At 42.0% G+C, this 110,740-nt stretch overlaps 1 protein-coding gene across 1 annotated transcript; it reads right to left on the bottom strand.

The window, feature by feature from the left end:
- Window positions 1-7,223: 7,223 nt before the first annotated feature.
- TEX11 (testis expressed 11) lies at window positions 7,224-82,428 on the bottom strand. Its single transcript, XM_031944978.1, has 21 exons — window positions 82,375-82,428; window positions 74,548-74,643; window positions 52,527-52,608; window positions 51,731-51,818; window positions 44,667-44,818; window positions 42,509-42,594; window positions 41,922-42,059; window positions 37,649-37,751; window positions 35,126-35,250; window positions 32,484-32,569; window positions 31,577-31,636; window positions 29,723-29,769; window positions 28,042-28,128; window positions 26,388-26,458; window positions 25,061-25,177; window positions 22,714-22,786; window positions 20,433-20,582; window positions 19,544-19,652; window positions 18,665-18,785; window positions 8,771-8,935; window positions 7,224-7,570 (listed from the first exon to the last, which is right to left on the bottom strand). The coding sequence occupies exons 1-21, from the start codon at window positions 82,378-82,380 to the stop codon at window positions 7,499-7,501; spliced, it is 2,034 nt and encodes a 677-aa protein (XP_031800838.1). The 5' UTR covers window positions 82,381-82,428; the 3' UTR covers window positions 7,224-7,498.
- Window positions 82,429-110,740: the final 28,312 nt, after the last annotated feature.

The raw sequence follows: 110,740 nt of genomic DNA, 5'->3' as shown, positions 1-110,740 counted from the left end.
ATGGAAAGGCCCTTTTGATGAGGTTCAGATCCCCTCGATTCCCAGTCGGGGAATCAAATGATGAGGTTCGGCGCAGGGCACAGTTGTGACGACCCCTTCTGGTCGGCACAGGTCCTTCGTAAAAGAATTTATGAACCCAAAAAGTTAGACTGGCAAAGTTTATTGGCGCTGAGAAGTCAGCCTTTGCTAGGAAGCTGACTTCCTCAGTGGCAAGGTCCCAACAGAGAAGTAAAAGGTCTAGCAGAAGAGTTCTGGCAGAGAGAGAAACAAGGAGTATAGAGAAATCCTGGCAGAAAGATAAAGAGGGGTTAACGCTGCAAAAAGGCCAGGGGGTCCTGATAGGCAGCTATGCCAAGGAGAGAGAGAGGTTCCTTGACCTGGTATGGTCCTGCTTTGGGCCTCTGCAGAGATGAGTGAGCACAAACTTGTTTTATCCTGACTAGGAGCTGGGGGGCAGTTTGAGTTGAAATCAGACCGAGATCTTGCAACTGAATAGAAGATTTCCAATCGAATGGGTGTCTCTGGACTAATCTTCAACTCAATAGCGGGCGTAATCAGTAGGGAGATTATCAATGGGGGTGTGCTGGTCTCCTCCGGGATAACAGAATGAAACTATTTGTCTTGATTCCCTGGGGCGGGACTTTCTCAGGGGAGAGCTTCTCTGAGGGTTCAAGGAGAATTGCTCCCCCATTCAAGGAGTTTCTCAAGCATTTCCCTCATGGTTCCCCCCCCCCTCCAGTCAGGACAGTATCAGGATTCCACCATCACTTTAATGTGATCAGAAACATTTAGAAGATGCTATTGCTTGAGACAGAAACACAAGAAGCTTTCCAAGTATAAAGAGGGGTAAAGAGACCTCCACAGTCATTTGAGCTCATTCTAGAAACACAAGCTACAGCAATAAAACAAAGTAAAGGTCCAAACACTGCCCAAAACAGAAGATAAAATCATTCTCAGCTGCAGATGACATGGAGGTGGATTTAGAAAATCCCAAAGGATCAGCTAAGATCCAGATCAAATCTTCAATAAGGGGCAAAACAATCAGCATTTCTCTATAATATTTACAGACATCAAGATGAAACGACGTGAGAAATCCATTCCAGCAAGGTACAAAACACATAAAGGACCCGGGAGTTGGAGTCTAGAGAGACCCATGGAGGGAAAGGGGATAAATCATGGGAAGAGACGTATTGAGTGCTCGTGACTGGATCACAGCAATATAATTATAACAAGGCTACTTCATTTATAGCTCTAGCGTTACAACAAATTGCCTGGGAGATTTTTTTAGGTGCAAATATAACAATTGTATTTGAAAAAAGCAAAAGGTCTAGAAGCTCAATGAAAAGTGTGAAGTTGGCCTATGGTAACTGAAATTCAAATTCGATTCTGAATCAAAGTCTTCTTAATTGGTACTGTTTAAAAACCAAACCAGAAGTAGACTAGGGGATCCAATTAGATAAGCAATAAACAGCGGAGATCAACAAATTGTAACTCACGGTTTTTCTAAAACTAAAGTTACTAGAGATGGATTCGATTTCTGACAAGAACCGCTAGGAAAATTGGAGAGCGGTTTGGCAGAAATGAGGGTTGAACCAACGGCTTCCATCGTGTGCCATCACAATAAGCTCAAAATGTATAAGTGACCTGAAGATAAAAGGTTATACTATAAAGAAATTAGAAGAGAACAAGAGAAGGGACCTTCACAACCTGCTGGGGGCAGGGGGGAGGCAATTCCTCATGGAAGAAGGAATATGAGAGAAATGACCCCAAAATTAACAAAAATAAATGAATAGACCCAATTCATGGATATAATGAAGATTAAAAAAGAGAATCTGTAAAGTGGAGGGCAATGCTAAAAACTTGCTTCTACTTGAATCAAATATAGATACAATTCTAAGATATATACAAGCTGGCAAGAAAATACAGCACCACGAACCTGTAATAATACCTATTCCTCGATAGATAAATGTTCTCGAGGAGATGAACAGTTTTTGACATAATTGCAAACTCTCAGATACTGCGTGAAATCATGAATGGAGACAAGTAAATTAAAACAACTTCGATTTCACCTCATACTGCAAATTGGCAAAGATGAGAAGAGCTTGTGCTAAAGGGGATGTGGGAAAACAAGTACATTGAGTCACTGGGGGAACTACAAAGTAGTTCACCCGTCCCGGATTTCACGTTAGGACTTTGCAAGAAAAAAAATAAATAAACCTGTACTCTATGTACTCCAAGAAAATCAAAGAGAGAAATAAAGATCCATTTTGGGTGGATTTTCATTGGGGAAGGTACTTTTTCTACAAGCTCTTGAGAGCTGTCAAGGGGAACGAGAGGTAAAGTGACTTACCTGGAGTCAGGGTGTCTTATGCAGAAATGAAGCTCAAATGATGGTCCTTCAGATTTTGAGGTAAGCTCTCTACCTACTCTGTTATCCTGTTTCTAAAAGACCAATAAATGAATAGTATCCATATCATAACCGGGAGATCCTACTGCAAGGAAGTCAACAGTAGAAACCAGCTCAAATTCATGCCAGATCTTCATTAGGGTCTGATTTATGAGAACAAAACGCTGGAAAGAGTCGTGTATTAATTGAGGAATAGATGTAGAAACAACATTGAAACATGATGAAATCTTCTGGTGCAGTCAGAAATGACAAGTAGAGAGAATTCAGAGAAATGTGGGAAGAGTTGTACAAAATGACATAGAGCAAAGGAACCGTATAAACGATGACCAAAACAAATTGGGGCAACAGCGATGTAGTAGATCAGGGGTCCTCAAACTATGGCCCGTGGGCCAGCTGAGGACGTTTATCCCCCTCACCCAGGGCTAGGAAGTTTCTTTATTTAAAGGCCCACAAAACAAAGTTTGTGTTTTGACTATAGTCCGGCCCTCCTACAGTCTGAGGGACAGTGAACTGGCCCCCTACTGAAAAAGTTTGAGGACCCCTGTAGTAGATGGAATACTGGGCCTGAAGTCACAAAGACCTCAATTCCAGTGTGTCCTCAGGCACTCACTCACCATGTGACCCCAGCCAAGTCACTTCACCCTGTTTTCCTCAATTTCTTCACCTTTAAATTGCAAACCACTCCAGTATCTTGGCCAAGAAAAGCCCAGAAAAGACACCCGTGCATTGTCGGTGGAATTGTAAACTGATTCAACCATTCTAGATTGCAGTTTGGCAGTATGCTCTAAGGCTATAAGACTGTTCGTAGTCTTTGATCCAGCAGTATCATTTATTGGGACTGTATCCCAGAGAGATCATACAAATGAAAAAGGACACATGTTTCTGGCAGCCCTTTTTTTGTGGTGGCAAAGAATTGGAAATTGAGAGAATGGTTGAATAAGTTGTGGTATAGGAATGTAATGGAATCTACCGTGCTATAAAAAATCAGCACACCAATTTAAGAAAAACCTGGAAAGACTTACATAAACGGATGTTGGGCAAAATAAGCAGAACCAGGAGAACATTGTACACCCTAACGGCGACATTGTGTGATGATCAACTGTGACTGACTTAGCTCTCTCAGCAATACAATAATCCAAGACAATTCCAAGGGCGTCATGATGGAAAATGGCGTCCATATACAGAGAAAGAACTATGGAGTCTGAACGCAGATCGAAGCATACTATTTTCATTTCTGTGTGTGTGGCTTTTCCCTTTTGTTCTGTTCTTTCACAATATGGCTAATGTGAAAATATGTTTAACATGATTGATTGTATATAACCTAAAAAAAAGAAAAGAAAATCCCAAAGGGGTTATAAAGAGTCAAACATTACTGAAAAACAATCAATCAAATAAAACACAACAAAACAGGACCTGCCAAAATACGTAACATCCTGGCCTGACCAGCAGACATTGTTGGGTCCTGTGTCAGACCCTTTTGCTTAACTCTGTCACAATGGAGACTTCAGTCTGGAGTGGAATGATCTCTTTACCCCTAAAAATGAAAGGGCTAGACCAAAACAATAAAATGCATCTGAGGGAAAAAAAAAAGATCTAAATCTCCAAGTTCCCTTCCAGCTCTGACATTTGGTTTTCTATAGAAATAATTCCTTGGCAATGTAGAGAAAATGAATTTACAGTCATATGTAAAACTGTAGCAAGAAGAAAAGCTTAGAAAAATTAGGTAAAATTTGGGGAAAGGGGAAGAGGGACATATTCTTCTCAGAGAATCTGAGCTGAAAAAGACTCAAACCTGGGAGGAATAGCTGAGAGCCCTCAACCACCTTCAAAAAATTCTATCACATGGACATGGCTCTCTCTTCAACAAGATGATTGGTTGTGCCACAGTTCTCTTTTAATGTCCTGACCCAGTTTCCCCAATTGTCCTATTCAGTTACTCTGCCTCAGGTTATAACCATTCCCTCTTAATGTTAGGATAAAGATCTTTATCCATGTTAGATGTCATTAGAATATCAGGAGCCTCTCCACCAGTACCTCCCTCCATTGTGTCATCCTAAGTGCCTCCCCCTATTAGGTCATCCCCATCCAGGTACCTCCCCCATTGTTCTTGTTACCCTATAAAACGATCTTGTATCTGACATTCCCTGCTGGATTCTTTGATAGTCTCATTCAGCCCTCGGACCAAACTGTGGATCCATTTGGTCCCAGTAAATCTCTCCATTAAATAAATTATTAAATTGTTCTCTAATCTCTATCTTGCTCAGTTTCCCCAGCACTACAGTTGAGGCCAGTTCCAATGATCTTGTGACAGAGAGCCATCTGCACACACGGAGGGGCTTGTGGGGACTGAGTGTGGACCACAACATAGTATTTTCAGTATTTTTGTTGTTCACTCGCTTTTTTTCTTTCTCATTTACTTTTTTTTTTGATCTGATTTTTTCTTGTGCAGCAAGAGAATTGTATCAATATGTATGCATATATTTCTATCACGTTTAACATATATTGGATCACTTGCCATCTAGGGAAGGGGTTGGAATTGGAACACAAGGTTTTGCCAAGGGTCAGTGTTGAAAAATTATCCATGAATATGTTTTGAAAATAAAAAGCTTTTAAAAAATTCTATCATAGATGGATCAAAGATGAACGGGAAAGAAGTGGAACCTGGGGGCAGCTAGGTGGTGCAGTGGATACTTCCTAGCTGTATGACCCTGGGCAAATCACTTAACCCCAATTGCCTCAGGGGAAAAAAAAAGTGAAATCCACACAGAGCAAGAAAGAACAGTCATTTTTATTAGTTGGAACAATGCTATGATGAATTAACATTACTTATGAGAATTTAGAATTAATTAGAAAAGTTGATAGAATTAATTACAATTGTTGATGGAATTAATTACAATTGTTGATGGAATTAATTACAATTGTTGATGGAATGAATTGCAATTGTTGTTGATGGAATGAATTGCAATTGTTGTTGATGGAATGAATTGCAATTGTTGTTGATGGAATGAATTGCAATTGTTGTTCATGGAATGAATTGCAATTATTGATGGAATGAACTGCAATTATTGATGGAATGAACTGCAATTATTGTTGATGGAATGAACTGCAATTGTTGTTGATGGAATGAACTGCAATTGTTGACGGAATTGCAATTGTTGACGGAATTGCAATTGTTGACGGAATTGCAATTGTTGACGGAATTGCAATTGTTGACGGAATTGCAATTGTTGACGGAATTGCAATTGTTGATGGAATCGCAATTCTTGATGGAATCGCAATTCTTGATGGAATCGCAATTCTTGATGGAATTGCAATTTTGATTGGAATTCAATTTTTTATTTAATTTTAATAATAGCACTTTTATTGGATATCATTCTTGATGGAATCAATTTAGCATGAACAATTCTGAGAACCATCTTGTGATCCAATTTTGTGAATCCATCTTAACCCACCTCCCTTAGGAATGGCATTTGATGGACACAATTGTGATGGAAAATTTTAGAATAAACTTAGATGACATAATTAAGTTGATGACATGACAAAAATTGATTATTGACTCAAAAAATCAGACGTATAAATTATTGGAGCCCTTTCAATTAACGATTGTGAGAAATCAACGAAATTGCAGAGATGTGCAAATAGCTAGGTGATTATGGACCATTTCAATCTGTAATGGTTTTATTCTTCATCTGGAGGAGTCTTTTTCTCGAGTATGAGTACTCAGTCTCAGTTCATGTATAGCTCAGGTAGAAATAGATCTTGGTCTGATTCTCTAGCTGATGCTGAGAGCCTGATTTCTTATCAGGAACTGGGCATCATCTAGTATGACTGTCTTCAGAGTATATAATGACTGCCTGCGTAAACCTCAGACTCATTTCCTTCAGCATCGAGTTTCTTTAAGTCTTCTGAGCCAGAGTCCAATTTCTGAAATCCATCCTGATCTCAGGTCATTCTTACAGAGAGGAGTAATAAAAGATTCCGGATAATTTTCATATCACCAGCTGAATTAGTTATTCTAAGTCCATTCTCCTAACTAGTGATGACATCATTAGTTTGACAGTTTCTAGACTTCACTCAAAAGGGCTGTCCCACAAAGTGCATTGATTCACAGTTACTGGTACCTTTCTCTTCTATCATTAATCTCTTTGGGATATAATCCCAGTATAACATCTGGACAAAGTATAAGTTTGATAACTTTGACATAGTTCAAACTTCCAAAATGGTTGGATTGTCACTCACCAACAATGATCAATGTCCATTTCCCATCCTCAACAATCATATTATTTTCCGATTGCAATCGACAGTGTTATTATCTGTTGTTTAATTTGCATTTTCGATTAATAATGACTTGGGCATCTTTCATATGACTAGAAATAGTTTCAATTTTCATCTGAGAATTGTCTTTCATATCTTTGACATTTCAATTGGAGAATGGCGATTTATAAATTGAGTTAATTCTTATATTTGAATGCTTTATCAGAACCTGACTGTAAATATTTTCATTTATTTCCTTCTAATCTTGTCTGCATTGATTTGTTGTAAACTTTTAGTTGGTATAATAAATTTTCATTTTGTGTGAATGATCTAGTTTTTGCAGACCTTCCTTCACGGTCTGAGATTAAATATCATGTTCCTCTAATTTGTTAATGATTTCATTCTTATCTAGGTCATAACCCATTTGACCTTATCTTGGTTGGTTAATGGATCAATCATTTCCATTGTTTCAATTTCAGAATTTATCAAACGTAAGTTCTTATCCAAGCTGGACTTTGGGTTCAAGATAGGTTTATATTTTTGACTTTTTATCTGACTATCTTCCACTGATCAACTAATCTATGGAATCGCAATTCTTGATGGAATCGCAATTCTTGATGGAACGACAATTGTTGATGGAATGACAATTGTTGATGGAATTCGAACTCAGAGTAATAGCATCCAAGGTATAAACCGTGTGTGGACAAGGCCCTTCTCTTCCCAATAACGATGTTGTTGTAGTAGTCATAACTGGAGAATTTGCAAGAGATCGTGAGAACAGGCCTAGGTGCTCTGCTACTGTGTACCTCCATTCGCTCTGAGTTCCTGTAGCTGTTCTTATTCTTCATTGGGAGGAGAGCACTTTTCTCTTTCGATGTTGGCCACGATCTCTTTGTACACATCAGTCATCTGGGAAACAGAAACCCAACCAAACTTAAATGATAGATAAGAAACCAAGGATAGAGTGAGAGCTAAGTCACCTCTGTGGCTTCTATCCCCCCCTCCCAAGCCCTGGCAATTGCTGGAGAGCCCAGTTTTTCTTTATCAGGATAGGGAAGCGGGGAGTCCTATTGCACTCGACCTGTCTCTCAGAGTCAGGCAGTGATGCAGGAAAAGCATTTGGCCAGTGACGTAACAAACCATCACCGGACTGTTCCTTTTCCTTTCAGATCGAGGGTTTTTTCCTATTAAGTCTTTCTGGGAGGCTTCAGTCAGTGCCACACTTCCCAATATGTTCTCCCTAACTTATCTACCCAGCGTGTCATCCCTTGTAACAAAGGAGGAGGAGGGAGAAAAAAAAAGCAGTTCAGGAAAATTAATCATAGCATCAACCAAGTCTGAAAATCTAGGTCCTATTTTAAAGTCCTCGTTGCCTCCTACCCAACTTGGGGTCAAGCATGAAGTCATTAGGATGACAGTGTTCTAAGAACTTGTCACTGCTTTGGGCTGGGGTCCCCACCAAAGTGGCATTTGATTCCCTCAGTTGGACTTGAGCTAATTCCTTTCTCTCTATCCATTTAATCTTCCTGTTTCCCATCCATGGAATTATAGAGTGGGGAATTGCTGAAAGCAAGTCTAACCTCTACCCAAAATGAAAGATCTTCCATATTCTTCACAAACCTCCATTTGAAGACTTCCCATGACGGAAAAGCCACTACCAAGATAAGCTCGTACGTGCCAAACTCTTTGGCCACCTTGAAGGTGCTAATGTTAGCCACTAGCGGTACCATTCCACTTTTGGACAATCGTCAGGAAAGCTTTCCTTATAGGAAACTGCTGGTTGCCTTTCTGTAGCTTCCATCACTGTTCCCAAACTACTGCTAGGGGCGCCACAGTGCCCAAAACTTGGAGTCGGGGAGACCCGAGTTCATACCCTGCGTCAGACACTAACTAGTTGTGGGAATCTTGACAACTAACCTCCGACTGCCTCAGTTTTCTCACTTATAAAATGGGGCTCACAATAGCACTTGCCTCACAGGGTTGTTGTGAGGAGCACATGAGATCATTTTTGTTAGGCCGCTGACACGGTACCTGGCACACGGTAGGTATTTAATAAATGTGTGTTCCCCCCAACCCCCCTAGGTTCCCCTACTCTTGTCTTTGTCTTACCTGACCTTCGTAGGACTTCTTCAAAGTACCCAAGTGGCTAAGAAAGCGAATTCCTAAACCACACCACTTCTCAGCAATTACGTACAAGCCTTCACCATACTGGAAGATTCCAGTGTTCCAGGCTTTGGTCATAAGCCAGAGAATCTTAACTTGTGGGTACTCCTTCTGAAAGCAAGAAAAACAGCTCAGGTGGATGCCCTTCACCCACAATCTATCCCCACCGTGGCAAGGGCCAAGTGGGCTTGCTCCATAGAAAATACTCAAAGGCAAGATGATTAAATGACAAGTTATGCTCAAACCTTGGCCCCCACATTCCCCTCAAAACAGGTATCAGCAACCAAAGAAAGCTCCCAACATAAACAGCTGGGATCCTTGAGTTCCTGTTTCTGTATTGTGGGCCCGATCTGTTCCACTGATCGACCTATATCTTACCCATACCAAATTGTTTTGATGATCACAGTTTTGTGGTATAGTTTGAGATCTGGTACTGCTAGGCACAACTTCACTTTTTTTTTTTTCATCAATTCCCTAGACAATCTGACCCTTTAAGTTCTAGCTCTATAAAGTAATTCTTTGGAGTTTGATTAGTATGGCACCAAATAAGCAAATTAACTTAGATAGCATTCATTGTTTTTAATTATGCTGGCTCAGCCTATCCAGAAGCAATCGGCATTGCTCCAGCTATTCAGATCTGCCTTTGCGGGAAGAGTATTTTGCAATTGTGTTCATGGAGTTCCTGTGTGTGCCTTGGCAGGTGGACTCCAAGTATTTTATACAGGCTATTGCTATTTTCAATGGAATTTCTCTCTCTCTTCCTTTGTTGGTAATATTTTAAAATACTGATGATTTGTGTGGGTTTCGTTTACATCCTACAAGTTTACTGAACTTGCTCATTGTTTCAGCAGAGATATGCTAAAGACTTTAGTTTAAAAAGGCCAAGGCCTCCCATTGCATCTTGATCTATGTCTTGCCACTGGACCCAGATGGCTCTGGAGGGAAAGTGAGACTGGTGACCTTGCCCAGCCCTCTCTCACTTCTAGCCAACTCATTTGCACGGCACGGCATCACCTCCCTGACATCACGGTCCTCTTCGAGAACCAAGGACAAAACAACAACAACCGTTTCAACTAGTTTTTTAGTTGAATATAGTTTAGTTTTCTAAACCACCAAATCATCTGCAACAATGGCAAACTTTGACGCGACAAGTGGAAAAAACCTTTAAGACCAAAGGAGGTGATTCAGGACTCGGAGGCAGGAGGTGGGGGGGGAGAGTCTATTGTACACTGGATAGCTTTCAAGAATGTTATTTTAAATAACGAATGGCAAAAGAACAAAGTAAATCAATGACACACAATTGTATTAAACTATAATGGGGCAATGTACCAATATTATATGGCTAAAGCAGTCTATTAGAGGAAATTGCATCTCTCAACACAAAAGAAAGGAAGAAAACCAATGAATTGACCAGGGAGCTAAAAAAAAAAAAAAAAAACAAATTAATAATCCCTAAACAAGCACAAAAGTAGAATTGTTTAGATCAAAAAAAAAAAAAAAAAACTGAGGTTCTAAAGAAAGCTTTTAAGAGAGACATACATTAATTCAATCAATGAACTGTTGATTTTTTTTTCTTAAATGAGAAGAAAAATGATTTACCCTGAGGGAAAAAAATGGAGGAGGAGGAACTGACAAGGATTGGAAAGGAAACAGGAAGAAAATCATCAGAAACCACTTTAGGAATATGCCAGAGCCAGCCTGAAGCAGCTCCCAGTGCGAGCAGGAATCTGTGAGGAAATCTGCAAATTTTCCAAATCAGAGAGGCTAAAGAAAATGTTAATAATGCAACTGAAAGTGAAAAGTGTGGCCAGATGGTAACCATTTACCCCAGCACTATGACTATACTTGGTTATCTGCCAATCTTAAATGAAAAGGATAAAATATTAAATATCTAAATAGCAAAACAAGAAATATAGAATTTAAATATGCTGAAATTGTGCAGGCCCTAATGGAATTCCCCAAAGGGGCAATCAGGTGCTTCGATGTATTCTCCCGAGTCTCTTGTGTCTCACTCTCTGTGACCTCTGCAATTTCCATGACTGTGTCTCTCGGCTCTATTCAGATGAATCCCAGATCTAGATATGGAGCCCCAGTTCCTCCTTTGAGTTCCAATGCCTAATGCTCATTTGAAACTGGATGGCTCTGGGACATCTTAGGTTCAATATGACCAAAATTCAACTCAAGATCTTTCCAATTAAGCCCTCCTCCTCCCTTTCAAACTTCCCTATTTTTGTTCAATGCACCCCTATCGTTCTTGTGTTTAAGCTTTGTAAACTCAGCATCATCCTCAAATAGCTCCCTTCTTCCTCACTCCTCTTATCCAATCAGTTGACATAGTATGCCGCTTCTCCCCCCCCACCAATACACACACTTCCTGCATCTAATGCCTTCTTTCCACTCACACAGCCACCATTCTAATTCAGACCCCCACCACCTCTCACCTAGATTATTGTTAACAGCCCTGGAAATGTCTCCCTGTTCCAGACCCTCCCCACTCCAGTCTAGTACACATTTTCCTCAAACACAGAGTCTATTGCTTAAACAACTCTATGACTTCATATTGCCTATAGGAAAATAATCTCAACTTGTTCTAAAAGAACAGAGCTATAAAATGTGTCCCCAACCCATCTTTCCTGCCTCATTGGACATTATCTCGTCTTTCACTAGAGCCCAACAAAATTGATAACAAAAGTGCTTTTTATAAATATTCTCTCATTCTCTCTTTAAAACAACTCAGCAAGGTAAATGCTATTATTAGCCCTCTTTTACATTTGAGAAAACTGAGGCAGACACAGGTTAAGTGACTTGACCAATGTCACATGGCTCAAAGGTGTCTGAGGCCAAATTTGAACTCAGGATTTCCTAACTCCAAGCCCAGCACTCTATCTACTGACCTCCAATCTAAACAGAGGCCCCTGTGGAACCAGGATAGACTCAAGACTTTCTCAACTCTCCAGAACAGGGCAGGCTTCTTAAACTTTTCCCACTCACAACCTTTTGCCCAAGAGATTTTTATGTGACCCCGGGGATAAAGGAATATAAAATAGGTACAGAAATCAAACATTTATTGATAACAAATCATAATTTCACAGCCCTCACATTCAGTTACAAGGTCCCATCTGGGACTGCAAATCAGTTTAAAAAGCTGGACTCTAGAAAAGATCAATAAAAACACATACATCTCCTTATGTGATTCAGTCAACTGAATTATAATCCATCTCTAACAGTCAGTGCTCCTTTTTTCCTGCTCACTAAGAAGTCCAGCTAGTCCTTCAGGAAGTAATAATCAGTGACCACATGGGGCTGTTCTCTAGGGCAAGGCGCCCCACCAGTCACCTACTTGGTATGGAATGGTTTTCTCTCAGGCTGTTTCACACCAACTACAATTCCTTAACAGGACTTTGAAGATCTTGACAACAGGATGAAGGCTTACCCTACCACTAGTTTCTATGAGTTTTTCTGACCTCAGGCCTTTTTCAGCCAATCTCTCAACCACAAGCGATATTAAAACTACATTTTCTTGGGGAAGGGGAGGGAAGGGAAGGGAAGAGAAAAATTTGGAACACAAAGGCCTACAAAAATGAATATTGAAAACTATCTTTACATGTATCTGGAAAAATAAAATACTACTGAGAAAAGAAAAAAGTTGGTTCATGCTTCTTGTTCCAATGATCTTCAGATGGCATAGTGCCAGATCAGCCTAAACTTTTCCTCCTAAACTTTTAGGTTTGAGTCAAGTCATTGACAGGTACAGCAGTCATAGCATCATTCTGCGTCAATTTTCTCTACTTGCTACCAAACCCTAGACAAGCCTTTAATTCATGGAGATTATTGGGATGGCCAGCTGCTGACGACTTCGATCTAAGCTGCATCTGTACTCACTTACTGCCAAAAGAGGCACTTATCTATTGACAGTTTCCTTTCATCCATCTTTTGTTATGTTCCTTCAAGGTCTACGTGACCACTCAGGAGCCCCAGTGAAAAAACTGACAGTCAATAAACTCCAAAGGCACAATCTCCTACTGGCAAAGTGTGTTCAACGATCTCTTTTAAACATTAGCTACCTGAAGGATCAATAACATCCAAGACGATCTCATTCAGGCCTTGCATAACACTGTGCAGTTAAAGACTGTCTTTACTAAATGGAAGAAAACTGTCTTGACAATTGCTGATGGCATGACTGTGGCCGCAGAAAACAGACGCCCCACTGCAGGTGGTGATTGGGGCGGGGGGCAGCATCGAAACAATGAAGACTAATCCCAGTTGAACATTCTGTGTCTGTTCAGAGACAATTAACTCAATTATACACGTCCTGCTGAATAGAGCTGAAGAAAAATCACAAAACTGGGTTGACTGTAGCCACTACAAATTTATGTTACATAATCTCCACCGGCTCTCACAGATGTAAAGCCATCCTCTTAAAGCCCCCTAATCAATTCCTTCTCCCACTCTCCATAGGGGCTCTTCCAAACCTTAAGGGTCCCAAGACAACAGGCCTACTATGGGCCAGGCACTATACTAAGTGCTAGAGATTTGAAGAAAAGCAAAATCTGCCCTCAAGGAGCTCCCAGTCTGAGGTGAGAAGGAAGAGAATTTCGGGCATAGGAACACAAATGCCTAGAGTCAGGAGATGGCGTGCCTTATGCAAGAAAGCCCCAAAAGGCCAGCGCCTACTCGATGTTCCTCATATGTGCCCCTCTACCCTTTGCATAAGTCGTTCCTCCTAGGCCTGGAATGTCTTCTCTCTGCATGGGACTCTTAGAATCCCTAAGTTTCCTCCTAAGCTTAGCTTAGGTGCCACCTCCCACATGAAGCCTTTCTGGATTCCATTATACACTGGGTGAGTGTTTGGGGATATATTTAGCATTTACTTCTGTATGTGTGTGTTACTTTTCCTGAGATAAGGTAAACCCCTTTCCTTTTTTGGGGGGGGAGGGGAGGTCTCTGTACCCACCCCTAGTGCCCAGCATAGCTTTAAAATGTTGATTTTAAAGGAGGACTTGGTGAGTGATTGGATATGGCAGATAAACAAGGAGCAGTCAAATACTACTGAAAGAGGGGAGGTAGCATTGAATTGGAGGTAGAGGGAAGACTAGCAGGAAGATGGCAAGTTCAACAAGCTTCAAAGTGAAATGGGAAGTGCTGATGGCACACCCAATTAGAAATGTCCTGCAGGTAATTGGCAATATGGGATCCCACCTCAAAAGAGTAGTTGGGGCTGAAGATGTAGATTTGTGAGTCATCAGCATCAAGGGGATGTTTAAAGCCATTTGGCAGGCCGAGATATCAGCAGGAAAGATCGTAGAAAGGACCCAACTTCAGGAAACGTCCATGGTCAGGAGTGTGTGTGGAGGAATAATGAGAAGGAATGATCGGAGGGTGGTTAATAGTGGCAAATGCTGCTGAGAGGTCAAGGAGAATGAAAGCTGAGAAAAAGCCATTGCAGATGGCAGAGATGACCTCTTAGTGAGCAATCTGAGTAGTAGGGATGGAAGACACATTATAGGGAATTTAGCGGTGAGTGGGCAGGCAGTAATGGAGACAGGAGGTACACGCCATTCTTTTGATAAGTTTGGCAGTAAAAGGAAGGGGAGAAATGAGATGGGGGGCAGCTAGAGAGGAGAGTGGGGTCACAGGAAATTTTTCCCCATGATGAATGTATTTCTCGAAGGTGAAAAGGAAGAAACTCAGAGAAGAAATTAAGAAGAGAGATGGAGAAAGGGAGAGTGAGGTGCCTCAGTAGGTCCAAGTGAATGGGATAGATAACACAAGTTTCCTCTTAGACTGGAGAAAAGAATGAGTGCATGCATAGGGGAAGTGAAAATGAGCTAAAGTGAAGGAGGAGATAGATAAGGGAGCTCACACGAGATGACATTTAATTCAGAAAAGGAAAGTATGGGGTCATCTGCCCACAACCAGGGAGGTGGAGCCAAAGGCTTAAGGAAAGAAGAAAAGGCTTAGAGCTGGGCCTCTTTGGAACACAGCCCATTAGGGTGTCAAACCTATGGGCCAGAGATCTTTACACATCAATAGATATGCAATGGACTAGGTCTGCAGGACTTTGTATTTTTCCCAGAAATGTTATACCATTCAGGAGCAAGAAGAGAGAAAATGGACAGCGGGGGGTCATCCAAGGTTGGTGCAGGGGACACAACAGGATGTTTAGAGAGGATGGTAAAGAAGGGGGATCTAGGCTTTACATCAGAAGTGGAAGGATGAGGGTATACTTCCATACCCAAAATAGCAATGGGGGATGAGGTACTTTTCTGCTTGCCCACTAAGTTCAAGGGAGAAAAAGAAGGTAAGATTTCCATCAGAGATTGCACTTGGGTTTCAGTGAATGCAAAAAGGTGAAAAAAAGGCTCAACGTACAAGGAGATCTTGTGCCCAATAGCAGAGGTTGAGTGACATGGTTGAGGATCAAACAGAGGTGACAAAAGTCAATGAAAAACTGATTCTCTCTCAGCTTCATACCTGGCCAAGAGCCGCCTAGGACAGATGTCCCAAATTATGGACTCTACCTCTTTCCACAAGTGGTCTTGGTAGCTCTGAGATCTCATGTCATAGTTCGGAAGCTTTTCCCTACCTTCAGAGCTGCCCAAACCTTCCTCTAAAGCAAAGATTGTTCCTTCTTCCTGCCTGTGTCAAATCAGGTTGGACTAGGACGGCCTATGAGATTCTGGTCCCGGCTTCTGCACCACTCAGCAGCTTTCTTGAAGACAATTAGCCCCTGGGATGGGGGGTGTAGGGGGATGGGCGGGACTGGAGGATGGAGCAGAGCTTCTATCACATTTACTTTCTCTAACAGCCAGAATATGCCAGTGGATAGAGGTGCTTGATAAAGGTCATTTGATCAATAAAGAAGAAATGGTAACTAGAGAAAACGAATATGTACAAGATGTTCTTGTGAACAAAACAACCTGCAACCTCAACAAACAGGACATGAGAAAAGTCACATCAGTAACCAGAATAGCTCATCCCTTAAGTAGGGAAAATAAGCTACACCAGAGAAATAACCCAACTAGCAAATTAATCTCTGCCTGAAAAGTTAACTTGTTCAATTATGTTTTGGGAGACAAGCAGCAGGAGCCGGGAACTGGATCAGAAAGAAATTAGCAAGCATTCAGGCTGGGACAGGAGTTCCTCCCGAAGGTTCTTTTCACTCAAGATTTCCTCTCTCTGGAAAACTGAGAACCGGAAATGGGGTTGGGCTCTTTTAGGGGGAAAGAGAATGCAACCCTGCAAGGCCTCCCCTTTTCTCTCTTCCTTTCCCTCCCTTCTTCTCCCCCCCCCCCTCTGGAGAAGAGGGCAAGAGGGTTCAGGCTTAAGACCATTTGCATTACTACATAAACATCCGTCCAGAGGAAAGACTCAGAGATTAAAAATGGACTCTTTTCTTCTTCCCAAAGGGAACTTGACAAATTCTCCCAAGGTGCTTCAGTTACTAGTCAAATTACTAAGGACCAATTAGAGAAACTGTCATTCCCCAGATGCCAGGAGATTCCCAGCAAGACCCAACTTGTAGTGGGCACAGAATCACAGGATCATAGATTCTTGGCTTCAAAGGGACCTTAGTGGGCATCAAGGGCGACCCCAAGGCTTGGAAAGGTTAAGTGGTTTGTTTAAGGTCACACAGGTCAATGCCAACTTGTACCAAACCTCACATCTGGACTGGTTCACAGATAATTGTAGCCGGGCCAATTGAGCTCAGACAGGAAAGACCAACCTTTACAGCTAATCTGCTCCCAGCCAAGGTCTTTGATTCACCTATCAAAGCAGACCACAGCCCCAGACTAGCAGAGTGAGGAGCAGGAAGCCACTTCTTTTGCTCTGCCCCTGCTTGGTTCTAGGGACCCCGAGTTCTGGGGCAGAAAGCCTTTCCTCCAAACAGTTGTTTCCCAGTCTCCTGGATGAACTAGGGGTACTGGAAGAGAAGATTCTCTAAGCTGCTTCATTTCCCCTTCTCCTTAGCTACCAAGAAAGGTCTTTGTAGGAGGAAATCCAATAAACAATGCCTTCTGGCTTCCAAGGAACTAACAAGTGCTGTCCCATCCCAGCCAGGAGCCATTGGAGGTGAGAAAAGTTTGCCATCTTCCAACTAGACTTACCTCAACAAGCTGTACCCTCCCAAGCTTTCACGATTCCCACTACAATGCACATCCTTGCCAAGTTGTTAACCAAGCTCTGCCTGGAGGCCTCCAGCTAGACTCTCGTTGCTGTGCTGCTCCAATTGTTAGGAAGTTTATCCTCAAGTCGAGAACTAAAGTTTATCTCCTTAGAGCTCACACCAATTAGTCAGAGCTCTTCTGCCCAGGGCCAAGTAAACCAAATCTAAATTTTAGTGCCCGCCCCCTTCCACTGTGCCCTCTGGGCTGCCAACTCTGTAGGCAACAAACTTGCTTTCATCTTAAACCTTTTCATCTCCCACTCCTCCTACCTCCACCTCCAGTTCCCCCAGTGGCCCAGCTTCCCTGGGCTCACCTCCTAGACCTGGTTGCACTTGTACCCATTACCTCTGACTCACTGGGCAAGGCAGAGAAGTTGGACTCCTCCCCGTTCCCTATGGCCACTCTCGGTTTTCCCTCTACCGCCCTACCTGGTAGCTATTGTCTCCAGACCACCAGAGCACTCCCCTTCTCTCCTCAATGAGTTCAGGGCCTGGCTCTCAGCCTCTCCTCTTTAACTCTTGCCTTCAGCCCAAGAGATTTCCATCTCCACACTGATGTTCCCTCAAGCACCTCCCCTTCCCAGGTTCTCAGCTGCCTCAGTTCTCATGACCCACTCCTTCACCCACCTCAGTTACACACAGGGATGGCCATACTCTTCATCTTTCTATCACTCACAGAAGTACCCCTAAGGCTCATCCCTTCCTTATCTGTGCAACCAGTTGTCATTCATGCTACCTCTCCTTCCGCCTTGCAACCTCTAGCCCTCTTCCTCCTTACCAAGACCTTCATCCCCTCAGCTTTTTCCCCACACCTGTCACTGCTGCTCTGGCCACACCCTCCTCCCTTCACCATCTTGATCCCTTGGCAAATCGGCTCAGCTCTACAGTGTCCTCTTCTCTCCAGTTCCTTGCCCCCTATTATTAATCTTTCCCTGCCAAGGTTCAGCCTTCGATTATTCAACACCATGGGGATAAGAGGGGAGGTAACTCTGGTGAGAATAACTATGGAGAAAATCATAAAACTATGCTGATTTTTTCTACTACTGGGTTCTCACTGCTGCCACCCTGCTCGAGGCCATTTGGAAGCTGCAAGGAAGGTAGAGCTCTGAAATCGGTGGCTTTTCATATTGGGATATTCATGAGCAATTCATTTAAGGGGAAGGACAATGGCAAGTAGCCCTTCTCCAAGGAATCCCCAAAGCTCTAGCAAAGCCCCTCAGCCCCAGCAAGAGCTGCAATGGAGACTGGCCTTTGACCTCCACCACTCACATGCCATCCGTGCGACATAAAGGTCATTAGACCATATCTACCCTGAAACACACTGAGCAGAAGGCAGGAACCTGGGTCCACGTCTAATACCCACTCTTGAAGGACAGTAACCTGGGTCCACGTCTAATACCCACTCTTGAAGGACAGTAACCTGGGTCCACGTCTAATACCCACTCTTGAAGGACAGTAACCTGGGTCCACGTCTAATACCCACTCTTGAAGGACAGTAACCTGGGTCCACGTCTAATACCCACTCTTGAAGGACAGTAACCTGGGTCCACGTCTAATACCCACTCTTGAAGGACAGTAACCTGGGTCCACGTCTAATACCCACTCTTGAAGGACAGTAACCTGGGTCCACGTCTAATACCCACTCTTGAAGTATGTTTCTTAGCTCCACTTACTGAGCGACTGATCACATTAAGAGCATCTTCGAAGAAACTCCAGATTTCTTCCAAGATGTGCATATCTGGTTCCAATACTTCGTCTGGTAGTGAAATATTAATGAAACTGTGCAGGCATTTGCTGGCAATTAAAAAAGAGAGTATTGTTTAGAAGTCCGATGAAATAAAAGATGCCCAGAATCCCAAGCCCAGGTGTGAGTTCAGAGGGGCTCTCCACAACTATCCGGGGGACTAGGTACACACGCCTGAAGGGATGACTGCCTCATCCTGCTTGTCACCATTTCCAAAGCTGTGGCAATAGTGGTCATTCTATTTTAGGGGTTGGGCCAATTTACAGATACGCTTTTATTTCTCAATCAGGCAACAAAATGTGGGATCTTAGCTGGGCAGTTCCTGGACTGGGAAACTGTATAGATAGGATAATTTCTTCCGTAAAATCTCATTTCCCCATGTTTGTACATGAAGAATTGTACAGAGGAACTGTAGCCGTGCAGGGTACTCAACTGCTCCTTGACAAAAGACCCAGGCCCATTGCATATTCTATTAACATACACAGACTAGCTGTACTTCCTCATTCTCTTGGTACCTGGAAAGGGCCCTAAGAAAGGGAGCAGATTCCTTGAAGGATGGGGAAAGAGATAGGAATGGGGGGGGGAGGGGAAGAGATGCTAGGCAGTAACAAGCCCTCTCCTGCCCTTAGAAAACCTTTGAGCCATCTGGGGAGGGGGGCCAGGGTTTCTCAGCCTCTCTTCTAATGAGAGACATGCTGAGGGCAGGCCCTGTGTTTTCTGGTGCTCTTTCTGCCTGCTATTGTTTTCAGTGATCTCAGCCCCATGTGCCAACCTGGCCTGGCTCGGGTGTCCAAGCACTCCCCCTCACCTGTACTTCATAGTATTAATAGTCGTTCCTTGTAGATAAATAGATATGGCCTTTTTCAAGGTCTGTTTCGCAATTTCGGGATAGTGGGCTGGAGGCTCCATTACCACAGCTTTAAAAACAAAGGAGAATAGGGAAGGTTCTCAGTAAAGACAGCAACATTTTCTGAGCATCAGCCACAGCAGAGTCTGTCACACACCTACTACAGGCCATGGAGATCATACTTTGATCAAGATGGTTTGAAATCAAGCAAACTCATTTTCTACAATGACAAACCCACAAGTGCTTTTGGAGATCCCTTGTTCCTTCTCTAGGCCAGAGATCCCAGGCTGTGGTCTAGAATCTATCTTGTTGATATTCACTGATGACTTTTACTGTGCGTGTGGGTGTGTGCGTGTGCACAAGCCTCTACTGGGTTCTTAGAAATGAAGCAAAGACATGGAGCTCACTTGAAGAGGGTTCTACTAACAAGGAGGAGGAGATTAACAAAAGGAGCTTGGGAGTGGGCAGTGGGATCCCAAAATGGAGAAAGAAAAGGCTGCCAAGACAGACAGATGCTGTATTAACTGAGGCCCGATCAAGAGAACCATCTTGGGATCCAGGATCAATGGCAAGATTTTTCCCAGGGGCCTCCTAGTCAGACATGCTTTTCATGCTCTCCAAAGAGGTGGGCCCACAGTATCACACATGTATAGTTGCTGGGGCAACCGAAAGCTTCTTTGTCATAAAAAAGGTTCTACTGTGGGGAAGGCAGGGTTTTAACGAAGTAACAATGGAAAAAAACAAACAAAAACAATGAACTAACAACCCAGAAAGCAAGGCTAAGAGCTCGGCTCCGAAATGGCCATTCCTCCCCCAGTTATAGCAAAGGCAAAGTAAATAGAATCCTTACATGCAATTGTTTCTAGTATTTTGGTCTCTAAATGAGGCATCTCCCACATACAATCCAGGACGGAAGGGAGACTTGGATCATTCAGTTTGGCTTTGGCTTCAATCTCATAAAGGAGAAGCAAATTCTCAGTTGGATCTTTGGCGTTATCTCCTGAGGAAGAGGTAAAAAAGGCAGCCATTAGGTGATTACAGCCCATCATTCTCTCCTGCTCTAAGTTCTCATCTAGGGAACTTTGCAGGAGGAAGAAAAGGAATTTCATTTACAACTCAAAAGGTTATTCTAGGCCCCACCCCCCCGCGCCCCGGACAGATTCCTCCCCCCTTCCAAATCTTTCAACCCACAGATCCCGTCAACACTGGCCATATTCACTAGCAGCACCCACACTTTTTGAAGTCAATGCCAGGTTTACCAATGGCCGGAAGAAAGGCCAGAGCAACACTGTGGGCTCTCCCACCTGTGGAGATTCTAATAATGTAACCTGAACTTTGTAGTCACTCAAAAGGAGAGAGGGGAGAGGTGTGTCTCACTGTTGGCGATTCTTGGGTGTCAGAAGGTTACCGCAGGACAAACACATACAAGCGGGCCCTCCGAGGCCCACACAACCACAGTGACAAGTGGCCACCTCCCCCTCTACCGGAACCACCTTGGGAGTCGGGACTCTAAATGCCTCCCAACTCCCATGAGGCCGCTGGTTCAAATTTTGAACAAACTCATAATTGTTGGGCAGTCCCAGGCGCTGAAATCTGACCTGAGATCTGACTCTTCTCTGCCTAAAAACATACATGGGCAACCTCCAACCTAAAATGAATCAGAGGTGTGTGTGTATGTGGGGGGGAAGCCAGTCCTTCCCATTAAAAGCTTTCTGCTCTCCTGGGCATGGCAATTAAGAAATAATCTTTCATAGATAGCAGGGTCCTGACTGTTAAACATCTTGAAAAAGGTCTCTATACCTGATGCTTCCATTTCATTATTATCTAACCTCAATCTGGTACAATTGGGTTTCTGCAGGGGTGGGCAAGCAACAAGCATTTATTAAGCACCTGCCAAGTACCAACCGTCACCAATCATCTGATTATTCAGAACATTGAGTTTTGTTTTTTGCTTTTTACAATGCCCAGCTTCCTCAGGTAGACAAGCGCCTTAGGTCTGAGACACCTTAAGCTCTCTTGATTCTCCTCTTCCTTTCTCTCTTTAGCTGTACCTTTCATATCTCCTTTGCAAGTTCTTCATTGGCCTGGGCGTTTTACTCAGCTCTCTCTTTTAGGGGCCATTCTCAGAACTCCAGCTCTAGGGAGATGACTCCCCAATCTATATGGGAGCCCATGACCCAGCTTGTGCCACAAACCTGTATCTCCAGGGGTTTAAAGCTCTACCTACCTGAACAACCCAACACCACCTAAAATTCAACCTGCCACAAAAGAAACCTTGCTCCACTCACTTCTCCTGATTTGACTGTTCCTGTCTACCATACAACTTCTGCTGACCAAAGATGAAACGTTGGGCTTCTCTCGGATTGTCTCCTCTCATTTCAAATCTCTAAACAAGATACGTTGATTACAAAAGATAACTTGCAATCAAGGAACCCATTAGGTTTTGCTAGTGATAATTTCAATATTCCATCAGTTCCAGTTTCTAGTGGTTGGACCAGTCTTGTGTTACTTCAACTCCAAATTACATTTTTATTTATTCTTTTAAATACGTTCCAATTATATCTTTAAAAGCTTTTTTGTTATATTTTGAAGTCTGATCTGTTTCCCTCCCTTCTCAAGCCCTCTTTAAAGAAGGCCACCATTTGACATGTGGAAGCATACGATACCCACTTCTCTGTAGCAGTTCTTTCTTTAGAAGCAAATGGCATCTTCCTTTCACTTTGTAGTTGACTTGAATGATCCTATTATTCTAAATAACTTGGTCATTCGCAGACAGTAAAGATTGACTTTATTGCTGCTACCGTATATGACGTTATCTTGGTCCTGCTCATTTCACTTATTTTATGCGACTCTTTGCAGTTTCTAAAAGCAACCTGCTCATCATTTCTTACATCACGATCATATAAACACAACTCATTCAACCATTGTCCAATCGATGGGCACCCCCTCAACATCCAGTTCTTTTTGCCACCACAGAGGGAGCTGCTATAAATATTTTAGAACATGCAAGTTCTTTTTCTTTTTCCCTGATCATCTTGGGAAATGGACTTAATGGTGGGATTACTGGGCAGAAATGGCAGTTCTCCAGAAACTACATAATTTTCTTCCCAAATTCCCAGCTCCCATCGTACCTATTTGTTTCAGGATGTTCACGATTTTTCTGCAGCCGTGTACGTGTTCAATGGCATGAGTCAGCATTTCAGCCTATGTAGCAAAAAGGACAGCATTAAGTTAGAACAAGGGATCTCTCAACTACTTGTCAACACATCTCACAACAATTTGTCAAAAAGCAGTTTTGAAAACCAAACATCTTCACGGGCCAACTGAATGGGAGCCGAGTTTACCTCCATTTCTAAAACCACCGAGGCCTCCTGATAGAGGTCATAGTCCTAATACCCCTGGAAAAAGGAGGAAAGCTCAGCAAGAAACCCGGGGGCATAGCAATGTCTTTGGTGAATCCTAACACCATCTGGTGAGTCCGAGAAATAAGACTAAGTTACCAGGATAGAGATTATATAAGAGATGCCCCTCGATCTCCTCCTGCCCTTCTCCTCTGCCCACCTACACATAAGGGGGAAAACAATTGGGACATGATGACTGCAACCTAGCAGCAGCCTTTAGTCATCTCTCCTCAGCTGAGAACAGCCTCAGAGAACAAGAAACACATTGGGGGAGGGGGAAGGCCTCCAAGCACACCAGAACTTGGCAAGGTCTCAGCAGAGACCCCCAGAACATTGTGATCTAAGCCCCAGGTGTGGGAGGGCCTGGACTAAGAAGAGTAAAGGAAGCAGACTATTCTTGATGGCCTACCTTTCAGAACCCCATTCAAAGGCAAGAAAGCTCAAAGAAAAGGTGTTCAATTTTATTAAGTTCCAGGGAAAGATAAGGAAAGGCATGAGGGAGGGGGAAGAGTATGGAAAAATACAGGTAGTAGAAACTAGAATGGCCAGTCTTGGGAGTTTTCCAAAGAATCTGCTGCTTCTTTTCCCCATTTTTGCCCAATCCACTGAGGCACAGCCCTCAGTGGGGTACCACCTCGGGACTATTTCTCCAACAGAAAGAACCTATGAAAAAAGGGAAAGCCTATAACCCCACTGACAGGGATGACCAGTTTGAATTCTGGCTCTGCTACTTTTAGCCTATAAAGCCATTATCACTTCTCTCGATTGAGGCTTCATCACCTGTAAAATGGGGACAATAATACCCAGCTCACAAGAAAAGTATTCTGTAGATAATGCCTTATCGCTGAAATCCCAGCAGCAGACCCCTCACTCCCTCAATTTCTAAATGTTTTTGGAGACGGTCAAAGACAGAAGTGGTCAAAAAGCACAACTGCGTCAGTCTGGGTGCCCCCAACGTCTTAAGGCAGAATATTTCAAACTGCCCCAAGACTTTGGGGATACACAGGCTTCACAGAGAAAAAGGTCTGAAAAAAGGGAGGGTAAAAGAAATATGATGGCAGATAATCTAGCTCAACTAATTGTTCACTACCTGTGTGACCTTGGGTCAGCCACTTAACCACTCAGAACCTCAGTTTTCTCATCTGCAAAAATGAGAAGGCTGTTAGAAGTTCTCAAAAGTTCATTCCTACTCTAGAACCAGCATTCCAGCTGTTTTGGATCTTGGGAACAAGGAAGCATAAAATTTTGCACTTAAGAGACAGAAGAAAAGCAAAAGGAGAGTTTGTCCTGGAGACAGGTAACCAAAGGCCCAAGTCAGACGAGAGTGGAAAGGAAAGTCCAGGTCTGAAAAATATCAGAGGAAGCCAAACGGTCATAATTGGCTCATGACAGGAGAAAGAAGTGAAGCACCAAGGCTGACCCTCACAAGTTGGCATCTGAGAGAATGAGATGCTCTCTTGTTCCCGAGGCATAAGAATATGGACACTGAAAGGAGGATTCAGACCCAGATCGGTGCTCTCTCATTCATACTTAGCTTGAGTTAATGAGATTTTTAAGAGATGTCAGAATGACATGTAGTGCCGGATTGAGAATGCAAGCTCGATTCAGTCAAGTGGGTTTCTTACTGAAGCAAGTCAACCTCTGAGTCACTTCCTTCGAGACGCTGTCAAAATTGCCAAAGTGGATGAAATCTCCCAAAGAAAGAATACGAAAAGAAAAACGGCAAAGAATTTGGGTAAAAAACCTGGAGGCCTTCATAGATATAGGGACCCACAGAGATGAAGAATCCCTTCCAAAGAGACAGCACAGAGTCTGTCTCTTTCCAAGGGGACAGAGATGCCCAAGACCAGGTGATAGAGGAACTTAGGAGCTGTTCAAAAAAACAGGCCAAGCAGGGGCACTGAAGGCCTCTGGGAACAAGATGGGAGTGAAAACAGAGCTGAATGGAAGGCAAGTTGGAAGTGAAGCAAGCACCAGATCAAAGGAAGGGAAACCACTTGAGAGAAACAATCCCGTTCCCATTGCTTGAATCTTTGCATTCTAGCTAGACAGTGAACTCTCCTTTTTGCCATGTTACCTTTTGGGAAGCATCTGTAGCGTTCCTGCCTAGTTCTAAATCCGCGGCAGCCGCCATCAGCAAACATGTTTTTTGAGAAACTAAAACTGCTTTTTCAGTGGGACATAGTTGTGATAGCTGAGAAGAAATAAGCAAAACGCGAATGAATGGTGAAAACTCTGCTGGACCAAAAAAAATTAGAAAGCTTATCAGTCATAGCCCATTTGGACACCATAGTATATCCCACGGATAAGCATTCTTTGGATTATCGGGGCTTGGATTTTCATTTCACCCTGATTTTGTGGAGTCTGTAACACCTTCCTTAGGAGATCCTACCCTACCAGCAGCAGGAACTGCCTTCTGCCCTAGAGTTCATTTAACACGTGCTTTTTCTCCTCACTTTGTGTTATAATTTCCAAATTTCCTTATGACAAGCAGAGTCCTTGGTATGAAAGAAAACTGAAATGAGTTTGCTCAGAGGCAGTCCAGGGTAATGGGCAGAAGGCTTTAAGTTCCATCTCTGACACATACTAGCTGGATGATCCTCAACCTTAACTTGTTGGGGGTCTGGAGACTAAAACCTTCAGGTAAGTTGATGAACGGCATTGATAGAGGGCCTTACCACGCTGGGAGTTTCCTAACCCACTGAATTCTCTAGTCTGCACCAAAAGGACCCAACACATTGGACAAAATTTTGTCCTTCACTTGGAATGAGGAACACTCCCTGGACTCTCACTGGGGAAAACCAAACCACCCAAAACCTGCACAATCCAAAGCCATGTGCAAATCTCAAGTACCACCCCCACTGAAATCATTGGGTCCATCTGACAGAAAAAAACTGAGGCCCAAAGGGGAAACCACAAGGGAAGTGGAAGAGCCAGGCCCACATTCTGAAACCAACTAGTCCTAACCATTAATGACAGGTAGTTCTCCTCTGGGATCTCCAGCATTATATTCAGCAGAATTTCAAGCCCCTTTCACTCTCTATGGCTCTTTCTGGGCCTCCATTTCCTACTCTGTAAATTAAGAGGGTAGAATTCAAAGACTTTCCAATTGTTACTTTCCAGGATATATTAAAGCAGAGCAGACATGGCCATGGAGCTTGCAGGAAGAAAGGCCTATATTCTCTGGGGAAGGCTGGGGTGGGGGTGGGGGGGATTCCTCTCTATCACTCATACCACACCCTAGGAGTGCCCACCTCCTTTTAAGTCCAGCCCTGCTTACAGACATTTGAAGGTCCCTTGGCTCTGAGCCAATTTTCAATTCTGACATTTTATACTTAGCATCTGGCTCTAGGCCACCCCTTTAGCACAGCCCTGTTTTTAGATCCCCATCAGAAGAACCGTACTTCAAATGACAGCAGGAAGAAGTCGCGCATGATGTCCAAGCACTTCTCGCACTGCATTGCCAAGTTCCAGGCTTAAAGTAAAAACACCAGAGTAACAGATGAAAACCTTTGGAGCGTCATCTCTACCTTTAAGTTTATTCACTGTAAAACCTATCCTGCTATATTAGTGTAGTCAGGGGACTCAGGTAAGTCCTTAGAAGTTCTTACTCTTCCCTCGAGTGCTAAGAAAAAGGTGGAATCCTAAGTTCAACATGTTTCTCTGCAGAGAGAGGCCATAACTTACTGTCTCTCAGAGACAACCGAGAGGAGTTCCAGGACCCAAACTCTAGCCTGCAGGCCAACTGGGATAATAATTTGAGGTGGAGAGCCCACATGAGACACACACATTATCAAAGATGTTCTATGACATGCTCCCAGGAGATTCCCTAAGGATACCTTACTGCACTGGCTTGGGATTTCCGAATTCTGGCTCCGCCAGGAGACTTAGATTTTGGTGAGAGAGCTGCTAGGGCTACAAAGATAATCACACCTTGTATACAACCCAGTGGTGAGCCTCAACAAATGGGGCTGGACCAATCCCTCGGCACCCGATGGGCCCAAGTGGAGCGGCTAGAACTGGGACTCTGAAGGCAAACTCTTTAAGTGCCCAGGGGTACCTACACAGTAGGCCAATTGCATTAAAGGAAGACTTCATACATGTGTAGGTAGAATAGTGGAGCTAGAAGGGCCCCGAGAGATAAAGTCCAATCCCCTCATTTGGTGAAGGAAGAAACTGAGGTCCAGATAGGCTACAGCAAAATTAGAACTCAGACCATGGGCCTCAAGTCCTCATGGGCCTCAGTGCTTATTACGCTCATCATACAACATTTATTTGGTGACCTCAACCATGTCTCCTTTTCCTCTCTGCATCTTCTCAATTTCTTCCCTTATTTGAGGGAGCGGGACTTTAATCAAAAGAAATGGGGCCCACTAATTTCTACGTCCACATACTGAACTTAAGTTTTCATTTGTAATGTTATATTTTATCTTATTTTCATTTATTTTATAAAACATTTCCCCTATTGATGTTTGAATCTGGTTCAGATTCAATGGGAGGCCACATGTTTTGACACCTTGGGAATAGTGATTTCTGAGATCCCTTTCAATTCTGACATTCTCTGAGCCTATGAACTAGAAGGAATAGAAGAAGTTAAATTCAGTTGAAAAAAGTGAGGCTCAAGCAAAACAAATACTCGATTTGGGCAACATCTCTAGAATAGCAAAATTAAAATTCAGCCAAAGGAGAAAGGTTCTCGGGGACTGAAAAATGACTTTCCCCATTTTCCTAAGGTCAAGAGCAGTAAGTTCTTGACAATCAGAATGTGGACATTCTTTTCTCGAGCTGAAGTGCTTCATTTCATCCATTTTCTCCCCGAGCTAAATTAGCACTTTGGCCATTAAGGCAGCAAGGGTCAAACAGAGCCCGCTGGGGTAGTGACATTTCTGTGCTCCCTTGCTCGCTCATCACCCTGGCAACTGCCTCCACAAGAATCGGTGTGTGGTGGTTATTGACATTTGAAGGCTAATGGGCAAGATGAGACAAAGCATGGAAAGAGAAATCTGAAAGAGGGAAGGATCGATCAGCAACTCTGTCATCAGCGAACTCGTCTCTTACCGATTTTTCGAAACCACTGTACTTCGTTAGTCCACACTTCCAAAGTCAGTTTCTCTTTTGCTATCGGCGAAGCAACTTTCCCATAAGCTACATCAAAGAGAGAGTATGGTATCAAAGCTCTGGACTGGTGCTTAAAGAGAATTATTAATCCTTCTCAAAAACGAGCTTCCCTTGAATTTTCTTTTGGAAATTTCAGCCTGGGCACCTGTGTGCACCCCCAAAATAATTTAAGATGAGAAAAGGTATTATACTTAGCTCTCAACATCAGGAAGATCAAACTTTGGAGAGTCTAATTCACCTTTGGGAAGACCACACTCATTAATGCCATCTGATATAACAACCTGGCATCTCTGTCACACTTTAAGCATGTGATATGATATGAGATAGTGATCTCATGGAATCATCACCATGATTGTATGAGATAACAACAATAGGTATTGGCTCCATTAAGTTTTAACTCTGAAAGATTAAAGAACTTGTCATTGGCTACAGAGCTAGTAAATTTCCTAAGGTACTATGTACTATGGAGATGAGGAGATAAACATTAAAGAAACAAACAGGAAAAAAAAAAAAAAAGAATGATCACAAGACAATTCCAATCGACTTGGGATGGAAAATGCCATTCACATACAGAGAAAGAACTATGGAAACTGAGTGCAGATCAAAGCATAGGATTTTTACTTTTTCTGGTTTTTCTTTCTCATGGTTTTTCCCCTTAGTTCTGATTTTTCTTTCACAAAATGACCAATATGGAAATAGATTTAAAATTATTATATACCTATATCAGGTTGCATGCTGTCTTGGGGAAGGAGGGGGAAAAGGTAGGAGGGAGAAAAAATTTGGAAATCAGAGTCTTACAAAACTGAATCTCATATGTTGAGAAGACTTGCACATGTTTAACCCATATTGGATTGCTTGCTATCTTGGGAAGGGGGCTGTGGAGGAGAGAGGAAGAAAAACTGGGAACACAAAGTTTTGCAAAGGTGAATGTTGAAAACTATCTGTGTGTATTTGGAAAAATAAATTATTATTAAAAATAAAAAAATAAATTAAAAAATAAATTTGAAAACTATGTTTACATGTAATTAGAAAAGTAAACTACTTTTAAGTGGGAAGGGAGAGAATGATCAGAAAGAAGTGGACCAGAAAGAAAAAGAAAAATTGTTGAAAAAGTGAGGGAAAACGGGCCCATTAAAGCACTGTTGGTGGCAGCCATTTTGTCTTAGAGAATTGCCTAGGACATTGAAAAGTTATGTGACTTGTGCAGGGTCACACAGCCAGGTTGTGTCACACACTGACATAGACATTGCTCCTGGGTCCCCCAGGCTCTCTCTCCACTATCCTGCCTTTCTGGTGTGTTTTAAGAGAGAGGAAGGAAATACCCTGGATCTTCCAGGGTGCATAATCTTGAAAAGCCTCGGGAAGAATGTCAATCGAGTCAGAGCTCAAGGGTAAGGGGGACCCAGCAGGAGCAGAAGTTTGTCTAATACAATCTTACACCAAATACTTATACGTGAAGGTTAGTTGAGAAAAAGGAGCTCAGAATCCAAGGCTGGCTACTGGAGGAAATATGAATGTGGGTTTCACATTGAAATCGACAGGCTCCTTCGCTGCACTTCAAGGCCTTCCTAGGGCCATACCAAAATATTAGCTGGACTACAAAGAAGCAAGCAGAGCTTACCTGTCTTCACCCAAAACAAAAGTCTGCTCATTTCCTCATTCCTGTAACTGGAGAGAATAAAGGAAACACATGAGCATATAATCTGTCTCAGGATGCTCTGAGGCCAAATGAAACAATCCCTGAGATGAAGAGAATGCTGGACCTTGAGTCAAAGAGTCTGACTTGGAAGCTGGTGATTACCTTGGACAAAGCATCTCTGCTTTCTCTGAGCCTCAGCTTACTCATTTGTAAAATGGGATCATTCCAACCCTGCTGACTTCCCAGAGGCATTGTGAAGATCAAAGGAGAAAAGGGATGGGAGAGTACTTTATAAAACTCAAGTACCATTCAGGTACAAAATGTCTCTATTTTTATTATTCATACACTCTTTAGGCAATGCTCTCCCAGAGTTTATCATCATTATGATATTAAGAATTAAATAATTCTTCTCATCTTTACACTTCATTTAATATCCTGGGCTTTTTTCATGTTCCCTTTATGCTCTCCAGCTTCTCCTTTGAGTCTTACTACCATGCCGTGAGGAAGGGTGACTAGAGTCACTTACCTCCATTTTTTGGTTTCCACAGCTGAGGTTCAGAGAGGCTAATTGGTTTGCCCATGTTTACATGGGTTACCTAGCTAGAGGTGCCAAAAAAAGAGGTCTGAGACCAAGGTCTCTATCCATCTAGTCCAAATTTTCGTGATCCTAATTTACCCTTTCTTGTTGTAAGGGGTACAATATAAATGATGAATGTGCTTGTAAATAGGCTTTCAAGGAGGAGATTTGAATTACTTGAAAGCAAACTTTTAAAACACATTTCTAAATTCAAAGTTAATATGTAGACAGATACTCTGAATTAAAATCCAAGAAACCTTTGGCTTGAGAAACAGGAAGTATCCTTTGAGTTCCTCTATACTACAAATCCCTCACTGTAGAGATGAGGAAATTGGGTTTCAGAGAGAGAAGGAGACTTTAAAGGTCACAGGGCTCATTCCTGGGCCCAGAACTTAGGCCCTCTCTCACTTCTAGGTTAGTAGCATTCTCTCCACTCTATTAGGCTGGCTCGTTACAAATAAGTCTGATTTATCCGGTAAAGTAGGCTCTAAGCTCTAAATAGACACATTAATTAGTCAACACCATTCAAACCTACTTTGCATTGGGGTCTGGGAATTTTCCAAGTATCACGAGAGCCCTTTTCAAAAATCTAGGATTTGGCCTTTTCCTTCCCCCGGCTCCCGGTACACAGACAGAGCAGTTGTCTGACTGAGACCTGACTTACAAGGCCAGGCCAACTGAATAGCCTTCAAAGCACCTCTTTTATGGCTGATGCTAAAGGCTTCTGCCTAGAGCTGACACTAAGGTCTGTCTGCCAACTTACCTCATGCTCAGATTATGGATACCTGGATGTGCAAGCTAGTATGCAAGTCTGCTAGGAGATAGAAGATTCTGGGGTTTAAAACAAGGAAGGCAGGAGGAGGAAGCAGGCCCAAAGTTCTTCCCCAATAGGAGAATTCAGAACTGTTGAGGAGCTGGCAGGCTGAGCTAAACTAGTCATTTTCTTCAGGAGATCGTCCCTCAGCAAAAGTCTGAAGAGATTTTTTTCCTTTACATTTTGTAGAGGCAGAGGATTCTCTGAATGAAAACATGGATACCCAATTCTCCCCTCAATTGCTCAATCCTGAACAGAGATGCTGAGTATAGCCAACCTCTCTATTGGCTGATAGGCCGGAAACTGCACAGAAACAGCAGACTGGCTACTCGTAGGCAAGACTTGGGACCAAGAAGGGAACCCTCCTCTAGGAGGACCACGGGTATCCTCTGCAACTCTGAAGTGTCCAGACTCTACCATAGGGACTTACGTAAAATTTCCTTACCTATTTTCTTCCAAGTCGACAACGTGAGAGATTTGTGAAATAACAAGACGAATCAAGCATCTGTACAAAAAAAAATACAAAAAGGATATGGTACTCACAACAACCAAATCCCACAGTGCTTCTAGCCTTGCCACTACTGCCCTCAGGTACTCTGACACAGAAATGGCCTGGAAGGCGAAGAAAAGTTGGCCCACGGCACTGCTAGCCCCAAGGACAACGAACTGCTGAAGGAGGTCATGGAGGTTTGGCTGCTGGACAGCTTCCCAAGATCATGAAATCAGCAGCTTCCCTAGAAGCCATTGTTTAAGGCAGGAGGCTGCGGGCTCTACAAACTATACTGTGCTGGGAGGGGGGGCAGCAGAGACCTAAGGGATCCAGTCACCTCATCACTCTTCACATCTAAAACAGGCTAATCCCCAGCATCTCGCCCGGACCCTTTAGAGCTTGTTGTGAGAGCCAAATGAGAAAAATGGAAGCAAAGAGCTAGATTCCTATGGTGCCTATTAGTGATTATTTGAGGATTTTCTTTAAAAGAGCTGCCTCAAGTCACTGGGAGAAAAGCGATTGAGTAGGTTATGCTTTCTGTATCCAGCCCTTTCCTGGCCAGCAGATGCCAGACCATGACTCTGAGACAATCTTGGCCTCTACCTTCCCTTTCACTGACCCAATTCGGAGTCAAAGCTCTTCCCTCCCCCGCACCGAGAGCCTTAGAGCAAGCTAAAATTCTCCATCCTGAGGGCAGAACCGGGAGCACCTAGATTTTTCCTTCTCTCTTGGAGCAATTGGATTTCTCCTTAGCATGAGGAAGAACCATGCCACCTGGCTGAATGATTTCCATCAGCAAAGTTCACAAAGTACAACAGAACAAAATTCTAGTTCTTCCTTTCTCCTCAGGCTGATGACTTACTTCAAAGCAATAAGTACTTGTTGCAGGTCTTCCGAATATTGAGCCAAGTACTCCAGAGATCTGATGGCTACTTCTTGCTGCCCGTTCTGAAAAGATGAAAAGATTTTCAAATGTTAAACATGGACTCTCACAAACCTGAACAATGTTTCCATAGTCTAGGTTCCTCTTTCTTGAGAAAAGAGGATAATAGCAATATATGGATTCTGCATTTTTATAAGAACGCCACTACAAGATGGGAAGACAAATCCACAATTCACTACCCTGAAAAGAACAGGTCTGAATACCCGACTGCCACCTCTGTCCTTAGCAAAACTTGAAATGCCATTTGCAAAGCTATCCTCGGGAACAAACAAATGGCCTCTCCACTTGTTCTTTTATGTGCGTCTGCTCAATTTCCTGAGGATGGCTCATCCAGCTTTCATTCAGCTCATTTAAATTATTACAGCCTTTCTGGGTCTCTTTTGCCCCCTCAAAAAATCAGTCTTTCCCGGAATCAGTCCAATTCCCAGTTCTTCTTCTGGCTCCCCTTTGCTTGCTGCATCAATTATAAACCTCTAACCTTTTCTTTCAAAGCTCTCTGCTATTCAGCTCCTAATCACAGAATTACCTGCCATTTCTTCCTCCTCCCCGGCACACACGTCTGACGTATGAGCACATTCAGTACTGACCTTTTCCTAGACCCACGTACGTTTTCTCATCAACTCTTTAGATGCTGGCGAGACATTTATCCAACACCTACTATGTGCAAGGTGCCAGGGAAGTGACTTAAACAGCAATACATGGTAGCATATAGCAGATGCTAAAACAGTACTGGAGACAAGTACTGAGCTCCTACTCCCTGACTGGGCACCTCAATTTGAGAGCTAATGCTGCCCCTGCTTGGCTGAGGGACCCTGGGCAAGTTATTTGGTCTCACAGCCTCAGTTTCTTCATCTATAAAATTGGAATAATATTATTTGTACTAAACATATACAAATGTCATGCAAATCAAATATGTTAATATACATGAGGTACTTTGTAATCGGAAAGTGCCTTATAATGGTAAACTATTTCAGTGACAAGAGCTTTCGTTGAATTGTATGTTTTTGAACTGAGTTGTTGCTAAGTTTAGAAGAAGGGGGCTAGAGTGAGTAAGCAAGGAAAGCCCAAGCTTGGAAGAAAGGGTGGGATTTAAGGAAGGAGGTAGGATAGGGTGAAAAAATGAGTAAACATAGAAATATTCATGGTGCATTTGGGATGTGAGATAAAAAGCAAGACTATGTGCAGAATTAAGGTTAGGAAGGGAAGCTTGAGAAACAGGCAAAGAAAGACCAGATTGTGGAGGGCCCTTGAATGCCCGGCTAAAGGATTTAGATTGGTTTCTCTAAAAAAACAGGGACTTGTTAATGATATTTCAGTAAGGAAGTGATGGATTGGAGTAGGTTAGGGGCAGAGCCAAGAGTCAAGAGAACTTCTGGTGGCAATTGATGTAGGAATGCACTGGGGTGGCAAGTGGGGAAAGGTTAGGGAAAATTAGGGGAAAGGATCTCACAATTAAGGTGCACAGACTTCTATAGAAGCCAAAGGGAATGGAGGGGGCAACTGATACCTGAACCTCACTCTCTTCTGAACTGGTTAAAGGAAGGAAGAATACATACATACACACGGCTGGGAGCAAAAATATAACTCAGCAGGTCCAATGGGAGGAGCATATGGAGTCACAGTGCCCTGGCCTAGGGTGGCATTAATGGCCCAAGTCTATGTAACCTTGTTCTCTCCCTTCCTAGAAGGGGAAGGAGTCAGAAGCAGAGGGTTACGGGCAGCATTTGTGCCTCCTAGATCTGACTGTTAAAGGAGCTGAACAAGCTTCCCGAGGATCTCAGATTAAACTACTATGTACAGAATGATGGCAGCAATGAGTCCCCAACTGAGCTATATGACAGACAGTTGCATTTCAACTTGGAATTTCTTCAAAAGATAGTATTTCCCCAATCAATAATTGGTCAAAAACCATGAAAAAGTAGGTTTTAAGGGAGGAAATCCAAGTTATCGATATCCACGTGAAGAAAAAGAAAAAAAGTTCCAAGTCGCCATTAGCAAAATGCAACATAAACCAACTCTGAAGCCCGCCTCCCAGTCCTCAGACTAGCAAAGCTGACAAGAGAGGAAAATGGTAAATGCTGGAAGAAAATGAGTATATTGATGCACTGACAGTAGAGCGATGGATTGGTTTCCATTCTGGAAAACTTGGGGGATCGATGGCCCCAAAATTACCACACTGAGCATATCCTTTGACTTAGTGATCCTGCTGCTAGGTTTCAACCCTTAAGAGATTAAAGAAGGAAGAAAAGGACCAATATATACAAAAATCTTTATAGCAGCTCTTTTCTGTATGTGGTGGCAAAGAACTGGAAAGTGAAGGGGCGTACCACCATTTTGTACAGAGTGCGTTCTTAAGTTCATTTATTCACTGATGAAGATATAGTAGGCTCTATGAGAGTAGAAGCCAAGCCTTATTCCTTTTTTATGTGTCTAATAGCACTTATCACAATCCTCTGTCCTTAAAACCAATTCAGTAAAGAAATGGCGACTGATTTGCAAGATGGCTGCAGTATTTCTCTTTCACTCTTGAAGAGAAAAAATAAAGCAGATATATGCATTACCTCTAAAGCAAACTGGGCGGCCAGACTAAGAAAAGCGGTAGTTGATATTTCCTCGGTATTTGGATCGCGTTCTTGTGCAATTGAGTTTGCCACACATTGCTCCAGGGCATCCACTGCGGCTAAGGCTAAAATATAAGGAAACATAATAAAAATATTTAAGGACTTGACACAAAAGACACTTTTTCTGGTAAGTGCACTAATCGGCTAGGTTCGTTCAAAAACATTCAGTACATTTTCACAAAATCACATGCACAAAAATCACAATTGCCTTAATCATCAAGTATCAAAACTGTTATTCAATCACGGATAGGATTCAATTACTGAAATAAGTTTCCTTCAAAATTTGTTTTTTAATTCAATTTTTATTTTATCTTCAGTTCCTAAAAATCCATTACAAATATTTATAGTCATGCAAAACAAATTCCCATGTCAGCCATATTCGAGGAAGGGGAGAGGAAAGAATATACCTCAGTCTGCACCTTTATTAAATAAAATAAAGATATGAAATCCAATAAAATAAAGAACAAGTTTTAAAATGATAATTTTTTTTAAAAATTGTTAATTTTTCAAACAACAAGCGATTTTCATTAATCTCTCTCTTCCAATCTCCTTCCCTCAGCAAATAAAAAAGAAACAAAATAAAAACCAAATTTCTCAATGTATATCTACATAGTCTGGCAAAACCAATTCCCACACTGGACCTGACTGAAAATGTGTCTCTGTCTACATAATATTTCAAGAATTCCTGGTTTATTAGAACCAGAGGGCAAATTGAAGATAGAAAGAATCTTACCTATCATCTCCTGAAAGGAACCCCCCCCCCCCAAGGAAAAATCCTAGGAATGTCACAGTCAAAACCCAATGCTCTCAAGAAAAAAGAAAAAATACTCTAAGTATCTAGAAAGAAGCAGTTCAAATACCAAGGAACCCCAGTCAGGATTGCAAAAAACCTAGCAACTTCTGCTTAAAGAGGACTTTCAAACACTTGTGATAAAAAAAGACTAGAATGAGTAGAAACTAGGAGATGCAAACACAAGATTCAGGAGAAATCTTGAAAGAAAAGTTTGAGTAAATGGAAGGAGCTGGTTGATGATGTAGGGCTAACATTCTAATAGAGGAAAAAGAAATGGAGATGGGGGAGGGAATGGGGAGAGGGGAAAAATTAGCAACTGTGGTGCCCCTAAAAAAGAGAGGCGTTGAAATATTTTTAAATGCACAGAAGGGAAGAGAGAAATGGAAAAGAAATCAAAGACAAAGACAGTTTTGGTGGAATTACTTTATAATTTTTTTTCAAAAAACAATTGGTATGAAATAGAGATCTACAATTTCATAGGCAGCCCTCCTTTTGTGTGCTGCTCTATAAATGGAAATGTTCCCTTTTGGGGTGTTTAAGTTGAGAATAAAATTTAAAAAAAAACAGAAAGAAGGATTCAATCTCTCTACTGATGGTACAAGCCATCAGCGCATCTTTGAAAGAAAGAAAAGGAAAAATCTGGCAGTTCAGAACATTGAAACTGAACCAAATGTAGATTTGGTTTATTGGTATATGTCATCTCCTCATGAAAAATAGACGATGGAGAAAGGAAAGCTGAGAAAGCAACCAATTTTTCTTCCATCATGAAAAACTGGCATTGGTTACTGAGGGATAAAGAAAGATAATGAGCAACATACATGGTACTGTGTTTACAAAGTTAAATATTAACTTGAATGTTCAAAAGGAGAGAGAGAAAAAAGACAGAGAGAGATAAAATGGGGGGGGGAACCTGGAGTTTCAGTAATCAGAACTCTATTCTTTCTTCAGCATCCCATATCCAATAAAACCCTGAAGTTCACAAAAGCAACTACTAAAAGGACTCTGCTTCAGAATGTCCCACAGTGATTTCAACCCCCAAGCAGGATTGAGCTTACTAGGGTAACTCTTCCTGTCTCTTTCTGGATTCAGAGCACAGTCCAAACAAGAAGTGCTAATACCAGTTACAAAGCACTTACCACAAGCTCTTCTTCATATATTTTTATAATAATAACAAATAATCATTTATATATCAATAACAATAATGTATTTACATAATTTGAAGATTTCAAAGTGCATTGCGTGTTCTCTCACGATTCACACAACCCTACAAGGTGGGTGCTATAATTCTCTATTTTACAGATGATGAATCCGAGGTAAATAGCGGTGAAGAGGCAAGTGCATGTAGCCAAAGTAAGTCACACTTCCTCAAGGTCCCAGTGCCCTATTTTAATAGCATCCTCACAATGCCCATCAGCAGAAGCTGCTAACAGGGCTTCCTGACCCTACTCCTTTCCATAGTTTGCCTCTCAACTTTTGGGGCTACTTCTAGCTGGAATCTCTACTGCCAGAGGTCACACTCTTTGAGGCTGTAACCCCTCGTCTCTCTTTTCTTCCCTTACTTTCTGTGATCAAAACCATCTTGACGGCCACACACCTCCCTCCCCCCTCCATACAAACACAACCATTACCAGGCTCCATTGGCTACATAAGCTCAGGAGAAATTTCCTTACCTTCGTCAGTATTGCCTCTGGAGACTGCGATCTTAAATATGATGAATTGTGTGAAAATATTGGCGGCATCATATATTTCAGCTTCTTTTACAGCTTCGTAGGCCTAGAAAGAGAGAAATGAGCTGTTGGTTGCCAAAACTGAAACTGAGCAAAGAGAGCCCCAAGGACTAGTAACATCACTGAGCTACCCACAAGGAAGTTTGTCATCATCAATCCCACTTTATGTTTTTACATCACTGACTTCCCTCCTCCCCTCACTTCCCAGATGCCTCTTCTCTTGTACTGAATCTGAACCTGCTGGGAATGCCCATCAGTTAATTCTACCATCTTGGCTTCTCAGGTGGTCCTCTGAGCTCAGCCTTAGCTGGACTTTGGCTGTATTACAATAGCTTTTTTGAAGGTCATGAAGGAAACTATTAGTACATCGTTTCCACTGCTAGACTTCCTTAGTGGTAAATGCCTCAAGTTACACCTCAGTTTGAGGTATCTACATCAACTAGTTACCTGAATCAGAGGCAACATGCACAGGGACAAGAACCTCAAAAGCTGATTGGGAGCACTGATTCTGTCACTTAGTAATCACAGGATTTTCAATATGCTCTTTCTCCTTTGGGAGGCTCTTTTGGGATACCAGGCCTTTCGTACTCCCTGCCTCCTAAACTTGAGAGGAAATCATGCTGTAAACCTCAAAGTGTTGCATAAATGTTGCATATGAAGTGAGCTGTCGCCGAGATTGCCCTATGTGGCTGCTGTCTTACCCAGACCAGTCTCTATGAAAGGAATGTTTTAAATCAAAATAAATAAATATCAAACTTCAAAGGAGGCCAGGGAAACCCAGGTGCCCAGAGGGCACAGGAGCTCAGCCTGGCCCCTTTTGGAGATGATTTACTAGTTGTCTCATATGAATCCCCCCCCACCACCACCTATTCCTGCTGAATGTTAGACTTTGGGGAAAAGCAGAAGAAAGTTGTCAGAGCTGATCTAGTCCAACATTTTCACTTTATAGATGAGAAATTAAGTGACTTGGCCCAGGTATAAAACTACTTCCAGTCACTCACCAAACTCTGTTCAAGGCTAGCTCCAATTCACAAGAAATAGTCAAACAGAGGCTGGGCATTCATATGTCAGAGATATTGTAGAAACAATTTCTATATTTGATAGAAGGTTGGACTGAATGGTCTTGAAACCACCCTCCACATATTAGATTCTGTGAAATCTATTTATTGATTTTATACAGCTAGGTGGTGCAGTGGAGAGAGCACTGGGCGAGAAGGTAATAAAACAATGAAGAGCTAGGTGCAAATCTGGCCTCAGAGACTTATAGCAGCTGTGTGGCCCTAGGCAACTCAGTTCACCTTTTTCTGCCTCAGTTTCCTCAACTGCAAAATGGGGACAATACTAGCATCTACCTCCTCTTTGGATTGCTACAAGGATAAAATGAGATTTGCAAAGTACCTGGCACTTTGGTCGCGATTAGTATGATATTAGTACCTTCTTTTTCATTCACACTGCCACCATCTTCATCCTCTTTTCCCTAGATAACTTTTCAGATAGCCTCTATACTCTCACTCTCTCTCCTTTACAATCCATAGGAACTTACCTAAAATAGCATTTTCATTATCTAATCAATTATTTTAAGTCCTGACTCTTTAGACTTATTTAAAGTCTTCCAACGTCCTAAATCACAGAGAGGCCAAGGAGGCTGAAATGTAAGGAGTTCTCCTATTCCCTCCCATGAAGTCTTTGCCCCGCTGCTCCATTGGGGACAGCAGCCTTACTTTCTGGAGCCTCATAGATCCCCACCTTCATGCACGTGCTTTTTTCCATTCTCCTCACATTCATTGGCTCTATTTATCCTTCAAGCCGGAGTTCAGCCTCTCTTGCCTGCTCATGATGACCTCTGAATTCTCACAGGACTTCAGAGTCTGTACTCCACATCCTATCTTTAAGCCTTCTTTTATTATTTCTTGTAATGAAATCCTTTCTCTAGACTAAAACCTGAAGCTCCTAATAGGCACAGATCGTGTCTTCAAGCTCTCCTGTTATCTGTCCAAAGCCAGAAGTAGATCACAAGGTGATGAGTACTTCACAGAGGGGAGCTCTGGGTTCCAAGCCCAGTGGGGACACTCATTTGCTCTGAGATCTCAAGCAAATCACATAACTTTTCTAAGTCTCAACTTCTTTATCTTTGAAATGGGGAGTTTAGATAGGATGACCTTTTAGGTCTCTTCCAGGATCCGTAGCATTTGATAACATCATTACAGTCATCACAACAATGACAATGGGTTTACAAAACACATTGGAGAGATATTAACTCTTTTGGTCCTCGCAACCATCCTGAAGACAGGTACTAAAAGAGCCCTGTTTTATAAAGATTGAACTGCTGATCAGTGCCTAAGACTTGTACCCTATAATTACACCATGTGCTCAAAAATAAACCGTCATCTCATGGCTTCCGAAATTTTGACTTTGTGCTTTGTTTCTACAGCTGAAATGTGTGAAAATGGCTGTCAACCATCTTCTAGAGCTGCACAAAAGCATCCCCAACCGGTTAGAAAAGGCCTAACAGGATGTACTAGATGCAAACAGAAGCTACCTCGCCACCTAGTGGCCAAAGGAAGATGCTGGCTGCTTTTAGGCAAAAAGGTCAATTCCTTTTCAGGCCGACTAGAGAGGGGAAAGATCTTTTGGGCCACCCAAGCTTTTCTGAGATTTTTATCCAACTCTCAGGAAAATGACCAACCTGGCAGAAAGCAGCTGAAAGCATCTGAAAGTGGGTGCGCCAGATTTGGGCTTTCTCAAAAAGTAGGTGTTCACACTTTGAAAGGAAGCCCAGTTTTCTTACTTTGCGTTAATCTACACTGTGCAGAGCTCCCTATTCCTGTTGAGGGTCTTATCATCCCTCAGTCCCCTAGGCTCACAAGCTGAGTCTCACTCTTAACTCTTCACTTCTCTCAACTCCCACATCTAGCCAGTTGCCAAGTCCTTTTCTCTATATCGCCCCAATGTAGGCCCTCAACACCTCACCCCCAGACAGTAGCCCAGTGGGAGGCGAGGGAAATGTCCTGCCTCTAGAGTCTCCTCAGTCCAAGCCATCTTCTATTCAGCCCCTAAAGTTATCTCCCTAAAGCCCAGATCCAACTAGGTCACTCCCTTCCCCATTCAATTAATGGCCGGTGACTTCCTCTGACCTCTGGGATCAAAGTCCTCCAGCATTTAAAGCCCTTCATAACCTATCCCTTTCCCTTCACTTTTCCAGACTTTTACCTTAGGGCCCCCCCAAACACACTTTGGATACTTGGCAATCCAGGGACTCCGGCTTCCTTGCTGTCCCTGGCACACGCAACACACTGGACCTCTCCACTTCAAGCATTTTCTCTGACTCATCTCCAACTCTTGGCTTCCCTGGCAACCTTCTGCAAGAAACCTTTTACAAGACCCCCTTGATCTTAGCACCCTCCCTCAGACACCAGCCTCAATTTATCCTGTCTAGAGCTTGTTCATTCTGAGTTGTTTGCAAAGACTGTCCTTGGCCTCTCTCTGTATCCCCAGTGCTGAGCATGATGTCCAGCACACAGGAGGTGAAATGAAAGAAGTTTGTACCCTCCACAATTGCGTGTTCCGGGATTGCTCCAGGAAAAGGGAGGATCAGCAGCTTTGAGCAATAAGAATGGCTCTATTTCTTTCATCGTCTAAAATGTATTCCTCCCAAAAAGTCACTTCACTGTCATGGCAAAGACGGCTAGAAGTCAGAAGCAATCGGCCCAGAAGGTGAAAGAACAGGATTATTACCCGAGTAAATTTTCTTCCACTGTATGTTTGAAAGAAATGTTATCCTTCGATCTGTGACAGATTTCAAGGGTAACATTGCTGCAGATGGTGACCTTTCACGGCTACAACAAGACTTTTAATTGACGGAGTAGACTGTCAACTAAAAAAAATAAGAGAAGGACCTCCCTTTTCTCTCTCTCTCATTCTAGGTAACAGTTCTGGTAAAGCAGAAAAAAAGAGCCCTGGGAATACTTTGTCTTGCAGGTCTGACCATCTGAAGGCAGAGCTGACATGCTCTCTTACTCCAGATGGCCTCCTCAGCCTTGCACAAAGTTTGAAACTTGGGATAGCCCTCAATATTCCACGAATGGAGAATGACAGAGCATCCTTGGCGACAAGGAATGCCAAGAAGACATAAAGAATAGTGTCCCCACCGGCCAACCTAGACTCTCTATGGAGAGCCATATTTGCTATCTCCCCCAAAACTGAGAAATGAAAGGACCTTATCCAGCTGCTTTAGATGAATGTAGCAAGAAGCTCGATTTCTCTGTAGTTTAGCAAAGTCCATATCAGTCTGCCCTGATGGATAGAAACTAAGCGAATAGTCATACCATTGCAGGGCTTCCGTGTAATTTTCTTCCTGTGGGTCAAGAACAAAAACACGTACGAGATGCACAACTTTTTACTGTTTTCTTTAAGTGTCTCGAGAAGCCAATACAATTACAATACTAAAAATAATCGAGATGAACTGTAGAAAGAAAATCCTTTTTCAGGCGACACAAACATTTCCCAAACAATGACTGATCTCCTTCAAGTGAACTCAGGTTTTAGAGGGTTTAAAGGCTAAATGGCACGATTTCTACTCAGTCCTGATGATCAGCACACATGGGAAAGAGTAAAAACACTAATGGGAAATGATTTGGTGATTTGGAAGATTACTTTGATGGCTTGTGAAAACAATGTATTAGAGAAGGAAGAGGTTCTGGGGATTGGGAGACCATTTAGCACAGCCAAAGTTTGCGATAGCCTGTCTGACCTAAGGAGAAGGAAAGGAAAGGGTAATATAATAAAGAATAAAGATTTCCAAACCTCAAAATTTTGGGCAGCTTGATTCCAAAGAATATTATGTAGCCAGTTTAGTATTTTGAAAGGAAGCTCTTTTCCTGCATGATGGGCTGAGAAAAAACAAAACACTCATAAACAAAATACTCATAAACAGAAATCTACAACTTTCATGTCAATCAATAGTATTGACTCTAAACTAATCTTCAAGCAGGGATTGAAAACAAGCACATTCAGAACGACTCTCATCAGCATCCATATAAGAAAAGCTATCAAAATCAAGTAGTCTAATCTGAATTTATGAGACAACACTTCCATCGATCCGTGACAGTTTTCCTTCCATCAGTCTCTTTTAACCCATTTTCTCAGCTCCAAATCAGATCATTTCCTGGCAAGGTGATACGGTTGTGAATGAGCCGACAGCAATGCCAGAAATCATTAATAACAAAGAGCATTTCTAGTGTAATGTACTAACGAGATCAGGTCAAGTTCACAATAGAGGCCAATTATGCCTTAGAGCACTTGTAAAGCACTTTAAGACCAGGTTTACACAAAAGCTTTATCAGTTTAAACCCCATGACTCACAGCCAAGTATGTTTGGTCTAGAAATTTACAAGGTTCCGAGACATTAGCCCATTAAGGAACCATTGACACTGTAATAGCATGCTAGCTGAAGGCAGAATTTGATATAAACACAGACTTTGCCCTCTCCTTCTGCCCTTTTACAAAAAGGGGAGCCTGTGTCAAAGTCTAGACGAGGGGTCCTCAACTTTTTCAATAGGGGGCAGTTCACTGTCCCTCAGACTGTTGGAGGGCCGGACTCTAGTAAAAACAAAAACTGTTTTGTGGGCCTTTAAATAAAGAAACTTCATAGCCCTGGGGGAGGGGGATAAACGTCCTCAGCCGCTGCATCTGGAACGTGGGCCGTAGTTTGAGGATCCCCGGTCTAGATTAAGGCTCCTGAGAGAACCCGACGCCTAGGCCAGTCACCAAGCATTTGTCTAACTATTTAGCCTTCAGGAATTGGAAACTACTTAATATGTTACCCACAAATGCTCCCATTCAAAGAGGTGTACGACTGTCACACATACCACACACCTGGGCTGGAGGAGGGCGCGGAGACAAAAAAAAACAACAAAAAAACAGAAAACTTGGCTCCAAGCACTGTTTCTCCTGTTTACTCAGTCCCTCAGCTTCATGGTGGATCAATTTCTCAATCTAAGAAGTGATGGGGTACTAGTGGACGGAGCACAGGAGACCAGAGTGAGGCCTCGCCTCAGTCACTTACTACCTATATGCTGCTCATGGCCAAGGCCCTTAACGTCTCAAAACCTCAGTTTCCTCATCTCTAAAGATGAGGATAAAAATATGTGTGATACTCAACCTCCAATGGAGAAATGAAAAAGTATCAAATGACATAGTAAATGTGAAAGCATTTTGAAAACGGCAAAACACCAGAAGGCTGCGAGGTAGTATTCAAAAGCTCATAAAACTGTGGCTATTCAGAACTCTTAGGGAGTGATTCAATTGTACAGCCAGCTTTTAAGAACCCAAATTTTAAAAAGAAAAGTTACCTGACTGGGCAGAAACCGTTCTAAAATATCCTATTTTCCTGCTTCCCTGCCTTTTTAAGCAGTATACTAAGCACAATCTCTCCTTTGGAGGATGATCCAGGATAATCATGAATAGGTACTATTTGGTCCAACTCTAAATGGTCCTAGATTGCTTTGGGTCTCCTTTTTGCAGCAGCCAAGCTGTCCCCCTGACTTGATATTGTCATGCCCATCTGTAACAGTCCCTCTCCCCCCTTAAGCCACTGGCTTTTGCTAAAACTACTAAGTGCTGGGAAACTGCATAACCAAGTTGGTTAGTCATAAAAACAAAACACACAAACGTAAACAAATGCAAACTCAAAGTAAGCCCTGAGCTGAGGCCGAAGTGGACTTTGTGACCCACGACAATCCTGACTGCTTTCTTCCTGACTCTTGGCTGCCTCACACTGTCCAGATGGCTCAGCTCAGTCTAGGTGAGCGGCTACTATACTCAGGGATCAACAGAGAAAGGCCAGAGGAGGCGGGGAATAAAAAGCAACCCCTTACTTCTCTGCCATCATCTTCTGCTATTTTCCACTCCCTGCCTTGGGGATTCTCTGTAGATTCCCACTTTTCAGTAACCAGTTACATACCTGCAAGGATGTTCTCAATCTTTTCTTTCACAAGTTGGTCTTCCTTCCTTTGTAAGAGGAGTTCAATGTGGAGCAGAAATACTTTTCCAACTTCTGCTGACCACTCTAATCGGTTACAGACAGTCTTCAAAAAATCGAAGCCAACAGCATCTCTGGAAAAGAGACACATTTGTAAGTGACCCGGCTCTACTGTTTCCCAGGTATAAAAGGACCCAAGGTTGTCTCTGCCCTCCCAGATCAGAGTTTGAGATGCGTGATATGACGCCATTCTCAGAGAGAGCTGAGGAAAAGGGCAAAAAGGTTTGAAGAACAGAGATCCAGATCAAGCAAGCAGAACAGAGATAAAGAACAAAGATCCCAAAGTTATCTGAACATAAACCAGGATTTGCCATCGTTCTATGTCGGCTTATACTTTGAATGTCTCATTTAGACAGACGCTGATGGCTGGGGAATCAGTCTCAAGGTTCTTTGCTTCCTTTGGGCCCATCTTCCCTCAAAACATGTATCTCACCCATCTGTCAAATTTAAATTCCGAGACGACCAGCCTAGGCCCACACCTATTTCTATGTTCCTAATGAACATTTGGCAAGCTCTCAACACCCAGTGGGTATTAAATATTAGAAAACTCTTCTTTGACATTTTACGCAGCAGTAGGAGGGAATGCTGCAAACAGTAGGAAAGCAGGAAATGAAGAAAAGTAATAAAGTAATAAATACGCTGTTATACATTAATGCCAATAATTGTCAATAAAACATTTCTAAGTGCTGACTAAACTGTTCGTCATGGACTGGTTTTTATCTCCATAAGATTTCTAATAGTTTCTTCCTTTGTGTGAATACAGACATCAGCTCGGGAAGCATGTCTACAACTCTAAAGGGGGTCCTTTACCTTGCACCTTGTCCAGAAACTTCCTGAGGACTGCTATCTGCTAAGGGTTCTTCACTTGGGTTCCAGGAATTTATTTTTTCTAAATATTGGGAGTCCTGTATTAGGATAGAATTTGTTCCCTTTGTAATCCTTGCTCTTTCTTTTTAATGCATTTAAAAACATTCTCCTGAGAAGCTGAACTCCTCAAAAGCTTCTTTACCAGACTGCCCAAAGGATGTATGACACACCCAAAAAGGTCAAGGACCCCTGGACTACATGGAGATTATAATACTTATTTCAGCCCACTTTTCTGCTCTTCTGAGTTAATTTCACATAAAAAAAAATAGTGATACTAGCCAAATTATTTCAGACAACTCAATAAGCACTTATTAAGCACTTCCTACACGTGTCAGGTACTGTGCTACATGCTAAAAACACAAAAAGAGGCAAAAGCCCCTGCCCTCAAGGATCTTACAGTCTGATTGGGGAGATAGAAACAACATGCCAACAAAGATATACAAAGCAAGCTATATGCATATATTCCCTTTCTGGGAAAGGACAGCATTTTTCACCAATAAGTCCTTCATAAGTTTTGGACCACTGTATTTCTGAGAATATCTAAGTCATCCATAGTGGACCATCTTATAATACTATTGTTACTGGGAACAATGTTCTTCTGATTCTACTCATTTCACTTTTCATCAGTTCATGTAATTCCAGATTTTTCTGAGCATCCCGCTCGTCATTTCTTATAGAACAATAGTATTCCATCACTTGTTCTGCCATTCCCCCAATTGATGGGCATCCCCTCAAATTCCAATTCTTTGCCACCATTTAAAGAACTGCTATAAACATTTTAGACATATAGGTCTTTCTCCTTTTTGATTTTTATCTCTTTGTGGGGTTCTTTATTTTTTTCAAACCACCTCATTGTTGAAAAGAGACACTTCCATCATGGTTGATCATCACATAATTTTGTTGTTACCATGTGCAATGTTCTCTTGGTTTTACTCACTTCACTTAGCATCAATTCATGTAAGTTTCTCCAGACCTCAACAATGAGGTACTTCAGGCCAATTCCTATAAACTTCTGATGGAGAGAGCTATTTGCATCGAGAGAGGTCTATGGGGACTGAATGTGGATCACAACATAGGATTTTCACCTTTTTCATTGTTGTTTGTTTACTTATTTTTTCTTTTTTTGTAACCTGATTTTTCTTGCGCAGTATGATATATGTGGAAATATGTTTAGAAGAAGTGCATAAGTTTAACCTATATTGGATTATTTGCTCTCTAGGGGAGAGGGGAGGGAGAAAAACATGGAACACCAAAGTTTTGCAAGGGTGAATGCTGAAAACGATCTTGAAATGTATTTTGAAAAGTAAAAAGCTGTTAAAAAAGGCAGACAAACCCTTTATAATAGCAAGTAGTTCTTTTTGTAGTAGCAAAGAACATGATGTTACGGGATTGCCTACCAGGGAATGGCTGAACAAATAATGGCATATTAATATAATGGAATATTGCCTATCGGTTTTGCAAGGGTGAATGTTGAAAACGATCTTGGCATGTATTTTGAAAGTAAAAAGCTATTAAAAAAAAAGGCAGACAAACCCTTTATAATAACAAGTAGTTCTTTTTGTAGTAGCAAAGAACATGATGTTACGGGATTGCCTACCAGGGAATGGCTGAACAAATAACGACATATTAATATAATGGAATATCATTGTACTATAAGAAATGATGAAAAGGGCAGTTTTACAGAAACTTTGGAAGACTTGAAGGAAGTGATTCAGAGTAAAGGGAGCAGAAAACCTTAAGAACAATTTATACAATAACAACATTATAAAGACAAACCAACTTAGAAAGATTTAAGAACTTGGATCAATGCAGCAAACCATTTTAATTCTAGAGGACCCATGATGAAGAAGCATGCTTTCCATCTCTTGACAGAGGGGTGATAGACTCAAGATACAGAATGAGATCTATGTTTTTGGACATAGTTAGCATAGGAATTTGTTTAGTCTGTTAGAAGACTTTTTTCTTTTCTAATGGAGAGGGAAGGCAGGAAAGAATACCAAATATTTATTTTTAACATACAGTTTTCAATGAACAAAGTATATGCTAATTTAGTTTGGAGGGCCTATTTGAATACTCTGTAGAAGGTCTCCATCTTCATGTTTTACAAGAGAGAGGCTCCAAATATGCATCATAAACACTGCAGTAAGAGATGACCAAATGTCCTATGAAATGATTTTTCTTGTTGTTTTTGGATGCACAATAAAACGAACTCTGCCAGCTCCTTTATTTTCCTCTCTAAGAAAAGCCTGCAAGCCATCCTCCTATTTAGCTGCAATTTCCTGTTGACTTCTGATTTAATTTATTGCCAGAATGTCAGTCTTGATATCATTCAGTCCCTCCAGCAGTATATCCATTAAGTCACTGGGCAAAAGGATCTCAGTGTTAAATGAATATATACCTAAACACAATCAGCACCACATACCATGGCTGCACCCTGGCCGCCTTCTGCTACATTCCAGAAACCTTTTTACCCTAAAACTCATTCGAGCCTTGGAATTTATACGTTTTTCCCTCCCTCATCTCCATCTTTCGGGCTCCTTCAAAATCTTAGCTTTTACAGAAAGTCTTTCCTAATCCCTCTTAACTGGAGTGCCTTCCCTCTGTTGATTATTTCCAATTTGGTCTATAATTTGTACATATTTGTTTTCATGTTACCCCCCCCCCCATTAGACTTGAGACCAGGAACTATCTTTTTATCTGTATTATTTGTTCTTAGCACAATCCCAGGCAGAGAATGTTTGATACATGCTTACTGAGGGGGCGGCTAGATGGCGCAGGAAGAAAAGAAAAAGAAAAAGAAAAAGAAAAAGTTTAACAACTGACTTAGGTCCTAAATTACTCTTTGAAGCATCCCTACCATAACTCTGCCCCACAGCTAAAGATGCCAAAACCCCAGCCCAAAGTCTCTCTTCCCCAGTTGCCCTACTTGCACATTTCTTGGAGATCCATAAATGTTAATGAATTCCACTAAGCCCTGATCGGAAATGTTTATTCTATTCTCACTGTGCTCAGATGTTATCCAGAGGATCCCAAACCCATTGTTCAACCTTTAATGGAGAAGGAATCCACTGTGACATGAGCAGCTACACCATCACAGAGTGGCTTTAGAAAGCGGTTAAGCTTAATGACATCTGAATATACTCCATTTACTGTCACAACCTGGTTCTACTGATGATATCAGATTCAATATTAAACACATTTGGGCTAGAGTTTGCTAACTAACACAAGCACAGCTAAGTTCTTAGGACCCTGCATGCCCGGTATGGTCAAACGCTAGCATGACTGATTAATTCATTTCTCCTAAGCATCAAAACTGCACCCATCTGAATGACCTGGGGGAAGGAGCAGCTTGAATGTGCGACCAATCTAAATCATATAGTACATGAAATGGTTTCATTACTCTAGAATACTCAGAAACACAAACTAGTGGCTTACAAGGCTACCAAATAGTGGATCCTGCCAGATATGCGTTAATTCCCAAAAATGGATCATTGGTAACTAATTACAACGAGCCTCGATGGGGACATTCACTGTTTACCCACGAATAGGCATCCCTATGAGCTTAACTTGTTCTCTTAATTGAATTAAGCAACACTAACAATTGTGGTCACATTCTTTACTTATTTATTTGTGGGGTCCACATTTGAACCAGTTTAGTCCCTGTGAAATTCTGGCTCTTTCTGGCCCCAGAGAAGCACAGGAAATGAACGGACCAGAAGCTGGATTGCATGTACTATATGATTTAGATTGGTCGCACATTCAAGCTGCTCCTTCCCCCAGGTCATTCAGATGGGTGCAGTTTTGATGCTTAGGAGAAATGAATTAATCAGTCATGCTAGCGTTTGACCATACCGGGCATGCAGGGTCCTAAGAACTTAGCTGTGCTTGTGTTAGTTAGCAAACTCTAGCCCAAATGTGTTTAATATTGAATCTGATATCATCAGTAGAACCAGGTTGTGACAGTAAATGGAGTGTATTCAGATGTCATTAAGCTTAACCGCTTTCTAAAGCCACTCTGTGATGGTGTAGCTGCTCATGTCACAGTGGATTCCTTCTCCATTAAAGGTTGAACAATGGGTTTGGGATCCTCTGGATAACTCTCAAAACAAAGACGAGTTTTTCTATGCTGAGCTATAAGAGGCCTAATAAGCTTGCAGCCTGGCCTGGAGGCCCCATTCCCAAAGCTGTGCCAGAAAAACCTTCGAGAAATCAGAGAGAAGATGACTAAGATGGCTCTAGACCTTGGATTCTGCAGCAAGCAACGACGACAGGGCCAGAGACAAGAGAAATTCCAACTGGCCGGCCAAGACTGACTGGCATGAGATGAGTCTTTCCTTTCCAGGTGGACCTGAGCAGACTGGTCTGTGGCTTGAGCTTTCTGACCTTGACCGCCAGAATACTGAGGAGTTTTATAAATGGACGCTCTTCACTGAGTTTTGGTTTTGGGACATTTACTCCCCATTTGGCGTAATTAATCCTTTGGGGGCCACATGAAGCTGGGGTGGGATTAGGAGCTAGTCTTGGCATTCAGGATGAGACTACAGAGGAGGAGCACATATGTGCAAAAAGGGCTGGCTTCAGAGCTCCACTCAGGAGGGGCTGAGACAAGGACAGGGCTGAGAACACCATCTAGTGGTCACCACAGATATTGCAGGCTAGGAAACCGGGCTGCAACCCATGAGGCTTCGGAAGGCACCTGTCCTTGGCCTGTACTTTATTTTCCCTGGGGACAACGTAAAGCAGGTGGGCCTCTCGGAAAGTCTACTCTCTGCCCTACGCTCAGTCTAGCTTTCGGCCAGAGCTTGTACAAAGGAAAGATTTTATACAATTATACAGTGATCAATTCTGATGGCCGTGGCCCTTTTCAACAATGAGGTGATTCGGGCCGATTCCAATAAGACTTGGCATAGAAAGTGCCATCCACATCCAGAGAGAGCTAGAGAGACTGGATGTGGATCAAAGCACGGTATTTTCCCCTTTTTGTTGTTTGGTTTTTGTTTTTTGCTCTCAGATTTTTTTTCCCCTTTTGAGCTAAGGTGGAAATGTGTTTAAGAGAAATGTACACGTTTAACCTGTGTTGGATTGTTTCCTGTCTTGGGAAAGGAGGAAAATGGAAAGAGAGGGAGAAAAATTTGAAACGCAAGGTTTTTCAAAGGTGAATGTTGAGAATGGGAAAAGAAAATACTATTAAAAAAAGAAAATCCCAAATGGAGTTACGAAGAGTCTGACATGACTGAGCAACACCATCACCTCCCGAGGTTGCTATAAAGATCAAAGGAGACAATATCTGTAAAGCACTTAGTACAGTGCCTGGCACAGAGCAGGTGCTTAATAAATCCTTCTTCCCTTCTCTTCCCTAAGTCCCCATTTTACTATAATGTGTTCAAACTGGTCATCTCAATTTTATGTCAGCTAATGCTATTTTTCCTATCTATTTTGAATTCTTATTAAGATTCTACTATAAAAGTTTTTCTTTCAACCTTTTTAAAGGGATGAGGAGTGGGGGGAGACTGGTCATCCCCTAAAATAAAATCTTTTGATGCTGCCAATGAGCACGGATGGAGATCTGACAACTTATAAACACAGAATCTTTCTGCCACCTCGTAGGTAGCACAAATTTACAGGAACCTAACATCTTTTGAAGCCTGTTGTCTTACGTCCCATGCTCAGCTCAGCAGCCCCCCAAAAGGCAGCAAGTATACAGGAAGAAGCCATGACATATCTACCCATGCTTCAAAGGTCTCCGTTGCCCATCACCCCACACTCCGGCTCCCCAGGCTGACTATGGGAATAGGTGGCGGGCACTGCTCCCAGAATGGGACCAAGGACAGGGAGGCTCAGCATGGCAGATTTGCCCTTCGATGAACTCTCCTGTCACTCAGATCTTTGCTGTTCATTGAATCATTTCAAGCCGAGTATCAAGCTTTTCCTTATACTTAGGCAGGTTCCAGTAGCCAATGAGCAGACGGGGAGGCCTCATAAGCAAATGGACTCTCTTCTGCCCAGCAGCCTTCACACAAACTATATCGTCAAGGTCAAACGATGTGGCATTCTCTGGAAGAGCTAGCTACCTCATAACGTGAAAGCATTTAGGGAGAGACATGCCAATGTGTCCATACCTGTCATTTTCCAGAAGTAATTTAGTCGTACTCAAAAAGAAATCTAAGAAGTTTTCGGGGTCTTCAAAGTCCAAGAGACTCATGGCAGCTAAAGAGAAAGCAGAAGGAATTGGGTCAGTTTTGCTATTGAGGAAAAAGCAATTTGCAAACATCTTGTTTTATTTTTTAAAAAGTGACAAAGCAAAGATTCTTCTGGCCTAGTTCCGATTGATCAGCTAAGACAGAGATACCGATTCCCCTCAGCTACTCTCAGAGTTTATTTACCTATGGGAAACTGAAGTAAGAGCCAGTGTCATCCTCCCTATTACATTGGTTTATTAAAGCAATACTTGGCAATTACCCACCAAGGCAGGGCCAGGCCTCCTCAGCTTAGTCCTGGATCTGAACACGGGGGAAACAGACTTTTATAGACAAAGAAGAGCAATCAATTCAAAGTATTGGTAATTCAAAGTAATGCAAAGTATTGCTTCAATAAACCAACATACAAATAAACCAATAAGAGCCAGTGTCGTCTATCTCCCTGTCATACATTATACTTGGAGGCTTATGATCAGATCAATTCACTTCATCAACTGACCAGATTTTTAATTTTTAAATTTTTAACTGCTTGCTAATCTCTCCTCTCCAACTTTCTCTCTTTCCTTCTTAGTTGATAACTCTTCTTTTCCTCCCTAAGACCAGTCCCTTTTCCCTACCTCACCTCCCACTCCCCTAGTCCCCAGTCCCTGTGATTGCTAAATTACAAAATAAAGTGCTGATACTGTCTTATGCTCAATGAGGGTTTTCATTGGCTTACCAATCTGGATTTCTTCATCAGATGCTCCACGTCGCAAAAGGATTTTTATCTTTAAGTATATTCCAACAGGATGTAAACATGCCTATTTTAAACAAAGAAATAGAAATGATAGCATTACTTCTTTGGAACACAAAAGGCTATTTTTGTTGTCTGCTCCTTTTTTCTTCAGAGTCATTGCAGGACAACCCCTTCTCTCCTCTGACCCTACCCCCAGCCTGATACACACCTTCATCACCTAACAACCGGACTATTACAATAACCACACAGGGGTGGAGAGTGGGGGTTCTGCCTGACTCCAATCTCCAGTCTACTTCTTCTCCAAAGTGATTTTTCTAAAGCTCAGGTTTGACTTCGTCATTCCCCCAAATCAAACTCCAGCAGCTTCCTATCACCTCCAGGATCAAATACAAAACGGTTTCTTTGGCATTCAAAGCCCTTCATAACTCGGTCTTCTACTTTCTTAGTCTTCTTACATGTTACTCCTCGGCACATTCTATTCCATACAGTGACATTGGTTTTTAAGTCCTACTTCAACAGGAAGGCTTTGCCAACCCCACTTAATTCTAGTGCCTTCCCTCTGCTAATTTTTCCTATTTATCCTGCATTGAGCGTGTTTGTACCTATTTGTTTGTTTTTTCCCCATTAGATCGTGAGCTCCTTAAGAGCAGGGACTGTCTCTTGCCTTTTTGGGTATGTATTCTCAGAGCTTAGCTCAGTGCTGGCACATGGTAGGTAATAAATGTTTAGTGATTAACAAAGATGATTCCTAACCAAAAGTTTTAAAGTCCATATAATAAAATCTATCCAAAGATATTCTCTGATATTTCATTTCAACTTTAAGTAACCCAAGGCAAAGAACAGATACGTTGGAAATATTCCTGTTAACGGTTAATATGGCAAAATCGAGAGTTAAACTGCAGAACCATGAGCATGGTTAACTCAAGATGGCTGGATGATAGTGGAAAATTCTGACCAAAGGTAATCCACTGGAGAAGAAAATGGGCAAACCACTCCTGAATTTTTGCCAAGAAAACCCCAAGGAAAGTTCTAAAGTGATAAAAGCAATGTCATGGGAAGAGAAGGCCCTCAGATCCAATATATTACTAGAGAAGAGCAGGACAACTACAAGTAGCTCCAGACATGATGAAGTAGCTGGGCCAAAGCCTGAAGGAAACTCAGTAGCGGATGCAGCTGATGAATAGAGCCGTAAAGTTCAATATTGCATAAGAACTTGAATGAAAGATCTACGAACTAAGGTAAGCTAGATGTGGTCCAACAGGAAAGGGAAAGATTAAACGTCAACATCTTAGGTATCAGTGAACTCAAATGGATGGGAATAGGTGAATTTAATTCAGGTAATCACTATTTCTACTACTGTAGCCAAGAATCCTTTATTAACAGGGGTAGGGAACCTTTTTTCTGCCAAGGGTCATTTGGATATTTTTAATATCATTTGTGGGTCAGACAAAATTATCAACTTATAAAACTCAAGCTGTGGGAGGTTGTTTTACCTAGCTTTCGGATTAAAAGTTTCGTACAAACAAATCCAATGCAGACAAGATTAGAGGGAAACAGAAAACTGGAGAAACAAAATTTACGTCCAAGGGCCTCGTTTCTAAAATTTATAGAGAAAGGGCAGCTAGATGGTGTCATGAATAGAGCACCAGCCCTGAAGTCAGGAGGACCTGACTTCAAATCCAGCCCCAGATATTTAACACTTGCTGTGTGACCCTGGGCAAGTGGCTTAAACCCAATTATCTCACATTAAAAAAAAAGTTTCAAAAAATTTGAGGCCCCATTTTCATTGGGGCAATTCTAGGGGAAAACAAAAAACAAAGCTGCCCTTCTTGGAGAGATCCCAATAGTTATAAAAAAGACAGAGAATAATGAGAATAGCTCTGAATACAACCTAGTCTTCTAAGAGCCTTTTCAACCTAGCTCATTGTCCCTGCAAGAAGGCAAAATCTGAAGCAAGGACAGACTTGCCACCACCAAGAACTAGAAAGTCTCAAGATTGAATGCCGGGAAGGTAGCCCTTCATTTGAGAGAAATAAGCTGCAGTTCAGATCCAAGATTACAAAGGTATTCAGCAGCAGAGTCAGGATTTAATAGACATTGATAGGTATTTAAGTATTGAACTGGTTCCATGGAAGGCATGGATACCACTAACACATGGAAATAGGTACATGTGTGTGTCTGTGGCTCCCTCCCTACGCGTCTGTGTGTGTGTGCGTCTATGTATCTGCGTGTGCCTCATGTTTCTGTCTGCGTGTGCACATCTGTGTGTCTGTGCGAGTGTCTGTGCCTGTGCGTGTATCTGTGTGTGCGTATCTCTGTCCGTCCTGGTGTCTACCCGTGTGTCTGCGTCTGCCTGTTTTTGTGTGTGTCTGCGTCCATCTGTGTGTGTCCATGTCTATGTGTCTGTCTGCCCGTATGCCTCTGCCCATGTGTGTGTCTGTGACTGTGTGTGTCTCTGTCCACCCGTGTGTCTGTGTCTCTGTCCACCAGTGTGCTTGCATCTGCCTGTCTGTCTGTGTGTGTGCCTGTGTCTGTGTGTGCATCTGTGTGTCTCTGCCTGTGTGTCTGCATCTGCTTGTCTCTGTGTGTGCGTGTCTGTGTGCATGTGTGTGTCCATGTGTCTCTCTGTCCACCTGTGTGTCTGTGTCTGCCTGTCTGTGTCTGTGTGCACATGTGTTTGTGTGTGCGTGTGTGTCCATCTGTCTCTGTGTGTGTGCCTGTGTCTGTGTGTGCATCTGTGTGTCTCTGCCTGTGTCTGCATCTGCCTGTGTGTGTCTGTGTGCATGTGTGTGTCCATGTGTCTCTGTCCACCTGTGTGTCGGTGTCTGCCTGTCTGTGTGCACGTGTTTGTGTGTGTATGTGTGTGTGTCCGCGGGTGTCCGTGTGTGCCTGTGTGTGCTCCTGTGTCTGTGTGTCTGCATCTGCCTGTTTCTGTGTGTGCGTGTCTGTGTGCATCTGTGTGTCCATGTGTCTCTCTGTCCACCTTGTGTCTGTGTCTGCCTGTCTGTGTGCACGTTTGTGTGTGTGTCCATGTCTGCCTGTGTGTCTCTGTCCGCCTGTTTCTGTGTGTGTGCCTGTGTATGCATCTGTGTGTCTCTCCCTGTGTCTGTATCTGTGTGCATGTGTGTGTCCGTGTGTGTCTCTGTCCACCTGGGTATCTGTGTCTGCCTGTCTATGACTGTGTGTCTATGTGCACATGTGTTTGTGTGTGCGTGTCTGTCTGCCTGTGTGTCTCTGTCCACCTGTGTGTGTGTCCACATTCGCCTGCGTGTGTCTGTGACTGCGTGTGTCTGTGTGTGCGTGTGCCTCCGTCCACCTGTCTCTGTGTGCATGTGTGCGTGTCCATGTCTGCCTGTGTGTCTGTGTCCGCCTGTCTCTGTGTGTCTTTGTGCATCTGTATCTACCTGTATCTACCTGTGTCTCTGTCCACCTGTGTGTCTGTCCACCCGTGTGTCTGTGTGTCTGTCCTCCCATGTGTCTGTGTCTGCCTGTGTGTGTGCCTGTCTCTCTGTGTCTGTCTCTGTGTGTCTCTGTCTCTCAGGAAAAAAGAAAGGTGTAATATAATACCTTATAATAAAATGTTCCTTGAGGACAGGGACAGCCTTCCATCTTTGTATTTATATACCCAGTACCTGGCAAACAGTTGGCACTTGGTAAACGTGTGCTGATTGGATTATTGGAAAGAATGTGATTAGGAGAATGGAGCACCACAGGTTCTAGAAGCAGAAGGTGGCCCAGGTAGCACCTTTGCTGCTCTGGAAAAACACCATCACCAAGAGCTGAAGCCAGGGGCAGAGCCACCCAGTACTTCAACCATGTGACAGAAAAGGGGGCGTTATATCTTGGATCAAACCAGCTTATACTCAATTGTGAGAAGAAAGCATAGTGAGAAGAGGTAGAAGAGGTAGAAGTGGTGAAGTGGCAGTACCCAGGGGGTCTGGCTCGGGATTCTCCACTATTAATGTGCTGCTCAGATTCTTTCCCCAGAACACACTCCCCTCCCACCTTCTAAGACTGTCAAGGGTGCCCCCATTCTCACAGGACCTCAGACTTCCAACCTCACTCTCTTTTCCCACCACCCCCATCGCCCAATCCCTTGCCAAGACCCCTTTCACCTTCATAGCAACTCTTGAATATGCCCCCTTCTCTCCTCTGCCACTGTCCCTACCCTGAAGAAGGCCATCATCTCCTCACTCCCGGCCCAGTACAGGAGCCACTGCTGGGGGCTCTGCTGCCTCAAGTCTCTCCCTACTCCAGCTCATCCTCCATTCAGTCACCAAAGTGATCTTCCCAAAGCACGGACCTGACACCAAATCACTGCCTACTCGAACTCCAGTGGTTCCCCGTCACCTCCAGGAGCAAATATGAAATGTCTGTTTGGTATTCAAAGCCCTTCATAATCTGTTGCTCCAGACCCCATACAAAATGCAAACCAGACATGGAATAAGGGACGAGGAAACCTCTGGGGCACGTTCAATTTAGAGCCACGCAGCTGAACTGTCCCTGCGAAAATGATTTCTGAATTCTTCCATCTAGAGAAGGATGCCCAGCAGGGGGCAGTGGACATATGCGACACAGAAGGAAAGCTATTTTCCTGATGGAGTCTGGGTATAAATCTACAAGGAATTGAAGACATTCAGCCTATTCCTACGTTCCAAGATCAATGTTACAGTCTACGACCATGTTTCCCAGAAAATGTTCCTTAGGGCCACTACGAAAGCACAGATCAAGGTCAGATTCAATCTGACCTAGTCCAGAATTGCTTGTTTCCTATGGTATGATCTGGCTCATAAATTGCAGTTAAAATTAAGGTTCTATGACCAAGTCCAAAAGCTTTTCTAGCAGCCTCTAGTCAATGGAGGTTCTTTGGCCCGTGTGTGTCCTGGAGCTCTTGGGCATCAATCAGGTGAAGTCTAGAGACCCCTCCTCAGAATCATGTTCTGAAATGCATTCAATACATAGATTGCAAAAGAAAGCAATTCTATTGAAATAATCATAAACAAAATTCATAGGCCCCAACTCTCTCTATTCAACTTGTCTCAGCAATCTCCAGACTAGAGATCACTTGGAGCATTCTCCTGGACCTTTATTTGAAGGACAAGTGCCCAGACCAGCTGCATTCACTCCGTTAGTCTCCCCCACCGCCACTGCCACTGCCACTGCCCCACCACTCTGCTCCTGGACCTGGCATAGCTATCTCCATGGGCCCCACAGTCCCCTTCAGATTCTTCCTCCGTGACAGACTCTTTAAGGGCAGGGAATAGCTTTCTCTCTGCTTTATCTTTCTATTTCCAGAATTTAGCAGAGAGGCCTAGAATGAAGTAAGCACTTAGAAATGTCTGTTGACTTAATGCCAGATCAGGAAATCTTGTTCCAGGTCCAAAATCCTTAGCCTGGGAGTCAAGGTTCTTCTTATGTGCCTTCAACCTTCCCTGAACATCTCCAGATTCAAGGTCTTTTCACTGACCCTTATACCTGGGATGCCCTCCCTCCTCTTCTCCTATCTCCTGACTTCCTGGGTGTTTTTGCATTCGTAGCCCCTGGCCTTAGTTTGCTATTTGGCACCTAAGAAGCTTTTTCATTCACTTCTGCCATCTTGGGGATCCCGGGCAAGGGGTTCCTCCCTCTATAGAATAAGGATAATGAGCGTTAGAGGCCATCAATTCTAAACATCTTATTTTACTGATGAGGAAACTGAGGTCTGGAGAGGTTTGCTAACCTGCCCAGAGTTATAGGACTAGTGAGAATCTGAGGCAGGATCGCCACTTGGGGTCTCTGGATCGCCAATCCACTATCTCCTATGGCCTTTTTTACCATGAGGATCAAATGAGAGAAAGCAAATGTGGCAACTGGAAAACCCACAGGAAACGGAAATGTGAGAGACTGATGCGAGTACCAGGAGGCCCAGGGGTGTATCTGGGCTTTTTCCACATACCCCCCGGAACTGCTTTCTGCCACACTACAGGAGCGCCTAGGAATATCACAGCTCCTGATCAGATGAAGAACTCTGGAGCCCAAGCCAGTGCTTAGCAGGGCACCTAGCAGGTGCTTAAGAGACGTTTACTAACCAAAGAAAACTTCTCATATGAGCGCATGCACAAGAACTCCCTCAGCAGGTAGTCCCCCACATACAAACGCCCACCTAACCGTCCCCGCCTACTCCCACTGCTGCTCCTTGAGGTACCCATCATTCTTGGACAGCCAAGTGCCAGGTGCAGCAAGGGGCTTCGAAGGTCTGCCGTGGCGAGAGTGGCAATGACAAGGGGCAGGAGAAGGCGCTGGGAATGGCAGGGCTCAGGCTCCAGATTCTGCCTTCCCGACTTCTCACCACTCTCCTGCATGGGCAACAAGGAACAGAAAGGAAACAAGCAGTTTTGCTCTGGAGGGGGCTTCCTCACATGCCGCTGCCAGCAACCGCAACGGGGAAAGGGAGGGAGAGGAGGAACAAGAGAGGAAAATGCCCGCCCTGCTGCTCCATCCTCCAGCCCACACCCAACAAGCCTGCCATGGTGGGCGCAAAGGGCTGGGGCCATTTGTGCTCTCTTGGCCCCCTTCTCCCATGTTCCACCTTCTCCCAGGGGCTAGAGCAGGGCAGCCAAACCACAAGGGATCCTGCCTGACACTCCCACCTCCTGAGCCCTGCCTCAGCCTCCCTCTCTCCCCCCAAGTCTCCAAGGAGCAACAAGAGGGGGAAGGCAGGAGAACAAGCTTGTCACTCTGGGCAAAGCTCTCATTATTACCCTGTTCTTGCAAGTTAAACCAGGAATTAGTGGCAGAAGTGGAGGGGGAAGAAGGAAAGCACTGAAAAGGAGAGGGGAGAAGGGAGAGAAAAGGCCATCTGGCTGGGGGCAGCCAGCGCCCTTTCTCCCTGGAAGCAAAGGGGAGGTGCTAGGAGCCAGAAGCCCCGCCTCCGCCCCTGGCCTCCCCTTTGCCCCCTCCCTTCTTAGCCCAGACTAGAAGGTTCTAACATGGGCCCGGAAGGAAGGAAGGAAGGAAGGCAGCCAAGCTAGGATGGCCTCCCAGACTCCTCCCTCCTCACTGCCCTCAGCAAAAGAAGAAAGAGGCGGGGTGGGAAGCCTGAGGCTCCTGGGGGCAGTAAGGGAGATGGACTTCGGGGAGAGACCAGCTAGTATTCGGCCCCTCGCTTTACATGTTAGAAACGGCTTTGGAAAGGGCTTTTGGGAAGGGGGGGGGGGGGAGACTGGCCCAAGAGCGGAGACCAAAGCCTGGCTCCCATCTCGGGCTGGCCAGGAAAGACAAAGGCCTAAAGGGAAAGAGAGAAACCCCCGCTCCTTTCCAGCGTCTACTCCCAGGCTCCTTGCCACTAGATGGCAGCAGCAAGGAGAAAGGGGAAACCGGGGGTCTTTCTAATCTATGCCTCACTGAAAAGCCTGAAGGAACCATTGTGATCGCTAGCCTGGTGTCTTCCCTTTACAGATGTGGAAACTGAGGTCCAGAGAGAGGAAGTAACGCGCCCCAAGGTCACACAGCGACAAGGGCCAGAAACATGGCGCAGCCTCCGGGGCGAGGTGCTGCCAGTGGCTTCTTAGTTTATTGTTCGCTGATAAGCTCCAGTCCCGGCCCAGACTCCTCCCCTGCAGAGCCCCGGCAGCCAGCCACGGGAGACAGGCTTTGGACGCCTGGCAAGGAAGCCACACCTCTGCGGCCGCCATGTTCCGCCCCCTCTCAGCTTCTTACCCCCCTTCTAGCAGCTTCTCTGACTAGTTACTGACTGGAGAAAGGAAGGGAGAAAGGAAGGGAGGGAGGGAGGAAGGAAGGAAGGAAAGAAGGAGGTGGAGGATGCAGAAAAGCCCATCCAGATACTCTCAGTCTGGCTAAGGGGCTCCCCCCCCCTTCTTCTTCCTCCTCCTCTTCCTACCCCCGCCTTAACTGCCAGCAGCAGAGCTGGGAAAGGGAGGATTAGAGACCAGAACCCCCCCCCCCCATCTCGGCAGCAAGGAAAAGAAAAAGCCTCCAGCCACACCTCTCCCACACTCGGGCTTGGGGGCGCACCCCTTCTCTTCCAATTCTAGCATTTTCTAGCTTTAGCCAACAGCTGCAAAGGGAGGGAGGGAGGGAAGGAGAAAGGAGGGGATGAGAGAAAGCAGCTCCTCCCCCACCCTCTCTGCAGCCAACATGGAGCAGAAGCAAGAGGCGGGAACAGGGCCAGAAAGCAAGCCTTGCATTTCTCCCCCTTTTGCTGTGTCCCGGGCCCCTGGCAGCCGGGGAAGATACTCCCTTTCTCAGAGTAATCTGTTGCAATGCATCAAACAAAGTCCCCGCTATTACAAAGGAAACCAATTCTACTGAAAGGCACTTCTCAAAATAGTTTGTAAAACAAAGTCAGAGACCCAAGGTTAAAAGCTCCTACGCTTGCCCAGCTCTCCCATTTTATGGATAAGGAGACTTAGGCCTAGGAAAAAAGCCCATTGGTCCAATTCACACAGTGACTGAGAGGCTCCCCCCCATGATTCTTTCCACTGATCAAGGACGTGGGAAGTGATGATGAAGGGGAAATACAGCAGTCATCCTAAGGTCCCCTGACCTTAGAGTGCTATGGTTCTAACAATCTATCTGTCCACGCTAGTCCTACCAACATTGCTGCCTGTCAGAAACATAATCTGCCGGTCAGCGAAAACCAAGTTCTTGAAACACTGGTGAACAGACCACCCCTCAAACCCACCTCGAAGCCATCAAATACACAAGGAGGAGGAAGCTCTGCTCTCTCTAGCTTTGTCCTAGAAATTAATCTTCTCGCTCCTGGTTCTTTGCTAAATTCTTTTCGAACTGAGCCCGCTTTAATGGCGTTACGATGACCACAAATTGTGCCCCTGATCTGGAGACGGCTTCAAGCCTGCAAATTCTTTTGAGACACCTCTTGACACCAGTCTGTGACCCCAAGCTTTTGGGGTCTCCTGAACCTCAACAACGGGGTGGAAGGAAGTTTGGGGGGGAGGGCCTCTCGCACTTCTAGCTAATAATTCCTCCTAGACCCTACAGCAGCAAGAAGAGCTGGGCTACTGAGAGAAAGGGAAGGGGGGGGGGAAAAAATCTCAAACCCAACCCCACCATCCACCATCTCTTCTCCTGCCAGCCCTGTGTCCAGAAGGCTGTGCTGGCCTTCAGAGACTCCTCCCTCCAAACTCCACCTTTACCCAGAGGCCACAAGAATGAAACCCAAGGGAGGGGATAAAGAAATTCCACCTTCCCCCACTCTTCTTCCCTTCCTTTGGCCCACAGGGATAGGACAGATGAGAAGTCTACTCAAATCTCCAGCCTCCATCTCAAATTCTCCCCCTGCTCCAGCCTCACACTCCACAGGCAAGGAAGGAGAAAACACTACTCCTGAGTCTTTTCCTTGGATTCACCCTTTACTTCTTGCTTCTTACATGTTCTAATAATCAATAGTGAGTGGTGATGAGTCAGTGAACAAGCATTTATGGACAGCTTGGGGTAGGCCTGGCCTTCTGCTAGGTCCTGGGGTGGAAAAGAGGAAGAAATAAGCCCCATTTGCTTTTGCTCCCAGTATGTCCCCAACTACTGCTCTCTGCTGCATAGGGGATGGGGGGTGGGGGGAAGGAGAGAAGAGAAGAAAGAAAAGTCTGTCATATTAACTTTGACACAGAGCTACTACCATTATCACCGCCCCCCCCCCCACACACACATCCAACTCTTTGCAGGAAAAAAGGAGGGAGCTCCCCAGAAATCTTGTTCCCGTACCTATCTCTATTTACCTATCTTTGGCCAAAAGATCAGTCAGTCAGTAAGACTGCATTGGTGATACACTAGGCCTGAAGTCAGAAGGACTCAACTTTATCAGTTCAAATGTGTGCCAGGCACTGGGCTAAGCACTAAGAATATTCCAAAAGGCCCCAAAGAATCCCTGCCTTCCAGGAATTCCCAGTCTACTGGGGAAGACAACATGGAAACAACTACCTACAAACAACCTACATACAGGCTACACTGGAAATAAATTAAGAGTGGACAGTTAAAGAAAGAAGAGGGTCTGGGAAAGGCTTCCCGTCCAGCAGGGGGAGAAAAAGCCATTTTTTACAGGGCCTTGAAGGCAGCCAAGGAAGTCAGGAGGCAGAAATGAGGAGACAAGAAGCATCCCAGGCTCTAGGAGACAGCAAAAGGTCCAGAGTGAGGAAACAGAAGGAGGTCAGGGTCATGGTTGAGTACTTGGGTGAAGGAAAGGCACAAATGTGTGACTAAATGGGAAAGGGAGGCAGGACAAGTTAGGAAACAAAGGATTTCATATTAGATCTTGGAAGTGACAAAGTTGAACAAAACAAGGGTTAGAGTTTAACATTGGCATCTTGTTCCTCTCCAAACCCAAAAGATTCTGTTCCAGCCTTTGTGCTACTTAGCACAGGGCTTGATAAAAAATGTATATACATATATAATAAGTACTTAATAAATATTTATTAACTGATACTGTTGAGTTTTACATTTTTAAACCTAGAAGAGACTTTAGAAGATACTACTCCAACATCCTTATTCTGCAGACAAGGAAACAAAGGCACTCCAAAGGAGTTCAAGGCCAGAGAGAATTAGAACATCTCCCGCCTCCCTATGTCAGTGTTCTTTTGTGGACACCAAGGACACCCTAATCAATGGAAACAAACATTAAGGAAAAAGGGGGTTAGAAAAAGCTCCTCTTAATGAGCCTCTTTCCCCAGTGCTAGCAGCAGCAAAGGAAAAGAATTCCTAAAAACGATGATTTAAAGGGGGAAAAAAAAACCAAAGCAAAATCTGGTTACTGTATTTCAAGAAATCATAAACAAAACACCCAGATTTCTCAGAGGCGGGTGGCAAAGTAAAACCGAGCAATCTACAAACATTTCCTCAAAGAAATCCCAAAGGAGAAGTCCTAGGAACAGCCGAAGGTCTCATGCCAAAGAGAAAGCACTGCCAGCCTTCAGAAAAGAAGCTGTTCCGGTGACAGGTCTAACAGGGCTTTTGCACATGTGCAGATCACCTAAGATGGAGGCCCTACGGGAGAGCTGCCAGGCCCTCCTTCTGGGAGAAGACAGTTGGCATTTACCACCACATGGCTGGGAACAGCTTTTTCCACTGGTCGCCTGCCCAGAACTGGTTGTGCCTTTAAATCTGCAGGATGGAAGTGCGGTTCCTCTTTCTGGTGACTTCCATTAGAGGAGGACTCGTTCGCCCACAGCATGGGCCCCACATAATTAAGTGGTTAAAGGGAGCTGAGATACAGGGATCCCCTAAAACTGAAGGAACATATAACTGATGAAAAGTTGAGCCAATGGCAAAGACACAGTGGCGCTTCCTTCAGGCTAGTGGAGGAGCTGTGAAATGTGACATAGCTGGTTTTCAGGCAGTGGGACCAGAAGCATCACTGTCACACAAAGAGCCACAGTCAGGGTCACAAAAGACCTGGAAACTTCTAATATAAGGAGGAGTCTTGGAACACTATATATTCCAGAAGACAAAAAAATACAGGTTTATATCCAAGGATAGCTTACCTTGCAAAGGTGAGTATAATCCTACAGGGGGGAAAGTGGATCTTTAATGAAGGAAAGACCAAATACGAGGAGGAGCTTTGAAATGAAAACATAAGATTCAAAAGAAACCAGAAAGGAAGTGCATTAGAGCAGCTGGAAGGAGCTGTATGATGATGCAGTGTTAAGATGCTCATGAAGAGAGAAGAAGCGCTTATCTTTTCAGAACCTTAATGCCCTCAAAGTTGGGGCCAGAGTTAAATATGAAAACCTGAGGTCTTGGGGCTGGCTTGGTGTTGTTCTGGGGTTTTTAAGAGGGGAAAGTCAAAGGCATACACTAAAGAAAGGAACTTGTTGTTTCCCATAAATAGAGTGCACAAGAAGGGTGGGAGAGCAGACAGCAGATGAACCTCACTCATCTCTAAAAACACACAACTGTGGGCTGAACACACACACACACACACACACACACACACACGCACGAGAGAGTTTGGAGTAGAAATTTACCAAACAGAGAGGAAACCAGAGATGAGGAAGGAGTGGGGAAGAAGGTTAAAAAGAAAGATAATATCAAGGAGAGAATAGTTACAAGCAAAATAAACTTCCTGATTCTAAAAAGACAGGGAAAAAGAAAAAAAAGGACCAGAATCAAAGTGGATCAGTGCTGTCCGACTCGACTAGGAGCTGGGGCCACTAACCTGTATATCAAGGATCCTCGACTCACCAATTGCCCGAGTTTTTAAATGGAATGTATCACTTTTTTATTTTTATTTATTGTGTTAAATATCTCCCAATTGCATTTTAATCAGCCACATTTGGGAAAGGACCAAACATTTGACTGTCTCTTAGACAAACAAGGAACGACTGAAAAAATTTGGGCATCTGAATGTAATATAATATTCTTGAGCTACAGGATGTACATCCCACTGAAGCCAACTCACCACTTCCTGATCAGAGAAAGATCCGGGTTAATTACTCTATACTGATAAGACCTCAGAAACTCTCTCAAATGCTAGTTAATGAGAGCATCAAAGAATCTAGCCACCTTATTTTGCAGCTATCTATTGGCTACTGGATTTTGAACAAGAAAACTGCAGTGGACCTGTATGTTATACCATGAAAGTAAGAGGCCTTGGATCGTCTGCCAGGCAGGCGGGGCTTGGACTCGTAGAGTGAATAGTAGCAGATTTCTACATCTAAGACAAAGAAAAGACTTTTCATTTGTACAGCTGGATTTTACCATTCTGAGCCTATGTCCCTAAGGCATCTTGAGAGCACTGGTCATCATCGTACCATGGCTAGTGGAGAAATTGGTTGGAGCCAAGAACTGGAAATATTTACTGGACCCTGATGACAGCCTTGTCACAAAAAGGACACAAGAAGAACGTGAGAATAGACTAATGAAAATGATGTATTGGCCGGAGGATGATGGTCTGGAGCTATCAACTGACAAGGAACAATTCTCAAAAGATTAAAACCAGAAGCAATTACCTTTCTGAACATCGGGACTATTACAATCAATATTCCTGGGGCATAATACCAAATCATTTCTGGGTTATGTGACTAAGGATTGGATACTTTCCCTGATCCTGACCGCTCAAGATTCTCCACAATACAAATTATGGGTATTCTAGTGCATCCAAGCCAGAAGGCAATGTCATAACCTGAAAAAAACTGAAAAAAGAAAATCCTTTCCAAGAGCAATAGGAGAAAGTAAACAAAAAGAGAGACCTCAGGTTGCTCTCCTTACTTATCCACCCAGTAGCCCTAGGCTACTTCTTCCACAAAACCTAGTAAAGGTTAAGAGAATGATTAAAAAAAAAAAAAAAAAAAAATTTGCATGAGAGCCATGCACTTCCCACCTCCCCAGCTTCCTTTCCCCACCCCCCTCCCAAGATCCAACTTGGGCCTTTAGTAGCTCACTGATCCGGCCTAGTGCTCCAAAGTAAGGAGAGAAGGTAAGCGAAACAGTACTGAATCTGGGGGCGCGAGTCCATGGCCTACTTCAGGCTCTGAGGGGCATGCTGTTCCCTTAGCAGTGAAAGGAAGAATTTAATTCAGAAACAGAGTCTCTACTGGCTCTTCAGGAGACAAAGTCACAGTGACACAATGTTGCTCAGGGTTGGGGAATGAGTGAATGTAGAAGATAAGGCTGGACAGGGGATCCTGCTGAGGCCCTTGAATGGAAGGCATTATTGTTTCCATCCAATAGGTGGGCGACACCGAAACAGAGGCAAAGTGAGGGAAAGCTCCAGGTGGTCTTAGTGAACCCTGAGCTCTGTGGTCTGTGAGATAATAGAAAGCAGAGCTCCAGCTGCCCTGCCCAGTTCTGTATTCTTTGCACAGCCCCACACTGCCTATGTGTAGGAGCTTAATAGTGCCAGAAGCTAAAGGAAGAGGAATTATGGCTGGCCCTGGACACTTCTGTTAATCTGTCACCCGTGTCCCGTAAAACCCTGGGGGGATTGAAAGAGAACATTTTCATTCTCTAGGCCCCTCAGCAGTCACCTCCCCTACCACAGGCAGCAGGCTCAGAATCGGGACCACAAGGCCGCCGAGCCTCCTCTCCTGTTTCCATGGTCCTTAGTCTGATTCTAAGAGAAATGAGGCCCCACCATCATCATTTCCTGATTCTATGTCTTCAAGGCCAGCAGCAGCACTGGTTCCATGCTCAGAAAAAGGAAATCCACTATGACTGAGCTCCAAATTTCCTCTCTCTTAAGCAGCTGGCTCAGGAGCATCAAAGAAGCTGCCACAGACCAGAGAAAATGTCCGATCCCCTTCTTTTATTGCCCATTCTAGGGTTCTTTCTCCTTCCTAGCAGCAACAGCAGCAAAGGGGAAGAGGAGGGAGAAGAAGAAAAGAGAAACCTTTAACTACAAATTAGAGAAAACTCGCCAGGCTCCTTCCTTCCTGCCCTGCCCTCTCTAAGTATTTCCATGATTTTATCAATTGGTGGAAAAAGGGTTAACCCTACCCCACCCCCAGGCTCTTTCATAGGAAGGTCAGAGCAAGGAAAGATCTAAATCTGAACTGCTCTCCCTTCAGTCAGGGCTTCCTCTGCTCTCCCAGCCTGGGCCTCCCAAACCTAGTGCCTGCAAGTACAGGAAAAAAAAAAAAAGGCAGCTATACCACACGTGGCCTCTCTGAAACCAGACTGAAGGCCCTATAGCTAGACATGTCTCTCACCCAACTTCCTGTCCCGCCTCCTGCCCCTTCACCTTGCCAGCATGTTTTTCCATCAGCCATTGGCTGTAGGGATGCAAGCAGAGACCAATCGGCAACCAGCTGCAGCTGCCTTTGCTATACAGGGCCTTCAGCAGTCTCTTCCAAAGTGAGAATCCCAGAAAAACAGGAAGCCATTTGAGAGGCCACCTAGGTCATACATTCCCCCCTCCCCCCCCATTGGACAGAGAAGGCTCAGATTTATAACACCTCGGCCTAGGTTCTTTCTAGGCTATAGTGAAGGAGCCAGAACAGAAGTTTTCCAGTAAGCACCATGTTTTCCTGATGACTGGGTCGGGGGAGTAAAGGGGAAGACAAGAAATAAAAGGTAGAAAAGAAAAAACCTGCTATGGTCACCCCTCTCCTATGCCAACAAAAAGGAAGGAAGAGAAATGTAGGCCCTACCCCATCACTCCCTGGCCTCTTCTGGTATTTCTACCAGTAGACATTAGCAGCAAAGGGATAGGAAAAGCTAGCCTGCGACCCACCCTTTGAGGTTCCCCAAGGACCTTTCTCCTATCCCAGGCCTAGCAAAGAAGCAGTGGCAGCTACAGAAAGATAGACAGGCTTAAGGGGAAAAGAAAGAAGAGGAGGGGAAAAGCATCTTGCCAAAGCAAAACAGAATGAGGATGTTCCCAATCCTCCAGCAGCAGCAAGGGGAAAACAATAATTATGATAGCTAGCATTTCTCCAGCATGCACTATGTGATCTCACAGGAATCCTGGGAGGGAGGTGCTATTATGATTCCTATTTTACACAGAAGGAAACTGAGGCAGCCAGAGGGGAAGTGACTGGCCAGAGTCACACAGCTAGTAAATGTCTGAGACTACACCTGAACTTTTTCTGACTCGGAGCCATCTAGGTATTACTGTAGTGGCTAGAAATCTAGGCCTCCTTCCTGAATTCAAATCTGGCCTCAGACACTTAACAGTGGTGTGACCTTGAGGCAAGTCACTTCACCCTGTTTGCCTCCGTTTCCTCATCTGTAAAAATGAGCTGGAAACAGAAATGGCCAACCACCCCAGTATCTTTGCGAAGACCTCCCCCCCCCCCCAACAGGGTCATGAAGAGTCAGACATGATTGAAACAACTGAACAACAAAACAACTTCCTAGCTCCAGAGCTGGCATTCTCTCTAACCGTTGTGTTATCTCCATTTCAAAGACGAAGTGAAGTTTATAATCCAACTTCTCTGTTCGTTCAGGCAAGGAGGAAGGTTTTCCTGAAAGAAGTAGCCTTTGATTTGGGCTTTAAAGGATGGATAGGAATTCAATAAGCAATGCAGTCCTAGGGAAACAACCTAAGAATTACGGAAAAGCACGAGCAAAGGCACCAGACCGAGGTGGCCTTGGAAAAGGGCAATCCGTTTAGGCTACGGCATAGCTCCTAGGGAAGACAGTACTAGAAGAGAAGGCTGGAAAGGTAGAACTGTTCCACACGGAAGGGCTTTGAATGCACTGAATGCTGATCAATAGGAAACCATAGAAGATTTTTTTTTAAGAAAGAAATGCCATAATAAAATGAAATTGAATTCAAAATAACCGCCAAAAAGTCTTTTTAAAATGCCCTAAGTCTATCTCAGTCCGAAGCTCTGTCTCCCTATAGTGTGAAGGGTGGGTTCAAAAAGTGAGTAGGACAGGAAGCATTCCCAGAGCTTCAGGAACACAGTCACGGGTGCCAGGCCTTGGGGCTCGGTAGCAGGAACACAAGAGGAGCCAGAAGGCCCAATTGCCAACATTTCCTTGTTAGACCTTGTTGGACATGACATGGAAAAGCAGCTAAAGAGAACCACTGGTTAAAAAGAGGATAGATGGAGAATGGGAATACTATTGCCAAATGGACAGAGGTCCAAGTTTCAAAGAGGGTTTGGGAAGCCAGCTGATGTGCCATAGCATGGAAGAGGATGTTGAGTAATAGATGCCCACGGCATAGTGCTGCCTGGAGCACTGGCCTTGGAATCGGGTCTCTCTCCAACTCATACCCCATGCCAAAGCAGGAGTGGCTCACCCTGCCCACCTCGGGCTCTCTGTCCACGGGAAACTCGGGTATGGAGGTGTGAGAGGCAGCTTTGGGAGGAATATGTATGGAGGTGGTGGAAGGGAAGGCACCGAGCGGCATTTCTCAGGAAAGCAAATATATAAAGACAAAAACGCTCGGTCAATCTCAGCCCCTTGAGGAAGATCTATATTAAGGGAGGGAGAAAAGGAGAAGCAGGTCACATTAGACGGGACAGAATATTTTCTAGGCCAGAAATTCTTCACCCTTTGTGTCTCGGGGCCCTTTGGCAGTCTTCTCAGAAAAATGCCTTTAAGTGCCTAAAATACCTTGGATTACAAAGGACATTTCAGCAAAGAATCTTGCTGTAGATGGGGAAAGATGAGTATGGACAAATTGCTAGCCCTAGCCTACCCCCACCATCTTCAGCGGTTCAGCCTCCTCCCCAATCACTTCTGGAGACCCTCCCTCTCTCCTTCACTTCTCTCAGTGCCAAGAGGCATCTGGCTGCAGCAGGCTGCCTAACCAACCTTTTCCCATCCTCCACTGAATATGAAAGGAACTGAATTCTCCACTTTCCTATGCATATGCACATCAGAAATAGGGGTACTAGTTTCTAGAGAACAGTGTTTGCTCAAAATCCAATCGCCTCCTTGCAGGCTTCTCTAGCTCCATGAGATGGCCAAGCCCAGGCTGGGAATCCTTGGTGTAGTGGAAAGAGCCTGTCTTACCTCCAGAACCCAGAGACTGAGGGGACAACTTAATCTCTTCCAACTGTTTTCTTGAGTAGGTCACAAATTAGCAACAAAAGGAGCAAGAAAAAGTTAATCTCACTTGTCTTGGGTTCTTTCTCCTAACATTTCACCCTATTCCAGCTTATTCCTATTGATACTCATTGTTTCCAAAGGGAACACTCTTAGGGGAAAGACAAGACACAACCTGTTAGTACCAGAACCCCACAAATGGGTCTCTGTGCTACATACTGGTAGTAGCAAAAAGAAAAGAGAAGGAGAAACCAGCCCAGCTCCAAAGCCATTTTCTCATATCTCTTAGCATCACCACAGGAGGAACTAAAAGGGGAGGGAAACTTGACTACCAATTTCGCCTCACTCACAACTTCAAGCTGGCCCCCTTTTTCTGCTATTGGAACCTATATTAATATTAGTCAGTGGTCACAGGGAGGAGAAGGAAAGAGAAAAGAGGCTACTCCTCCTCTCAAGCTCTTTCCAGAATCCACTCCTTAGCACCAGCACAGCAGCCAGAGGGAGCGGTAGTATAATCTAGTCATTTTGCTGGTCAGTCCTGTGTACAATGGTTATAGACCAGCAGAGCCAGAAGGCACCTTAGAGATTAATCAATCCGTTCTTTTCATTTCGGAGATTTAACAAACTATTAAGAAAGGGGGGTGTTTCGTCAAAGGTCTTGAGAATCAGCTAAGGGGAAAGCAGGAAGTAAAACCAGCTTTCTTGCCCCAATCCGGTGCACTCTCAGTATCCTCCTGACTATTCAAGGAAATAAGGAGGAGGGGAGAGAGACCCCATACACCCTCCTCAATATGTCAGTGACCCTCCTTTGCCAGGGCTCCTGGGGCAAAGAAGAGAAAGGCAGAAAAAGGACCTGCCAGAATCACTCAGACTGGGCCCAGAAATAGGAAAAGGAAGGAGGTGAAATCCCACCTTGTAGTTCAGCACCTCCAAGAAAGAAAAGTGCCAAAGAAGCCAAACGCCAGCGTCCCAGCCTATTTGCCAGCCCCTGATCCCTCACTCCTTTTTCTGTACTGTTTTCTCCCACTAATAATCAGGGATAAGGGGCAGGCGTGGGGGTGTAGGGGATGAGGAAGGGAGAAGAGTGGGAACTGTCCCCTGCCTCGCTCCCTGCAGCAGCAAAGGGGAAGGGGAAGACTAGGAGAAGCTTTAGACATTCTGCACAGGCTCATCACTTCTCCAGATCAGCAGCAGGGAGAGAGAGTGTGGTAAGCCTTACCCCTAACTCCTCAATCCCCTTTTCGTTCCTCATATTAGTCCTTCTTCCCCCTTTTCTAGTATGTTCTCTCATTACTAAATGACCTAAATGGAGGAAGGGAGAAGAGGAAGGCTCCCCCCAAACTCCTCCCTCTGTGAGGGGGTGGAAAATAGAGCAGTGGGGGGGGGGGAGGGTCCCCCTTATCATCTTCTCTAAGTCTAGCATGTTCTAACATCAATCACAAGGGAGAAGAGGCAGAAGGGTTCCTATCTCCCAATCGCCAGTCCAGCCCTCCTTCTAGGACTCCTCCCTCTACGCATAGCCTGTCTCGAACGTCCTGGGCCCCGCCTCCGCTTCTTCCCCCCTTTCTAGCATGTTCTACATGAGTCACTGGGCTCCATGGCGCCACCCCCAGGCTCCTCCCTCTGCGCCATGCTGCGGGTATAGCCCAGCCCCCTCAGCCCCCTCAGCCCCTCACCCCCTTTTTTTCTGGAGTGGTCGGTGCCTGGTGCCCTTTCCCGCCTCTGTGCACTTGACTGTCGGGTGACCCCCCCCCCAACCCCTCTTTCTTTCTAGCCCTTCCCTAGTGAATCGGGCTGCAAGGAAGTAGGAAAGGAGGAGAGATGGTGGCTAGGCTTTTTTGTCTCTCTTCTCCTTCCTAAGTTTTAACTAGCTGCGTCGGATCCTAGCACGAATCTGTGAGATTATCAGGAAGGCAAGGCAGCCAGGGCAGCAGCCCTCCGCTCCGCACAGGCTCCCCCTCAGATTCAGCAGCAGCAGCAGCAGCAAAGGGAAGGGGTAGATTGGGGGGAAACAAAGGTGAGAGAGCCATGGGTCCTGGGTACCTCCCAGCTCGTTAATCAGTACTCAATACTGCTGGGTACTCCATGACAATACCAGCAAGAAGAAGGGAATACGCCTTAGCGAGCCTTCCTCCTCTTCTGGAAGTTCTAGCACCAGTCCCTGAAAGGAAGGAAAGGAGCAAAGTCCCATCCTCCTAGGCACCATTTTCACCGCCTCCTAGACTCCTCCTCCCTCTCAAACACCATCAACAAGATGGAGGAAGGTGGAAAAAAAAGAACCCTTTGCAGCCCTACCCCCTTCCCTCCTCTCCTCTGCCAGTAGGGGTCAGTGGAAGCAAGGGGAAGGATGCTAGGGGAAAGACAAAGGTTTCTTCCAACACTAACTAGTGCAGCGCTAGGCAGGCAGGACCAAGCGCTGGCAGCCTCATGGTGGCAGCGGATGCTGCTGCTGCTGCTGCTGCTGCTGCTGCAGTAGCAGCAGCAGCAGCAGCAGGGGAGGGGAGGGAAGGGAAGGGGAGAAACAACAGCAGCCTTCTCAGGGGTGCCATTAGCAACAAAAAGGGAGATGAGGAAGAGAGGCAGGTCACTGCCACAGGTCATGGTAACTTCCTGCTCCCTTCCCTTCCCAAGGAAAGCAGGAGCAAGGGCAAGCACAAGTAGCCATCCCAACCCATTAACTGACTGATACTGGGTCCCACCTCCAGCCTCTTTCCACTTCCTTCTGAACAGAATGTAGCACGGCTGGCTGTCAAATATGGGAGAACAATCCCCACCCTTACACTGCTTCAGCCATTCCAGGGATACTGATCCTGCTAACGGCAGCAGCAACAACAGGGAAGAGAAACAGAGGGAGAGAGGAAGTGAAGAGGAAATAAAAGAATTCCACTTTGTTTCTGCCACTTACTTCCTTTCCCTTTCCTTTCTGCCCCTTCCCTGGTACAATCAGCAGCAAAAGAGTAAAATCCATCTTAGATTCTCTCTCCCAGGACACAGCATTCCTCCAATCCCCTCTGATTTAAGGCTCCCAATTTTTCCCTCTCAGTTCCCTTCTTACTCCTTGTACCCAGTCTCTGCCCTGTTATAAGTCACGGACTCTGAGCCATTTAAGGGTCAAAGTTAGGGAGACCCTTGCTTCTATTGCTACAAGTGCTTTGAAAGCCAACAGCCAGAGAAGAACATTTTTCTCTGGACACAGAGGTCCACCTCCAAATCAGATGTCTTTGTCACAGACAGAATAGTGAAGGGCCTAGAGCCTTTCACTTACTCAGAGATCTAAGAAAAATCCATCTTTATTTTCACTAATCTCAAAATGAAATTGACCATTTCCTTCAATAATGATGAATATGATTCTGAGAGTAGTACCCAAGGGAACCAAGACACAAAAAATGCCAAGAACCCCTACCCTGGAGGACGGGGCCATTCCAGTCTTGGTTGAAGAGCTGCTGTATCACAGGAGGGTTGTTAGATTCAGCAGAACTAGAAACCATGGATGGTAAAACTGGAGAGAATCGGATTTTTATTTGGATAAAAGGGGAAATCTTTCTAACAGTTAAAGCTAAGCCAAAGTAGAAGAGATTGTTTCTTTCCTACCCAGAACAACACCTTCTGAACAACACTTCCAGAAATTATGTCCCCAGCTCCTAGAAATTAATATACTCAACTTTGGAAGTCCTGTCCTAGAACTGAGTTATCTTGTTTAATGTCTTCAGAGGCGTAATGCCTTAAGAGACACTCACCATATCTAGGGAATCTCAGACCAAACTATTCTTCACATCCTTACTCAGCTGCCACCTGGCCACCTACACCCTGCTTTGACTTGCACGTCCTTTCCCCCAACCCCTCCGACCTTCTTCTCTGGACACCATAAGTAAATCAAAAATACTACCATTACTTCTGGTTAGAGCACGTCAGTGGGCTGTTCTAGGAATCAACTCACCATCTTGGGGACTTCCCAGGCCACCGCTATTCTATCTACAAGAAATTCTCCATTCAAATGTGAGCTCCATGAAGGCAAGGACTGTGGCATTTTGCATTTGTATTCCCATAGCTGAGAATCAGCCAACTTGTACATACTTTAATGCTTTGTGATTCATATTCTGAGATAAGCATCATCGGGATAGTTGATTTCAGTCAACAAGCATTTTTTCAGGTGCCTTCTAGAATCCTGGGCTAAGCACCAGGATTCCATAGCTAGAAAAGGGAACATTGCTAAGTCCCAAGGAGCTGCCATTCCACTGGGGGAGAGGGGGACCAGACAAGTAAACAGATGTATGTGCACATACCAAATAAATACAAAGTCATTATTTTGGGGGCAGTGAGGGAGCATTCCCATCAGTGGAAATACCAGAAAAGGCACCTTGTAAAAGCCCACACTTGAATTTGCCACACGGTTGTCATTATGTTATTATAGGGGATGTGATGTGTTTCTTAAAAAAAAAACCATGATGAATGTATATGTATTGGATTTCAAAGATATGAACCAAAGTTTTAAAGCTTAAACTACTATTCAAAGTATGCATCTTAAGAGAAAATAATCACAAAACCTTGTTACCTCATTAGCCAGGTTGATGGTTTCGAGAGCCTTGTCTTGACACTGTTCCCAGTCCCAGTCTAGGTAAATGTTAGCGAGCAGTCGAAGAACTCGAGACTAAAACAAAAACATACACAAAGTTAAGGGACAATGGCATCAAAATAAAACAAGCTAGCAAGCACTTAAACAATAACAGGAGTTTTTCCTAACCCAGAGAAATCAGTAGAAAAGAGGACATCATTAAAGGCCGCCAACATCCCAGCATAAATGTCATTTCTGGGGGATACTACAATCAGCATGCCCCCACAATAAAAGCAAGACATTATTTTGTGGGGAAAAGAGAACCCAGAAGAACTTTACATTTCAGGTTTCTTTATATCAAATCTCCTAGACAGTTATTATTTTTCATAATATCTCACAGACATTCAAGGACTTTCTAGGAGACAATTGGCCTCTTCACTTCATACTTCAGAAAACTAAAGCATAATGATCAAGAGTCATTTTACTCTCTCTTATAGAGTAATACCATGTCTGGCGTTGCTTTGAACCTATCCATTCTAAGACAAAAAAAGAAAAAAGACAAGTGCCTCCCCCTCCCCAGGAGTTGACGGATGTTAGCAAGCTACTTTGTAAGGTGCTAACAAAAGACACCTTACTAAAGCTAGAACCACACCAGCAGGGCAGTCCTGCTGCCTAGGATATCTGCCTAAGCAGATACAATGAGAAAGACTGGAGAAATGACTTCAGTCAGATGGGGGCGGGACTTTTCTGAAAATCCTATTCTTTTCTTTCTTTGAATACCATCCATAAAGGCTTATTCTATGGATTGACAATTCTGGCACCAGTTCTACACAGAATTAAAAGACACTAAGCCTATCAAACCTACATATGGTCAAGTCTGTGATTCCCATAGCAGAGTCTGGTAAAACTCAATGTCCAAGACATCCCCATAAAGGTGTATCTCTCCCCTTTACACAGTAAAGTTACGGTAACTTCTTTTAGTATTAAAGCATTCTATATGCTTTTTTACGCAATTATTTAACTTGTGTTTGTAGAAAAGAAATCTGTTTGCAGGGTCAAAGAGGAATAAAAAGAAACATGGGAGAACAAAGATCTTTTCTAATACATCCTCCTCACAGGAAAAAGTGTAGAGTAGTAGTAGTAGTAGTAATAATAATAAGCATTTATATAGAACTATAGGGAGTAATAATCATGATGATAATCATAAACTTATATAGAACTATAGGGAATAATGATAATGATAATAAATACATATAGAACTTTTAAGGTTTTTAAAACATTATAAATATCTTCCTTTATCCTCACTAAAACCTTGGGAAGTAATTGCTATTATTATTCTGATTTTACAGATGAAGAACCTGAGGGAGACAGGCTAGAGAAGGAAAGGAAGATGAAAAAAACCCAAGCATTTATAGGATGCCTACTATGTACCAGTCATCATGCCAAGTGTTTTACAAATATCTCATTTGGTCTTCACAACAATCCGGGGAGGTAGGGGTGCTTTATATTTGACAGCTGAGAAAACTGAAACAGACACAAGTAAAGTGACTTGCTGCTGACACATCTAGGAAGTGTCTAAGGCTGCATTTGTATTCTGGTCTTCCCAACTCCAGACCAGCCCTCTCTGTTCACCATACCACTATGCTGAATGCTGGGGATGTAAACACAAACTATGTATTCTGCAGTTCCAAGATGTACCTGGCAGGCTGAAGAACACACATTGTTTTTGGGGGGTACGGGAAACTTCTTTTACTTTGAGCTTGCAAGTTGCATCCTCCCCAACGTTTTACCTATATTTATGATTCTCCTTCCCCACAGAAATTGTTCCAAATCATCTTTTCTCTTTTTATGTCCCCTCCCCACATCTATCTCAGCTGAGGGCTTTGCCCCTTACTTTCCTGAGGAAAATTAAAATCACTCTACACAGGGTCCCTCCTTCCTCCCATTCTTTTCATCTTCCACTCTATCCTCCTTTTCCCCTAGTTGTTGACCAAGACGTGGCCCTTCTCCTTACCTAAGACGAGCAAGATTCCAAGTGAGAGACCCCGAATGAAACTTTTTTGTTCTTTGACATGGTCAATGGGGAAATTTATTTTGCTTCACTGACTAGGATCAGGTTTGTTCAATAACAGGCCTGAAACTTGTCATTTTGACCTTCATGACATCTCTTGAATATGCCCCTTCTCAGATACTACCAACCCCTAGGGTGCAGGTTCTCATCTTGAAACTCATGGCTGGACGATTACCATAGCCTGCTGGGGTGATCTTTGTGCCTTAAGTCTCTCCTCACTGCAATCTTCCATTCAGCCAGGAAAATGATTTTCATAAAGCACAGATCTGGATCATGTCACATCCCACTCAATCAATGCCAGTGACTTTATGTCACCTTCAGGAGCAAATACAAAACGCTCTGCTTGGCATTCAGAGTCCTTTGGAACCAGCCCCCTCCTCCCTGCCTTTTATTCTTCCATTCGGTGACACTGGCCATTCCACAAATAAGGCTACGAGATGCTATAATCTCTCCACTCTGGCTCCGACTTCTCCAGACCTGGAATGCTCTCCTTTCTCTGCTTTGACTTCTCTTGATGTTCTTTAAGTCCTAGCTAAAACCCTACTTTCTACAAGAAGCTTTTCCCATCCCTCTTACTCTCAGTGTCTTCATTCTATGCCCATGAATCCCATCTACATAGTTTGCTTTATACAGGTGCGTATGTATATGTGTGTGTGTGTATGTATTTGTTTGCATGTTGTCTCCTCCATTAGATTATAAACCCTTTGAGGACAGAAACATCTTTTGCCTCTTTTTGTATTCTTTGAGCTTAGTAGCACAGTACCTAGATATAGTAGGCACTTAATAGAATACAAGCAAAAACAAGAACAATCCCTGTCTTCAAGAAACATACAGTCTAAAGGGGAAGACAATACATAAAAAGAAGCTGAAAAGGAGGAGTGAAGGTAAAGGAATCACACAAGGACAAAGTGGAGAACTCCAGGGAGTCAAGAACTGAGCCAAGATTTTCAGGTGAATGGCCATTCCATTTGAGGAACTGAAGGATAAAAAAATGAAACCTTAAGAGTTGTTTCAATCTGCATTTCTCTTTTTATCAGGGATTTGGAACATTCTTCCATACTGTTGACATCATACATTTCAAAGCTTCATTTGAAAACTCTTCCTATCCTTTTACTCTTGGTACCCATTTTGTATCAATTCCCTATAGATCTTGGCTATCGTACTGTTAAAGGTATTTGCTTCAAACATCACTACACACACACACACACACACACACACACACACACACACCTGTATCGCCCCTTAGTTTACTGTTTTCTCTAACTACATCGATTGTGCAAAAGTCTTTCAATCTTATGTAATTGACATTGTCCATTTTATCTCCTATAATTACCTCTATCCCTTGTTAAGAATTCTTTCTCTAATTGTGAAAGATTTCTCTGATCCTTTTCACATATTCATTTGGAACTTATTGTGGTATATGATGTAAGATCTATTAAGATCTAACCCTAATTTGAACAGGATCCTAATTCCCAGTTGTCCCATACAATTTTGTGGAATAAAGAGTCAATCCATTAATTGGTCTGTCCTCGAGCTTTTTTTTTTTTTTTTTTTTTTTGGAGGCAATCAAGATTAAGCAACTCGCCCAGGGTCACATAGCTAGTGTTTGAAGTTAGATTTGAACTCAGTTCCTCCAGAGCTGGGGGTTGGTGCTCTATTAGGCCCCCCAGCTGCCCCATCCTCAGGTTTATTTAACACCAGAGGACTATGTTCCATTGCTTCTGAGATCTATTTACTTAATCTGTTCAAATAATCAATCTTTTTTTTTTTTTTTAAATCTCATATGACAGAGTTTGTTTGTTTTATTGCTTCATGGTATTATTTGAGGTCTGGCAGTTCAAGGCCCCCTTAATTCTGACTTTTCTAATTATTCCACTTGAAATTCTAGACCTTTTGGTCTTCAAACCTGAAAATTGCTGTGGCGCTATCTAGTTCTATAAAGAATTCTTTTGGCTGTGTGGTCTATCAGCCTTTTTCTAAGGGCAGGAAGCTACTGAGTAAATCAGTCCCAGAATCCCACCCCCATTTCAAGCAAGTGACAAAAATGTTGTGTCAAAATGTGAAGGCCTATTAACTTAATGAGAAGAAATTACATCTCTACTGAATCAGAAACATATGTGTGCATATTGATATTGCATATTTATTAACATATACATAGTGTTTCAATATCATTATTCCTTTTGTAAACCTTTTATATTTTATGTACAAAAAAAGCTGATTCTGAAGAGGTGTCTATATGCTTCACTAGAAAGCCTTCGAGGGGACACACACACACACACACACACACACACCAAGAACCCCTTCTTTAGGCTACCATAAAGAAAATGTCCTAGACCAAAAAGAGTGACAGGAAATGTGTTTGGATTGGCTGAGTAAACTCTCATCCTATTAATACTTTATAAAACACCAAGGCAGTTTAGGCCTGAGAGATTCAAGTGTCTGGCAGAATGGAGAAGGAAAAAAAAAAATCATTTGAAGCCCTCAGGAGAAATCTATTGTGGGAAGAAGAGTGAACCAGAGCCCCAATCTCATCTTCCTTTTCAACAACTAATCCCAGCCCAGCCACAGGAAGACTTTTTAAAAATAATTTTAATAGTATTTTATTTTTCCAAATACATGTCAAAATAATTTTCAACATTCACCTTTGTAAAATCTTGTATTTCAAATTTTTCTTCCTCTCCTCTCCCTTTCTCCCTCCTCAAGAGGAATAATTCAATACAGGTTAAACATGCATCACTTTATTTTATTTATATTTTATATGGTTTATATCTGTATTTATCCAAGTCTTGATTTAATATGACTTGGTAGATTGATTCCCAATGTAGCTTATTCATATTGTAGGTACTCTGAAAGGAAATTTCCTTTTTATTATTTCCTCCTGGATTTTTATATTATCATATACAAATGCCTTCAAAATTTTGTTACTGTATTTTATATTCTGCTACTTTCCTAAATCTACTGTCTTGATTAGAAGCCCTCAGAAAATCAGAAAAGAAATATTTTTTTCCTGTTTGCATGAGGTAATTCATTCAATTTCATTATTTTTTTCTTCTTTGTGTTGCTAAAATTTCCTGTCAAATAAGGCAAGTAAGTTGGGGCCGAGACACCCTTGCTTTACTTTGGTTTTTATTGGGGAAAGTTTCTAGTATTTCAAACATGGTAAATAATGTTATTAGTTTTAGATATATCATTGGTAATATTTTGATGGCCCTTCTATGTCCATGATTTCTAGGGTTTTTACTCTAAATAAGAAGCTGTTATTTTGTTAGGGACATTTTACGTTGTTTTGTCATGTCTGTTGATATAATTATATAGTTTAAGGGCATTTTAGTTCAATGGTTAATTATATTAATTGCTTTCCTAATGTTCAGCTATCTTAAATCCTTAACATTAAATCCAACTCAGTCACAGCGAATTTCACATATGCTGTCGGCCTTTTGGTCAGAATTTTATTTAAAATTTTTGAATCGATATTTTTAGTGATGTTGAGCTGTAGTTTTCTTCTTTTGTCTATTCATGGTTTAGCTAATATGACTATATTTTTCTATGTATTATTTTCTATATATGTCTATATAGAACATAATATTTCTATATATTAATAGAAAGTATCTTCTTGAGAATAATTTGTGCAGCATAGATAGTAATTGTTTTTTAAACATTTAATAGAATTCATCTGTAAATCCTTCTGGACCAGGGTGCCCCCCCCCAGTAGTTCCTTTATGGCTAATTCAATTTCATTTTCTGAGATCAGGTAAAGATCTTTAAATTAATGATACTTATTAACTGGAGTATTTTCTATTTTTATTACATAATTTTCCATTTCTTTTAAATACTCACTTTTGCTAACATATGATTGTAGAAAGGAGTGTTTCTAACAGTTCTGATAATAACTGATTTATAAGTTTGCAAAGCATTTAATATCCATTGCTTCATTTGCTCCTGTAAGGTAGGCACTATTATTACCCTCATTTAGTAGATGAAGAAGCTGAGACTGAGAGAGATTATGATTTATGCTAATATTTAAAGCCATATTTGAATCCAGGTTTTTACAACTCCAAGACCAATACTCTCCACTCTGCATACCACCTAATTCTTTAAAAAAAAAAAACCCTGCATAGAATAGAGTGTAGCCTGCAAAAAAGCAGTCTCCCTACTACTAACTATAAATGAACTAATTTTAACAAGGTCCCACACCATGCTGACAAAAAAGAGATCCAGAAAAATCAGAGTCAAAAACAAGTTCAGAAATCACAAAGGAAGAGTATCTGGATCAGACAGTGTCAATTTAGTCAAGAAGAACATACATAATATTTGCACCTTTGTTGTTGTTTGCTTGCTCCCTCCCCATTTCTTTCTCATTTTTTCCCTTTTTGATCTGATTTTTCTTGTGCAGCATAATAAATATGGAAATATGTATAGAAGAACTGCATATAATCGTTAGATTGCTTGCTATGGGAGGGGTTGGGGGGAAGAGAGGGAGAAAAACTTGGAAGACGGGATTTTGCAAGGGTGAATGCTGAAAACTATGCATATATTCTGAAAATTAAAAGCTATTATTAAAAATATGTTTAAAAAAGGAAAATGAGAATTGAGCAAGGGAAGCCAGTGAAGTTATAAAAGATCAAGAAATAAACAAAATATAAAGAATGAAAAAACAGAAGAGAATGGGAAACATAGGAAAAATGGGGCATATCAGTTTTGAATGATGACAAAGAATGAGTAGAGTCAGGACAAGGATACAAGAGAGGTGAAAAGTAAGAATCGGAGAAATTAATTTCAGAGTTTAAGAGTATGAAGTACAACTGGTTAAAAATGATTGTCAAACAGCAACAAGATTATGATGATCATCTGTGATGGACTCGGCTCTTCTCAACAATGAGGTGATTCAAGGCATTTCCAATAGTCTTGTAATGGAAAGAGCCATCTGCATCCAAAAAGGGGGCTATGGGGACTGACTGTGGACCACAACAAAGTATTTCACCTTTTTTTGTTATTTTTCTTTGTTTTTTTTTTTCCCTCTCTCATTTTTTCCCTTTTTGATCTGATTTTTCTTGTGCAGCGTGATAGTTGTTGGAAATACATACAAGAATTGCATGTTTAACCTATATTGGATTACTTGCCGGTTAGGGAAGGAGGTGAGGGGAAGAGGGGGAGAGAAAAAAAATTGGAACACAAGGTCTTGCAAGGATCAATGTTGAAAACTATATTTGCATGTATTTTGAAAATAAAAAGCTATTACTAAATTTTAAAAAATGATCAAGTTGAAAGAATTTCCCCTCTTGAAGGAAAGAGAAGGCAAAAGTCTAGTGAAAGTGGATGAACATCTGAAGGAAGTCACCAACTCTGTGGACAGGGATGGGAGAGGAGAGAACAAATCAAATCAGGCACTGAACAACTTCCTTGAGATGGAAAAAAAAAAGGCACTAGAAACCAGTGGCTGCCACAGTGATATGTGGAGAACAAAAGAAATGTGGGTTCTGAAACTCTAAAGAGGAGATTAATTATTTCATTAACTTTATAGGCAATAAGAACAGTGGGGTCTGTATTCTCTACCTTTCACTCACCTGGGCTAAGGATGCATTCTATCATAAAATATAATTTATCCAAGTTTTGTTATTAGTTATTAATGTTTCTTTGTTACCCACAGTGCCCCTTGCCCCTTGTAGATAATGTAGAGGGGACTACTGTAATTTTTTTATCTATGACATATAATTGCAGATTTCATCCAATTGTGAAATCCCCGGCATAATTTTTACCTGCATCTCTTGTCCGGAAGTGCTGTTCTTATCCAGTTTTCCAATCTCATAGCTTTGGCTGTATGGAAAAAAGAAACATTCTATTATTACAAATTCTATGTTTTTTGCATGGCCTCAAAGACATAGGCTAACACTACTGTATAGTCAATTTTTACTATTTCACATAATAACAGAGATTAGTCCTCAATTAGCATATAAACATCAACAGTATGAAAGCAACCCCTTCCTAATTGACGTAAATCACGATTCCCTTTAAAGATGTTAACTCAATTAAAATTATTCTAGATTTTTTTCTTTTAGTATCTTCTAATCAATCACTATTATTATTTTTAAAATTCACATGTTTACAGGAGACTATTTAATGTACACGTTTTGACAGACTAAAATAGAAATGCACAACAATAAAAAGAAACAGATGCTTTAATCAGAGAATATCAAAACTTCATTAACAACACTTATTAATTAAGCCTCACAAAACTCCCATGAGGCATTATGAATTATTTTGCAATTGAATCAACAAAAGACTCCCTAATGAAATGACTTTCCCAAGATTATACAGAAATTCTGTGCGACAAAAGAAGGGGGAACACGTAGGCCCCCGCCCCCAAGGGCCCTGCTTTAACTACAAAGTCATAGCTTAGACTGCTACCTAAGCCCCATCTCAGGGAATTTTGACAGCCCCAGGGATTTTAGTGAGGGATTCAGAATCTAAAACCCTCCAAAGATGAACAGCAAAAGTTGGTTACTTGTGGACGTGGAACATGTCATAACTTTAAACTGTGGGGTATTCTCAACTACCACCAGAAGAACCCACATGACCAAAGTCCTAGAAAGAGGCCAGAGTGTACAGAGTGTACAGTTGGCTGTACGCTCCATACAAAGAGACCCTTCTGCCACAGCCCAAGGAGCCAAAGAGGAAAATCAGAAATAGGAATTTGTATAAGTGGGTCAACCACCCCAGACCAAGACTGAGAAACTTACACAAAGTCAGTCTCAGTTGGGGGTGGGGAGATAGAGATCAGCCCATCTAGTAACCGCCAACTCATTTTTTTTTTTTTTTTTACTTTCTCTCACCAACTAGGTACTAAGCTCTGTCATCTCCCAACCACCACATATGTGCTTATTGGACATTTCAAACTGGATATCTCAGAAACATCTAACACTTAACATGCCCCAAAGTGAATTTCTGAGCTTTCTCCACCACACTTCCCCCTTCTAAACTTTTGGGGTGATGCTAAGGCACCATTTAGTCTCCCAGGCTTGTAAACCTTCGCATTTTCCAGGTTTCCTCTGAAGTCAGGAGGACTCGAGTTCAAATCTGGCCTCAGATATTTAATACTTCCTAGCCGGGTGACCCTGGGCAAGTCACTTAACCCCTGAGGGGGTTAAAAGAGAGGCGATAGAGACTGCCACATGCAAATTATGGTTAAATAGAAGGATAGCTCACAAGGCAACCTTAGAAAGGTGAATAGTTTCATTTGATACCCAACAACAAATCGAAGTGTCCATACTTGGCAAAAACAAAAGACTCCCACAATGATGCTCAAAGTTCACACACGAACACCTGTTGCTGAGGTTGAACAAGAACTAAAATCCTCTGAAGCTAATGAAAATGGACAAAGTCGATTCTGTTAACGCTTGCCTTCATACTCTGTGCCTTGGATGCAAAGGTAGATAGACACTATTGGAAAATATGGTTCAGATTAGGAAATGAAAGAAATCAAAGGCTTGGAGATAGTTCAAAATCCTCATGCTAAGTCAAAAAACATTTTCTTCAAAAAGAGAGCCGAAATCATTTCAGGCAACTATTAGTTATCTGTTTACTTAGATCACGAACAAAGATTCAAATGATAAGCAAAAGAAGAGAAAGAAGGAAAATGACAATCTCCCCAACCACAGCAGCTCCACAGGGACCTATTGAAATAAGCTAGCGATTTGCAAAAACAGGAAATAAGTCTCAGAGATTAAACATCTCTAAGAAATGGCAATAATCAATATAAAATGATTACTGCAGGAGGGAAGCCCCAAAAGCCCAGAAACAGCCTTGACTAGTAAACAAGATCTCCTTGCTCAGTGGGGAGGCCTGGTAACCAAGGGCAACCCCTGTAGTTCGGAGTACAAGCTCACTTTCAAAACATCATACAGAAGGATGATGGAAGATTACAAAGTAATTATCTCACAAAACCTCAAAAAGTCCCAAAGTAGGACATGAGCCTACAGAAAACTTAACCTGAGGCTCCTCTAAGCAGATTACTCTTGTAACTCCCCTTCCTCCCAAATCCCCTACACATACACAAGAGCATTCATTAAGGGTCCAAGCTATTGTTCCACATCTGATGCCATGGGGTCACTCTGAGCCTAATGCATTTCATAAAAAAAATTCAAAGATCACCACCATATAACCTCATAAAATCAGTTTCCAAGGTGGTTAAGTTGCAAGCCAGGAGGTTTCTTGGGGCTGTCAGGAACTCACCACTCAAGTCCTAAAAACCATCTTCATGTTCTTCTTTCCCAAAGAACCCACAGCTGACTCCCAGGCCAATCCACCTGAGGGCACGGTTAGTCCCAACTGTCCTCCTCTGTATCAGTGCTCCCTTGTTCACAAGAGTCCCAACTAGTGGTGTGGGAGTGTGTAGAGGTATTAACTTAACAGTCCCACCATTCTCTTGGCCCACAACAATGAGGAAAAGAAAAAAGCAAGTAGAAATGAAACAAAACATCTGCCAGTGTTCCCATATCGATCTCTTGTCACCAAGGACAAGAGCTCCAGGCCACCACAGATGCCTCGGGGACTTTCAGACCTCTAATGATGAGGCTTCATTCAAGACATCTAGAGCTACGTCCTCTCCATGGGACAAGAGAAAGGCCAGAAGACACAATTTGCTCTTCAAAAAGACATTTACTAAAATGGCATCGTAAAAGCACTCTGAAACATTCCCCCTGTAAACACAGGGTACAATCTCCTACAGATAACACCCAGAGAGTCTGGGAAAAATGGATACAGAGTCCAATGGTTTCCATATGTTGGAAACCAAGGTTGTCAAAGCAATTTCAGAATTGCAAGGTGTCTCAAAGCCCTTTCTTTCCTCACGTAGTCCTCTTCCCAGCTCACTTCTCAACTACCAGGGTTAGTTCTCTCTCGAGTCCATAACCAATTCTCTTCCCTGCTACCGGGGGTCATGCTCCTTGGAGGTCCCAACACCTCAAGCATTGCCTTTTTATATCTATGTGTCACTGCTTCCTCAACTGTGCCTCAAACACTCTTCAAGGGATCCTTCAACTGCTGGATAAAGTGTCTCCCTCTGAGAGCAGGTCAGAAAAAAATCTCATTCTTTCCCTGCAGAAGTAAAGACTTGGATTCTTTCCCACTGCTGGCTCTCTCATCAGCCTGAGAGCTCTCAAACTTCTGACTATCTTCAGGGCTTAGCTATTTAAAGATATGCAAGGAGGTGATACTGTTCCTTTCCAACTCTTAAAGGGATAACAGGGTCTTAACCCCTTAAAGCCTCATTATTGCCGATTATATCTGGTGACTATATCAGCTGGGGTTGGGGGAAAAGCAGAAAGACTAAGGCTAGCCAACTTGTCTCCAAAAAGGCTAGGTTCAGAAACCCAGAGGTTTTTCAAGTGGTCGCAATGGGCTAAAACTCTATTTAGACTAACACACCTCAGTACCTGATGTACTAGAATAGAAAGAAGAAATAAATATCAGTCAAGCTGCCGGACCTAACCAGACACATGCTGACTACACCCTTGATGGAAGCAACACAATATTATTAACACCTCTCAGGGATGAATTTTCAAGATCACAAGGAAAGGAAGATCTTGAAATTACATATTAAAACAAGTTTTTGAATCTTCCTCTGCAACAACAAAAAACCACCAAGAAGACATCGACGATTACTGACCCATCCATGAACCTACTTTCTCACCTCTAAAAAATCTTTGAGAAGAGTTTAGTTCATGCATATGAGTGCCTTCCATAAAAATCTGAAGGGAACAGAGAAGTTCTAGCAGCCTAAACTCCATAGCAAACCACATCTTCAGTGTCACACAGCTAGCTAAGAGTACAGAATCTCACTGTTTATTGATTTAAAAAACCATTTGATTAGGTATATTATGTCAGTATAAAGTATAGCCTTCAGATCTTTCTTCCAGGAAAGTGTCACCCATATATTAGCATTATAGAAGGTTCCTGATACAACTCCAGAGAACTTTGTTCAGTGATCTTTTATTTGAATTAAATGTGGCAGAAGACAGCGAATCACATGTCTGCCCAAGGTGCTCAACATACACGACATGCTCTACAAAAATAAAAATCCAAATGGAAAAGAGAGCACCACAGAAATAGTGAGTCTCCAGATGTTTCTGTTTGCAGATAACAATATGCCGATCGCGTCAACTCCCAGAACATTTAAGGGCCACATTGATGAGATGCACAACTAAGCAAGAGACTGGTCTAGTAATCCATACAGGAAAAACCAAATGGCTAAAGAACGCCAAGTTGACCAGATCATGGCATACAATTCGGTAGGCAATACACTGAGTTATTCATGTTCTCCCCCCTCCTCATATAGATCTAGATGCATCGACACTGCAGACAGTGCAGATAGGGACAAGCCAAGTGTATTACTGACATTTACAAAATATGAGGGTCCTAGAAGACAACCTCTCATACATTGGGGTCAATCATTTATCAAGGGGGGGCCGCTAGAGGGTGCAGTAGATAGAAACTGGCCCTATAATCAGGAGGATACGAGTTCAAATCCATCTTCAGACACTTAACACTTACTAGTTGTGTGACCCTGGGCAAGTCACTTAACTCCAGTTTCCTCAGGAAAAAAATAAAAATAAAGTTTGGCTATTGACTTAAAATTTATTTTAAAAAATCATTTATGAAGGATATATGGAAGGAAAGGAATGAGAAACTACATGGGATGAAAAGGCATGCACAGGATGTGCATTACAAGAATATAGCATCCTCACCTCCATGACATAATAGAGCCACAGAAGCATAAATATAAAGACAAAGACTGGGGTTCCAAAAAATCAACTGCACGAACACAGAATGAAGGTGGCCTGATGAGACATCCATTCACACAAAAACTATCAGGTGGTTTGAATGGACTGCAAGCTCAGTATGAGTCAATTATATAACACAGCAATGAAGTCATAAAACTGAACACGGCTCCTCTCAACAAAGCTGCTTCATCTCATTCCACCCCTTCATTTAAAAAAAAAAAAAAGAGAGAAAACTAAGGCTCAGAACATAAATGACTTGTTCAAGGTCAAACAGCTGGGACTTGGATGCAAATAAAATTGGGTCGGACTAGATAAGGGGGCTAGTAGAATGGAGTAAAAGCACTGCATTTGTAGTCAAAATACCTGGATTCAAAACCCTTATCCAAGGGGTTCTTAGCTTTTTGGTGTATCATGGACCCCTTTGGCCTTGTGAAATCTATAGACTCCTCAAATCATATTTTTTTAAGATGCGTTACATAAATTACGTAGGATTACAAAGGAAACCGATTCCATATTGAAATAATTATCAATTTTTTTAAATTAAAAGTTCCCAGTTCCCAGGTTTCTAAGAACCCCTGCCTTAATTTCTATGGAGCTCAGTTTTTTTTTCAATAAAATTAAAAACCAAAGATGGTTTTTTGATTTCCAGTTAAATTTCGGTTTCCCAGGGCCATTGTGACTGAAGGTTATTTTTGTTTCAAAGGAAACCCAACTTTGGAAAATTCTCAAATCCCTTTTAATAACCATTTCACAATATACCTTAAGGAAAAATATTAATTTAGGTGATAGTTTAAAACTATAGAGAAATTAAATTATCCTTTAGAACCCCTAGGAAATTTTGGACTTAATTCCCTTTCAAAAAAGAAACTAGGACTGGAAAATTAGACGCCAGGGAAAAGAGTAATTCTTTCAATTTGAACCGGGGGCCTTTCCAAATTACCCACCATATAAACCCTAAAAGCCTTTCCTAAAAAAGAAAAACAAACATTTCTATACAAAGGAAAATAAATAATATTCAATGGGACCAATAAATTAAAAAATTAAGATTGGGCCGATAATTCCCAAATTTTTCAAAATTCCTTAAAGGTTCTTCTTAATTAAAAAATTAATTAAAAATTTCCTGGGGCCCAAGGAATGAGGACCCTACCAAAACTTTGAGGTTGCAGTTAAACATTTTCTTGAGGGCCGATTTAAATTCCTGCTTTTAGGTAAAAAAGGACCTCAAATTGCAAACATGGAAGTATTTAAATTTTGAATTGGGAAAATTCCCAAATTTCCCAAATGAAATTATGGAAAATTCCGAGCTAATTAAATTGGGAAAAAGCCAAAAAGGTCTAGGATTAAATGGCTTTTTTTTTAATTAAATACAGAATTACCAAGCAAAGGAAAAAATTAAAATTTTTAAAGCCAAAAGAAATTTAAACAAAATTATAAACCATGAAACGTTTTTAAAAAAAGAAATTGGTCTTGAAATTTTCTTATGTATCAAAAAAAAAGGAATAAGCCATTGAAATTCCCGGAAAACTAGGACAATTCAAATGGAGGTTCTAGAAAGGAAGAAAAAATTAAAAGAGAGAGAAATAGAGTTAAACTTTTAAGGGAAAAGGTTTGGGGGCATATGGGGAAAATCTGGAGAATAAAAAGGAGCCAAAAGGAAAAAAAGGAAAAAGAGAAACTTAGAAAAAGGAGACATGGAAAGGGAACTAGACAAAAGAAATGGTTGAAAATGAAGGAAAACCCTAAAGTGGGAAGGGATTTGGAAAAAACAAAAAAAGATGGTGGTTGGAAAAATGGGAAAATAAATATCGGGTTAAGAAATTAAGATTAGTTAGGAAACCGGAAGGGAAATTAAACAGTGGAGGAATGGTTTAGTTGAAGGTCCAGGATAGGGAGGAAAAAAATTAATGGGAAATAAAATTAAGGTAAATGGGGGTTCAAAAGACAGTCCAAAAAAGAAACCAGGAAAAATTGGAAAGAAAAGGAAGATTGGAACAGAATTAAGGATAATTTTTAGGGGAAAAATAGGGCAAAAGGGCAGGGTAAATTTTTTAAAAACCAAAAACCAAAAACCAAAGGAACATAGCCAAAGGTTTGGGAACAAAATGAGGCCCTTACTTTTTCGGATTCCCCCCCACTTTTAAAAAGGGAAATTAAATTTTAAGAAAACAAAAAAAAATTATTAATTTTATACTAATTAAAATTAACCCTTCCTTAAATTAAAGGAGAATCTAAAAATTTAAAATTCCCTTTGTTAAAATAAAATAAATACCAAATTTCACAATATTGGGGCCTTTTCCCTCCTTTTGTTTCCTTGAATTAAAAACCCAAAGTAATGGAATGTTTCAAGGGTAAGCCGGTTGTGGTTTGGGGAAATTAAATTTTCAAAGAATGGTTGGATTTTCACAACTCCACCCCCAATTAACATTGCCCATTTTATCCTTAAAAAATTATTAATTTTCGGGAAATTTAGAAAACTTAGGGGTTAGGTATCCCTTTGAATTGAAAATTTAAGACCCCAAAAAGATGCAATCCCAAAGAAGACCAGAAACAGGAAAAAGTTATTTTTAAAAGGGGCCAAAAACCTTAAAAGGAAAAGCCTTACCAGGGAAAAATTGGAAATTTATCCCAAATCTAAGAAGGTTCAAATATATTAAAAGGGAAATTGAAATTTTAAAATGATTGGAGGACCAAGATAATTTAAGGAATCCAAACGAGGGGCCCTAATTAAAAATTAAAAATTTTAAGGAAATGGGCTTGGGACATCATCCAAAACCTAATTATTTAAACCATTTAGGGGAAATTTTAGTTTGATCAAAAGGAACAAATTAGGAAACATTTAAAAGAAAAAAATTTTTAAACCCAAAGAGAAAATGGAAAAGGGAGGCTAATTTTTTGAAAGAAAGTTATTGGGAAAAACTGGAAGCTCTTTTAAATTTAAATATCCAAGATAAGTTCCAAATGGATTAAATGAAAAATAAAAAACCAAAAAAATTAAAACAAGAATTAAACCTTTCGAAATTTTAAAAAGAAATAGGTCCCTTGAAATAAATTCTAATGGGATCAAAAAATAAAAGGCCATTTGGAACCCTAGAAAAACTCCAGGGTTTGCACCAAAATTCTAATGAGTTAAAAGAAAAAAAAAGGTAAGGAAAAGAAAGTTAAACCTTTTGGAATTTAAAACTATTTAAAGAAGGACCAAATTTATTAACGGGAGACCTAAAGATAAAAATATAAATGAAAGGTTTTAAAAAGGAAGATAAAAACTAACCAACAAATGGAAAAAAAAAAAATTGGTTTAAACCAAAAAATTAAGAAAAAAATTAAAGGGAAAACTTTGGAGGAACGTTTAATTAAGACTGGGAACCAAAAATGAAATTTTAAAAGACCAAAGGTGGAGGAATAAAAATTAATGGAACTAAATTGGGTTGGGGTGGTGAAAGGCCCAAAGAGACGAAGAAGCAAAATTTGGAAACAGAGGTTAAAATTCATGGTTTATAAAACCATTGGGAGGTTTTAAAAACAAAACAAAAAAACCAAAAGGTAATCATTTGGTTCAAAACATTTTATTTTCATTTTAGGGTTTAAAGTTTCCATTTTATAGAACAAAAAAATTCCTTCCTTTTTAAATAACTTTAAATTTAAATTGTGATATTTAATTATTTTAAATTTTTGTACTATGGAGACATATTTAAAAGGGCCTTTTTCCCAAAGAAACTTAAAAGACCCTTTGGAACTGATACAGGAGTATAGGGCCCAAGTGAATAAATGCCTTTCGGTGGTTAATTTTTAAACCCAAAAATGTTTTTAAAGGTTTTAATTCCCTTAAATTTATTATTAATTTCCCTTATCAGCCAAAAGGTTAAGGAACCAAATTGGAATTTAAACCAAAAGGGATGACTTAAAAGAAGAAAAGACATGAAATTTTATTTGAAAAATAAAAAGAGAAATGAAATCAGTAGGAAAAAATTTGATTTATTTAAATTTTAAAATTTGTACAAATTAAAAAATAAAATTAAAATTTGTTCTTTGGAAGGGAAATGGGTAACAGAAAAGAAGAAAATAACAAGGAAGAATTTGCAAGAGAATTAGAAAATAAGGGAAGAAAAACTTAACCCAATAAATTAAAATTAAAATTATTTGGGAGAGTTTAGATTGGTGAGGAAAATTAAGAATCTAGTTTAAGGAACCAAAACAGGTGGTTTTCCCAAGGAACCTCTTCTGGGGGGTTAAAGAATGAAATACAAATTAAAATTAAGGAAGAACCTAAAAAGGCCAAGAAAAGCCCAAATGGAAATTGAATTTAGATAAAAAGACAAAAAAATTAACAGAAGGAAGAAATTCCTTTTCATTTTAATGAAAATTTGATGTTTAATAATGGGACCCAAAATTGCCACAGGAAGGGAAATTAAAAGGGTTTAGAAAAGGAAAAATTGTTAAAGTTTAAAGAAAAGGAACCTTGGAAAAAAGTTTAAATTTCTATTTGAAAAAGGAATTTGACCTAAATTTAATGGTGATTTTAATTAGAAAAGGATAAAAAAGAGAAAGGAAGGGAAACCAAAATTAAAAAAGAAAATTTTAAATCCAAAAGGAGAAAACTTAAAGAAACACAAATACAAAAAGAAAAAGGAAAATTGGAGGGTTGAAAATAGATGATTAGGGTTTTGGGAGCTGGAAATTAGTAAATTTGGGTGAGGAAATTGGGGTTTAAAAAGTCAGGTGGAAATTATGGAAATAAAGTTGAAAGGACCTAAGGGCAAAACATTTAACGATTTTGAAGGAAAAACAAAGGGAAAATTGGTTTGGGGAAGACTAAAAAGGAAATTAAATTATTGGAAAGAATTAAAGGACAATTGGAAGAAACAAAGGTTTGGAAAGCCAGAGTGAAGAGGAGGTGGAATTGAGGTAAAATTTTAAAAAAGATTTTAAAAGGCTTTGAAATTTAGAAAATAACCTTATTAGTAAAAAAGAAAAACAAATTGATAAAACAGGGAAGAGACAGAAGAGATAATTTTATAAGTTTAAAAAATGTGTTTAAAAAAGGGAAGGAAATTGGAAAAGAAAAAAAGACAAGAAAAAAATAATTTAAAAAAAGAGGAAAGATTTAAGAAAGAAAAAAGGGGAAGAATTTTGAAGGGAGACAAGAATAAAAGGGAGAAAAGGGAAGGAAAGGAGAAGACAAAAGAGGAGAATAGAGGAAGAGGTTGGAGAGAAGTGGAAGGAGAAATAATAGAAAGTTAAGAGGAAGAAGGAAGGAGAGAAAGGAAAAGGGGTAAAAAAAATTGGAAGAAAGGGAAAGGGGGAGGAAAAGAAAAGAAAGGAGAAAAGAAAGAAAGGAGAAAATTGGAGAAGGAGAAAAATAGTTTGGGGAAGAGAAGGAAAAATTAGAAGAGTTTGAAAGGAAGAAAGAGAGAAAATTACAAATTTAAAAGAGGGAAAAAATGGAAGGGGAAAAAAAAAATGAGGAGGATTAAAAGGAAAAAAAGGGAGAAAGGGGAGGGAAGAAAAAGAAAAAGGAAAATGGAAGAAAACAAAATAAAAGGAGGGAAAATAGGGGGTGGAGGGGAAAAATGGGTTGGAAGGAGAGAGAAAATAGATAAAGGGAGAAAGGTTTGAAGGGGACCCAAGGAGGAAAATGGGAAGAGAAGGAAGAAGGGAAGGAGGAAGGAAAAAAATTGGGAGGGAGGGAAGAAGAAGGCAGAAAAGAGAGGAAAGAAAGGGGAGAGAAAAAGGGTTGGAAGAAAGGAAAATAGAGGTGGAAGGAGGAAAAAGAGGAAGAATTTAGAGGTTTGGAAAGAGAGAAGAAAAGAGGGAAAGGTGGGGAGAAAAGAGGGAATAAGGAAGGAGAAAGAAAAACCTGGATTGAAGGAAAAAAGGAGGAAGGAGGGAAAGAGAGAGGGAGAAGAGAAAAAAGAACAAGGGAAGAGAGAGAAAATAGAGAATGGGAAAGGAAGAGGGGGAAGGGAGGAAAAGGAAAAGGGAGGAGGGGAAGGAGAGAGGGAAGGAGAAGAGAAGAAAAAAGGGGGAAGAAAGAGAGGGAGGGAGGAAGAGAAAGAAAAATAGAGAGTAGAAGGGAAAGAGAAGAAAAAGAGGAAAATAGAGAGTGGAAGAAAGAGAAAAATAGAGAGTGGAAGGGAAAGAGAAAGAAAGAGAGAAAAATAGAGAGGGGAAAAATAGTGGAAGAGAGAGAAAAATAGAGAGGAAGAGAGAAGGAGGGAAAGGGAGGGGCAGAGAGAGAAAAAAGAGGGAGAGAGAGAAGGAGGGAGGGAGAGAAGAAGAGAGAAAAAGAGGAAGAGAGAGAAAAAGATGAAGAGAGAAAAAGAGGGTGGAAAGGAGGAAAAAGGGGAAAGAGGGGAGGAGAGGGAAAAAAGTAAAGAGGGAGGAAGGAGAAGAAAGAGGTGAAGGAAAAAATTAAGAGAGAGAAGAAAGGTGGAAGAAGAGGGAGAAAGGGGGGGAGGAGGAGGAGGAGAGAAAAAGAAAAAAGGAGGAAGAGAGAAAAAAGGAGAGGAAGGGAGGGGGGGTGGGGAGAGAAAAAAACAAGAGAGGAAAAGAGAAGGAGAGAGAGGGGGAAAGGGAAGAAAGGAAGGGAGGAGAGGAAAGGGGAGATTGGAGAAAAAAAAGGAGGGAAGAAAGAAAAGGGAAAGGAGAAAAGGGAAAAAAAGAGGGGAAAGGAAAAGAAAAAAGAAGGGAAAAAAGAAAAATAGAGAGGAAGGAGAGAGAAAGGGAAGAAATAGGGAAGAGAAGGAAGACAAGGGAAGAAGAAAAAAAGAAGGAAGGAGGGGGAGAGGGGGAAGAAGGAGGAGAGAGAGGGAGGAGGGAAGGGGAAGAGGAAAAAGAGGAAGAAGAGAAAGATAAGGGGAAAAAGGGAGGGAAGAGGAGAAAAAGAGGGAGGGGGAGAAAATAGAGGGGGAAAGAGAGAGAGGAAAAAGAAGAGGGAAAAAAAGAAGGAGAAAGAGAAAAGAAGGAGAGAGAAAAGAAAAGGAGGAAAGAGAAAAAAAAGAGGGGAAGAGGGGGGAGGGAGGGGAGAGAAAAAAGAGAGGGGAAGGAAGAGAAAGAAAAGAGAAAAGAAGAGAGGGAGAGAGAAAGAGGGGAAGAGAGAAGAAGGAAGGAAAGGGAAAGAGTGGGAAAAAAAAAGAAGAAGGAAAGAAAAGAGGAGGAAGAAAGAAAGGAAAGAAGGAGAGGGGAGACAAGAGGAAAAAAAAGAAGGAAGGAGGGGGAGAGGGGAAGAAGGAAGGAAAGGGGGAGAGGAAAGAGAAGGGAAAGAGAAGAGGGAAGAGAAAGGAAGAGGGAGGAGAAAGAGGAGAAAAAGAGGGGAAAAAGGAAGGAGAGGAAGAGGAAAAAGAAGAGGGGAAAAGGTGGAAAGAGAAAGAAGGAGAGAAGGAAAGGAGAGGGAAAAAAGGGAAGAAAGAAGAGGAGGAAGAGGAAAAAAAGAGGGGGAGAGAAGAAGAGAAAGAAAGAAAAAAGAGAGGGAAAAAAGGGGAAGAAAGAGGAAGAGAGGGAAGGAGGAAAGAAAGGAAGGAAGAAGAAGGAAAGAGAAAAAGAAAAAAGAAGGAAGAGGGAAGAAGAGGAAAAAAGAGGGGAGAGAAAGAGGAAGAAAGAGAAAAGGGAAGAGGGAAAGAGGAAGAGAGAAAACAAAAAAAGAAAGGAGGAAGAGGAAGAAACAAAAGAGGAAGAAAATGGGAAGAGAAGGAGGGAGGAAAAGAAGGGGGGGAAGAGAGAAAAGAAAGAAAAAGAAAAGAAGAGAAAGAGAGGGAAAGAGAAAAAGAAAAGAAGACAGGAAGAGAGAGGAGAAAATGAGAGGGAAGAGAGAAAGGGGAAGAGAGGAATAGAGAGAAAAAAAGAGAGAGGGGAAGATAGATGGAGGAAGAGAGAGGGAGAGGGAGAGAGAAGAAAGAGGAAGAGAGACAGAAAAAAGACAGAGTGATGAAGAAAAAAGAGAGGGGGAAAGACAGAAAAAGGCAGGGAAGGAGGGAAAGGGAGAGAGAGAGACAGAGAGAGGGTGGGGAATAGAGAGAAAAAGGAGAGAGAGAAGAAGAAAGAGGGAGTAAAAGAGAGGGAAAGAGAAATATAGAGAATGGGAGGGAGAGTGGAAGAGAGAGAGAGGAAGAGAGAGAAAACTATAGAGTAGAAGAAAGGGAGAGAGAGAGAAAAGAAGAGAGGAAGAGGGAGGGAAAGAGAAAAAAGAGGAAGAGAGACAGAAAAAGAGAGGGAGGGGAAGAGAGAGAGACATGGAGGAGAAGAGAGAGAAAAAAAGACAAAGAGACAGAAAAAGAGACGAGAGAGGGGGAGAGAGAAAATGAGAGAGAAGGAGAGAGAGAGAGGCAGGGAGAAAAAGAAAAAGAGAGAGGGAGGAAAAGAGAGGGACTGAGGAGAAAAGAAGAGAGCGAGAAAAAGGGAGGAGAGAGAAAAAGACGGAGAGGGAGAGAGAGAAAAAGAAAACGAGAGGAAGACAGAGGGAAAGAAGGAAAAATGGGTGTGAGGAGGTGGAAGACAGAGGAAAAATAGGTGAAGAAAGAAGGAAAAGAGGGAAGGGAGGAAGAGGGGGGACCAAAGAGATAGGGAGGAAGAAAGAGGGAGAGAGAGAAAAAGAAAGAGGGGAAAGAGAAATAAAGAGAGTAGGAGAGAGAGAGAGAAAAAGAGAGAGGAAGAGAGATAGTGGAAGGAGGCTTATGGGGGGGAGAGAGGGAGGGGAAGAGGGAGGAGAAAAAAGGGAAGAGGACAAAAGACAGGGGAGAGGAAGGAGGGAAGGGGGAGGGAAGGGAAGGGAAAGAAAAAAAAGAGAAAAAGGGGAGAAAAGGGGGAAGAGAGAAGAATAGAGAGAAAAAGAAGAGATGGGAAGAGAGGGAGAGAATAGAGTGAAAAAGAAAAAAGGAAGATAGAGGAAGAAAAAAGTAGAGAAAGGGAGGAAGGTAGAGAAGAATAGAAAGAAAAAGAAGAGAGAGAGGGAAAGAAAAAGAAAGAGGAAGACAGAGGGAAAGAGAAATATGGAGAGTGGGGGAGAGAATGAGAGGAAGAGAGGGAGGAAGGAAGGGATAGAGGGAGAGAGAGAGGAATGGAGAAAAAAAGAAAAGAGGGAGGGAGGAAGAGAGAGAGGGAGAGAAAGGGAAAGAGAAATATAGAGAGTGGGAGGGAGAGTAGAAAAGAGAGAGAAAAAGAAAGGAAGAGAGCAAAAAATAGAGTGGGAGAGAAGGGGAGACGAGAGAGAGGGAAAGAAAAAAGAGGAAGAGACAGAAAAAGAGAGGGAGGAAGAGAGAGAGGAAAAAGGTAGAGACAGAAAAAAGACAGGGAGGGAGCGAGGAAGAGAGAAAGGGGGAGGGGAGGGAAAGAGAGAGAAAACGAGGGAGGGGAAGAGAGAAAATGAGAGAAGGAAAGAGAGAGAAAATGAGAGAAGGAAAGAGAGAGAAAACGAGAGAGGGAAAGAGAGAGAAAAAGGGGAGGGGGAGAGAAAAAGAGGAAGAAAGGAAGAGAGAGGAAAGAAAGGAAGAGAGAGAAGGGGAGAGAGGAATATAGAGAGTGTGTGTGTGAAGGAGGGAAGGAGAGAGAGAAGAAGAAGAGAGAGGAAGAGAGAAAAAAGATAGAAGGACAGAGAAGTAGACAGACGAGAGAGAAAGGGGGGATGAAAGAGAGACACAGAAGGAGAGGGGGAGAGAGGAGGGAGGGAGGGAGAAGAGACAGAAAGGGAAAGAGGGAGAGAGAGGAAGAGAGAATAAGGGAGGAAGGGAGGGAGAGGGGGGAGAAGAGAAAAAGAGGGCAGAGAGAGGAAGAGATAGAAAAAGAAAAAGGAAGAGAGAAATATAGAGTAGAAGAGAGGAAGAAGAGAGGAGGGGAGGGAGAGAGAGAAGAAGAGAGAGATAAAGGGGAAGAAAAAGGAAGAGAGAGAAAAATAAAAGGAGAAGGAAGCAGAGAGAAAAAGAGGGAGAGAAAAAGAAATAGAGGAAGAGAGGGAAAGAGAGAGATAGAGAGAGAGTAGGAGAGAAAGTAGAAGACAGAGAGAAAAATAAAGTGGAAGAGAGAGAGGGAGAGGAAGACAGAAAAAAAAGAGTGAGAGAGGAAGAGAGAAATGGAGGGAGGAGGACAGAGGGAGAGAGACAGGAAGAGATAGAAAAAGAAATGAGAGAGAGGGAGGGAGGAAGCTACAGAGAGAGGGGGAGGGAGAGAGAAAACTACAGAGAGAGGGGGAGGGAGAGAGAAAAAACTAGAGAGAGGGAGGGAGAGAGAAAGAGTTAGAAGGGGAGAGAGAGAGAAAAAAAGAGAAGAGATAAAAAGTCATGAAGAGAGAGAAGAAGAGAGAAAAAGAGGGAGAGAGAGGGAAAGAGAAGAAGAGAGAAATATAGAGAGTGGAAGAGAGTGTGTATGTGAAGGAGGGAAGAAGAAAGAGAGAAGAGAGAAAAAGAGAGAGGAAAAATGATATTGAAGAGGGAGAGAGGGGTAGAGAAACAGAGAGATGGGAGAAACAGGAGAGTGAGAGAGAGAGACCAAAAAAAAGAGACACAGAAGGAGAAGAGACAGAGAAACAGACACAGAGGGAGAGAGAAAAAGAGCTAGAGAGAGAGAGGACGAGAAGAAAAAAGAGAATAAAAGTGAGGAAGAGAAAGAGGACATAGAGAGGAGAGAGAGGTAAAGAGAGAAGAGAAAGAGAAAAAGCGAGAGAGAGAGAAGAGAGGAAGAGAAAGAGAGACAGAAGAAGAGAAAAAGTACAGAGACGACACAGGGAAACACAGAGGGAGAGAGGGGGGAGAAGAAGAGGGAAGAGAAGAGAGGGAGAGAAAAAAGAGAGAGAGAGAGAAAGAAGAAGAGAAAGAGGGAAAGATAGAGAAAGAGACAGGGGGGAGACAGAGAGGGAAAAAGAGAGGGAAAGAGGGAAGAAGGGAAGACGGATGAGGAGGAAAGGGAAAGAGAGGGATAGAAAAAATAAAGAGGAAGAAAGAGGGAGAGAGAAAAAGAAGAGAGGGAGAAAAAAAGAAAGCAAAGAAGAAAGGGAGAAGTGGAAGAGAGAAAAAAAGAGAGGGAGAAAGGGAGAGAGGAGAGAGGAAGAGAGAAATTTAGAAAGTGTAAGAGAGAGAGGAAGAGTGTGAAGGAGGGAAGGAGAGAGAGAGAAGAAGAGAAAAAAAGGAAGAGAGAGAAAAAAGATAGTCGAAGTAGGAGAGAGGGGTAGAGAGACATGAGAGAGACAGAGAGGAGAGTGAGAGAGAGATACACACAGAAAAAGAGACACACAGAAAAAGAGACACAGAGGGAGAGCAGGGAGGGAGGGGGAAGAGACAGAGAGAGGGACACAGATGGAGAGAGGGATAAAAAAAGGAAGAGAGACAAAGAGAGAAAAAGAGCAAGAGAGGGAGAGAGGGGATAATAGAGGAAGAGATACAGAGGAAGAGACAGAGAGGAAGGAGGGATGGAGGGAGAGAGAGAGAGGGAGAGGGAGAAAAAGGAAGAATGAGGAATGGAGAAAAAGAAGAGAGGGAGGGAGAGGAAGAGAAAAAACAAAGGAAGAAAAAGAGAGAAATATGGAGAGTAAAAGAGAGAGGGAGGAAAAGAGAGGAAAAAAGAGGAAGAGAGTGAAAGAGAGTGGAAGATAGAGAAAAATATAGAGTGGAAGAGAGAGAGAAGGGAGAGGGGAAAAAGAGGAAGAGGAGAGAGGAAAAGCTAGGAAGAGACAGAGAAAAAGAGAAGATGAGAGAGAGGGAAAGATAGAGGAAGAGACAGAGGGGGAAAAAGAGGAAGAAGGAAGAGAGCAAGATGAGAGAAAGTAAGAGAGGGAGGAAGAGAGGGTGGGATAGAAAAAATAAAGAAGAAGAAAGAGAGGAAGAGAGAAAAAGAGAGGGAGGGAGAGAGGGAGAGAAAAAAGAAAGGAAGAGAGAGGAAATCAGGAAGAGAGATGAAAGAGAAAAGGAAGAGAGAGGAAAAGAAAATGACAAGAGAGGAAGAGAGAGAAGAAGAGAGAGGGGGGAAGAAAGAGGAAGAGAGAGAGGAAAAGAGGAAGAGGAGGAAAAGGGAGAAAGAAGAAGAGGGAAGAAAGAGAGGAATAAAAAAAGACGAGAGAAAGGAAGAGAGAAAAAGTAAGAGAAAAAGAGAGATGGGGAAGAAACAGAGAGAGAAATAGAGAAGAAGAGAGGGGAAGAGAGAAAAAATATAAGAGGGAAAGGGGAAGGAAGAAGGGAGAGGGGAGGCAAGGAGAGGAAAGAAAAGAGAGAGAGAGAGAGAGAGAGAGAGAAAGAAGAAGAAAGAGAGAAAGATAAAGGAAAAGAGAGAGGAATAGAGAGAAAAAGAAAAGAAGACAGGAAGAAAGAGAGGAATAGAGAGAGAAAATAGGACAGAGGAAGAGAGAGAAAAGGAAAGAGAGAGAGAGGGGAAGAGAGAGGAATGAAGAAAGAGAGAAGAAGAGAGAAAAAATAGAGTAGAAGAGAGAAAGGAGAGACAAAAGAGAGGAATAGAGAGAGAAAAAGAACAGAAGAGAAAGGAAAAGATAGAGGAAGAGAGAGAAAAAGGAAGAGAGAGGGGAGAGAGAAAGAAATAGAGGAAGAGAAAGGGAGAGGAGGAAAGAGAAAGAAATATAGGGAGTAGAAGAGAGAAAGGAAGAAAAAATGGAGTGGAAGAGAGAGAGAGAAATAGAGAGAGTAGGAGAGAGAGGAAGACAGAAGAAAAATAGACTGGAAGAGAGAGAGAAAAGAGAAAGAGAGAAGAGAGAGGAAGAGGGAGAGGAAGAGAGGGAGAAAGGAAAAGAGGCATAGAGAGAAAAAGAGAAAGAGAGGGAGGAAGAGAAAGAAGGGAAAGAGAAATATAGAGAGTAGGAGAGAGAGTGGAAGAGAGAGAGAAAGAAATGAAGAGAAAGAGAGGAAGAGAGAGAAAAAGAGTAGAAGAGAGAGAGAAAAAAGAGGGAGAGAAGAGAGAAAAAGAGAAGGAGAAAGGAAAGAGAGGAAGAGAGAAATATAGAAAGTGTAAGAGAGAGGAAGAGAGAGTGTGTGTGAAGGAAGGAAGGAGAGAGAGAAGAAGAGAGAAAAAGGAAGAGAGAGAAAAAAGATAGTTGAAGTAGGAGAGGGGGAGACAGAGAGGCAGAGCCTTTGGAGACCACCGAAAAGACAAAATAAGAAAAAAAAGAGAAGTGGGGGAGGGAGGGAAGAACGGGAAGAAAGAAATGGAGAGAGGGATAGAAAAAGGAAGAGAGAAACAGGAAGAGAGAGAAAATGAGAGGAAGAAAAAGGAGGAATACAGGAAGGCGGAGGAAGAAGGAGGAAAGGAAAAGAAAGGGGGGCACCGGGGGAGGGGAAGAGGAGAAAAAGAAAAGGGGAGGGGCGGAAAATGGAAAAGGAAAGGAGGAAAGGAAAGAGAGAAGGAAAATGAGAAAGGGCAGGTGGGGGGCAGAAAGAAAAAAGGATAAGAAAGAGAGAGGGGTTGAAAAAAAGAGGGAGAAAAAAAGAGAGGAAGAAAGGGAGAGAAATATAGAGAGTGGAAGAGAGAGGGAGGAAGAGAGAAAAAAGAGAGGAAGAAAGGAAGAGAGAAAAAGAGGAAGAGATATAGAAACTGTAAGAGAGAGAGGAAGAGTATTTGTGAAAGAGGGAAGGAGAGAGAGAAGAAGAGAGAAAAAAAGGAGGAAAAGATTTTAAATTTGGGGGGAGAGGGGTAAGAGCCATGAGAAACGAAAGGAGGTGGAGAGAGATACACACAAGAAAAAAAGGAACATCAGAAAAGAGACACGGGGAGAGCAGGGAGGGAGGGGGAAGAGACAGAGAGAGAGACACACAGAGGGAGAGAGGGATAAAAAAGGAAGAGAGACAAAGAGAAAAAGAGCAAGAGAGGAAAAGAGAGAGGGGAAAATAGGGGAAGAGATACAGAGGAAGAGACAGAGAGGAGGGAGGGGGAAGGAGGGATGGAGGGAGAGGGAGATTTCTTGGAGAGGCAAATAAGAATTTGAGGAGTTGATGTTACTATGTGTTTAAGGATAATAAGAAACATCATTTCATGGGACATTTAGTCATTTTATCTTGTAATGATTGTGATGAGAACATGCAGAAAGACCACCATGAAAATGAGAGCTTCTGTGACAATGTTATAGAAAATGAAGACGTGTAGAAATTCCATAGATTATTTACTAAGACCTTCCAAATTAAATCAACATATATCTTAATATGCAGGGACTTTAACCCAAAAGTGGTCACGGAGGAAGGGGACAAATAAGAGACACCAAAGGGTTATAGGCAATACAAAAGCCTCCCAACTACTTATCATAAATACCTTTGAGGAAAATATGAGGTACTGGATTGATGAGAATTGAAACAGCTTGAAGGTTGGTTGAATAAAAAATACTATAAAAGGTAAATTTAATAGTTTTTATTATAATGTATCAACCAATATACTGTTAGCTTATTGTTAGAACAGCTTAAAATGAAAATAAATACACATTAGAAAAATAAATAGAAAATGAGGTACAAAATTGAGATAACTTCTACCTGACCCGTCACGTAAACAAGCTGGTGATGCCAAAAAGGGGAAATGGATAAAAGAATAGACATTGACATAGTCTCACAATTTCTGAAGTACACACAAAGGGTTTCTATGCTGAAGAGGACAGCTGAAGATTTGATTATCAAGATATATACAAGAGGGAAAGCTAGGAAAACACCTGAAAAAATCACAGACCTCATTACTTTAAAAAGAGAGACCAAGGAAATATTAATAAGCACTGACTCATATGCCTACTTTGCAGTCTCTGCATAACCTTTACAAGAATAGCCTACACATGCACCAAGGACATTCTTGATGAAGACATGAGAAGACAACAGGCAAGCTTTCACAGTGATATTCTACAACAGACCACACCTTCAGAGTCACAAAATGACCCCAAAATACAGAGAATTCAAGACTGCTATAATTTCTGCCCCGAGATCCTGCTCTCCTGATTAATGAATGACTCTCCAGCTCAATATTTCAGGAGGATTCCTGGCCATGCTCCAGGTCACTCACTACTCTACTATCTAGATTTCTCAACAGCTGCGTAACCCAAACATGGGTAGCCTTTCCTGGGCCCTGCTTTTCAGCTCCACTTTATGTGTTATCTTTCCCCCATTAGAATGAAGGTTTCTTGAGGATAAAGATTATCTTTCTTGCCTGTATTTGTGTTTGCAGTACTCAGCACAGAAGAAGAAACAGAAGACATGAACAGTCCCCAGCAATTTGCAGAAACTACACACAAACTCAGCCATGAAACATAAGTGCTGAGGTCAGGGTTACTGTTTCTATCCTGGTGACTCTCTTGAAAAAGTTAGATCACTTCAGCAGCTTTTATGAGAATTCCACAATTTTACCCACTTCTCAGCAATTTATTAGAAATTAATTTGTATTCTTTTTAGTACTGGGAGGGAAAGATACTGAGTTTTTAGATTTCTGTAGTGTACTTCCTAAGATAAGCTGTACTTCCTTCAACTGCAATGGGGGAGGAGGGAGCTGGTTTTTATTTTTCACATATATTGGATTATTGGTTTTGGTTAATATAACTGCACCACATAAGGTGCAAATTGGCAAAAAAAAATTTTTTTTTCCCATCATGACACAGGAAGATAATTGATGTAGCCAAATTAAAACATTATTGTTTCTGTATGAAAATAAAATTCAAAGAGTGGGGGGGAAGCTCTAGTTAGGTAGCCTGCTGATCATTTCTTACAGAACAATAGTACTCCCTTACATTCCTATACCCCAATTTGTTCAGCTATCCCCCAAATGTGGCCATTCCCTCAATTTCTAATTCTTTGCTTTCACAAAAAGCTGCTATAAACATTTTTTGTACGTGAGGGTTTTTGACTCTCAAAAATTTTGTATTAAATAGAGCAAAAGGCTTCCCAGTAAAGGCTCGCCTCCAATTATATATGATCCACAAATATATTAACATCATATAGCATTCCTTGAAAATTTTGTTGGACTCTGCTCTGATAACGAATACTAAGTGAGGCATGGGATAGGGAGTCACATTCTCACCAAAAATGTCATTGCCATGGGGGAGCTCTAGTGAAAATGGAAGAGGGATTTCCCATAGATAAGGCCCTACAGATGTGTCTGCTTGCAAATGACTGCAACTACAAATTATACTGACTGCATAAAGTCCCAGAACACTGGAGAACCTCAGAAAATTTACAATCCCTCAAGAATTCAGGTCAAGTAGGAAAAAAAGGTGCATTATGACTATATGTAACTGGATGGAGAGCCCATAGAGTAAGTGTGGCTAGACAATGACTTGGGATGCAAATTTAACAGGGAGAAGAGAGCAGGCCTGGACTGCCTTTGGGAAATTATACGTATTTTTAATGACGCCCCCCCCTCCCCCTGCCCAAGCTGCTTCCTGAAACAAAGGCTCATTTAAAAAAAAAAAAAAAAAACACCACCACCAATATTCTTCTGGTGATTTTATATAGCTGTCATAAAATATCCATCTCTAAAGAATCAAAAATCATAAATTCCTTAAAGGGACAAAAGAGAGGCACATGGGTGGCAAGGAGACATTGCAAATAATTGAAGGACAGGCGTACAAAAGAGCAACATAAGGGAGGTAAGGCTAACAATACAGTGGGAGGGAGAAATCATTGACGAATCCACATGCTCCACTGGTATTCCTTTCACCCAATGTAAAAATAGCTAGAGCAAAAGTTGCTAACCTGGCAGCCGTGAACTTATGCTAAAAACTTTTATATGATATGCTGATAACTATACTTTGTTTTCTTTTGCAAGCTTATGTTATTTTGTCTTATACTTTTAAAGACATGTTTTGAGAAGGAGTCAACCCCATGCTTCATTAGTCTATCTGAGTGGAACCAAGAGGACATCAATTCCAGAGCAAAGAGAGTGGAAGAATCCCATCTTATTTCTAACATTCTCTTCTACTCTCTCCTCCAGCAAAGCTCAGTATGACAGGGCATCACAGCTCCTAGTATAGTGCCTGGCACATAGTGGGTACTTAACAACAAAAGCTAACTGAAGCAACTCCTAGGTTCTGGGCACTGTGCTAGATACTGAGGACACAAAGACCAAAGAAAGTCTCTGTTTTCAAAGAGTTTACAAACTATTAAAGGAGACAACACATGAGTCTGTCTATATAACATCTACACACAATAAATACAAAGTCTTTTCAGAGGCTTGGCGCTAACCTTGGGGGAATCGGGAAATGTCTTTTATAGGAAGGAAATGATCTTTGGGTTACTTCTGATGAAAACATTTACTAAAGGCCTTCTTATTGGAAGCTTAGCTTTACCACATGGAAATCCAAGCTCACTAAGTTGAAATTTCCTGATCTCATACAAGTGGGGATAGGAGAAAAGTACATGAGGTGACCTCTCCCTTTTTTGGCATTTTATTTTCACCAATTACAAGTAAAAACAATTTTCAATATTCATTTTTAGAACCCAGTTCCAAATTCTCTCCCTCCCTCCCTACCCCACCTCATTGAGAAGGCAAGCAATTTGATATAGGCTATACATGTATAGCCATGCAAAACATATTTCCATAATAGTTGTGTTGTAAAAGAAAACATAGACCAAAATAAAAACCTAAGAAAAATAAAGTTAAAAAGTATACTTCCATCCATATTCAGACTCTATCAGTTCTTTGGGGACGGATAGCATTTTTTATTCCAAGTCCTTCAGAGTTCTCTTGGATCACTGTATCGCTGAGAAAAACCAAGTTATCCATAGTAGGTCATCATACAATGTTGCTGCCACTGTGTACAATTTTCTCCTGTTCTACTTATTTCACTTTGCATCACTTCCTGCAAGTCTTCCCCTTTTTTTTCCTGAGAGTATCTAGATGAGGTGGCCTTTAAGAATGCTTTCAAGTCTTATATCCATGATTCTCTGAGGATTCTTAAGTTTCAAATCTGGGTAACTAAGAAGATGGTAGAGTTTTTTTCAAAAATAGAAAAGTTTGGAGAATGAGTCAACGGAGACAGGTTATGGGGCCATGGAAAGGGGGTGACTAGGAATTATGAGATAATCTCCTCCAAACTGAGTCAGGCTCCTCTTTAGTCTATCACCAGGCCTCTACTTGAAGCTCTTCTGGCTTGGAAGGCCCTACCAAAAGTTCCAGAGTCTCTGTCTTTGACCTCTAAGATCAAATACCCACTTCTCTAGTCTGGCATTTAAGTGCCTGACTCCACCCCCTTTCTAGGTTTATTGTGAAGCTTTGCCCCTTCCCTTCATATGCTCACTCTGACAGTCAGACTGTGACCTTCCCCCCAAGGTGTGCAATACTGCTCAAGTTACTCATCATCTAAAATTCAGTTTCATCTTTAAAATAAGAGGAAGATGACCTCCAAAAATGTGCTCTTCCCCACCCCCTCAGCTCTCTAGTCTAGGATGGAATTTTAGAAAAGGTTAGAAGTGGGTTGGAGGGCAGGAAGTAGTCATTATTCACACATTAATGCTAACATCAGAGCTCTAAAGGAGGTGCAAAGCATTCTATAATCTTCCTTGAGTCTTCCACATGTCCCTGGGAGATACGCATTACAGCCACTTTATAAATGAACTGAAGCTCAATCAGCTCAACAGCTCATAGCCAACAAGAGCTAGATTTCAGGCAAAATTGAAGCCCTGGCCCCTCCTAACCCTAAATCTAACACATATTTCTATTTCTTAGAAGCCCCCAATTCTTTTCCCAAAGAACACTATGATAATTAAGCCACAATTCTATAGCATCATTTATGCTATAGGGTCCATTTATGGTCCTGAAAGAATAATGATGAGATTCAGGGCAGAAAAAGCACCAGCCTATAGTATAACACTAGTGTCTTCACTATCAGATTTCTACAGCATAAAATTTGTGATGATGATACTGAAAAGAAAATTAGAGACTTTTTGTGAATGCCCCTTTGATCCACCAGCTTTTGGGGAGTAAGGCCCAAAGTTTATGACCTCAAGGCCCAAACCTTAGCCCCCCAGTCTGTCTTGTGCCTCCCTGGCACGTCCCTCTCCTAACAAGTTGATGCCATGGCCCTTGTCATTATTCTCTCCCCAAATGCTGTCAATTCCCAAGATAAGGGACATTATTTACTACTTTATAAAAGGGCTGCACATAGACTGAAACTTTTTTGTTAAACTAATATATTTTTAATTATTTAAGTTACCAAAAGAAGACTATGTACACTAAATGCTTCCAGAACACAACTACTGTGCAGAGGTAGGACAACTTGTATCCTGAGTCCAACTGTATAATTTTAATTGTCACAAGTCTAGTCTTTAAAACGGTCTTGGGTTTCTTTACAAAGTGTGTTTCAAGGGCTGAAACACAAAAAATGTCTATGTAGAAATGTAGATAAACCATACCTGTGAACAATGTTATGTTACTAAAGTTGTATTTCTTGATATCTTAAAAATGATACAAGAATTTTCTGTGCAGTCTTTTTGCCCCTGAAGTGGATATGGGAAGATACACTATGAACATTTAACAATTATGTAAAAAATGTTGTAAAAAAGACAAAAGGGCATAGGGATATATTCTAAAGAGCAAAAGAGCTGGCTTTGTAATCAAGAATAACTTACCCAGCAGACTTGTGTGTAATATTGCAGGAGAAAAATGGATATTTAATGAAAGAAAGGACTTTCAGGCATTCTTGAGGGAAAGACAAGAACTGAATAGAAAATTTGACTTTTAACTACAAGAAACATAAGAAGATAAACATGAAAGATTCCTCATTAGAGCTTTAATAAAAATTAAACCAAAGTAATTTCCAACGGAGAAAAATTATAATTTAAGTCTTAAGGAAAGGTTTAATATCCCATTGTTGGGAGGCCCGTCCATCAGAAGGATTATCCTTAAGTTCTTTGGTTGAAGTGTTAATTTGATCTCCGGTTTGCTTTCAGCATCGTTCCCTATAAGCCTCCAGGTCTCTCTGTTCCTCCCCGGGTTACAGAAATAAAATTCCATAACATTCATATACCATCACTTTACTCAATTCTTCCCACTGATTGGGATCCTTCGGTTTGTTTCCCAGCCACGAAAAGGGGCTGCCAAAATATTTTTGCCCTGTTGGGCCTTTTCCTTCTTTAAGGATCCTTTGGGAAAGGATAAAGGAAGGAAAGGGACCCAATTAAAATTTTGGCGGCCCTCTTTGAAAATGCTAGGAAACTGGAAAATGAATGGATGGTTGGAGAAATGGTGGGGCAAATGGTGGTTATGAATAGTAAGGGAAATTATTGTTCTGTGAAATAAGCTTTGAGAAGATTTAGGAAGGTTGGGGAAAGTGTGAAACCAGGTTTATCATTCCAACGGCTAATGGGGATGGTTCTGATGGAAGTGGATTTCTGACAAAGAGAAGATCTAACTGGTTTAATTGATCAGTGATGGACAGAAGCGGCCACCGGAAGGAACAACTGGGAAATGAGGTGTGAGTTGTTTTAATTTTTTTTTCTTCCCAGGGTTATTTTTACCCTTTTTGAATCCAATTTTCCTGTGTAACAAGAGAACTGTTGGGTCCCTGCCACATTAAGTTGTAACCAGGATATACCGTGACATATTTAAATCTCTGGACTGCTTGCCATCCTGGGGGGGGTGGAGGGAAAGGGAAAAGTTGAACAAAAGGAGGCAAGGGATAATGTTGTAAAAAATTACCCGGGCATGGGTTCTGGCAATAAAAAGTTTTTAAAAAAAAAAAAAAAAAGGTTTAATAAAAACAAAAATTAAAAACAAAAGATCTCTTTGGGATATAAACCCAAGTACCACTCTGGATTCCAAAGGGCAATAGTTTGATAACTTTTGAGCATAGGTTCCAAACCTTCCAAGGGGTTGGACTGATGAATTATTTCTATATGATAACCCTCTCTCTCTCTCCTCTCTCTCTCTCTCTCTCTATATATATATATAATATATATATATATATATGTATGTATATAATGAACAAAAGGAGTTCTATGCAAAAACTTTGACATTTTGAAATTTATATTAAATTGAACAAAGAACTTTCTTGTCTTACTTCCGGATCTTTTGTTGCTTTTGTTTATTTTTTTTTCCTACCGTTTTGCCTCTTTTTTCCTTTCTTGTTTTTACTCTCACTCCCCTCATCTAGACAGGTGGCCCTTTAGAATAAGTTAACTAGAATAATAAGTTAAGTTAGATAATGAAACAAAACAAATACTGGGCCATGTTGAAAAAAGTTGTTTCATTATAAAAAATTAGAAGAACATTTGGATGTTTACCTCTCAGACCCTGTGGCAGAGGAAAATTTATGACCAAAGAAGAACTAAGAGATCCCATTGATCACAAAATAAAAAATTTCGATTATATCAAATTGGGAAGATTTTGACAAAACAAAACTAATGCAGACAAGATTAGAAGGAAGCAAAAACTGGAAAATTTTTCCCATTTAAAAGGTTCTGATAAAGAAACCGCAGGTTACCCCTTGTCCCAATGAGGTATTAAAGAAGGAATTTTGTTACTACTGTTTTACAATACTTAAATACGGTGAAAAACCAAGCGAAACAGAATCACGGTTCGATAAAGATCCTCTTCCCTTCCTTGAGAAATTTTCCGTTTGTTGATAGTTTTTTTTTTTTAAAAAATTAAAAACCCAGGGGGAAATTAGTATGCCTGTCTCCTACTCCCCTTTAAACTTGTCATTTTCGGCCCCCATCTTTCCCTAATTTTTCAGCTGCATTTCTCTTTTTCTAGGGATCGGGGCAACCTTTCATGTTCTTGTTAAAAGTTATATTTCATCATTCAGACTGCTTTTGCCCTTTCTCTGTCCCTTACCATATTCCAGATCCCAGGGAGAAGATTTGGCTTGTTGGTTACTGGTTGGTTTTGGCCTCAGATCTCACTAGAGATATTTGAACAACCCCTCTCCCCCAGTTATCTGGTTTCTAATTCTGTCTTGATTTTTGCTTATTGAAAACTTTTATTTCAAAAGTACTTGAAATTGTCCATTTTCTTCGATGTCTGTTTCTGTCTCTTGTTTACCAAAATTCTCCCCCTTTAAAAGAGCCCTGTCTCGTCTCCTCTTTTTTGAATATAACTTCTTGTATATATGAGGTAAGGATTGGTTTAAAGAGTTCTTAGCCTATTGGGATGAACCTGTTTTTTTTAAAAAATATATTCAATTAGCATTCATTAAATGCTTCCCTTTGGCCAGGCCCGGGCCAAGGTCTGGGAAGAAAAAAAGGGGCAAGAAGAGTTTTCCATACCCTAGAGGAAGCCTCACAATTAACGGGGGAGAACTGGGAAATTAAGTTTATGAATAGGATAAATAGGGGAATCACCAGATGGCAGGCCCTTTATGAAGGGAAGGTTTTTGTAAGAAGATTTTTATCTGGGACGAAGGGTTGGAAGGGAAGGGAAATGGGAGGGGAGAAAGTGGAAGAGTTTGGGAAGGGGGGGGAGACTTTTGGAAAAGGGATTAGGAAGATGAAATGACAGGAAAACCCATGTCACTGAGTCACAGAATATCTGGAAAGCTAGTAAACAGTTAGAAAGGTTTTATTTTTTAATAGCTAGAAGGATCTTTATTTGATCCCTAGAGGTGTTGGGAAAGCACTGACTCGGTTGAGTGGAGGAGGGACAGGGACATGGTCAAACCTGAGGATTTAGGAAAATCAATTTGGGGACCTGGGAGCCTAGTGGATAGAGATAGAGATCCTGCTTGAACTCTCTTTCTTCCCTCCTTTTCCCCTTATTTTTTCAGGTTCTTTTCTTAATCTCCTCTCCCCAGATGAAGTTATTATTTTGTATAAGGGGTTTAGCATTATATCCTGAAATTTTGGTTATCATTTTTTATTTTTTGGTACATCTCAAACCATGACCTTCCTTTCCAATTGTTTAAGTTTTATTTATTTTCTTAAAAGGTTTTGCAGTTATATTGAATAGATCCTGAGGTTGGTTTTTTGGTGGTTGAGGTCTCAAAATATCTTCACACATTTTTGCAAAATTTTCTGAAATTGGAACCCCCATTTTTAAAACTAGGTTTTATTATGTTCTTTCGAAAAGGGTGATCATTTTATTTTTTCCATCGAAAGGAATTTAAATTTAAAGGCCAGGTCCATGAAGTCTTCCTGGGTTCCTCCCTTTCACCCTTCCACCAGGCTGAATCAATCATTTCCCGGAACTTTGGTTTCTTGGCCCTTCCCTCCAAATGGGAAATCAAGGGATGACCAATCGGTTGCCATCCTTAGGGCATGCCTCATTTTCTTAAACTTCAACCCTTCTCTCAAACTCCAGTTAGCATCCAGTTACTGTTCCTTCCCTGATATGTCACACTATTCCATTCATCTAACAAATTATTCATTTATTTTATGGGCCAAATACTTTAGAGCTACAAAGATGAACCCACTGGCCCCTGGCCTGAAGGGACCTTTGGTCTGAGGTAAGGGAAGACCTGGGGTCT

The sequence above is a fragment of the Sarcophilus harrisii genome, chromosome X (genome assembly GCF_902635505.1).
Source record: "Sarcophilus harrisii chromosome X, mSarHar1.11, whole genome shotgun sequence".
NCBI classification, from domain to species: Eukaryota; Metazoa; Chordata; class Mammalia; order Dasyuromorphia; family Dasyuridae; genus Sarcophilus; species Sarcophilus harrisii.
Note: the sequence above shows the minus strand (reverse complement) of the source record. Positions and strands in the feature narration are given on the sequence as shown.

Bases quoted from the DNA above. Each gene is read 5' to 3' on its own strand.
- TEX11 (XM_031944978.1), bottom strand. The intron at 52,609-74,547 runs GTAACAAGGTTT...TGTTTAAAATAG, and splicing joins CCATCAACCTGGCTAATGAG to GCATGTTTACATCCTGTTGG. The intron at 32,570-35,125 runs GTAATGCATATA...TCATCTTTTCAG, and splicing joins CCGCCCAGTTTGCTTTAGAG to AACGGGCAGCAAGAAGTAGC.